This window comes from Myxocyprinus asiaticus, chromosome 10 (genome assembly GCF_019703515.2).
Source record: "Myxocyprinus asiaticus isolate MX2 ecotype Aquarium Trade chromosome 10, UBuf_Myxa_2, whole genome shotgun sequence".
In the NCBI taxonomy this organism is placed as follows: Eukaryota; Metazoa; Chordata; class Actinopteri; order Cypriniformes; family Catostomidae; genus Myxocyprinus; species Myxocyprinus asiaticus.
The window spans coordinates 34310996-34455174 of record NC_059353.1 but is presented as its reverse complement, the minus strand read 5'-3'; the positions used below and the strand labels follow the sequence as shown (position 1 = coordinate 34455174).

The following is a 144179-nucleotide window of genomic DNA, read 5'->3' as shown; positions in this document are numbered from 1 at the left end:
TTCATAAGATGCTCTGTGTAAATTCACATGCAAGATTTTTCACATGCGGGTTTTGCACAAATTTTTCACTCAAACTGTTATGCTGATAATATCATTTGTAATGAAAAATAAACAATTAAAATAGAAACATTTTCACAGGTGGACTCAAACTTCGGAAAATCACATGCATGTGCTTGGTTTTTTGGGGCACTCCATGTCAAAAAGGTTGCCGACCTCTGGCTTAAAGGGATCGTTTGCCAAAAATGAAAATTCTCTCACTCTCATGTTGTTCCAAACCTGTATGACTTTATTTTTGCTGTGGAACACAAAAGGAGATGTTAGGCAGAATGAAAGCCTCAGTCAACATTCACTTTCAATGTATGGACAAAAAATGAAATGTGAAAGGTGACTGAGACTAACATATTGTCTAAACTCTCCTTTAGTATTCCACCAAAGAACATCACAAAGGTTTGAAACAATAAGAGGGCAAGCACTTTTTTTGGTGAACTATCCCATTAAATGTAATTTTGGTAGTGTTGCAAGGCAGGAATTTTATTGGTGCACTCCACGTGGAATACCCCGGCTTATATATCACCGGGCTTCCACTGTCTATGATAAGAGCATGATAGTGTATTGCGACGCACAGACGGTATTTAGAGGAAATGATAAAGTTTCAGGTCATCAGAAATCTTGCCTTCTTTCTCCAGCATTTCACAGGGAATCAAGTTTGAAATCAACCCTGTAAATCAATGTGCTGATTCAGGTGTGACGCTGCTTTGATTTTCTAGGTCATGCTTTTGAAAAAGTATTTGCCCCCTTCCTGATCTCTTTAATTTTTGTATATTTTTCATACTAAATTGTTTTAGATTTTCAAATGAGATGTAACATAAAACAAAGGCAACCTGATTAAACACAAAATACAGTTTTCAAATATATATATATATGTGTGTGTGTTTTTTTATTGAAGCAAAAAAGTTATCCGACACCTAGGTCACCCATGTGAAAAACTAACAGCGCCCTTATACTTAATAGCTGGTTGTGCCATCTTTTAGCAGCAATAACTGCAACCAAATGCTTCCAATAACTGGAGATCAGTCTTTCAAAATGCTGTGGTGAAATTTTGGCCCACTCTTTTTTGCAGAACTGCTTTAGTTCAGCTACATTGGAGGGTTTGAGCATGAACTGCCCGTTTAAGGTCCTGCCACAGCATCTCAATCGGGTTCAAGTCAGGACTTTGATTAGGCCACTCCAAAACTTTAATTGAGCTTTTATTTTTAGCCATTCAGAGGTGAACTTACTCCTATGCTTTGGATCATTGTCTTGCTGCATAATCCAATTGCACTTGAGCTTCAACCCATGGACTGATGACCAGACATTCTCCCTTAGGATTTTCTGGAAGAGAGCAGAATTCACGATTCCCTCAATTATTGCAAGTCGCCCTGGCCCTGAAGCACCATCACACAACCACCATGCTTGACTGTAGGTGTGATGTTCTCGAATCAGTCCACAGAAAATTTTCCAAAAAGGTTTAAGGATCATCAAGGTGTGTTTGGGCAAAATTCAGACGAGCCTTAATGTTCTTCTGGGTAAGCAGTTGTTTTCGCCTCACCACTCTTCCATGGATGCCATTTTTGGCCAGTGTCTTTCTGATAGTGGAGTCATGAACAGGGACCTTTATTGATGCGAGAGAAGCCTGCAGTCCCTTGGATGTTGTCCTTGGCTTTTTTTGTGATTTCCTGGATGAGTCGTCACTGTGCTCTTGGAGGAATTTTTGAAGGTCGGCCACTTCTGGAAAGATTCACTACTGTGCCAAGTTTTCTCCATTTGGAGATAATGGCTCTCACTGTGATTCTCTGGAGTCCCAGAGTCTTTGAAATAGCTTTGTAACCCTTCCCAGACTGATGTATTTCAGTCACCTTTTTCCTCATCATTTCTGGAATTTCTTTCAACCTTGGCATAGTGTGCTACTGGGTGAGACTTTTTAGCCAATTTCATGCTGCTGAAAAAGTTCTATTTAAGTGTTGATTTGATTGAACAGGACTGGCAGTAATCAGGCCTGGGTGTGTCTAGTCCAGCTGAACCCCATTATGAATGCAGTTTCATAGATTTGGGGATTTATTAATACTTTTTCACACAGGCCCAGTTGGTATTGGATAACTTTTTTGCTTCGATAAATAACATTATCATTTAAAAACTGTATTTTGTGTTTACTCAGATTGCCTTTGTTTTATGATAGATTTTGTTTGAATTTTTGAATTTAGTATAAGATATAAACAAAAACAGAATAAATCAAATACTTTTTCACAGCACTGTAGATAGGGTTTCAGTGGCAGTTATGAATCATCAAGAAAATTCTTTTTTTGTTGTTTTTTGTTTTTGAAAGGAAGCATGGAATACTAATTTTTGCACTTGTGCTGTACATGACGTCAGGCTTACGCTTCCTATACAGGAAGTGGTAGGAGTGACTAGTTTTGGGGACGGGAGGAGAAGGAGCCGCTGGCACGTTCCATCTGTGTGTAGAGCATAAAGGTAACGAGAACACTATAGTATCCGTGGGTATGTACCGGAAACAATTATGTCACCATGTGGGACGCTGCCTTGACATACCTGCCATAAAATATGTGCAATGGGGTCAGTTTGTCAGATTATGCAAGCATACTTCACCACTCGCACTCTCCATGTCTTGTGCTTATCTATAAAAATCTGGTCTTCATAAGACAGACTTCCCGTAAGAGGCTTGCTTTTGTTTCCAGTTATTTCTACATGCCTCCCTTTGCCTGATGTAATGAAAGTTGAAAAAAGACACTGTAGAAGGAGGTAGAAAGAGAGAGGTGTGTGTGTGACGTACATGCTCAGGTAATGGCAGTGCGTGTACACACACCCAGCATTTTGTGTGTCACCGCGCCCATATATGGGCACTGTTTCCCCACCTGGGCAGAGTGCAGGCAGTGCATTGAATTCCAATAAGCAAAGAGCGTAATACGTACAGCAACACGTCATGGAAAATGAGAATCATTGGAGATCAGAGTGCTTCCAGTGGCTAATCAGTGTGAATTATGAAGCAGGTAGCAGATTGCCCACAACTTGCACTTAGTATTGTAAAGCTTAGCAGATCCTCAAAGCACATGTTAAAAAAGGATCAAGCTGTCTTGATTCTTGATTTAGAGGTTTCATCTTTCTGTCTGATTCTATTCTGAAATGGCTTTATTAGAACAACTCCTGGAAAAGCAAGAGCACTTGCTGCATGTAAAGAAACCCAGAGCTCTTTACGGCCTTGGCGATATATGCTCCAAGGGTGGAGGTGGTGCGCATATCAGTGGCAGGGTCAGTGGACTCTGAAACAGAGTGAGTATTATAGTTATTTTAAGAGCGTTGTGTTGCTCTAATGGAGAAGAATTTATCGGCCCTCATTTAGGTGTAATGCTATATGCTTCAGTGTGCTTCGAGAACTGGACCAAACCCAGGGCACCCAGTAGAAGGATTTTACTCTCCGGGCCAGCGTGTGTGAGTGGGTGTGCTGTGGGCCAGACTCCTTCATTCTCTCTGAATCTTTCGCTCCCCTTCTTGCTTGAGCCGGCACTTCTGCCAAGGCCTTGTAAAGGGACTGTAGGCTCTGTTGTGTGCCAGCTCTTTCCCATCAATACAGCCCTCTGGAAAGAGCCTCTCGCTTCTCCTACAGAGAGCCGAGTGTCCACTGTAGAACTTCCAGTAGCTGGAATGGTCTCTGAAAGGCCGGAAAGTGTGTGCATTCTTTTATGTGTGTGTCTTTGGCACTGTTTACACCTGGTATTAAAATGTGTTTTTGGCAATCAGATCACAAGTAGACAGTAGTCTGTTTAAACCTGGTCGTAATATGCATCTCTTTTGACCACTTGTGTTATGGTTACAAAGGGGAGGGTCTCATACATTAATCACTATGTCAGTGTTTTACTGCATGATAATAAAGCGGAAAAAGTTAATAAAGACAAAGCGCAAAAAAAATTCCCAGTTATACTACACTGCAAAAAGTAATTTTGTTAATAGGTATTTTTGTCTTATTTCCCGGTAAAAATATATTGTTAAAATTACTTGAGAAATAAATGTAAAGTTTAAAAAAATAAATTTAAATAAAGTTTTTTTCTTATTCCATTGGCAAATAGTTTTTTCTTGTTATAAGCATTTAATCTAAGCACAAACTTGACGTTTAGAGCCGAATTATCCGTTATTTTAGTGGAATACCTGTATTAACTGTGCTTCAGATGTGTGTGCTTCTTATCTGTGTCACTGCATGTTGATATCAATCACACTGAAGGAATTCTTGTGCATGTATACAAAATGTACACACTTTTTCAAATTTTCTGATCGGATGGTTATTTCCTTTCAAACTGCATCTTACTGGCAAAGATTAAAAGTTTTGTTTTAACGCAGAAGTTGATTGACAGGTGAGTAGGTGGCACTTTGCTCTTGTTCGAACACTTTCGAACTAATGAGTGTTTACACTGAGCCCAATGTGGTCATATGTGTTTTCAACCACCTCTGAATGTGTTTAAAGTGGACAAATCTCAAAACGTTTTGACCCTGTCTTTAGCGTCGCCCCGTTTAAAATGGATCGGCCAAAATGCATCTTAATACCAGGTGTAATTGGGGCCTTTGGCGCAAGGTTTCACTGTCCTTATCAGAGTGGGAAAGGATTACCTTTCACTTCAAAACTGGCTCATCTGTAGAGCTTCACTTTAATGGGACCTGCATTACAAGAGCCATAAAGCAAATGGACTTCCCAATTCTGCAGACAGTCAGGTCTTGGCAAAGGGGAACTCACGGCACAGTGGCAGCATGGCAGATACCTCTCACCTTCCCTTAACTCTTTGGGGAAATGGAGCCTCTGACTCTGATCCGTTCTCTCACTGGTTATCGACATTTAAGAAGCTGGTCGGAACCAATTTTGCTCACCCTCTCAACGGCAGAGCAAGTGGCCTTATCTGATCTGCCGTCGGGCTAATGGAATTACACGTTGATTCGTAGAAAGTTGGTAGAGAGCAGAGATCTGACTCTTCCCTCCCCCTGTTAGGGGAAAGTGGGTTTAAGGGAATTAAATTAATCTCCCCTACACCTTTCATGGAGCCGGGGCCAAACTCTGTGTAAACCTCCTTATCCGATCGTATCACTGAAACCCTATCGAGGTTGATTATTAACTCTAGGCTACCCAGACGCAAACCTTCATCAAGTCTGGTACAGCATGGTTACTTACTCTAAATCGAATTAAACTTTGAAACCAACCTTCCTGCTTTCACAATGACAGGAGACCACCTCTTTGTGAAAGGGATATCATTTTGTTTTGAATGAAGTAGAGCCCTGCTCACTACTTGTTTTGATGAGATAGTTTCCAATACGGCTGTATTCATGGCAAACAGGTGACCGTTCACAGGCAGTGTTGACAGAAAGCGGTCCAGACTTCTTTAGAAGCTTTGCGCTGTGTATATAGAGGGTCAAAGGCAGTGAGGGCAAAACATTCTGAATCTTCAGTAGAAAATTTATTTTGCCGTAAGCCACAAGCACTGGCTGTTAGGCATAACACCTCAAAGATGGAAAATAGTTCAGTTACTGGACCGAAAAGTAAAGACGAGACAATCTTTAGAGTGACACGGTGTTCTTCACTACCTCAAAAATGTCAGAGAAATTCCAGTTCCCTTTTCAACAAAGTAGCTGTCAGTGGTGTTTGACCAGAACTGAAAAGTTACAACATGTGATTCTAAACTGCAAAAAAATATTTTTCTTAATCAGTATTTTTGATGTTTTAAGCATAAACCTCACAAATTGTTGTTGGATTTTTTTGGGAAACTAGTGTGTAATTTTGCTTGTCAAGTAAATGTATCTTGTTTTCAGGATGTTTAGATATTTTTACTGGAAAACAAGACAAAAGTACAGATTAATATATATTTTTCAGTGAATGATGTATCGATCATTCATCATATTTTAATTCTCACTCTTCTGGCACAAAAAAGTCAGCATGCACTTCACAATGCTTTTCTCTTTTGCTTTCCCTTTTTCTCCTACAAACAAATTAGTGTGTACCAATAGCAACACACGCTCTCTAAAACACTTGCCCTGGGTTCCCCCCCTTCCCCTGCATGGCTGCCTCATCTCCTGTGCTCAGGGCTGGTGTGGGTAATGATTCAGTTCCTGTTTGGTGGCCGACCACGTTGACAGCATTCTGGTCAGGGGCTCGGCTGCTGCTCCTCTCAAAATCTGGATGTGGTCAGGCCAGTCATCTCCCAGGCAGCTAGGAGGAAACCCACATCAACTGAAATGGGGCTCCAGGAATAGCCCAGCTCAGGGAGGTTACCCTGGCAGCTTCCTCTCTTCCCTTTCTCCTCCCCACCAGTCTTCAACACCTCCCAGCTTCCCTCCCAGAAAGACAGTCCTGGCCCACATATTGTAAATATTGAGTAGTACAAGTAGAGGCTCATCATGGTTTTGGAACTGCCCGGTATCTGGATCTGAATCAATATACACAAAGCCCACTGTGATCTGGGCTCTGCTTCCTGTAAAAGTCTTCATTACATATGATTGATCATTATCATTAATGTTGCTGAACATTTTTCATTAAAAAGCAGCACTATATAAATCACATTTGCTATTTGATTGGGTTTTCATTATGGAGCCGAGAGTGGAATTGCTCTCACTTGAAATATTGATCTGGGGTTCCCCTCAAGGCATTGAAAAGTTGTAACTTTGATGTCTGTTCATATAGCCACCTAAAGGCTTTTGCTTTTTAAAAACGCATCATAAATTTACCTGTCACGCTTTTTTGTTTTTCTCTCTTTGATCACTGGTAAAATTAATTCCATGGAAAAAAAAAGCATGGAAAGCGTTGTTGACTCCACGTGAGTTATAAGTGATTGTAACAGGGCTTTTGAGACCATTTTCATTTGAACACAACTCTCAGTTTTGAGTGCAATGACAATTAAAGTGTTAGTGTCTCGTTCTTTCCACACATCTTTTAGTCTTCTGGCACAGTCCCTCATGAAGCTTTTTTGTAGCAGAATTGAAGCAAAGCTTGGGCCCCATTCTTTCAGCAAGAGGGTTATATTGTTCTGGGTCCCTCTCACTTTTTAAGATCCATTTTAGAGCAGAAATTTCTTGCTCAGTGGCATTGATGTCGGAGAGCTCTTGTGGTGTTTAAGACAATACTTTGTTCTATATGTGTTCATTAAAGGGCTAATAAGATATTCGAAGCCTTGTTGGGCTTATTATTAACTATTTTTAATTATTTATTTTTTTCTCATTTTAAATGAATTGCTTCAAATAATTTGTGTTTTTGCTTTTGGATTATCATGGTCTTATATCTAACAAGCCTTAGTCATTTGAAACAAATATTAAAATTTTCCCTTTTTACTGCCTATAGGGTTATTAAGGTGGGCTCAATCTATTCAGCTCATATGGTGCTCCATGTCTTCTGTTTACTTCAGGTGAGTACATGCTATATGTTTTTATATAATTTAAAGTGCACATATCTTAAGCAAATGTTATGCCTTTTATAGCACTAGCAGTGAGCAGTGGTTCTGCAAGGTTATGAATGGAATGTGCCGGAATTGTCGTAATGTTTACAGGTCATTCATGTAAAATCGTGGGCTGGGGCTTCTCCTTAGGGGCAAACAATAGAGTTGCAGCAGGAAGCGCATACCTCCCTGGAGAGCCTCATGGCACGCTCTCCCACCCTGTTTTAATACCACACACACAAATCAAATAGCCATGGCAAATTAGGTTCAGTAGTTCGTATGTTAATGTAATCTTGTGTTGAAGCAGTAAACGTATTTGGCTTGCTGTCCGTATACTGGAGGCCTCTGAGCTCAAGACTCAACTCGAGTCCTGATTACACCCCCCAGACTTTACTTAGTTAGATAATGGATCTAGAGAATAAGTGGAGGTGGGGTGGAGGTGGGATGTCAGGAGAGTTGTCACAGGAAGCAGATAAGCAGCAGTTTATATACTCCTGCTCATGGGCTGTGATTTGTCAGATTAAAATTAACATGCTCCTCCCGAACCTCTGTTAATTAACTCCATTAGTCTAATGGGGATGGTATAAATTGCATGTAAACAAATGTAGGTTACTTAAAGCATGGCTTTTTTAATTGACATCTTCACAAAGAGTTTGTTCATGCTTTATTGCATTTAAGTTTCAGACCCTGTTTTTAGTGCAATGAGATAAAATATAATGAGATTGTAAATGGAACAGAACCACTCTGGAAATTAAATACTACATTTGTTATCACTTTACAATAAGGTTCAGTCTGTAAACCTTAGTTAACAACATTAGTCAACATGAACTAACAATGAGCAATACTTATTTAGCATTAATGTTAATTTCAGCATATAGTAATACATTTTTTAAATCAAAAGTTGTATTTGTTAACATTAGTTAATTTACTATGAACTAACATGAACTAACAATGAACAGTACTGCTTTTATTAACTAACATTAACAAAGATTAATAAATGATGTAAAAAATATATTGTTAATTGTTTGTTCATAGCTAACACATTAATTAATGTTAACGAATGGAACCTTATTGTAAAGTGTAACAGAATTTTCAAACCTCAAAATCCAAACCATTTTACAGCCACCAAGGCAGACAAATATTTTGATGTGAAAATCATTTTTATGCTTTATGTAATCATAAATCAGTTTTCCATTTAAGCCACATAATCTTAACTCAGAATAAGCTAAGCACATATTTACAGTTTACAAGGCTACACAATTTAGGAATCACAACGCTGAGATACACAATTTAAGATTATGAACAGACAGATTTTCAGCATTAAAGCCAACTCATTCAGTTCTTCCAGCCTCAATCTTTTGAAGACCTTCTCACATGACAATTGTTTGCTCACTAAATAGCCTTAACTATTCCATAAAGCCAAAATGAAATATTTTGGAAAGCTAACATACTATAGTCTAATCTTTAACTGTTTTGAAATGCAATTATTCTGTAAGCAGTTTTTATGACCATATTAATAGAGACCACATGGAATATTCATACTTTTAAAAATTAATTTGTAACACCACTGAACCATTTTAATTGAACTGGTGCAGATGAAAAGGAAATTAAAAACTGAAATGAGAAATGGTGACCAGTCACAGCACCTAAAATATACATTTTTATTTAAATTGAAAATGTTGATGTTGTTTTATTTTATGCATCAGCTACCCATATACTGTACTATGGTACTGTATGATTACCATATTAATTTACCATGGTATTTATATGGTATTTCACAGTACTTCAAAGAATATTGTGATTTTACCATTTCACCATAATCCAAAAAAAGATGGGATCGCCATGGTACTTTTTAGTTGTTTTCTGTGAGCAGGATTCCCTCTGTATTGGTTACATCCAACTGTCCATTACTATGCTAAAAAAAAAGGAAACAGAGGACAAGACACTGTTGGTCAGAGTCCAAGAGTTCTCTGACATTGACCAGCCCTCATGCTGCCACTGTCCCATGCCCTGATCAGACTGCCTGCAGAGGTCCAAACTCTGACAGCGAGCAGGGACAGAGCATTGGAATTCAGAGAAAGGGAGAGGCTGGGGAGGAATGAACAGTGAGCAATTCCCTTAATGGAGAAAAATTGGAGTCAAGTGACCATCAGCTGGTCAAAGTATGTTTGATCAATACAGTCACAAGGTCTCAGGTATGCAGGGCTGGAATCTTTACTGGAGGGTGTGGAAAGAGCCTATACTGTATATGTGTGCACTTTTGTAATTCAGAGAGGGAATAATTATGTTTTATTGTTGACGTTACAATAATCTTGTGCTTTCTTGCTAAATGGCTATACACACTCAGCACCCATCCCTTAAAACAGATTTCTGCAGAACGTATTCAGCTCTTTGTGTGCCACTCTCTTTTGTGTTATTTTGTTTATCTAGCTGACAGTCATTTATTTAGATGATAACCTAATAATAGGGTACCTTCAACAATTCGTGACAAATGTGAATGGTTTCAACAAGTACCTCACTTCTAATTAATCTCACTAATATAATGATGATTGTACAACATGAAAGTGAAGGAGAGTTGAATGTGGAGACTGAAATGTGCTGCAGTACACTGCAAAACTATTTTTTATCAGTACTTTTGTCTTATAAATATTTTATTCCCAGTAAAATAGTCCTTAAAACAAGATACCTTTATTTAAAGGAATTGTTCACCCAAAAATGAAAATTCTCGCATTATTCACTTACCTTGATGCCATCCCAGATGTGAATGATTTTCTGACAAAAATACTGATTGAGGTTTTTTTTGTATTGCTCAATGAGAGAGGTGTATGGACTGGATTTGGGGAGTAGTCTCAAAATATTTTCATGATATCTTACAGTATTTGTATGGTACTTGGGTCATACAAAGTTTTAGGATGTTTGTATCAAGCAATTTAAGTGCTCTTTATTATTAAATAAAAGCACAAAGCAGTTCAGGTTTGGTTAAAAGGGTGTGATGAGCACAGAGGTGCACTGGAGCCGTGGCTTCTGTCTGCCTGCCATCATGCCTCCAGGCTAATGGGGAAAAAATGAGAAATATTTTAGCACTAACGGTACGCTTAAAAATGCCCATCAGGAGATTAGCGAGCAGAAAGGAGGCCTTTCATCATCCTCCTTAGCAGCATTCACTTTGATTTTGAGTTGTCTAACCACTCGCTTCTCTCTCTTTCTCAGGAAGTGACGACGCTGAGAAAGCGAGGATGGCTAAAGTGGACAAGGCTTCCAGTGGTTCGTTAGGGTGCTCATGAGCTGCTCAGTAGTCAGTGTAGATCCTGTGTTGCAATCAGCAGCTACATCTGGCTACTGGGTCTCTGATGGCATTCTCTGCTTCCTGTTGGCACATTCCTGCCAGATTGTGTGGTATGTTATCACAATGTATGCTTCATCCTGTTAGAAAAGAACTCGCTATATGTCATGAGTGTTTAAAAGGGCCCTTGTCATATTGCTGTCTCTTTTACCAGAACGATTCAGCTCTCCCTTTCAATATTTTTGTTTTAGACCATATAAGGGCTTTTTACACTGCGTTTAATCCATTGTCTTTTTTTCAACCCCAGGTTAAAGCCACTGTTAACACTGTTGTAATTTTGAAAGAGGGTTAGCTCCGCTTTTCTGGTGCTAACCCCAAGTTGTGGTGCCAAAGGTATACAGTGTGAAACGATGCAGTGTTAGAATGTTACAGTGAGTTGCTTAACAACAGACAACCAATCATAAAATGCCTCAGTGCTTAACTCATTAAATGTTCATGTGCTTTGTATTGTCACACAAACTGTGTTTAGTTTCAGCTTCTGAGAGGAATTGTTAAAAACTACGCTGGGCGCGTTATCTGGAGTGACGACAAGACAGTATAATTTTTATTGTATGTTTTAGAAGACATTTTTAGAGATGGTTAAGCAATTGTAGGTTGTATGCACGTCGCTTTGTGTGTCCAATATTGACCGTATATATATTCAAATAAGAACGTTAACCCAGGGTTTGCAAATGTACAGTGACTGTTTCCATCCAAGTTGCAAATAAAGCAGCATTTCCTTTCCACATATTCAAGATAAAAAATTTGTCACTTCCGGAGCAGTTGGTGCGAAAAATAGAAATGTAAATGTAAGGTGATGCCACTGCGGCTCTTTTATTAAATATAAAAATTACTTGCGGTTTAGAGCGCATAGACAAAACGCTCGAACTTCATGTCTGCTAGCGTTCAGCGGCAGATGCTTTATGTCTGGGAGTGAAAGCGTGTCGCACTGTTACTGGGAGGTAACAGTGGCCAATAATTTTGATGACAGGCTTTGGCTCTGGCATTTCTGAATAACAAAGCAATATTTGAGATGCTATGGGATGATATTGATGATATTCTCTGAACGAATTATGTATTCACATGGCTTGTTGAGGCTGTGTTCCTATATCAATTCTATAAGAATTAGTGCTGTCAGTCGATTAATACTATATTTGAGTATAGATTTTGAAAATAGTGAAATTTTTACTCTATACCTTTTTTCTTGTCAAAATGCATTTATTTGCTTTTTAGGGAAAACAAACCCCAATATGTAACAACATAATGCTTTATTGACATTTTCCAAACATAGCCTTACACAGTATAAAGATAGAAATGCCCTAAAATAGCACCAATTCAGGTAACATTAAACGTTTCCCAAAGTCTAAGTGGGAGTTTGACTAATTAAAAGAACTAGTACCTCCATAGGTTGCATATTAATTGCAATGGGCATTAAATCTCTTAAACTCTCATCCTCCACAATATTAATCAGCAGGTAGACTGTGGCTATCCTCTTTGCTACAGCAATCATGAAGCCGCATTCATGATTCGTGTCAAAGCGTTAATGCCAACGTCAAGAATATATTCGGTAAATGTGTTACCATCTTATTTTTCGCAAATGTCTTCTTACCGAATAAAAAATCTAACCATCTCAAGTGAGCGTATATGTTATGGCATTTTGGAAACTTTATTCGCATTTTGGTGTTTCCATCCAGCATTTTTCTTGAGATATCCCAAAATTTGCATTAACAAACGTGAATGTAAAACCAGTTTGAAATCTTGAAACCTGAATATCCAGGATTAATTGGTAACTCAGGGTAAAGCATGAACAGTGTGAAACATGGATTTCATTTAGAATGACTCAGGATTAATTTAAAGTGTGAAAAGCCCAATAGACTTTTTTGTACCTTTACCCTAGTTCTTTACACCTCTTTTATTTTCTGTTTCTTTTTAAAATTATTTGATCAAGGTGAGTTGAACTGTCACAACATAGTTAAAGCCCCTAAAAATGATTTCCGAAGTCTGTTCAACATTCTTTGAAAAGATCGGGACATTGTTTATTGTTTGACTCCTGAAGATTCGATTTAAGTGATTAGGTAACAAAGGACAAGGCAAGACGTTGTATTCTCTTTGTGATTTGCCTGTCAGAGAGGCTGTCTTTGTGTGAATGTTTTTGACTTGCTGAAGGCTGACAAATAATGAGAGTTACATTTGCGGACTGCGCAATCGCATGGGTTTTTGTCTGTGATGGATTAATTATTTTGTGCTGTCGTGAACCTGGCATACAATGTAGATTTCTGTGTGGTACAATCTACAGCTACATTGTCTGCTGGGTTTCAGGCCAGCAAAAAAAATCAGCTCTGCTCAGAAATTTAATAGGTAAGTGATGAAAAGTCTATGTATGCTTCAAAAATACTTGTTCTTACTACTGAAATAAAATAAAAGCACTGAAAATATATAAATGGTGTCCAATGTGTCAAATTATTTTCTGGGAAAAGAATATTCTATTAGTGTTTATACACAGCTCTTTAAAATACTTATTCTAATTGGTCAATTGCTTCATTCTGCAATCAAATATTTTTGTGTAAAGACTGTTAAACTATATATTTGACCATAAATACAAATATGCAATCAATCTTTTACACTAAGATAGTCTCTTTCTTTTCACATAATACAATTATTCAAATAACTTAAGTCAATGTTTATTGTCCATATATTTTCTTATTTGATAAGTAGCTGTGTAATATGTGGGATAATGTCCAACCAGTAGCTCATTATTGCAAAATAACCCCTTTAGGATGATACTGGGTTTATTTTACAATAATGACCTGCTGACTGTTCATTATCCCTTCCTTATTCTTATTGTGGGTTCAGCTTGATATTTGCAGGGCTGCACAGATGCCATCCAATGACAGACTGTCAAATTTCACAAGGGATTAAAATGACATCCAAGATATTCCAACAGTACACCCAGAAGAGCTTCTTATTGCTATTGCCCATCTGTGTCTGAATAAACCCAACCCACAACCCCCCACGTACACACACACACACACACACAATTAAAAAAGTTAGGGGGAAAAGTCAGCATGCATATTCACTCAATATAAAATTATATTTCTAAAAATCTACTCCAGTGGGAGTCTGTGATATTGCATACTGTAATGTCTTTAGGGACATCGCATAGAAGAACAAATGAAGAACCAAAGAAAGCCTGAAGTCCTCAGAGAACTTTGTTCATTAAATCTTCACACAGTCTTTCTGCAATATTGACAGAAATGCCTTGCAGGAATGCTGTATTGCATCTCTCACAGTCCTCACTTTGCGTTACATATCTTTTTGTAATGTATTCTTAAAAAGCAGCGATTGCCCGCTGCCAGCACATTCCATAAAAAGCACTAAGAGTAACAGAGTCCAGCGAATTCCAGATTATCCTGACACTGCATCCTAATTCTATGCAATGTTTATAGAACAAAATATCCATTATGCTACAGCAAAAGTTAACAGTTGAAAAGCACTTGTTGTTGGCTATGATTGGGTTCTTATAAGTCAACCACTTTTAAGGTTCCAAGTTGCTGGCCCTAATATACTTGGTTTTCCTGGGCTGTTTGAAATGGCATTAAGCCAGGTGTACACTGTGCAATTTTTATCTGTCCTTTATGACTGTTGCATGTCAGATTGAACATGACCCCAGTGAGAGCTTTGGTAAAACCTAAGGCAGACTGTGCAACATCAACAATCTTTATGTCAGACTATACAATTTACATTTTAGACTTTAGTCACAACTGACAGCGTGTACTGAGTGATCAATTGTGTCATGTACAAACTTAAGCACATATGTTGGCAGTGTTTTGCCTGGAAAAGAAAAACAGAATTTATAGACTGTAAATTTGATAGTATGGTCATAACGTTAAGGGAATGCTAATTGGGGTATTTTATACAAAATTTTATCTGAACATCTTTCTTCCTCTCTCTCTCGCTCTTTCTCACAATCAATTGCTGTGCTCCTATTGGTTTTCATTAAACGGCCGTCAAAGGAGCAGTCACAATGCAGGGCTGCAACCCAACATTTCTGACACTGCAAGAAAATAGTCAGAGGATCAGATTCATCACAAAGGCAATTCATTGGTCTTTGGTGATCATATCAATACCTACTTATTGATTAAAGACTGCAAATTTTGCCCAATGACAAAATAAATCTTTTACTATTTCCAAAATTTGCCTCAGACAGCAAAATCATGGCCAAAATAGTACATTGTGCACCAGGCTTTAGGCAGTGCTGAAGAACGAACAGATAAAAGGACAGCGGAGAGGTCTGCAGTGGGGCATACTGTGGTGGTGGTTGGGCAACTGTTTGGACAACAGGAATATGGAGGCAGGTGGTCATGATCCTCTTTGTGAGCTCTATATGGCAGGCCACAGCCTAGCCAGCAGACACAAGAATCGCTTCAATAAAACAACAGGAACAGGAAGTGCACACTCAAGCTGCTCCAGGAACAGTCACTTCCCATCTGTCTGCTTACCCGAACAGCAGACACAACCATCATGTGATGGTGTATGTTTCTTTATGAAGCACTAAATTCTCACCACTCATATAAGGGACAAAACCATTTCACACTGATTCAAATGTCTGACTACACTTTCAATTTAATTTAATTTTAAATTAATTTTAAATTAATTTATCTTTTAATTTAGATGATTTTATTTATTTTTTATAATTTTACAAAATACTAAATTATTCAAAAGTGTGATTCTTCAATTAGGGGAACGCTTTTGTTCCCTAGTGTGATTTTATAGATTTCTTTTTTTTTTTTTCCTTTAACTTTTATTTTTATGATAGATTATAATTTAAATAATTAAAAAAAAAATATTGAGTCCATGAATTAGTTGTTACTCATTTTTAAGTGTTTTGAAAAGTTACATTTGCCAAAATTTCTCTATTTTGGGTTTGACCCTCACCCATATAGAACTTCCTCTCTCAAAGAAACAAAATGAAATGAAACAAAAATAAATAAATAAAATAAATTAATAATAAAATAAAATAAAATAAATTCAAATTCTAAATTGCACTTTTTCCTAAACTAAAAATCATATTATCAATTTATTAGGTATTTATTTGCATCAATGTTTTCTCCAGAAAATGAAAAATGTGACTATCACATGTCATTACTATCACACTATTTCATTTTTCAAGATGTCAAGTGTCCCATAATGAGAGAGCAGCTGTTTTTGCACTATAATCTTGTCTGTCCAAACTAATAGTTGTTCATTCCCAATTTACAGTTTGTCATTACCATAACATCATTGCTATCACAATATTTTAATTTTTTTAAGATTTCATGTGTCCCTAACTACAGAATCCCCCCAAAACAAGAAAGCAGCTGTTTTTTGCTCTATAGTCTCTTCTGTGCAAACAAATTTTTCGTTCACAAATCATAACTGACAGATTCCACTGCTTTCTTTTTTATTCACAAAAACACTGCTGTACTTTATGAGAAACTGCCATTGTAGTTACCCAACCATCTGCAACACGTATTTTAGAACTAACATTTCCGGGGATGAAAGTGTCAAGAGTAAAAGTATTCTAGTAATGTAAACCTCTGAATAGCGTGTAATGGAAGTAAATCGCTCCTTTGATATCTTGCATAGCAAGTGTTTTGTGATGACATCAGCGGGGGTCCTCCGGGGCCATGGTTGGACTAGTGTGGAATGCTAATTGATGCGCTGTCAGGGCTTCCCTTGGGTGACTGCAAGGAGTGATAGGGCAGATTAACAACAGAGAGCTGTCCACGCATTTATCTTTACACGGCGGGGGATTGGGACTGTTTGCTTCTCTTTAATGGGTCAAAGGTGAAGAGTCCAGTATGGTGTGAGGGGCAGAGACCAGTCTGATGGACAGCACTTACGTCATACGTTCAGGATATCTGTGGTATGGTGAGCTGTGTTGGTATAACCCATCAACACTGCACACAGCTTTCCGACTGGAAGCAAACACCTCTCCCCCCCCCCCCCTTTTTCAACTCCACAATTACTTTCTCTTTGCATGGCATCAGTGGCCATAAATCTGACACAAATGATGTCATGGCCACTAGAAGAGTGTGCATACACACAAACACGCTCACTTATATCCTACTGTAGTTGATTTGAATGCAGTGTAATACTCAGATAACCTGTAAAGGTCATAAAAAGACATTAATCACAGCCAGCCCCAACCTTTTAAGACTTCAAACAGTAGATGTGGGAAATACAAGAGTGGATATTTTCAAATTTATTGCATTCACTCTGCTTTCCACAGTCCTTTCCCTTCTCGCGTGTTATAATATTGGATGGTAATCCAATATAATATGGAAACGCTACATGTAAAACACTATGCATAGCAGGGGATCCCAAGCGTGCACTTGACATCTCGTTTATGAGTTTCTGGGCTATCGGTCTTTGCGGCTATGGACAGATACACTTAGAAGTGTCTTAATACGAGACATGAAAAGGCACTGTGGAAATTTTCTTTGGCGCACAAAAGCATTTGCAATAAAACCCAGCACTAAACAAGCACTTGCAGGAGAACTGTATTTTCCCTTAATACCTGAGTGACTCATAGACAATCTCTTAATATCAGCGCAGAGCTTATGTGAACATCAGTGCCAAGGGCAGATTAGAAACCAACAAAAGTTTCTGCATTTCACTTAGCTGCATAGACTCCATTCCATCTGCTCATTTGGATGCCATGGAGACAAGGCCTTTCCTCAACTGTGAAGATTTCTAGATGGAGAGCATTTGATGCGAAAACGGCCTCTCTCCAAATGCTCCAGAAGATGAGCCAATAACAAATATTTAGGCAAATCATTTTTATAAAAAAATAAATTAAAAAAAATGCTTGATGTGCAAAAGGGAAAGATTTCCCTTAAGACACCATTTTAAATAGTTTTTGAAATACAGGGGACGATTTGAAATCATTTAGTAACACTTAACAAGGTGTAATTCGTTAACATTAGTTAATGCATTATCATTTAACAATATCGTGAGGGACTCGACATGGAGGCAAAGGTAGAATCCATATGCAGGAAGTTTATTAAACACAGCAAACAAATCCAAAACACAGGGCAGAGACGTAATCGTTATCAAGTAATCAGTCCAACCAGGCAAACAAAGCAAAACAGTAATCCAAAAATCGGTAATCTAAAAAGGCAGGCACAATGGTCATAACATGAAGACAATGAAAACAGGCAATGGGAAAAACGTTTGGTAAGGCAGTGAAACTGGCAATACTTCGCAAAGTAACAATGAAAGGCATAGCTATTTAAATAGTGTAAAGAGGAAGTCATCATAGAAGAAACAGTTCAATGTTAGTACTTGGGAGAGGGCTCCCTCTGGCAGTCGGCTGAATGAATACCAGCCTCATTCGTTACAGAAAGCCTCCCGGTGTTCTCCTTTGGGGTCGTCCCCTTGGTCGTGGTGCTGGACGATTCGGGTGCCCTTGGTGAAAGTGAAAGCTTCCTGCAGGGTAGCTGCAACTTGAGATCACGTGTAGATAACCAGATCCTCTGACCACGCTGGTAGTCGGGTGGGGATGCCTCCGTCGATTAGCTTGGATTCATTGGGCCCAGATGGCCTGCTGCAGTCTGACGTGCACACAGTCCCACACCTGCTCGCTCCACCTGATCCATTCATCCACTGCTGGCACGTAGAGGGTTCACCTGACCAAGGGAACATAGGAGGTTGATAACCCAGCACACATTGGAAGGGAGGGAGTCCAGTAGAGGAGTGAGTGAGGGAGTTCTGAGCATATTACGCCCATGGGAGGAAGTCACTCCACTTCTGTTGTTTTTGACTGCAGTGCGACCTGAGATATCTCCTGGTTCAGCCTCTCCACCAGTCTGCTTGAGGATGATAACCAGACGTGAGGCTGACGTTGATGTCTAGCTGCTTGCAGAAGGCCTGCCAGACTCTGGAGGCAAACGGTCTTCAGGCAAACCATAGATCCTGAAAACTTGGTGGAAGAGAACATTAGCGGTCTCCATGGCAGTGGGTAGACCTTTCAAGGGGATTAGTCTGCATGACTTAGAGAAACGATCTATGATAACAGATGGTAGTATACCCATTGGAGTTAAATTGCGAAGCTTTTGAGTTTTCTTTGAACGGCGTGTCTGTGGAGGCCTGGCGTATTTCGATGTTTATATTTGCTGTGATATAAGATTGATGAGTTACATACCAGCCTAATCATCCTCTGGATGCCAGGGTGTCCAGTGCTGAGGGAGGTATGGATCCATTGGACCGTTCTCTGGTGTAGTGCGCGTGTTACATACTTTTTTGCTGGGGGGCATTCTGGTGGTGCAGGGTCTTCTGTTAGGCTCTTTGGATTTCTTCCATGATGTCCCAGCTTACAGCTGCGATGAATGAAGGTGGTAAGACGGATACATTTTGAGGTATGTTGTGAGAAGGATCACGGTGACGGGAAAGAGCATCAGCCTTGCAGTTCTTACTGCCAGGGCGGTAGGTAACTGTGAATTGAAATCTTGTGAAGCGTGACCATCGGGCTTGTCTTGGATTGAGTCGTTTTGCTCCCTTGATGTATTCGAGGTTTTTATGGTCAGTGATTACTTGGAATGGATGGACAGATCCTTCAAGCCAGTGGCGCCACTCTAACGCAGCCTTCATGGAGAGTAGCTCTTTGTTTCCAACATCATAGTTCCTTTCAGCTGAGTTTAGTTTACGTGAAAAGAAAGCACATGGATAAAGTTTTCCAGGGTTACCGTGGCATTGAGAGAGAACCGCCCCGATTCCGCAGTCTGATGCATCCACTTCCATAATGAACGGTTGGTTAGGATCGGGGTGCTTGAGAATGGGGGTGGTCGTGAAACTTGTCTTGAGGGTTTCGAAGGCCTTTTGAACAGAGTCACTCCATGGTAGTTTGGATGGTTTCCCTTAGAGCAATGACGTTAAAGGGGCAGAGATGAGACTGTAGTTGCGGATAAACCTCCTGTAGAAGTTCGCAAAGCCCAGAAAATGTTGTAGCTCCTTAACAGTATTGGGTCTTGGCTATTCAGTGACTGCCTGGATCTTGGAGTTATCCATCTCAACACCCTTATGACTGATTATATACCCCAAGAATGTTGTATGGGTAGTGCGGAACTCACATTTTTCTGCTTTCATGCAGAGTTGGTGTTTCTGTAGGTGCAAGAGGACCATCTTGACATCTTTGATGTGTTGTGCTTTATCTTGAGAGTAGATGAGTATGTCGTTGATGTAGGCGATGACACACTTGTGGAGGTCTCTGAAAATCTCATTGATGAATGACTGGAACACAGCTGGTGCATTGGCCAGGCCATAAGGCATCACCTGGTTCTCATAGTGCACTCATAATGGTGGGTATGCAAAGTACTGTTGGGATATGGAGTTCTTGTACAAGATCTTAATGAATCAAATTGACAGCAGATCCTGAGTCGACAAGTGCAGAAACACATTTACATTTATCAAAGGAGAGTTCGATGGGAAGATAAAAACTGTGGTGTATGGGAGAGGAAATATTCTTGGTACTCACTTTTGTTCTTGAGTTTTGATATTTCTTGCCTTTGTGAGGGCATGCAGAGTTTTGATGTCTCCTTTTCACCACAGTAGTAACAGTCACTCCTTATGACGACGATCGCGTTCTTCAACAGAAACTCTTGTATAGGCGATCTGCATAGGTTCAGGAGCTTCGGGGCATGCCTGGACTTGACTATGGATTGACAGTTGTAACTTGGGGCTAATCTCAGAACGTGGTGAGTTACGCAATAAATTATCAATCTTTACAGCCAACGAAATGAATTCAGTGAGCGTTGACTCCTCACCCTTGCATGCAAGTTCGGCCTGCAGATTGTGATTCAGTCCCTGTCTGAACACAGTCTTGAGTGCAATATCATTCCATCCACTTTGGGCTGCTAGTGTCCTGAAGTGTATGGCAAAGTCAGCTGCTGAACGTGAACCCTGGCATAAATGAAGCAGCTGAACAGAGACATCTTTACCTCCCTCTGGGTATTCAAACACTTCATGGATCTGGGAAGCGAAGTAATCAAATGAAATCTGGGGTTGCCTATCAGTCTCCCCAACAGCAGAAGCCCAGTCTAACACTTTACCGGTAAGTAATGTCATTATAAATGCAAATTTCTTCGAATCCTGGCTGAATGATTCTTGTTGGTTGGAGAAATATATTCCACACTAACATAGAAACCCCTTACATTTCTCTGGTGAACCATCAAAATTATCAGGAAGAGCAAATCTTACCGGTGTAGCTTATGGGGATGGAAGAGAGCAGATGTAGTGGGTGAGGCTCTCATTTGCAGCTCTTAGGTTGTTCAGTTGCTCTTGGTAACTTGCGAGAAGTTCGCTCTGGTAAGCGAATGCACCCTGGAGCTGAGCAACTTCTGCTGGATTCATTGGTGGCGAAGTATTCTGTGAGGGACTCGACATGGAGGCGAAGGTAGAATCCATATGCAGGAAGTTTATTAAACACAGCAAACAAATCCAAAACACATGGCAGAGATGTAATCCAAAAAGGCAGGCACAGTGGTCATAACATGAAGATAATGAAAACAGGCAATGGGAAAACCGCTTGGTAAGGCAGTGAAACTGGCAATACTTCACAAAGTAACAATGAAAGGCATGGCTATTTATATGATGTAAACAGGAAGTCACCATAGAAGAAACGGTTCAATGTTAGTACTCAGGAGAGGGCTCCCTCTGGTGGTCGGCTGAATGAATACCAGCCTCATTCGTTTCAAATATATTTGTTACAGCTTTCATTAATTTTTCTTAATGTTAGTTAATAAAAATACAATTGTTCATTGTTAGTTCATGTTAGTTCATAGTGTATTAACTAATGTTAACTAATAAAAAATAAAAAATATATAAAAAATGTATTACTATATGTTGAAATTAACATGAACTAAGATTAATATATGCTGTTAAAGTATTGTTCATTGTTAGTTTATATTAACTAATGTTGCTAACTAATGTCAACAAATGGAACATTATTGTAAAGTGTTACCAATCATTCTAAATAAGTTTTAAAGGGTTTAATCACAACATATTTCATAAACTTAATCAAGCTTTTGTTGTAAGAAGAAAAAAATAATGGTGATTCTTCAATTAAAGGAACATTTATGTCCCCTATAATGTTTTTAAATTATACAAAATTTGTTTTTCTTAAACAATCATTCTTGATCTAAAGAAAAGAAGAAAACAGTTTTAAACAAATTTTTAGTGTCTCATTAATTATTTTTCCTAATTTTAAGTGTTGAAATGTTACATTTGCCAGAATATCTTTATTTTGAGCTTGCTCCCCACCCAGACTTTTTAACTTCTCCTCTATCATAAATTTATAAAAAAGCATCAAAATCGGGAAAAATCTAATTTGCACTTTTTCCTCAGAACTTACATTCTAATATATATATATATATATATATATATATATATATATATATATATATATATATATATATATATATAAATTAAATTCATAAAATAAAATAAAATATAAAAAATGTAATTCATTTCATTTTGTATCTGCGTATACAATTTGTACCATTCTAATTGTGTACAATTTGTATTTTATTTATTTTTTCATAACAAAGAACTGCTGTCCCAAAAACTGCTGTCATTACCATCACTGCAATCATTTTTGAGAATGAAGCTCCCCCCAAAATGTTCATATTTTGTAATCATGGAAATATCAGGGGAGTACATCTTACAATTTTTACATCATGTTCTGAGAACAGATTTATTAGATGTCATTACCAAGCTACTGTATTAAATATATATAGTAAATAGATATAATGACACCTAATAAATCCACTCTTAGAACATGATGTAAAAATTTTAAGATGTACTCTCTCTCTCTCTCTGTGTATATACATATATATATATACACACACACATACAGTATACAGTATATACGTATGATATTTTAACATATATAAAATATTGTTTAGAGAAATTACATTTTTCAAGGTTTCAAGTTGTCAAAAGTGCCCTAATTGAAAAATCACCCATACATGAGATATGAAAAATTTGTCATACTGTAGATCAGTGGTTCTCAACCAAGGGTCCAGGACCCACTAGGGGGCCTCAGCACACTTCCAAGGGGGCCTCAATATGACTTAAAATTAATTTAAATAATAAATATTAAATTAATTAAAATAATCCAACTTAATTAAAATGCTCAAAATACTTTAAGATATATGCCCACAAATTATAAACAGACATGAAAATTATTCATGATTAATTATTTTAATCAGATATGTCTAGTTTCAGGCGAGGGGGCCTTCAAATATTGTCTTGGACAATGGGGGGCCTTGGAGTAAAAAAGGTAGTGAACCACTGCTGTAAATCATTTGCTGTAAATGATAAAAGAAAAGTTTCGTGTGAGCTGCCTATGAAATTTATCCAGCACCAAATCTCCATAAAGAATGATGTCTCTTTTATATCCAGTTTATATCCAAACCCTCATATGACTCATGCCTGCGCATAACGGCTGAGCGACAAGTATGGGTTTGGTATAACCGTTTGGCACCTTTGGCGGCTCCCTGTGTGGGTGGGAACACATTCTGTCAGCATTACTCAGTACTTAGTACCTGTGAGGCTTTAACAACATGATACACTCCATCAACATGCTGCAAGTCTTGTCCTGCTGTAGGGGTTTACACTTTTATCCTGTAGGTAACACTGGCTACCTTATGCAGATTAAAATACACACATGTGCTAGTCTCATGACCATGGCAGACTGGGTGGGAAGAGGGTGTAGGGTGGGAATGTGTTAAGTGTATACGTACAGACCACACAGAGAGCATATGAAGGAGCTAAGGGTCAAAATATCGCCTTTGGGTCCAGTAATGTCATAACGTGGGCCAGTAGCCACCTCAACTGCCATTTATAATCTCAAAAACAAGGCACATTTGGTTTGATCTCGATCTTCAGTTCTGAGAAGTCTCTTTTCAATCATGATGATTCAGTTCTGTTCGATACCTCATTGTTGTGGATTGGTATATCGTGGTTGCGTTAAAGGTGCACTCAGGCCACATCAACACTAATACATTTTCTTTTGAAAATGAATTGATTTAGCTAAAAGCGTCCTGTTATATCGGCCCATATAAAAAATTACTACATACATTACTCAGAAAAATTCTGAGTTCACCTTTAAACATGAATGGATTTGATCATTGGCAATATATGGATGATCAGCAAATACGTCCTACCTGAGTGATGGGACAACAGGTATCCTGGTCCTTCCTCTCTGTCCACATATAGACCAGCATCCAAGGAAGAGGATTAGCCCAGATGCACATGGCGGATTTGCTACACTTCCTCTTTCCCTTCCTCCCTTCCTTCCTTCCTTACATCTCTCTGTCATGATCCAAGGTGTGTACATTCCACACTGCATCCTGCCTGTGGAACAAGTGGAGATTAAACAGACAAAATGGATAAAAAGAGAAAAGATCACATCATCGATGTGTGTATTAAAAGGCTGTATCATTCTACTCCATAGTTCCCAATGACGTGAATCAGTATACTGTGAACATGATTCAGACAGTCACAATGGCTTTGATTCACCTAACATGGAGGACTGAGGACTCAATTACCTGCAGCATTACGAGGTATTTATCAACAATATTCCTGTATAACAGTATGGTGCCATTATAAAATGTTTGCTTGTCCTGTTTTTATTAAGCAAAAAAATAATAATAATACATTGTCATAATGGCATTCAGACATTAAACAAATATATTAAAACAAGGCACAAAATTCTTACAATATGAATAATACACCAGTTGCATAATGCATAATACTTAACATTTTGCAGGACTGTATCTCTTTCATGCATATTTGATAATTAAAAAAAATCAAGACAAAAACTCTTTCGAAAAAAAAATGCTTTGTCTTATTAGTTTACAGTTGCACTCATCATATAATAATTTGAATTACCATGTTGTCAAGAAAACATGATAATATTTCGGGTAAGTGAATATATTGAGCTAGGGAGCGAACATATCAGAACACTGGAATTTTTTTTTTTAACCTTGTGCGACCCCACGTACACATGCGTGGACACTGTATTTTGGCTTCACTATACGCAACGCATAATTTAAATTCATTTAAACTAACTTATCTCAGTTCAGAAAACTCTGTTGTCAGTAAAGCGTTAAGAATCATGTGACAAAATAACATGGTGCTGATCCCAGCAGAGTTTGGCTTTGGGAGTAACGCCAACAAAACTACATCTGGTAAGAAACCTAATTATGTTTTTCCATTGAAACCTGTTTGAGTCAAAAAATTAGAGACTCTAGTTTCATCCGATATGCCATTTTTTTTTTATTTGAATGATTTATCGTGAAAACACCACGCTGCTAAACACAATATACACTAATTTGTACAATTGCACATTCATTTGAAATCCCATATTTACTGTGCATTTTCACATTGAGAAAAAAAAAATTGCTTTCAGAGGCTTTATATGGAGTTAGGATGTAAATATGGTGCATTTCAAACTGTTCTGAGACCAGACAGACAGCACAGTGGAGGTTAAGTCATTCACTAAATAGGGAGCAAGGGAGCATCCTATAGCAGTAAGTGCATTCACTCCTAAAATTCAACCAAAAGTTCAGTTTCAGGCTGCAGATGATGTTTGGACCAATCAACATGTTTGGCAGACATGGGACAATGGTAATCAGTACATAGATTCAGAATATATCATGTATAATTTTATTTTAACATGATTGGCAGTGATTGGATGATGCTGGCCATTACTAAGAATCAGAATTATTTATGCTAATTTCTAATGTAATGTCTGTAACGTCTCAAAAACATGAATAACCAACACTCCTAGAAACGAAAAAACAATTTGTTAATAAATATATATATATATATTTAAAATTTCACAACTTAGTCCCACTGTCCACATATGTTGACATATATTTTTAGGAAAACTATTTGGTCTTTTTTTGCATGTTTATTAGATGCTGCTAGTTACAAATCAAAAAGGGAAATGGAAAATGCACACAAAAGACACACTTGGGTCTCAGGAGGATAGAAATGGCCGACTCCCTATCCAGTGCACTTAATACTGAACTAGGGAGCGAATTTAGACACACCTAAATGCATTGACTGCAGACAGATTTGGGCATGATAATCCATTTGACATATGTAACTCCAATATGTTCATACATTCATTTTACATCCCATAGTGGAAGAGGTTTACTAAACATACAAATGTTTTCACAAGCTGTCATCAGTGCCCTTATAGGCTATGGGTGACTAGAGGTCAATATGATTATAGATCACGTTTACATTACATGGCTAGCCCCCATAGACGTTTGAGATTAGGTCAACAATCAAGGGTTAACTGTACTTAAATAAGCAATATGTCCTCATGTCTCTTTCCACTTGTCATCGTTGTCTTGCTATGTTGAGAACAACCACAGTGTATCATTTGATTGTAGATACATTTTAATGAAAGACTACAGTTTGAATGTTAATTCAAAAAGTCCACCCACTGAAATGTCAGATCAACCTTTGCGATCAGCCTGGTTAATTTACGGTCATAAAATGTGTGCAAAACGGAGGTGTTTTTCAGATAAAACTGTTATTTAGCCAATGGTTTATTCTGGAAGGTCAGAACAGGGACAATATCCTGTGGTTTGACATGCTATACTCCATTTGAACCTATTTTAAGCAGCATTTTGCTAATTCCTTTATAATTATTATGCATGCAGTTTTATGAACTCTTTTTATTTGAGAGACTAAATGGAATATTTGTACTTTAAAAACTGCACAACGCAAGACCATTTAAATTAATTCTACAATTATTAATATAAAATTAAAGTGATTAAAAATGGTGATTAGTTTCATGACCTAAAATGTACAATTTCTCTTTTTCATGTAAATTTGAAACTACTGTAAAACCTTCATGTTGATAAAAAACAAACAAACTCATGGACACATTATGCATCAACTACCCATGACAGGGTACCACATACTGTACCTCGCTTACACCTCTTCTTGCAACATAAGTCAATAAACTGATCTCAAGCATGTACTTAAGAGTCAATGTTACCTATGACCCTTGTGTACAAACTGTCACCGTTTCATTCTCTCAGTTTCATTTCCCTTAAAGGAATTGTTCACCAAATAATACAAATTCTGTCATTTGCTCTCTTGTTGTTACAAACATTTTTTTTCAGTGAAAATAGACAAGGAGACATTTTGAAGAAAGTACACCCAGTACCAGTGTTGGGTAAGTTACTCTAAAAAAGTAATGAATTACTAACTACTAATTAATCTTCTACAGTGTAATTAGATTACTGTACTAATTACCCGGTCTGAAAAGTAATTGCATTACTTATTACTAATTACTTTCAAAACCCTTATCAACCTCGACCAGATGAAAAATACAAGGATAGACTTGAAACTGTTCTTTTAATTCTTTCAAATAAATCATATGAAAACAAATATATTATTCATGAAATGGCCAAAGAATTTAAGGGGTCAGTGTTAAATTAAAAAACATATATTTTATCATTAGGCATTAAGTTTAGATTTTAATTCACTATTGTTTTAAATAGTATTGTTCTATAGTCTATACAGTATTTAACGCAATTACATCAGAAGTAACTGTAATTACTGAAAAATTAAGAGTAATCCCTTTATTTTTTTCCAATGAAAAGTAATTACAGTAATTAATTACTTAGTAATGCATTACACCAACACTGCCCAGTACACTCAGCCATACAATAGCTTTGTGTGAGGAACAAACAGAAGTTTATGTCCTTATTCACTAAACATCTTCCCCAGTACTACAGTTCCCAAATGTAACTCTCCATTCTGCATATTCCAACTCAAGCAAGATCCAATGGAGTCAGTGACGTCAAACCTGGTATTTCATGTGTCTACAGGCACCACAATACAACTGATCGCAAGCGCGAATTAGATTTTTGAGCTCCGTTGGAAGGGAAGATTATCAGTTAATAAATTTAGTCTATCGTATCACTGCAGATTTTGAATATAGTGCACAAGTCATATGGACTACTTTTATGGTGGAGCTTGACAGCCATAGCCACAAACTTTTGTTGAATGGCAAAAAGAAATGTGTACATTTTTCGAAATTTCTGCTGTTTTCTTTTTTTTTTTTTTTTCCTGTTTTAAAAAATAACAGCATGTGCAAAGACATGAATAATGACAGAATCTTTCATTTTGAATGAATTCATTATTCTTTTAAAGTTCTGGCATATTGGTGGCACAGTTCCAGACTGTGAGTAAGACCATGTGAAACAATATAAAGCCTGGCTGCCAACTGTACACTGCCCTTCCTCACTGCTGTAACTGACCACATGCCTGGACACCAGCTTACAATGCTTGGCTGGTCATAAGAAGAGCTGGCATGGTGGCGTAGCTCAGCAGTTAGGGAGCATCTGACCCTAGCCAGTGACATGTGACATAGGTTAGATTTTCATTCATACTTTGAGCCCTGCAGAAAGGAAGCTGTGCAATATGAGGAGGAGGGGAGAGAAGCCATCACTGATAGACAAAAAGAGGAAGAGAGCATGACAGAAATGAACACCACATGACAGGAGGCCATCATACAGGGATTACAAGTTCTCTCTCTCTCTCTCTGTCTCTCTCTCTCTCGTTAAGTCTTTCATGGCAAGATATTCAGTGCATAATTTCAGTCTGTTCCTCACACAAAAGCTATCATATGGCTTTAAAAGACTTCATGATGCTTTTTTTTTTTTTTTTTTTTTTTTTGGAGCTTGACAGCCCTTGGTTACCATCAACTTTCATTGTATGGAAGAGAGCAGATCAGACATTCTGTTTAAATTCTCCTTTAATGTTCCATGGAAGAAAGTCAGGTTTGGAACAATATGAGGGTGAGTATAAAAGATGACTGAAGCTTAATTTTTGGGAAAACTATAATGGTTGTTCCAGTGGCAGCTCTATAGAAGATCTGTCTGAATATATGAGTTTCTCACATTCACTGTCCTCTATTTTTCATTACTGAAGATCCTCCACAACTCAGCACACAACAAGATTTTGAGTGTGTCCTTTTGTTTCGAGTGGCTGTAGACTAAGACTGTTGCCTAGCGACTACCCTACATTACAACACAGACTCTTTCATTCTGAAAGTGAAAGTGGAGATTTATTGTAAAAAAGGATTGAAATATTGATCTGTTTTTCAACCAAAGTTATTGCATGGCTCCAGAAGACATATATTAAACCACTGGAGTCATATAGAATACTTTTATAATGCCTTTATGTGATTTTTGGAGCTTGAAAGGTCTGGTCACCATTCACTTGCATTGTATGGACCAACGAGCTGAAACATTTTTCTAAAAATCTACATTTGTGTTCAGCAGAAGAAAGAAAGTCATACAGGTCATCGGATGACATGAGGTGAGTAAATGATGAGAACATTTTCATTTTTGGGTGAACTATCCTTTTAAAAGCATTTTGCTCATTCTTTCATAATTATTATGTATGCCATTTTATGACCATATTAATTAAGAGGCTACAAAGAATATTTGTGCTTTTAAAAATTAATTTGTCACAATGCAGGACTATTTTAAATGGAATAAAAAAATATGTAGAAAGGTGATTAAAAATGGTGGAGAACTTGAAATAATGACCAGCCACAGCACCAAAAATATATGCTTTCCCTTTTTCATTCATATAAATTTTAACCTAAAATCTTTGATTAAAATGATTAAAAAGCTTCATGAAGATGATATGCATTAATCTTGGTACATAAACTTTGGAATTTAACCACTGAACTCAATACATTCATTGTTTCAACAAAATTCTACCTAGTTTTTTTTTTTTCTCCCAGAGGATAAAAATCATTAACAAGCCATCGCCATTATCTAATATTGTTAACAGAGCCAAACCATTGCATTCTTTTCACATATTATTTTTGCGCTTCCATTTGTTCCAATAGTTAACATATAAATCCACTATAACTTTTTTATGACTTTCCATATGAGCAAAAAAATAAGAGATCAGTGTATTGCGGCAGTTAGAAGAAATATGCCAAATATACTGTCATTCTCTCAGTAGCTGTGTTAGAAACCAAACTGCAGCAGTGGTAACTATATTTATTTATTTTTTATTATTTATGCCAGGGTAATGTAACAAAGTACAACGTAATAATTTTACACAAAATAATTTTGTTTCTTTTGAAAATTAAAAATATAAAACGTTTGCTAGATTTACACTTCTAAATAACACTGAAAACATCATATTGTAAGTCTGTGAAAAAGGTCCATAAAAATGTCAGAATAACATCTTGGTCCATACTAAAAAGATTTTCATGAAACATTTCTCTTTTGCTTCACAAAATATAAACGTGAACATTTAAAACCCAAATGATCACAGCATAGCACTGCAAAGATTTAAAGTTGTGACATCCCATTTACTTCCTGTCACCAAGTTCTTGTTTAGGCACAATGCTAACTGGACATTGGGCCCTACAGGGTTAACAGCAATGCAAAAGCTTTGAAACCTGAGAGCTGATGAGGAAGAGGATAGAGAGAGAGAGAGGGGATGAGGGGAATTTCAGGGAACCAGGGTGAATAGTCTCTTTTCTTTCTCCGATTTTCTCTTTCTCATAGAAAGAATTGTAACTTTCAGATGCTCATCTCCAGACCAAGTGACAGCTCTGTTCCTCAGTGGCCATTAACAGCATTGCTGGACTGACACTGCAACGGCTGCTATACGCCACCCGGCACAATGTGACCACAAAGGGATCGGTGTCACTTTCTTGGCACTCAAACTACTTTGAAGAAACCATTTCCTTGGCAAAGCAGAATCAGCCTTGAAAAATGCAACACGGCTGAGTCATACTTCCTCCTGGATATGACAGCACTTCCTCCACAAACTGATCTGTCCTCCCTCCCCTCCCCACATTTAAAAAGTTAAAGGGACGGAACATGGAAGAAGTGAGAAGGCAATGAGTCCACTTTTGTCTCAAATGTAAGACGAATGATGACAAACCTAGTAGGGCAAGTCACTTATCATCACTTAAAATAACTGACTCAGACCGCATGTGTTGTATATGGGCTTGGTACGCTTATACAGCTTATATACAGTGGTGGACAAAAATATTGGCACCCTTGGTAAATATGAGCAAAGAAGGCTGTGAAAAATATGTTTTTATTGTTTATCCTTTTGATCTTTCATTCAAAATATTCACAAAAATATAACCTTTAATTGAAGTAAATAATTGATAGGGGGGTAAAATCTCAGAATTAAATAAATATTTTTCTCCAAAACACGTTTGCCACAATCATTGGCACCACTAGAAATTCTTATGAGTAAAATATATCTGAAGTATATTCCCATTCATATTTTAAAAAAAAATTGTACACCTGGGTGACAAGGAATATCCTGTTTCACATGGATATAAATATGAGGTAACACACAGGCCAAATTCTCTTAGTCATCCATCACAATGGGTAAGACCAAAGAATAAAGTTATGATGTGCAGCAAAAGGATATTGAGCTTTACAAAATGGGAAGTGGCTATAAGAAAATAACTAAAGAATTGAAAATACCCATTTCCACCATCAGGGCATTAATTAAGAAGTGCCAATCAACTCGAGATGTTAAGAATCGGCCTGAAAGAGGATGTGTGTCTATATTGTCTCCACACACGGTGAGGAGGATGGTTCGAGTGGCCAAAAATTCTCCAAGAATCACAGCTGGAGAATTACAGGAATTAGTTGCATCTTGGGGTCAGAAAGTCTCCAAAACTACAATCAGAGATCACCTACATCACCACAAGTTGTTTGGGAGGTTTTCAAGAAAAAAGCCTCTGCTCTCATCCAACAACACACTCAAGCATCTTCAGTTTTCCAGACACTACTGGAACTTCAAATGGGACCGGGTTCCATGGTCAGATGAAACAAAAATAGAGCTTTTTGGCAGCAAACACCAGAGATGGATTTGGTGCACACAGAGAGGTAGCCATATGGAAAAGCACCTCATGCCCACGGTTAAATATGGTGGTGGATCTTTAATGTTGTGGGGCTATTTTTATGCCAGATGTCCTGGACATCTTGTTTGGATACATGGCATCATGGACTCTATCAAATACCTAAAAATCTAAACTTGATTGCCTCTGCCAGAAAGCTTAAAATGGGCTGCGGTTGGATATTCCAGCAGATCAATGATCCAAAACACATCAAAATTACCAAAATAGTTAACTGACCACAAAATCAAGGTTCTGCCATGGCAATCCCAGTCCCCTGACCTGAACCCCATAGAAAACCTGTGGGGTGAACTGAAGAGGAGAGTCCACCAGCGTGGACCTCTGAATTTGAAGGATCTGGAGAGATTCTGTATGGAGGAATGGTCTCAGATCACTTGCCATGTGTTCTTCAACCTCATTATGCATTATAAGAGAAGAATCAGAGCTTTTATTTTGGCAAAGGGAGGTTGCACAAAGTATTGAATACAAGGGTGCCAATAATTGTGTCACACATACACTGTCAGTCAAAAGTTTGTAATAATGTACAGATTTAGCTGTTTTGGAAGAAAATTGGTACTTTAATTCACCAAAGTGGCATTCAACCGATCACAAAGTATAGTCAGGACATTACTGATGTAAAAAACAGCACCATCACTATTTGAAAAAAGTCATTTTTTATCAAATCTAGACAGGCCCCATTTCCAGCAGCCATTATTCCAACACCTTATCCTTGAGTAATCATGCTAAATTGCTAATTTGGTATTAGAAAATCACTTGCCATTATATCAAACACAGTTGAAAGCTATTTGGTTCGTTAAATGAAGCTTAACATTGTCTTTGTGTTTGTTTTTGAGTTGCCACAGTATGCAATAGACTGGCATGTCTTAAGGTCAGTATTAGGTCAAAAATGGCAAAAAAAGAAACAGCTTTCTCTAGAAACTCGTCAGTCAATCATTGTTTTGAGGAATGAAGGCTATACAATTCTTGAAATTTAACAAAAAACTGAAGATTTCATTCAAAGGTGTACACTACAGTCTTCAAAGACAAAAGACAACTGGCTCTAACAAAGACGGAATGAGATGTGGAAGGCCAGATATCTTGCTGCTTAACACCAGTTTCATGTACAACAGTAAAGAGAAGACTCAGGGGTGCATGCCTTATGGGAAGAATTGCAAAGAAAAAGCCACTTTTGAAACAGAAAAACAAAAAGAAAAGGTTAGAGTGAAAGAAACACAGGCATTGGACAACAGATAATTGGAAAAGAGTGTTATGGATCTTAACCCCATTGAGCATTTGTGGGATCAGCTAGATTGTAAGGTGCATGAGAAGTGCCCAACAAGACAGCCACATCTATAGCAAGTGCTACAGGAAGCGTGGGGTGAAATGTCATCTGACCATCTGGACAAACTGACAGCTAGAATGGCAAGGATCTGCAAAGCTGTCATTGCTGCACGTGGAGGATTTGTTTATGAGAAATCTTTGAAGCAGTTTAAGAAGTACTGAAATGTTTTTTCAAATTGTAATAGTAATTTTTCACATTATTAATGTCCTGACTATGTGATCAGTTTGGCACTTTGGTGAATAAAAGTACATAAGAGCAATATCTGTACATTATTCCAAACTTTTGGCCACCAGTGTATATTTGACAAAAATATTTGTTTTTTGATAAAACTCGTGTTGTGTTTGGAATTGTTTGATATCTATTTGAGGATAGAATTTTGTGAATATTTTGAATGAAAGAACAAAAGGATAAACAATAAGGATATCTTTTTCACAGCTTTCTTTTCTCATATTTACCAAGGCTGCCAATATTTTTGGCCAGAACTGTATGCATGTTTCCATGTGCAATAGTCAATGCGAATAGATTAATGGAGAATCTGTTGCACTTCTGCAAATACAGCATTAAGCATGGATGCTTAACATTGACAGTGTAACATAATACAGAGTGGAAAGTTGATCTAACAGAATATATGTTGCATGAGTAAACAAACACAGTCCGAACACATCTGACAAACACACACCCACGTCAAATGAGATGTCATTTCTGCAGGTGTCACTTGTAAGAAGCAGGATCTTTACTCTCTCCTTTGTTGACACAACAGCAAAGTCATAAAAGACAACGATACTCGTCAAATGAGTGACGCTAACATGGGGGTTCAGCCACTAGGGGATCGTCCCTTTGATGTCATCCAGTCACTCCTGTACCAGCTTGACGCTACAAACACAAAATGATTACCTAACAAATGTTCTTTAAATCTACAGAGAGAACACATTTGGTTTTCCACTGACCCAGAGACACATACGCAGTGCTGGGCGGATTACATGTGAATTGTAATCAGGTACTGATTACAAATTTCATGACAAAAAATGCAATCAGAAATGTAATCTCATAGATTATATGTTTGGGGTAATCTAATCCGATTACTTTTGGATTACTTTCTATCTTTTTCTGTTTTATTCTATGTCAAATGCATTTGAGTAGGATAATCATTTTAACATAAAAGTAGAAAGAGGAAGAAAATGTATTCCATTCTTTATTATTAACAAATAGAGCCTCACAAAAAGAGTTCCTTATGACATTTATAAAAAAGTGCATTAAACATTACATCAAACATTAATAAACATTAAATCTAACAGCAATGACAGTGCCAATGTTTATAATTCAAAATACTGCCACAATTTCATTTTAAGTGCATAAAACAATAGCAGCAATACGAACATTAATGACCATAAAATCAACATAAATCGATCATAAAATGAAAATCAAACAGCAACAACATTGCCTAGGTCAAAGCTTTCATCTGAAAACACTTAAACACTTTTAACCCTTACTGCTTACTGATAGTCCATCGGTTATTCCAAAGTTGAGGTGCAAGATATTATCTTTTGAACATCAAGAATATTGTAAAAGTCACACAAGGAACAACTGTGTCAAGTTTCATGTCAAGTTTCATGCAGTGGACTCCACTGCATCAGCAGCAACAGTAGAGCGATGGGTTTTGTTCCATATTGCTGCACATTTTGTAATTGGTCTATTGTGTACCCTGCGGGCAGGACCCTTATGTCATCCACTAGATCCTTTGAAGCAATTAAGTTCATATATTATATATACATACATACATACATACATACAGTACTATGCAAAAGTTTTAGGCACTTGGGAAAAATTTTGCATAGTTAGGATGTCTTCAAAAATAATGCCATAAATAGATTTTCATTTATCAATTAACGTCATACAAAGTCCAGTAAACATAAAAAAAAAAAAAAAGCTAAATCAATATTTGGTGTGACCACCTGTGCCTTCAAAACAGCACTAGTTCTCCTAGGTACATCTGGACACAGTTTTTCTTGGTTGTTGGCAGATAGGATGTTCCAAGCTTCTTGGAGAATTTGCCACAGTTCTTCTATCTGTTTCGGCTGTCTCAGTTGCTTCTGTCTCTTCTTGTAATCCCAGACTGACTCTATATTCAGTGGGGGGCTTTGTGGGGGTCATAACATGTGTTGCAGGGTTCCTTGTTCTTCTGTTCTGTTCTATTTGCAAAAGAAATCTTTGGGAGTCTAAAATGTATATTTCCTATTGACACACTAAAGCTGAAAATATAAATAACCATCTCAAGACAAATGCTTTTGTGAAACATCTTATGTGCCTAAGACTTTTGCACAGTACTATATATATATATACACTATATTGCCAAAAGTATTCGCTCACCCATCCAAATAATTGAATTCAGGTGTTCCAATCACTTCCATGGCCACAGGTGTATAAAATGAAGCACCTAGGCATGCAGACTGCTTGTACAAACATTTGTGAAAGAACGGGCCGCTCTCAGGAGCTCAGTGAATTCCAGCGTGGTACTGTGATAGGATAACACCTGTGCAACAAGTCCAGTCGTGAAATTTCCTCGCTACTAAATATTCCACAGTCAACTGTCAGTGGTATTATAACAAAGTGGAAGTGATTGGGAATGACAGCAACTCAGCCACGAAGTGGTAGGCCACGTAAAATGACAGAGCGGGGTCAGCAGATGCTGAGGCGCATAGTGCGCAGAGGTCGGCAACTTTCTGCAGAGTCAATCGCTACAGACCTCCAAAGTTCATGTGGCCTTCAGATTAGCTCAAGAACAGTGCGTAGAGAGCTTCATGGAATGGGTTTCCATGGCCGAGCAGCTGCATCCAAGCCATACATCACCAAGTGCAATGCAAAGCGTCTGATGCAGTGGTGTAAAGCAAGCCGCCACTGGACTCTAGAGCAATGGAGACGCGTTCTCTGGAGTGACGAATCACGCTTCTCCATCTGGAAATCTGATGGACGAGTCTGGGTTTGGCGGTTGCCAGGAGAACGCTACTTGTCTGACTGCATTGTGCCAACTGTGAAGTGTGGTGGAGCGGGGATTATGGTGTGGGGTTGTTTTTCAGGAGCTGGGCTTGGCCCCTTAGTTCCAGTGAAAGGAACACTGAATGCTTCAGCATACCAAGAGATTTTGGACAATTCCATGCTCCCAACTTTGTGGGAACAGTTTGGGATGGCCCCTTCCTGTTCCGACATGACTGCGCACCAGTGCACAAAGCAAGGTCCATAAAGACATGGATGAGCGAGTTTGGTGTGGAAGAACTTGACTGGCCTGCACAGAGTCCTGACCTCAACCCGATAGAGCACCTTTGGATGAATTAGAGTGAAGACTGTGAGCCAGGCCTTCTCGTCCAACATCAGTGTCTGACCTCACAAATGCGCTTCTGGAAGAATGGTCAAAAATTCCCATAAACACACTCCTAAACCTTGTGGAAAGCCTTCCCAGAAGAGTTGAAGCTGTTATAGCTGCAAAGGGTGGGCCGACGTCATATTAAACCCTATGGATTAAGAATGGGATGTCACTTAAGTTCATATGCGTCTAAAGGCAGGTGAGTGAATACTTTTGGCAATATAGTGTATATATATATATTAGTCAAGTCATTTTTATTTGTATAGCACCTTTCACAACACACATAGTTTCAAAGCAGCTTTACAGAAAATCTTGCATTAAAAGAAAATGAAACTGTAATATTTATAATGTCTTAGAGTCATCATTGTGTAGTTTGATCAAATACGATTGTGAATTGTGTTTAAAAATAAGTAATTAAATAATAATTGTATTTATAACCCCAGTGAGCAAGCCGAAGGCGACTGTGGCAAGGAACACAAAACTCCATAAGATGTTGGTTAATGGAGAAAAATAGCCTTGGGAGAAACCAGGCTCACTGTAGGGGCCAGTTTCCCTCTGGCTAACATCATGAATATAATGCCAATATTACTTATGTATAGTGCAAGTCATGGTTTAAAATTATTAAACTAATAAGTGTTAAGGGTCAGTGTTTAAAGAAAGATTTTGTATGAACTGTAAGATTAATGACTAATGTCTTTGAAGTCCATTCTGGATTAACTGCAGAAGTTCACATAGATGCAATTGTCATTGTTAGTTGGCTGATGAAGGCTTTTGTTGGCAATTAATTGATAGTCTATGTATTCCATTTTAAGAGTGTAGTCCATCATTAGACCAAGGTGATGTAGGCAGAGATCAGTGAGGTGCATCGCAGTTCAACCTGGCCGGTAATTTCGGTGAGGTCTATCCTAAATCCAAGGTTCAGGCAATGACATATGAAGTATCCCATGTCTTATGGTTGGAGTTGGCATCAGTTCATCCTCTGAAGTCCATCGTAATAGACTGAAGTGATGTTTGGTTGGCACATACATACATAAATATATATATTTATATAAACATATCTAGTTCATTTTAAGTGCATAAAACAATAGAAACATTACATGAACAAACAGTACTGAACCTGAAATCAACAGCAATGACATTGCTAGGTCAGAGCTAACAGCTCTAAACTCTGACACATTTTCACCCTTAATAATCAGTAATAGTCCATCACCTGTTCCTTAGCTGAGGTGCATATCTTACTGTTGCAACGTAAAAGGAGCACATGCTCAAAATGTTCATCTGTGAGACTATCGAACTTCTGGGTAAGAATATGATGATATTTATGTGGAAATGATCAATAAATTAACAATTTATGTACTGCCATTATCTTGTTAATACGTAACCATGTAATCTATAAAAAAGTAACTGTAGTCCGATTACAAGTATTTTAAAATGTAATTTAATCCAATTACAAGTATTTGATTTTTGTAATCTGATTATGAAATCCAGATTACATGGAATCTGTTACTACCCAGCACTGTACATATGGCAGATACACAGGGTCACTGCAGGTACCTGGACCTTCATGAACTCCACCCACTAAAGTGTGAAATTCAAAAAAGAATGGAGTTCAAATTCAATCTTCTCAGTATAAACATGTAAGCTTTCGATTTCCTTGAACCCTACTCAGGGGGCATTCTAGATAGAGTGAGAAAAAGTTGACTCATAGGCTGAACCAAAAGTAGTAGGATGAGAGATGAGAAATATGGGCTTTTTTTCACTAGACAACACCACTGAAGACAGATCCACCGGGCTGGACCGGATCGAGAGAGTGTGGGACCACAGTGGAGCCCACAGGGACCCTGAAGGTGCTCTGTCTGCATGCCAACATTACCATGCTGATTCATTCACCATGCACCGCAACCCAAACCCTCCAACCAACCCCTGCATTAAACTCGTGGAGGCAGCAGTCACCATACAGATTATACTCCTCACAGTTGACGCATCAACCCATACAGACATAACGGTTTTCAGATTTGTTCCAAAACATCAACTTATTCATTTATGTATTTGAATTGAAGTTGGTTCATACTGGACACAAAAGTCAATGCAGTCTTTATGTACCATGTGCACCTATTGCTAAAGTAATTATTTTTGTCCCTATAATCTTAGTTTAAACATTATCTTCTAATGTACCAAAGGATTAAACACCGTAATGTAAAAGAATGGCATAAACAAATCTGAGTTTACCAGCACAAATTATAAATTCGCTTACACTTGACCTTTCACCTACCTTACTCCGTGGTGGTTATAGTCATAGGAAGGGCGCGTCGTGCAAAATAAATAAACTAAAATATTAATCTATCTATCTCTCTATCTATCTATAATAATAATATATATTTTTTTATGTATCACTTTGCAGCACTGTTACATTTCTCCAAAAAATAAATTGCGATATTATTGTGATCCAAAGATAATACCTGGCGATTTTTATTTTTGTTTTTAGCTGTCTGAGTTGTAAACACCGCCATCGCGTGGTTTTTACGTTGACAAACCACAATGTTCTCTTTACAGAAAGACGAGAATTGTATTGATATCCCTCTTCTTTTATTATTGTCTGTCTTCCCCACGGATTTTTGCGTTTGATATAGGGCTAATTCAATCCAAACCGCTTAATGTATGCTCACACAGCCTACAGTTATGACAGCAAGCAGATATTTATTTCTCAATTCGTTTGGGTTTATGATAACTTGTGCACTTTGACATAACAAGAGAAATTTAATCTGATGATGCCACCCATGAGTAAACTCATCAGTATGAACACTAACTCAACTGGTATTTGGGGGGATTTTGTGCTTGAGGGCCATAATAACGGCCAAGTATAACAGACCATTTCCAAAGTCAAGTGAGTAAGATCATTCCGCTTTAGAAATCCATGTTTAAATTATGCCTGTACACTGAAATTTACCATGGTAGTAGTAGTTATAGTAGATGGCCAACTATTTATAAATACAACAACAACAATAATAATAATTTATTTATTCATGATAGTGATGCCAATAAATGACCACATTTGTATTACAGTAACAAAAGCGGCTACGGTATTGTGGAGGAATTATGGGTACGGTTTTGCAAGGGTAACCCAAGATTACAATATAGGTAGGCTATAATAGATAGACCTAATAATTATCCATATAAGTATAGATCATCTTTAGCCTGATCAAACTTTAAAGATGATTAGCCTATACCTTGCTTTTGGCACGCTCTTATGCAACATGTGGTCTTCGTTTTTCTAACGAAAGCTTAGTGCAACCGTTTCATTTAGTCAGATTAGTGTTAGTCACTTACCTAATAAACTCCGTTTCCTCTTGTTCCGGGACTCGACTGAAACAGTGATGATTAATACGCGGTGAGTCAAAGGCGCAGTGGACTATTTACGTCCCTTATATAGAGAGTCAAGAGCTGTTCACTCTCAGTGCATTGATGATCACTAGTTTACTTTACTATAGGCACAGAACGTTGGTTTATTAATTGATTTATATTTGAAAATATGACTTATTTAGGGTTATTTAATAAAACATTCTGGGTGGTGTAGAGGTTGTAGGTTCGAGGGTCCATCCATCTCCATGGTGCCATGTAATTACTGAACTGTATACCATTTCGTATAAAAGCGTCAGTTAAAGGGCTAAGACTACAAAAACAGAGTAAGAAGCAATATCCGAACACGAAAAAACCAAACATTTTAGTTGAAAAGCGTAAACAAAAGGTATCCGATATTTTCGCGTCAAAATTTAGGTCAATAAACATTTGACAACCAAACGAATTTGATATGTTTTCTGAGACAAGGTTAAACGGTATCACCACCATTCACATTTAAGATCTTAAAAAGATTGATTCATCGTTGACACGTCGGCTTGAATACGAGACTGTGTTAAAATTTACTCCACTTCCAACAATAATTTAAGGAAGTTTTCTCTGTGGTTAGATGACTAAACCAATGAAAACTTCCAGAATTTACTCCCACATATTGATATTTTCCTTCTATCTTAAATAATCGCTTGTAGTTTCATAAGGTCTCCATACAGTTGTGAATCAGCGCGAGCTTAAAAACATGCACTATGAATCATGCGCGTGACTAACGCGACAGGAATAAACTATATCGGCCTTTAATCGTTAAGGTGGGGGTTTAAAATGCGACCCAACTCACCAGCTGAAGTCAGTCTTCGATGTCTCATGGCTGACATCTATTGACCGATTTGTGGCAAACCTTGTGAGTGCATATTCAAAGGCAGCAACAGCTACACTATGGGGTGGTCCACCCAAAAAGAAACTTCTGTCATCATTAACTCACTTTTATGTTGTTCCAAACATGTTGTGCGACTTTTTTCTCCCATGAAACACAAAAGTTGTTGGGCAGAGGGTTAAATACTAGCCTTTTTCACACATACAGCGTTTTCCAGAAAATGTAGAGGTCATGTGTGAACACGACCCTTTTGAAAATACTGGTAAGTTTTGCTCAGGCAATTTCCCTTAATGTGAAATTGTATCATTAGTACCTATAAATGTCCATTGTTACGGTATGTGTGAACAGCACATGTAAAGGTAACCCAACGATTTTTCTGTAATTTACCTGGTTGCATGTGTGAAAAGGGCTACTGACAGCCTCAGTCACCTTTAAAGATGCAGTGAAAGTGAATGGTGACTGAAGCTAATGTTCAAATCCATAGAAAGTCATACGGGTTTGGAATGACATGAGAAATGATGAGGGTGAGAAATGATTACAGAATTTTCATTTTAGGTTAACGTTTCCTCATTTCGTTGCAGGTTTAATTCATCAATTTGGCCTAACATCCACTTATTATCCCAATATTGTGGAAAATATTTTGCATTTTGGTTGTAGAAGTATGAGTTGTATGGTAGAATGCTATTGTGAACATAGTTCAACACCAGGTTTTACTTCAGTGCTCAGATGTTAACAACAACGAAAACAGCTATATATACACCGATCAGCCACAACATTAAAACCACCTGCCTAATACTGTGTACGTTCCCCTCATGCTGCCAAAATAGATTCTGAGATGCTATTTAGCTCACCACAATTGTACAGAGCGGTTATCTGAGTTACCATAGACTTTGTCAGCTTGAACCAGTCTGGCCATTCTCTGTTGACCTCTCTCATCAACAAGGCATTTCTGTCAGCAGAACAGTCCCTCACTGGATGTTTTTTGTACCATTCTGAGTAATTTCTAGAGACTGTTGTGTGTGAAAATCCCAGGAGATCAGCAGTTACAGAAATACTCAAACCAGCCCATCTAGCACCAACAATCATCTATGCGATTATCTAATCAGCCAATCGTGTGGAAGCAGTGCAGTGCATAAAATCATGCAGATACGGGTCAGGAGCTTCAGTTCATGTTCACATCAACCATCAGAATGGGGAAAAAATGCGATCTCAGTGATTTGGACCATGGCATGAGTGCGGCATATGCAGCAAGCTGCGATGCACTGTGTGTTCTGATACCTTTCTATCATGGCCAGCATTAAGTTTTTCAGCAATTTGTGCTACAGCAGTTCTTTTGTGGGATCGGACCAGACGGGCTAGCCTTCACTCCCCACACGCATCACTGAGCCTTGGGCACCCATGACCCTGTCGCTGGTTCAATGGTTGTCCTTCCTTGAACCACTTTTGCTAGGTACTAACCACTGCATACCGGAAACACCCCACAAGACCTGCCATTTTGAAGATGCTCTGACCCAGTTGTCTAGCCATCACAATTTGGCTTGTCAAAGTCGCTCAGATCCTTACGCTTGCCCATTTTTCCTGCATCCAACACATGAAATTCAAGAACTGACTGTTCACTTGCTGCCCAACATATCCCACCCACTGACAGGTACCATTGTAACGAGATAAATGTTATTCACTTCACCTGTCAGTGGTTTTAATGTTGTGGCTGATCAGTGTATATGTGAACCCTTTGGAATTAGCTGGTTTTCTGCATTAATTGGTCATAAAATGTGATCTCATCTTCATTAAAGTTAGAAGGACAGACAAAAGCATATTGTGCTCAAGTTAACAAAACAATTATAATATTTCATGACTTTATTGAACACATCCCATTAAACATTCACAGTGCTGTGGAAAAAGTAAGTGAACCCTTGGATTTAATAACTGGTTGATCTTCCTTTGGCAGCAACAACCTCAATCAAGCATTTCCGTTAGCTGCGGATTAGACCTGCACAACGTTCAGAAGGCATTTTGGACCATTTTTCCTTACAGAACTGCTTCAGCTGAGCCATATTCTTAGGATGTCTGGTGTGAACAAATCTCTTGAGGTCATTCCACAGCATCTATATTGGGTTAAAGTCTGGGCTCTGACTGGGCCACTCCAAAAGGTGAATTTTCTTTAGTTTGAAGCTATTCTATAGTGGATTTACTTCGATGTTTCGGATTTACCCACTAAGCATTCTGCGGTGTGCCCTTTGAGTCATCTTGGCTGGATAGACACTTCTAGGGAGTGTAGCCACAGCATGGTCCACGTCAGCAGATGCTTCTTGTGAATAACAAACTCAATTGTTTAGTGCTTTTGTAAGTCAAAGTAGCTCTAACCCACAACTCCAGTCTTATTTCATTAATTGGATTCCAGGTTTGACAACTCATGACTCTAATTAGCTTTTGTTGAGGTCTTTAGCCTAGGGGTTCACTTGTTCAATAAAGACATGAAAGATTATAATTGTTTGTGTTTTGTTAGCTTAAGCACAGTGTGCTTTGTCTATACTTGTGACTTGATGAAAATTAGATCACATTTTAGACCAGTTAATGCAGAAAACCAGCTAATTCCAAAGAGTTCACATACGTTTTCTTGCCGTGAAATGATCTGCATTGCAAAATAACTTTATTCAGTTGGGTCTTTCATGCTAGTTGATAATTGGTAATCAGTTGTTTTCTTTGGATAATAAATATGATATGTTGAATCTCTGTATGCCAGTGCCTCTAAGACACATGTATACACAGAAAGCACCAATTAAATCAAATCAACTAGCTGCATAAAATATTCCTGTATAAATTACTACTCCATAATACCTAAATGAAGTGAAATAGGATGTCCACCCTTTGCATGCATAGCTTTGAAATTAGGCTGTATGCAGCAGGAGGAAGTATCACCATGACGGCAAGAGTTATTTGTCCTCCATGTGTTTCCTGTCTAAGGTTGTAGGGATAAAACACACATTGGCTCAGTAAAGCAAACACTCAAGAGTTGGCACTACATCATTTAATGTGTTTATGAGAAGTTTGGAGTTAATATCCCTGACTGAGGTTTATTAACCATACTGGGCTGCCACTATGGTGCTGTGATCCTGGGGTTTAGGGGACAGTAATGGCAAGGATACTCTTGGTGGCCTGGACAATGTACCTAATACTGGAACTTAGTACTTTAAATGCCTCACCTGCACCCCAAGAGAAATCCCATGACTTCAGAAGAAAGCTCTTGGGTTTGGATAAATGCAACGCCTGCATTGGAACATCCATTTGCAAGAAGTTTTTCAAGGATGAAATAAGGTAAATTATTTTCTATTTAGGCAGAGATACTAATCTCATTGTCCTCAAAGAAAACTTTGTGTTGACATATTTTAGTCTTGAATTATTCATACTACAGTTGCAGTCACAGGCCACATCCCAGACAGGGAAATCTCTAGATTTGTCTTTGTGATACAGGGGATAAAGTTAGTTAGTCCTATTTAAGAAAGAAGAATGTTTGATCAATTTTCATTACTACCAACTGCAGAAATGACCATAATAGGTTGTGTCAGTAATGGTAGGTATTGAAGTAAAGGTGCTCAGCTATGGAGCTCGCTCATCTGGTTTTGTAAAAAAAAAAAAAAAAAAAAAAAAATATATATATACTCTTTAATATCTGATTTTTCTTATCTAACATGCTTTTTTTCACTGATCTTTTCAGTGGTATATTCAGTTACATGTACGAAAGGGTGAAAGCTTTTTATTTTAACTCCTTGTGCTTGTATGTGTATATAAAAATATGGAAACGCAACACAAAGCCATTGCATGTATGAAAAAACAGGCATACATAGCAGAGAATGAGCTTTGGTACACTTTCATAAAACAAATAAGTCCACAAAATGTGCAGCTTACAAAATCTAATCGTTGATCGGATTGAGTGTGAGGAAAAAGACAAAGCTAATATAGACACTGATTATTTCACTGCAGGTTTGAAAGATGGCTGTCTGCTCAGCCTGATCTCTCCTCAGAAGACTTGCAGTCATATGAGGGAAACTACAGTGACAACACAGCAGGCTTGAGACCCGTGGTGCTGTCCCACTTGATGTCTCCTCTCATGCACGAGATATCAGACAATAGCATTTGCACCTCAGCAGACAAAGGGAAATCCTGTAGCATTGAAGCCATCCTCAGGGCCACACCACGCTTCCAAAGTTGGGTCCGTTCCAATCTACTGCTTCCCAGCATGGTGAAGGTCTGCATTTGGTCTCTATTCTAATGCAAGGAAAAGTATTGTTGACTAATTGAGAGGCCAGCAGTGGCTCTGGTTTTAACATCTAAATAGTTAAATTCTTTCACAGCTACATGCTAACAATAGCACCACTGCTGGTAACCAGCATCTGTCATGCTTTAAATGCTGGTGTTCTCCCACCAGGCTTTATACATTTGATTATCCAGTGGTCAACTTGTATCACTGCTGATTGACAAGTTTTTCTGGTGAAAGCATAGCTATGCTGGCCACAAACCAGTACTAACCAGGATGCTGGTCTTTTCAGCAAGGTTATTAGTTTGAAAATAGGAGATGGAGATTTACCGTTTGCAACGTGGCCCATCTCACAACAGTGTAAAAGTAGCAGTATAAATTTACAAATAGTTTCCATTTCAACCGAGGCAACAGGTGCAGTTGTTATGCACTTCTTCAGTAAACAAAATTTAAACAGACCAAATTGGTTATATACATACAATGCCACATAAGAAAGCTAGGTATAACTAGGTATAATTGTTTTGAAATCCTTGCTCAAGGGTCTGGCCACCCCAATGCTGCGCTGCCCATCTCAGAGGCTGCTGGACCGCATTGTGCGACGCTACTTTGAAGTGATTGATGTGGGCAGTATGCAGATGAAGCACTTCACTTTAAAGGACAAACTCAGACTTCTTTATACCCTGGCTGTCAATCAACAGCCCCTCATACTGCAGGTACAATGATAAGTGAACTGGCATGATTATTACTGACAGAATTGCGTTGTTCAGGGACCATCAATAAGGATTTTCCTGCCTGCCCAATCAGACCAGTAGTTCAGATTTTATTAATAAAACTTGTTCACTGTCCTGCCACAAAAAAAATATGCTGAATACATATACTATACTTTCTGTATGTATGCATTTATACACTGAGCCAAAACACTATGACCACCTACCTAATATGCTGTTGGTCCTCCATGTGCCACCAAAACAGTACTCACCTGCCGAGGCACGGACTCTACAAGACCTCTGAAGGTGTCCTGTGGTATCTGGCACCAAGAGATTAGCAGCAGATCCTTCATGTCCTGAAAGTTGCGAGGTGGAGCCACCATGGATCGGACTTAGCCTACCAGCACATCCCACAGATGCTCAATCGGATTGAGATCTGGGGAATTTGGAGGCCAGGGCAACACCTTGAACTCTGCATCATGTTCCTCAAACCATTCCTGAACAATGTGTGCAGTGTGGCAGGATGCATTATCCTGCTAAAAGAGGCCACTGCCATCAGGTAATACAATTTCCATGAAGGGGTGTACCTGGTCTGCAATGATGTTTAGGTAGATGGCATGTGTCAAATTGATATCCACATGAATCGCCGGACCCAGCAGAACATTGCCTAGAGCAACACACTCCCTCCACCGGCATGTTGTCTTCTCACAACTGATCCTGGTGTCATCACTTCCCCAGGTAAAAGGCGCACCGTACGTGGCCGTCCACGTGATGTAAAAGAAAAAGGGACTCATCAGACCAGGCAACCTTCTTCCACTGCTCCAAGGTCCACTTCTGACATACCCATTGTAGGCGCTTTCAATGGTGGACAGGGATCATCATGGGCACTCTGACCGGTCTACGCAGCAGGGTGAAATGCACTGTGTGTTGTGCACTCCCGTAACCATCATTAAAATTTTATGTGACTTGTGCTACAGTAGACTTTCTGTTGGTTCAGATCAGACAGGACAGCCTTCTTTGCCCTCGCGCATTGATGAGCCTTGGGCGCCCAACACCCTGTCACCGGTTTGTGGTTGGTCCCTCCTCGGACCACTGTCGGTAGGTACTCACCACAGCTGACCGGGAGCACCCCACAAGCCTTGCCGTTTCTCCTGCATTCAGCACGTTGACTATGAAAACTGATTGTTCGCTTACCATCTAATCTACCCAGACTTTGACATGTGGAAATGATCAATGGTATTTACTTCACCTGTGAGTGGTTATAATGTTTTGGCTCATCGGTGTATACTGTATATATACAGTACTGTGCAAGTCATAAAAACATTTGTCCTAATATGGTTATTTATATCTTCAGCTTAAGTGTGATTAGGAAATATACGTTTTAGACTCCCAAACATTCCTTTTGCAAATAGAATAGCAAAGAACAGGGCCCTGCAACAAATTGCATGACCCCCTCAGAGTCAGTCTGGCATTACATGAAGAACAAAGCAATTGAGACAGCCTAAATAGATTGAAGAACAGTGGCGAATTCTCCAAGAAGCTTGTAACATCCTGTCTGCCAACAACCAAGAAAAACTTTGTCCAGGTGTACCTAGGAGAATTGGTGCTGTTTTGAAGGCAAAGGTGATCACACCAAATATTGATTTATCTTTATGTTTACTGGACTTTGTATGACGTTAATTGATAAACTATATATGATGACTAAAACTTTTGGACACTATTGTATACAGTATATATATCCTTTTAAATATACAACTATGAATTCATAAAACGATACAGTGCAAAACCTTACAGATTTGTTTATAACCAACACATTCCAACTGATGCATTCAAGGCTATCAAATCATTCTCGCAATTTCAACAAAACCATGTCTATGTTAGCAAGCTAGATAATGTTACCTTGGTGACTGATATAAATCATCAGAGGTGAATATTTGCAAGGCATAAAAACATAAAAGATCTCCAAATGCAAGATGTAGTGATGATCCAGCACTTGCCAAACTGGCCTGAAACATTTTCATACTGGCCATGGGCTATCCTTATTGTTGAGCCCTCTTGTTATTTCATAGAATTTAACAAGGGGAAGTGAAAGGGACAGTGTTGTCTGAGAAACTTTAACATAACTGTTCCTGCATATTAGCAGAGGGACCATCTACCTCTCTATATATAAAATAAAAATAAACACTGGGATTGCATGCTTGAGCTCCCTTGCTTCCTGTTTTCCCCCTTACTTTTACCTCTTTGCCTACAGATGTTTCCAGGCACGGAGGGCTGGCCCTTCCTGCGCTACCATGGCTCCTGTGGAAGGATGATGGTTTGGGCAGGGAGCAGACCTCTAAGGAGTCTGTTTTCCTCTCCATTAGAGCGCCGTGCTGACATAGCCTACCAGCTCCTTCACATCACCCAAAGCCTGCGCTCCAACAGCCTCCAGTTCAACCTCTACTACACCAGTGTCTCAGAGGACATGTTTGGCACCTTGGATGACAGCAGGGTCTTCATCATTGATACCAGTACCATAGGGATTATAGACCTACAGGAAGGTTAGTTTTGGACTTAAAGGAATATTATAGGTTCAATACAAGTTAATCTCAATCGACAGCATTTGTGGCATAATGTTGATTACCACAAAAAATAATTTCGACTCGTCCCTTCTTTTAGTAAAAAATAAATAAATAATAATAACAATAAAAAAGCACAAATCTAGGTTACAGCGAGGCACTTACAATGGAAGTGAATTGTGCCAATTTTTGGAGAGTTTAAAAGGGCAGACATGTGAAGCTTATAATTTTATATAAGAACTTGCATATATTTTTCTGTTAAAACTCATGTATTGAGCTGTAAAGTTGTTTAAATTTTAGGGTTTGTTGACATTGTAAAATTGTCCACGTTTACACTAAAAAGGTAAGCTGTTTTATCAAGCTAAAATCATGTTAACATGCATATTGTTTACATCTTGTGGCTATACTTTTGAAACTGTGAGTATTTTAATGCTTACAGATTGACCCCCATTCACTTCCATTGTAAGTGACTCACTGGAATGCAGATTTTTCAAGTCAAAATGAATTTTTATGGTAATCAATTATATATTATGCAACAATATGCTTCAATCAGACTTTGCAACAGCACAACTAGAACTAATCAAAATCATCCTAATACAATGGGTTACAAAACATTGTAGGGCATATCAAAAAAATGAAGGTGTGAAAAAGCTGATAAACTACATCTGGTGTAATACATGCACTAAACAGTGGATGGTTATTATAAATGTAACATACAATTGCTCACCTCCATCCTGCAGGACCTCCACCTGATGAAGACTTGCAGTCAGAACACATTGATGTCTTCTCCTGTCTCAGTGGATCTTGTGCGAGACCTCCGCCATGCAAGACTGTCCGAGCTGTACAGAGTTTTATCCTACTTTGCAAACATGTCCTCTACAACCTAATTGGCCCCAATGATGCACCATCTGCTCAGCTTCCCAAAGCAGCTGTTAGGGAACTTGCAATCTGTGCAGACCAATCTCAACCTGACCAGAGAATTATTAGTGCTGTCCAAGCCCTGAAAGACACTCTACAATCCCTAAGGCCATGCAGCGCTCTGTATGGATACAGGTATCCTGAATGCCGCTATAGTGACCAATTCTAGACCATTACAACTAATGACTTGACTGCATGGTGATGGCTAGAGATTCATGACCTGGAAGTATCTTGGGATTAAAAAATTAAATAAAAATCAAGTTTGCTGCTGGACAACAAATGTGTCATGTACCTCCATTAGCACATATACCATGAACTTAACTATGCATCTTGTCCAAGTAAAGACAGTAACAAAGCTTGGGACATATAAATATAATTCACACCTGAGACAAGAAATTTCATCACAAAGAGAGAATATTTTAATTACAAAAGACAATTTTGATTAGTAACCCATTAACCATTTAAAACCTCATGTTTCTGTACAATAGTTGCTAAGCGGCTTTATTCATGTATAGAAAATGTAGAAAAGAGAAATGTTCAAAATTACATTGCTCCATAAAATTTAATGGCAGGAACTCTGGAAAAAAAAAAATAACAGCATTCCATATATTCCAAATATTTTCAAGCAATAAATATTTATAAATAGTGTACATTTACAAGATTAGAAACATAACACAAAAAACACAAATTAAAGTTTGCTCAATCTATGTGCAACCCATTTTTCTTTGTGACTTGGCTATCAACCCCCCCCCCCACCCCAAAACTTTTTCCTTAAGAAGAAAAAAAAAAAATTCACATTACAATTTTGTTTATCACTTTTTTTGTTGCCTAAAGAAATTTCGAACAAAAAAGTCCAGCTATGGTACTACTTGTGGAAATAAGATTCAAAGAAAATAATCATGTATCAGCCCATACATGAAGTACAAGAAAAGAAAAAACACACACACAAAAAAAAGAACAGAAACAGAAATCAAAAAGTCAGTAGTTTGAGTGATTTTGCCATTTGTGTTATATACACAAAACCATATTCCTCTGCAGTTAGTCCGTTTTTTGTAGTTTGTGTTTCAAAGAGAAGTGGTGCTGAACAAGCTGAAACGGTCCTGAAGATGGAGATGATCCCACTTCACTCTAGTGGGCCGACACTCCATACTTGGCAAGGTTGCATAGACAAACAGCTTAGAACCAGCAGCCTTGTGGGGTTTGCTACAGAAACCAGTTATGTGGAACTGGGTCAGGTCTCCTGAATATCAGAAAGGTATATGTTGCGTTCCAGGGTGTTATCCGAAGAACCATTAATGTTAATGTCAAGATGAGGAGGAGGGAAGGTTTGGGGCCTGTGGAGTGACCAAGAGGATGTTAACCAAGTTAAATTGTTCATTTCCAGGAGCAAGACACACCTGGGAACATTAAAGCAATAGTTCACCCAGATATAAAAATTCTGTCATTTACTCACCCTCATGTCTTTCAAAACTGTACGACTGACTGTCTCCTGTGGAACACAAAAGGAGTTATTTCACTTTTTTATTTTTCAAACTGTTTCTTACAATGCATGTATAAGTCTCTGTAAATTGTGCTTAAAACGGTCACACACAAAAACACAAAAGGAGTTATGGTAGAATGTCTAAGTTACTTGTTCCATACAATGTGAGTGGTGAGCAAGGCTATCGAGCAAGGCAAGTTTTTTTTTTTTTTTTTTTTTGATTTAGTGCACAAATCGGACTACTATTATTGTGCTTTTATGTCCTTTTTGGTGCTTGACAGTCCCTGGCCATCATCTACTTTCATTGTATGGAAAAGAGCTGCTCAGACATTATGCTAAATTTCTTTGATGTTCCACAGAAGAAAGTTATACGGCTTTGAAAAAATAGGTTTGGTTTCAGCGACATGAGGGTCAGTAAATTTCTGAATTTTAATTTTGGGTCTATCTGTTTAATCATACGTTGGATGTCGCAATGGGACATTTTTGGAGAAATGTGAAATTAGGTCAAAAACTCTATTTCTGATAAAGTCTCAGCTTTCAAATGATATTAATATTATCAAGAAATTCAAACTTAATGTTTATGCTCTTTAATGCGGTAAGCGCTCTACCTGCACTGTAGCTGCCATAAATTTAAACTGCATCGCTGATCCCCTGATCAGAACTCCACTTTAATACAAATTATAGCAAGAAAAACAAAACACATGAATAAACACGACTGGGATTAAAAAAAGATACAGTGCAAATGGCTGAAATGATCAGTTCAGGTAATCGGCAAATCAGTGTTCCAAATGTGGAAAGACGTCAATGATAAACAACTTTCACCTTAAAAGGACCAGTAATCTCAGGAAAGTTAACCAATATCCATAGTTTGTCAGCAAGAAAGAATTTACTCTGGAAGAGCACATTGCTACAATTTCACTGTCAGAGATGCGACAACAGATGTGGAGTGGATACAACTCAATATAGAAGCTGAGACTTTATATTAAGTGCATGAAACTCAAAATGTGTTTCTGGCTTGATGTGACTCAAAATGATGGAGCAGATCATATATGATAATAACATGAATATAATATTTAAAGCTGATATATAAGCTTATTTAATATGAGGTCAACGTAAAGGATCTGAGACTTACTAATGTGAACTGGTCATACACTTTCATGAGGTCCTCTATTTTGTACTGCTCTAAAACCACAAAGTTTTCAAGGTTAGGGCTGCATCTCCGAGCGCAGTCCTGGCAGTGCACCACATATGTTTTTCGTGAGTTGCTCTCACTGGTGACAAACAGCAGGTCAAAGACCTCCACCTGGGGAAACGAACGGGATAAAATAAATAAATAAATAAAAAACAACAAAAAAAAATGGAACAAGTGCATGAACAGAAGACCCAATAGATGAAAATGAGACATTGGGGAACGAATTAAAGAATTCCACTGTTCTACATTAGTATATTAAAGGGGTAGTTCACACAAAAATTTAAATTCAGTCATCATTAACACACTCTAATGTTATTTCAAACCTGGATTACTTTTTTGTTTCTTTTCTCGGAGGTACAAAAGGTACGGAGCCCCTTAGAAGACAGGGTGGGAATGTTTTTCTGAAATTGTTTTGCGTGCCCTCGTAATAAGTTCTGCGGCCCTATCAATTGTTTGCATGCCCTCGCAAGAAATTTACCATGGCTTTATTACAGTAACCATATTTTTACCATAATATTTGTTGTGAAACCATAGTGATAATACAGGAAAATGAAAACTATGGTAATAATATACAATTTTGTGGTTATTATGGTTTTACTTTACAAATACCATAGTTCAACAGGTTTTACAATAGTAATATTGTAGACTGTAGTTACCATAGTTTTTTGGCAGAAATCATGGCTTTTCTATAGCAAGAGTGTAGTAACCATGACTGTTGTAGGCTAACCATCTTTTTTGGCAGAAACCATGGTTTTAATACAGTAATCTGTAACCATATAGTAGCCATGGTTTTACTATAGATTAACAATGGTTATTCTTGCGGTTACTGTGGTTTTACTACACATACCATTGTATGTGTAGTAAAACCATAACCACAAAATTAGGATTTTTATTACCATAGTTTTCATTTTCCTGTATTATTACTAGTTTTACTACAAATATCAAAGGCTAAAATGTGGTTACTATAGTAAAACCATGCGAGGGAACGCAAAACACATTGCGAGGGCACGCAAACTATAGCGAGGGGACGCAAACTATTGCGAGGAAAAATAATGTGAGGAAAATATATTGCGAGGGCACGAAAAACATATTGCTAGGAAACACAAACTATTGCGAGGGAACAAAATTATTGCGAGGGCACGCAAAACTTTTTGCGAGGAAACGCAAACTATAGCAAGGGAACGCACAACTTATTAGGAGGGCACGCAAAACATATCGTGAGGAAATCAAACTATTGCGAGGGAATGCAAACTATTGCGAGGGAACGCAAACTATTGCAAGGGAACGCAAAACATATTGCAAGGGAACGCAAAACATATTGCAAGGGAACGCAAAACATATTGCGAGGAAATCAAACTACTGCAAGGGAATGCAAAACTTATTGGTAGGGAGTGCAAAACTTATTGGTAGGGAATGCAAAACTTACTGCAAGGGAATGCAAAACCTATTGCGAGAGTGCGCAAACTATTGCGAGGGCATGCAAAACTTATCGTGAGGGAACGCAAACTATAGCGAGGGAATGAAAAACCTATTGCAAGAATGTGCAAACTACTGCGAGGGCATGCAAAACTTTCAAAAAAAGATTCCCACATTGTCATCTAAGGGGCTCCATAAAAAGGAGATGTCAGGCAGAATGTTAGTCACCATTCACTTTCATTGCAGATTTTTTTCCATACAATGAAAGTTAATGGTGACTGTGCCTAACATCTCCTTTTGTGTGCCACGGAAGAAAATCATACAGGTTTGAAACAACATGAGGTTGAGTAAATGACAGACGTAATTTTTTGAGAACTATCCCTTTAAAGCTACACCAAGTACAGGTGCATCTCAATAAATTAGAATGTCGTGGAAAAGTTCATTTATTTCAGTATTCAACTCAAATTGTGAAACTTGTGTATTAAATAAATTCAATGCACACAGACTGAAGTAGTTTATGTCTTTGGTTCTTTTAATTGTGATGATTTTGGCTCATATTTAACAAAAACCCACCAATTCACTATCTCAAAAAATTAGAATACATCATAAGACCAATAAAAAAAACATTTTTAGTGAATTGTTGGCCTTCTGGAAAGTATGTTCATTTACTGTATATGTACTCAATACTTGGTAGGGGCTCCTTTTGCTTTAATTACTGCCTCAATTCGGCGTGGCATGGAGGTGATCAGTTTGTGGCACTGCTGAGGTGGTATGGAAGCCCAGGTTTCTTTGACAGTGGCCTTCAGCTCATCTGCATTTTTTGGTCTCTTGTTTCTCATTTTCCTCTTGACAATACCCCATAGATTCTCTATGGGGTTCAGGTCTGGTGAGTTTGCTGGCCAGTCAAGCACACCAACACCATGGTCATTTAACCAACTTTTGGTGCTTTTGGCAGTGTGGGCAGGTGCCAAATCCTGCTGGAAAATGAAATCAGCATCTTTAAAAAGCTGGTCAGCAGAAGGAAGCATGAAGTGCTCCAAAATTTATTGGTAAATGGGTGCAGTGACTTTGGTTTTCAAAAAACACAATGGACCAACACCAGCAGATGACACTGCACCCCAAATCATCACAGACTGTGGAAACTTAACACTGGACTTCAAGCAACTTGGGCTATGAGCTTCTCCACCCTTCCTCCAGACTCTAGGACCTTGGTTTCCAAATGAAATACAAAACTTGCTCTCATCTGAAAAGAGGACTTTGGAACACTGGGCAATAGTCCAGTTCTTCTTCTCCTCAGCCCAGGTAAGACGCCTCTGACGTTGTCTGTGGTTCAGGAGTGGCATAACAAGAGGAATACGACAACTGTAGCCAAATTCCTTGACATGTCTGTGTGTGGTGGCTCTTGATGCCTTGACCCCAGCCTCAGTCCATTCCTTGTGAAGTTCACCCAAATTCTTGAATCGATTTTGCTTGACAATCCTCATAAGGCTGCGGTTCTCTCGGTTGGTTGTGCATCTTTTTCTTCAACACTTTTTCCTTCCACTCAACTTTCTGTTAACAGCACTCTGTGAACAGCCAGCTTCTTTGGCAATGAATGTTTGTGGCTTACCCTCCTTGTGAAGGGTGTCAATGATTGTCTTCTGGACAACTGTCAGATCAGCAGTCTTCCCCATGATTGTGTAGCCTAGTGAACCAAACTGAGAGACCATTTTGAAGGCTCAGGAAACCTTTGTAGGTGTTTTGAGTTGATTAGCTGATTGGCATGTCACCATATTCTAATTTTTTGAGATAATGAATTGGTGGGTTTTTGTTAAATGTGAGCCAAAATCATCACAATTAAAAGAACCAAAGACTTAAACTACTTCAGTCTGTGTGCATTGAATTTATTTAATACACGAGTTTCACAATTTGAGTTGAATTACTGAAATAAATGAACTTTTTCACGACATTCTAATTTATTGAGATGCACCTGTAATGGTTTTATTGGCACCTATTCGCAGAAGCAAGAAGTTGTCACTTAAGAAATACCCTAATTGCAGGTGTATGCATCACCCATTATTAATTTAGTGAATAGTTTTCAGCAGGTCATTGACTACTTCTAATCCACCTTTAAATGTTATTTAAAACTTATGCTTTTCAAAACCTGAAAAGTTTTAATGAAGAATACAGCACACCTCACATATGCTACAGTAGTGAGCAGGCTCATCCTTGGTCCTTCCATGCCAAACTAGCTCTTTACCAGCAGCTAGAAGAGCTTCCCTCAGCATCTGACACTGCTTTAGTGTCCTCAACAAACAGTACCTGAGATACAAAAGAGAGAGGTCATATTCATCATCTCCATTTATCTGCTTGAGATTTCAGTCACAATAAACTGCATTATCGTGATCTTGAAAGGAGCCACAGTCGTAATTGTGGTGCAACAGTCACTTGATCATCTCGAAGAGCTTGTAGTCTGACACTTTGATGTTCCTGGCCATGTTCCAAGAGAGGTGAATCATGGGAACAATGGATTTGACACTCTGGAGTTTGTTCCACTCGTAGCGCTCCACAGATAACTTGTACTGATGTACTGAGAAAAGACACATAATGATTAGACAACGCTGCTTGTTAACAAACATATAGGGTCTGTTCCAAAACCTAGTGAGCTTCCTCCAGAGGCAGCATTTTAAGACATCATAGGTGCACTCCTGACACGAAGTCTGTTCCACTGCCTCATAAGATACCTCATTTTGGACAAATTTTAAGGTAGCATCATATGTATCCTTACCCGGGTAGGCGAGCCCAGAATGCACTGTGATGAGCTTGATGGAAAAATAAATCTAAGATGGTGGACGAAGCGAGAGAAATTTGGATTATAAATATACTGCTAATACATTCAATCCTGAAAAGTATCGATAAAAAATTGTTTAATGTCATACAAGACTATTTGACCCAAAATGTGTGTACTATGCATATTTATGCTCAGAATATCACTTTGTTCCTCTCACACCACCTCTATTGAAATCAGTTACGAGTTGAGTCTTGCATGCGCTGCCTGTGTGCAACGAGCGCTATTTGAATGACGAGCGGAGCTGCCGCCTATGTAGAGCATTCCAAATCGCTCTCTTATAAGGAATCACTTCAGTAAGGATGCTGCTATAGAAGACAGCTGCCTATGTAGGCAGGAGACAGCAAGGCAGCTCACTAAGTTTTGGAACACAGCCATAGAACTGCAATTTGCCAAATCATTAGTGCACACAAAAATGCCATACTCTAGGCTTTGGGTGAGACCAGACAAAAATTTATAATCATTATTTAATGAGAATCATGACATACGCCCTAGCTCTTCATACAGGTTAGAAGTGAAATTATGATGAGTAAATAATGTGAATTCTTATTTTTAGGTGAAATATTTCTTAAATGTCAAACTTTCTTAAATATGAGACTATTAACAGAGTTACTGCCAATTTAGAGCATTGAGTGCAGAAAGGCAGCTCACTAGATTTTTTAACAGAACTGATAATTCAACAGCAATAAGCAACTTGACATATTTACCAGTGAGTGGTCCTACGTTCCAGGCAATGTTGTTGCACCAGCCAATGGCTTGAACCCAATGCACAGTGCCTGTATTGAGCCAGACCAGATCACCTGGTCGCTGGATAAAGCGATACAATGGAATATTGGCCTCATACAAGTCCTCCAGATTTGGCCACCATGAGCCCATTAGGTAATTGATATTATTCCTTCACAGCAAAGATATTGAGAAACATGTCAGTCAGCACATATGCAAGTCTAATATTCATACTCTTACATACTCTTCAAAGCATGCTAATCTTCATATTGTAACAAAGTGATATTTCACTCAAAAATAAAAAATACTGTCATTGTTTACCTTCATGCTATTCCAAACTGACATGACTTTCTTGTGTGGAACACAAAAGGAAACATTAGGCAGCCTTAGTCACCATTCAGTTTCATTGTATGGAGAAAAGATGCAATGAAAGTGAATGGTGATTGAGACTAACATTCTGCCTAACATCTCCTTTTGTGTTCTGCAAAAGAAAGCAAGTCATACAGGTTTGGAACATGTGAGTGTGAAAAAATGATAGAATTTTCATTTTTGGTTGAACTGTGCTGACTTAACTGACTTTAAACCCAAAAAAGAGAAGGTGCTATTTTAGCTGTATGATTCAAGACGAGAACATTGAGAAATGAATTTGAGAAATGTTTTTTTTCCTACTCTTACTTTTCACAGAAATCATTCATGACACCCCAGTATGGCTCAGGAACAGCAAACCATTCACAATCTCCTGGGCCAATGTTAATATTCACAGAGCAGAAGTTGTTATTTTCTTGATGACCTGAATGGGACAACAACAGTGTTTAGAGTCATTTATTCTACTACCCCCTTAGTCATTTTCAACTTTGTTCTGTATTCAAGATTGCTACCAGTGGGAGATGTATGCGCTTGCATGCCAATAAACTGACCTGGTGTCCTGCTGCCTGGGACCTTCATATAGAGCTGGACTGTGTTCATGCCAAGAATGGTGTGGCCCAGATGACTGAGCAGATTCCCTGCAGACACCACCCGCGCAAAGGCAGGCAGCTTACTCAACTCAGCCAGCTGCAGCTTCCACCTGCAAGGCCACAGGGTGGAGGGGTCAAAAGCAGTGACATAACATGTCATCTGTTCCATCACATCTCTGCTTCATCTATGCTCGGAATCTGTTTCAAGTCTTAAGAGGTCAATTTCATTCTCTAACACAATTCTCCTTCAGACTTTTCATTTTCAAGGGGTCCATATGAAGCTCAATTTACTGCATCTTAATACAGCACTAAGCCATGACAATCCATGTGTTACAGTGACTATAATACTAAAGGTGTTGTTAGGCATGATGTGTATCAAAGTGCCTATGATGCCTTTTACCATTGTAAAAATCCCTGCAACCCATCACCTCAAGTGGGTTATTGTTTTTATAAAACAGCAGCAACATCAATATAATAATAAACATCAATTCTCAAATAAGTAAATTAAAGAGGTGGGTAGACTAAATATTTTTCAAAATTTACTCCCATTCATAATCATGTGAATGTGAGTATGTAAAAATATGCAAAGAAATGTAATCTTGTAGTTCAAGTTTTGTCATCTCTGACCTGTAAATTCATTTAGTAAAAAGACATTTGACTAATTGAGAATCTAAACATTACAGACTGACCTCTTGGGTTGAATCTTAAGCATAAAAGGAAACTTTTTTTTTCTTTTTTTTTGTTGCATGATCTTGTTCAATATAATATGTAAAACATTATTTATTTGATGATGAATATTGTATTGTACATTTGTATTTGGACATTTGACATGTCTTGTTGGTCCTACTTTATTTGGTCCTACTGAAGTAATTTTGTATGCTTAAAATCTATTGAGACCACCATTTAACCATACAACAATCACAATAAACAAATCATCCACCAATACAGTTAACTATTAGCATTATTATAGGATTCAACTGATGCACGGTCATTGGTAAGAATACACTATCAACTATTTAACAACCAAATTTGTCTCCTAACTTCATATTCCATGTTTAATAAAGAGTTTTGGACAATTTAATGCATATAGACAGGTCAAGTTTCCAGCTTTGTATTTTATGAATGTTTGATGGTGATGGTTTGAATAAAGAAATGCTTAGACCAAGAATAAAACCAGTGAGCATTACTTTTTCTCATCTGACAAGTCGATGTTGGTCCCAAATTTGATGTGCTTAATGGGACCTCTCCTTCGGCGCACCACACTGAAATACAAATGCAGGCTCCAGTTAAAGACTACAGTACTTTCAAAAGGGTTTAAAACATTTAGGCTTTTATTGCACTAGTACGTACTTCTCTGACAGAGTATATTCTGTGTCTGAGTGGTCCTTCTGCCCTTTCTTTTCATTTTCCTCCTGTCAGATAGTAATGTGAAATGGAGGCATTAAATCCCAATATCAAAATTTCATCATCTAACATGACTGGGATATTTCTTTTCCCCAAACACGAGGGAATGATGACTACTGACCCGCAGAGATTCCTGGAAAGAGGATGCTTGGTACTGAGCATATCTGGCAATGGTTGTGTGCGACCGGCTGCTCTCACAGCGCCACATCTTCCTGCTGCCCGTCACGTCCCAGTTCTCATCGGTGGGCTGAGACAACTGAGTCCTCACCTCCACCAGGTGCTCTGGGTTGGCCTCCACCAGAGTCTTGGTGGAGAACAGCCCTAGGTCTGAGATAGAGGGGAGGAGAGAAAGAAAAGACAAAATGTCAAATGATGAGTTACAAGAGGTAAAAATGTATATATAAAAACAAAAACATATGTATTAGAATTATGAAAAGTGATCTCACTTTTGCTTTTCAGGACTCTATGTTTAGGAGCACTCGAGCCCTTAAGTGAAACATTTAGGGGCACAGAGTTCAGTTCTGTTTATGCGTATCACAAGAGAGCGGGAGGAATTAAGAATGACTACAGAATTCATAAACAAAAGATCCTTGATACATGGCAAAGGACACCTTCTCTGATAAACGTTAAAAAAAAAATATATATATATATATTTTTAAATTAACCTTACAGACAGCACCGAACAACATCAGTCCTGACTGATCTCCTTTATAATCCACTAATAATATGTTGAGGACATGTTATACTTCCATTTGCCATTAACAAACATAGGTAATTCTTAACAGATTAGTTGATCAACATTTATTAAATCAAACTTTCACAACATTCATAACTATATAAATGTATTTTCAGATTTAACTATCTGTTAAGCGTTGTGCAATAATTCTATTAGGGCTGCAACAACTAATCGATAAAATTGATCATTATCGATAAATAAATCATCGACAACTAATTTCATTATCGATTTGTTGGATATTTGCTGCGAGCACGGTAAAGTGTGTTGCGTGATGAAGTTTAAAAATGGAGACAAATTGAAGTGGAAAAAAACATGACCCAAGATGTCCATAGCACGAAAGCACATTATAAACACTACAAAGAAGATCATAAGAAGCATACTGTTTAATATGGAAGGGTTGCTGCCTCGGGTACGTTGACAGAGGGCGTGCGCTCTTTGATGAGCTTAAGGGTTGTTTCTCTCCAGTGCATAACTTACATTTTATGTATTTCACAAAACTGTTTGTCTTTATCACAAGCGGGTCTCCAGCAAACTTATCTAAATACTTTAGAAACAAGTAATCAGTGACAATAATATTGGAAGTTTTGTGAGAGCACAGAATTGTGGATTCAGTACAGTAAACCAAACCAAATCCTTTCAAGAATTTCATCATTTCTTTTTAAAAAAAAAATATATAAAAATTTTTTAAAATAAAATTATCCGATTAATCGAAGATATAATCGAAGATTAACCGATTATCAAAATAATTGTTAGTTGCAGCCCTAAATGCTATGTTAAGGTTATTTATGAAAGTTATACAATTTTAATATTTTCTATGACACGCACAAACTACCTCACAAAGATGCATTTCTGCGTCTGTAGGACTAAATGCTGTTTATAAATAGTTTTCTATGAAAACATGCACTTGACCAGTGGTTCCCAAGCTTTTTAGCTTAAAGTCTATACAAATATCACAGCCATGGATGCATGGATGTGTGTGCTTGCGAGAGAGCGCTATCATCCATGGCTGTGAGAATGCAAAAAAAAAAAAAAAAAAAAAAAAAAATATATATATATATATATATATATATATATATATAAATCTCGCAAAAGTATAATGACGTATAAAAATAATGATAAAACAATGAATTTTTGGAACGAGCACGGCCTGTCTTGCAGTGGGATTTTGCATAACCACAATAGACATGATACTTGATACATTTCTAGCGGTTGACATTACTACTGGGGCCGGTTGCACCAGCGTAAATGGGGACTAATTCACAATATACAGACTACTAAATATTGGAACGTTGCACCATTAAACTTAGGCAGAATGTAACTAAGTATAAACTAAAACTCAGCAAAAAAAGAAATGTCCCTTTTTCAGGACACTGTATTTTAAAGATAATTTTGTAAAAATCCAAATAACTTTACAGATCTTTATTGGAAAGGGTTTAAACAATGTTTTCCATGCTTGTTCAATGAACCATAAACAATTAATGAACATGCACCTGTGGAACGGTCAAGACACTAACAGCTTACAGACGGTAGGCAATTAAGGTCACAGTTATAAAAGCTTAGGACACTAAAGAGACCTTTCTACGGACTCTGACAAACACCAAAAGAAAGATGCCCAGGGTCCCTGCTCATCTGCATGAACGTGCCTTAGGCATGCTGCATGGAGGCATGAGGACTGCAGATGTGGCCAGGGCAATAAATTGCAATGTCTGTACTGTGAGACGCCCAAGACAATGCTACAGGGAGACAGGAAGGACAGCTGATCGTCCTTGCTGTGGCAGACCACATGTAACAACACCTGCACAGGATCGGTACATCTGAAAAATCACACCTGCAGGACAGGTACTGGATGGCAATAACTGCCAGAGTTACACCAGGAATGCACAATCCCTCCATCAGTGCTCAGACTGTCCACAATAGGCTGTGAGAGGCTGGACTGAGGGCTTGTAGGCCTGTTGTAAGGCAGGTCCTTACCAGACATCAGCAGCAACAACATCGCCTATGGGCACAAACCCACCTTCGCTGGACCAGACTGGACTGGCAAAAAGTGCTCTTCACTGATGAGTCGCAGTTTTGTCTCATCAGGGGTGATGGTTGGACTCGCGTTTATCATCGAAGGAATGAGCGTTACACCGAGGCCTGTACTCTGGAGCGGGATCGATTTGGAGGTGGAGGGTTCGTCTTGGGCGGTGTGTCACAGCATCATCGGACTGAGCTTGTTGTCACTGCAGGCAATCTCAATGCTGTGCGTTACAAGGAAGACATCCTCCCTCATGTGGTACCCTTCCTGCAGGCTCATCCTGACATGTCCCTCCAGCATGGCAATGCCACCAGCCATACTGCTCGTTCTGTGCATGATTTCCTGCAAGGCAGGAATGTCAGTGTTCTGCCATAGCCAGCGAAGAGCCCTAATCTCAATCCCATGGAGCATGTCTGGGACCTGTTGGATCGGAGGGTGAGGGCTAGGGCCATTCCCCCCAGAAATGTCCGGGAACTTGCAAGTGCCTTGGTGGAAGAGTGGGGTAACATCTCACAGCAAGAACTGGCAAATCTGGTGCAGTCCATGAGGAGGAGATGCACTGCAGTACTTAATGCAGCTGGTGGCCACACCAGATACTGACTGTTACTTTTGATTTTGACCCCCCTTTTTTCAGGGCCACATTATTAAATTTCTGTCACATGTCTGTGAAACTGTCTAGTTGTTCAATCTTTTTATGTTCATACAAATATTTACACATGTTAAGTTTGCTGAAAATAAAAGCAGTTGAAAGTGAGAGAACATTTCTTTTTTTGCTGAGTTTATTTATGAAAGCATCCGACCAGGAGTAATTGTTGGAACAAAAAAGCAGACTGATATCTTATGACATCAATGAGCTCATGTTTTGTGTGACAGGCATAAATTATTTCGACATACAGTATGATGTTGACATTTACATTTATGAGAGGAAACTTACTTCTAAGTGGCTTTTTAGCATGAAACAGTTCTAACGGTGCAGTTTTCAGGGTGCATCACCCGGTGTCAAGTTTCAACATTCAAAATATATATAGGATATTAAAATGAATAAATGTGTATTTTTCCAGCCTGTTGTATTAGTATTTATCACCCCTTATTTATTTTAGATACAGTTCCTATATATTGTTATTTACACATAAATATACTATCAAATCTACTTTTATTACGTATCATATTTTAATGGGGATATAAATTATTACAGCTGAGTTACGTGAGCAAACAAGGTTTGAACATCAACTGTAACAAGATCAAACTGAATTTCACAGCTTTTTAACACTTCTGTGTACACATTTGAAAGCTGTTTATTGGATCAATACAGGTAAATGTCATATTATGCGACTACGCATTACAGAGAGCTTATGACCTACTAGCTAAGTCTTGCCTTAAGAACAGGTGGTGCAACCAAATTAAGCACTGATTAGTTACAAATTAGTTACTAAGCCTTTAGTGTGAACTTTACGTCCCAACTTACGTAAGACCTTACGCACAGCTGGTGCAACCCTACCCTGGTCTATATTCTTTGTAATTAACATTTTTATTGATTCATGTGCATATGACAGTGAAAAAAAACTCAACACATATATACTGAATCTACATTTTACATTTAAACCCTACTAATACAATCCCACCCTGACCCCTACCGAACACCCCTGTGGTCCCACATAACACACACACAATCCAAAAAAATAAACATATATATATATATATATATACACACACACATACACACATATATATACACACACACATACATATACATACACAGATACACATACATAAACTTACATAAAATAAAATATATATATATATATTTTATTTTATGTAAGTTTATGTATGTGTGTGTGTGTATATATGTGTATATGTGTGTGTATATATATATATATATATATATATATATATACACTATATTGCCAAAAGTATTCGCTCACCCACCCAAATAATTGAATTCAGGTGTTCCAATCACTTCCATGGCCACAGGTGTATAAAATGAAGCACCTAGGCATGCAGACTGCTTCTACAAACATTTGTGAAAGAATGGGCCGCTCTCAGGAGCTCAGTGAATTCCAGCGTGGTACTGTGATAGGATGCCACCTGTGCAACAAGTCCAGTCGTGAAATTTCCTCGCTACTAAATATTCCACAGTCAACTGTCAGTGGTATTATAACAAAGTGGAAGCGATTGGGAATGACAGCAACTCAGCCACGAAGTGGTAGGCCACGTAAAATGACAGAGCGGGGTCAGCGGATGCTGAGGCACATAGTGCGCAGAGGTCGCCAACTTTCTGCAGAGTCAATCGCTACAGACCTCCAAAGTTCATGTGGCCTTCAGATTAGCTCAAGAACAGTGTGTAGAGAGCTTCATGGAATGGGTTTCCATGGCCGAGCAGCTGCATCCAAGCCATACATCACCAAGTGCAATGCAAAGCGTCGGATGCAGTGGTGTAAAGCACGCCGCCACTGGACTCTAGAGCAGTGGAGACGCGTTCTCTGGAGTGACGAATCACGCTTCTCCATCTGGCAATCTGATGGACGAGTCTGGGTTTGGCGGTTGCCAGGAGAACGGTACTTGTCTGACTGCATTGTGCCAACTGTGAAGTTTGGTGGAGGGGGGATTATGGTGTGGGGTTGTTTTTCAGGAGCTGGACTTGGCCCCTTAGTTCCAGTGAAAGGAACTCTGAATGCTTCAGCATACCAAGAGATTTTGGACAATTCCATGCTCCCAACATTGTGGGAACAGTTTGGGGATGGCCCCTTCCTGTTCCAACATGACTGCGCACCAGTGCACAAAGCAAGGTCCATAAAGACATGGATGAGCGAGTTTGGTGTGGAAGAACTTGACTGGCCTGCACAGAGTCCTGACCTCAACCCGATAGAGCACCTTTGGGATAAATTAGAGCGAAGACTGCGAGCCAGGCCTTCTCGTCCAACATCAGTGTCTGACCTCACAAATGCGCTTCTGGAAGAATGGTCAAAAATTCCCATAAATACACTCTTAGACCTTGTGGAAAGCCTTCCCAGAAGAGCTGAAGCTGTTATAGCTACAAAGGGTGGGCCGACGTCATATTAAACCCTATGGATTAAGAATGGGATGTCACTTAAATTCATATGCGTCTAAAGGCAGATGAGCGAATACTTTTGGCAATATAGTGTATATATATATATATATATATATATATATATACACACATACACACACGCACACACAAACACACACAAATAAATAAAATAATAAACATACATGATTAAACTACACTCTCCACATCCCCTCCCCGAGATTCCCCCCAAAAAACTAAATATTTGCCCCATTTTTTAGCAAATAAGTCCCTCAACCCCAGCCTTCTACTTACCGCCTCTTCAAATGCAGCTACACTCCCCATTTCCACACACCACTCCGAAAAAGAGGGTGCTCCATTTGACTTCCAACCCCTTAAAATTACTTGCCTGCCGATCATGAGACTGGTCATAACCCAGTTTTTTATATGATTGTCCCCTAAATGCATGACCGCTCCATCACCCAAAATACAGAGTCTGGGACAAAGCAAAACCTGAGTGTTCAAAACGTCGCACAAATACCTCTGAACCCTCAAACAAAACTCCTGGATCTTAACACACCCCCAAAAGACATGGGTAGTGTCTCCAACTTCTGACTGGCATCGCCAGCAAGTGGGTGTGTCTTTAAGACCAAGCCTATATAATCTAGAGGGGGTCCAATAAAATCTATGTAAAATCTTAAATTGCATAAGGCGAACCCTTGCATCTCTAGATACAGACTTCACATTTTTAAGAATCTTAGTCCACACTCCATCCAACACCAAATTCAAATCTTTTTCCCATACTTTCTTGAGAAGTCAAGGCTCCATCCCCCCGACTCTAAATTAGTAGGGAGTAATACACTGATGCTTCATGGCCTTTTCCAAAAGCAGCAATCACCTCTCCCAAAGCACCTGCCGCTTTAGGGGGGTGCATGCCACTACCAAAAATAGTGCAGAGTAGGTGGCGAAGCTGTAAATACTTATAAAACTGAGATCTGGGAATGCCAAAATGTTGAACCAAATTTTCAAAAGATCTCAATACTCCACCCTCATATAGGTCACCAAGTGCATTAACCCCCTCACAATCCAATCTGACCAACAAAAAGGGGACTTATTAATACATAGTTTAGGGTTCTGCCATATGCTCGAGGCAACATTTAAATAAATATCCGAATTAAACACTCTGGACACTTTTGTCCATATCGAGTGCAAATGCAAAATAACGGGATGCGACTTAACCTCTCCGGCTAGTTTAATCGAAAGGCTATGCAGTGGCGAGATAGGGGCAAGAACTTCCTTTTCAATACAAAACCAGGGAGGGGCTCTCTCAGGTGGAAGCGACCAATGAGCCAAATGTCTAAGACCGAACGCATAATAATAAAACAAAATCTTGGGTAGGCCTAGCCCTCCTCTGTCAATTGGCCTAAGTAACTTATTGAAATTTAACCTGGGGCGCTTACCATTCCAAATAAAGGACTTCGCTATGCTATCAAATTGCCTGAAATAAGAGAGGGGGACATCTACAGGGAGAGACTGTAGCAGGTAGTTGAATTTTGGAAAACAATTCATTTTAATAACATTAACTTTCCCAATCATCGATAAATGTAATGAAGCCCACCTGCCCACATCGCTCGAAAACCTTTTTATTAAAGGGTCAAAATTAACTAACTAAATCAGACAAATTTGCTGGGAATAAAATCCCCAAATACTTAATGCCCTGTTTGGGCCACTGGAAGGCGCCCGGCTGGAAAGCCGTTTCTGGGCAGATTAAAATATATCTTTAATCTGTTTGAGAAATTTGAAATATATATATATATATATATATAGATCAATATAATGACTCCCTTGCTCTTACTTGAGCCACCACTAAAGAAAACATATCCACCCCATATCTTCCCAAATTTTTCAGCTTCCTGCGGGCAGAGATGTGTTTCTTGAAGAAACACTATATCATATTTCTTACGTTTAAGAAAAGTAATAACCTTCCTTCTTTTTATGGGGTGCCCCAACCCATTCACATTCCATGTGGAGAGAGACAACTTATTCATATTAACATTTGACATATTGATATAATAAAAAATTGTGTGTGAAAAACAAAATTATGAAGACCACATTCCCCATTAGTGAAACAATCAACCCCCGAACATCCCCCGGAACAAAACAAATAGAAAAAAGAAAAACGTGCGCATTAACCCCGCGCACGACAGCGCCAACCGGCGACAATCCCTCTAAACTCAAAAGGTCCATGAACGCCCACGAGCCCCCACGACAACTTTGCCATCGGATTGCTCAGTTTTGCCTCACAAATTTGTGAGGCAAAATTACATAACAGAAAATACTTTGTGAAATAAGCCCAGTTAATAGGAAGAATGAACACAAAAAATGTGTAGATTCATTCACAGAACTGTCTCAAAGGTGTGATCTTCCACAAAACAAATTCCAGCCGATATAAAACCGTTCAGATTCCTCGGACAAACGAATGTTCCTTGAGCCGGCTGTTATGAGTTCAACGGATGACGTATTCATTCCAATGTCCCGTAAAAAAAACTCAAAACAAACTACAGCCAGCAGGAGGAATAAGCACGAAGAACGAACAGATTAATCCACAGCTGTTCCAAAGGAGTGTTATTCAACAGAACAAGCTCCAGTCGCTAGGCGGAACCAATACAAAAAGAAACAAAACCGGCATCCCGTTTCCCCGGATGGTCGAGTCAATTCACTCGGAGGCTGCATAAAAGTATATACCATGACTTACATAATCCGTCAGCTTTATAAAAGACATCCTTTGTGTGAGCATGTAAATATTTTGCGGTCATCTGTAGTGTCCACTCTCAAACTGGCCGGGAACTTCAATGCAAATGTAATCTTCCATCAATGCAAAAGTTTCTTAAGGAAAAGTGTTATTCACAAAACAAGCTCCAGCCGCACGGCGGAGCCAACACAAAAAACCCAAAATTTCACCCAGCTTCCTCAAGAGTTAGGTACAGCGAGTCAGGCCCACTAACATAAGAAACATCCAATGGTTTACTCAGTCATTGATTCTATAAAAGACATTGCCAGATTTGGACATGTGAATACTTTGCGACCGTTTTTCGTTTCTAATCTCAGTTTGGCAGGAAACATCAGAGCAAACGAGATCTTTTTCTGATGTAAGAGTTTCTTACATTCCTTGAACCGATCGCGTTTCTCTCGTCAAACTCGCAAAGTCTGGGAACAAGAAAAACTTATGGTTCTTCCAAGAAAGCTTCCCTTTGCTCCTCGCCTGGCGCAACACAAGATCTTTATCGGATGATCTCAGAAATCTGGCAAGAATCGATCGGGGCCTGTCTACCTCAACAGATCTGTGAGCTCGCTCGATTTCCAGCTTGTGGCCTGTTATGTCGAGCAGACTCGGGAAGAGCTCGTCCAGGAATTTCACCATATCTCTGCCCTCCTCATGCTCAGGAATTCCAACAATTCGAACGTTATTCCTGCGGTTTCTATTTTCAAGATCTTCAAGCTTTTCAAGGAGATGTTCCAAATCAACTTTGGTCGCGGGCGGATTAGCGGATAATTCCCTCTCCGAAGATTCCAGAAAATCGATTCGTTTTTCAACATCAGACACTCTTGTACCTAACTCAGAGAATTGTATTTCCATCGCCGTGATCGATCGACGTATTACAGCGAGATCCTCCAAGTCAGCAAGAATCTTCGTCAACATCATCGACATGTTGGACAACTGACGCTGGATCTCCTCTCCCGACGCGCCATCCAAATCGAGTCCCCGGTCTGTAGGCCTGTCGGGGCTTTCATCCTGAACACGTAAGTGTCTTTTAATATCTCCAGAGCCCGAGGATTTTGACTTCTTTGCCATGTTTTGCAACAAAGGGCAAATGTGTAACTGGGTGTATCAAATTTCACCAGATTATAACATGAGAATAATCGAAAATTCAGCAAAGTGCGCAGAGCTCGTCGCTCACACATCTGCTCCTTGCATGGCGTCCATTTTCTCTCTACCCCCTGGTCTATATTCGATTGGACGCAGGTTGACTATATACCATCAAACAAAATATTTTCACACATTCTCAAAACTGCAGGTCAAAAAAAATTACCTTAAAAGGGTGGTAGCTTCATTATTTTTTACACAAAGCGTAAATATTTGTCATTTTGACCCCCCTCTTCAAAATACTGGATTATTCTGTAAATATTGATCCAAGGCATTTAATATTTGAGTGGATCCATTTATTTTTCTTCAGAAAAAGTATTAACAAAATCAAACATTTCAGCCACGGAAGTTTCTGAAATTTGACTTTGGGGAACGAACACTGCCTGACAGGCCTTGCCTCTGCAGCCCTCTATATTGTGAGTAAATAACTTGCATATGAGAAAAGATTTTGTTCTATGCAGCTAAAAAAGATTTGTTATTAGCCACTGGCTAGTAAATATTCAGATTTCACTTGCAAGTGATAGTTGTGTAGGGACTAAGAAGAACTTTAGCACTGAGGTACTTTTACTGCAAACACATTCCTATAAATAGTAAATCCAGAGAAACTGATAATTTTGCAGTGGTCTCTTCATTTTTGCCAGAGCTGTATATGTTTTGCACACAAGGGAAGAGAATGTTAACATTCGTTATTTTTAATTTCAACAGGAAAAGGTTCATTTTTCGGGTTTGAAATGAACATTGAGTCAGTGTCACAGGTCGTGACGTACAGGGTTTAGCTTTCCACTGAATTTCAAAATAAAATATACACTCTCACATACTATGCCCCCTTCTCGGTTTGCTTTATATCTTTTTCAGTTGCATTACGCTTAAATGTCGTCAAAAGTCTGACGAGTAAAAACTAACATTTACTAGCCAATGCCGATTCTTTCTCCAACGTAGAGGGTTGCTGATTCACATGTAAATATCTTGTGAGCGAGTAATGGTTTTAAATCAACATACACAGGCTGTATAAGGAAAATATGAACAAACAACACTTTTCTTGTCATTGGAAATGGCCTGTTATTGCATAGCTGTTACAGCAGAGTACAAATTTTGTCCAAATGGCAGAATGTTCCTGACAGCAGCTTGACAGCCAATTACGATCCATTTATAGCATCTCTGCCACGACAACACAATGACAGGTACACAAAGTTTTTTAAATCTCAACTATATAGTTTTCAGGTGTCAAAAACTACAAATGTACTGTCAATTATTCCAAATTCCAAACTTGAGTCTATTCCAAAGTAAAACTATATATTCCACCATGTAATTTATGAGGTTTCAAAAGGAACATTTAAAAGAGCAGGTACATAAAATTCAGTTTAAGAAGAATCCCCTGACTGCGGCGCTTTTTTCCCCTTTTGCAAAGGTGCTCCAATGTTCTGATAATTTCAGCATGCAGATGGTGCTGTTGTCATTTCTACCCATGTCAACCTGAAATGTGTGACAAAACCTAGTCTGGCAGCTGCAGTTAAATGCGAGAAGTAATATCCCCTGATATTTACAAAACCACAACATTTCAACCATTCAGACAAAACATGTGTTGGGGTTAATACACAACAAATCCATAAACAGGCAAATTAAGACAACACACATCAAAGATCAATGTTCACATTAGCAAGCACTCAAATGAGCTGACAATCACCCTCTTACCTAGCTTGAGTGCTCCAGCCAGGCCACGGATCACAGTAACAGGGTTGGCTGGGTTTGTGCAGAACTGGTGTAATGGTGGAAAGAAGGCGTCCCTCTTGTTCTCCAACTGCAAAGGAATTAAAAAGCTAGTTTTAAATGTCTGAGAGAAAAGAGCAGCTCAGAATGAAAACTAAGTTATAGAGCAGGCATAAATAAATATTCCAGGTTCAATACAAGTTAAGCTCAAATCAAAAGCATGAGGCATAATGTTTATTTCCACCAAAAAAAAAAGAAAAGTAAAGATCGAGGTTACAGAGGGGGACTTACTATGGAAGTGGAAGGGGCCAATTCTTGGAGGGTTTAAAGGCAGAAATGTGAAGATTATAATTTAAAGCACTTACAGTAATTCTTCTGTTAAAACGTGTTTATTATTTGAGCTGTAAAGTTGTTAAAATTGTTGTTTTTACGGTTGTTTTAGGGTTTACAGCATTACATTGTCATGGCAATGAAGTTGTAAAATTGCATATAACTTAACACAGAAAAGGCTAGTAAGCTATTTTATCAAACTAAAATCATGTTAACACACATGGTTTACATCTTGTGGCTATACTTTTGAAACAGTGAGTATTTTAATGCTTATGGATTGGCCTATTCACTTCCATTGTATTTGCCTCACTGGAACCCAGATTTTAGATTTTTTTTTTTTTTTTTTAAAGGAGCGACAAGTCGAAATTAATTTTTGTAGTAATCAGCATTATGTCACAAATGCTGCTGATTGAGCTCAACTTGTATTGAACCTGGAATATTCCTTTAAAGGCAACGTTACTCTTAAAACTCAACCTCTTTTTACCATGGCAAGAAAGTGCTTTCAATCAGCACAAAATGCACTTTTTGCCTGGTACTGTAAATAACATTGAGGTAATTCTCAAGAGTTCCAAGAGCTGAACGACATCCAGGATACACCATGTCACATGTTGGTGATGTTTTACTTACGTAGATACTAGGGGTGGGGGGATTGAGCTTGCCCTTTGGCAGAGGAGGAAAGGGTGGAGAAGGTAACCGTGGAGGGGGACACTTGTCAAGCAAGATGCTGTTGTTGGACACACCATTCTTCCCAAGGTTTCTGCAAAACAATAATAAAAAAAAAAATATATATATATATATATATATATATATATATATATATATATATATATATATATATATACACACACACATATACACACACACACACACACACACATATACATACATACTCGTTAGCAAATTTTTTCAGATGGCTGTCAACATTACTGGCTGTATTTTAACTTTTAAATGCACTGAGTAATACAAGGGATAACGTAGCCAATTTCACAAAATTAAACACAATTGGGTTGATTAGGACCTTGATAAGAACCAAATAAATACATAACTAGACACAAGACATAGATTTGAGGTGAAATAATTGTATTATGCCAGAAGAAACCACAGAGTGATACACGAGACAGCACCAGTGCAGGAGATTGGTTGCCAGGGACAATGGTCAATTATCATATAGTTTAGAGGCCATTACATATTTGAACACAGAAACCTGTGATTGACCAATCAGAATCAAGTATTCTACAGCTGTGTAATAATTTCAAATATTACAAGCATTTATTTAAAAAAAAAAAAAATCATGTACAGATATTATTTTGATGAGCAAAGGACTGCATGTATGATGAAATTGTATTCTTCAGATCACTATCTCAGCATGACAGGCACACTGAGGGTCACCACATGTGCTGTTTCTTTCTAGACGTAGATGGAGCCACAACCCAGAACACTAGAGACTGAGGCACACACTGGCAAAGCCCATTTCCAGCATAAAAATCAAACAGCAAGTCCAATCAAAACAATCAGCGCAATAAGACTGAGCAAACTGCTCAGAAACCCCACAACACTTCAGGGTCAAATGATAAGTAACTAAAATTTCACTAATCACCAGCTGAAATTTGTGAGCATGGAGCTCAGTAATGCTAAACACTGTTTTTTGTTTGGAAGAGGACTCTTGGAACACGAGAAGACACTTTCTGGCACTTGGCTGCTGTGTTGTTCGGCAATGTGACACTTCACTGTAATTTTTGATGATAGAATAGCTGATTTTAACAAACTAGATGATGAATTCAGTTAATTTTATGTTGTTCGGTTTCATTAATGGTTCTTGAATGTCTGCAATTTCATGCTGGCTTGCTGGCAAGGTTGCAGTTTCTTTCCACTGTTGTGCTGCAAAATCAGGATTAGAATAAACTGAGCAAGTGACCAATCATGAGTTGCCACGTCACTAAAGGCATTCCACCAGAACGGCCCCATGTCCTGAGTACAATTAACTAACCCGCGGAGAAATACGGGCTGGGAACAGTTTGTAATACTGAACCGTGCTCAAGTGGAAATGCTACTGGTACCGTAGCTCACCGGACGTGCTCAGAACCGTTTGGGCCAATGGTAGAGAGGCAAGTGACTCTAATAAACCGGTTCTTAATGAATCAGGCCAAACAGACTTATGAATTAGTCTCAAACTCATCAGTTATCAATAAATGAAATAGTGAAATTCCTTATGATTTCTATCCCAAGCATTGAGAGCTAGTTATATGAATGAATTTGACTTCAAGTAAGCAATGGCATTAGTATTATATCCACAAGACAGCAAATTAAGGTGCAAGAACTCAAGTAATGTTTCCCATGGATATATCTGGGACATCAACAGGTTAAGAAGTTATGTTACACCAAACGCTGATATGGTCCGGTCATGTGAATGCAAATATGAAAACACTGGTAATCTAGCCAAGGCTGAAAACAAAGAACAAAACCTGTGCACTGTGAAAAAATATCTGGAACTAGTCTTTTTTTCTCTTTTTTTTTTTATCATGTTTCTATTTTCATCTCAATGTTTGATACTTCTTCCTAGTTTTTTTAATACCCCAAATTAGGTATGCGATTCAACTTCAGTGATAACACATTTTTGGATTTGAAAGGTAAAAAACTAAAACATACATCTATTATAATTATGCTACATTGCTTGATGCAAGTCAGCTTTATCAACAAGGGGATGAACAAAAGGACCAAATGAGCAACCTACCTGCATGCTTTAAATACCTCACTGGAACTGGGGTAGATGGAGACAGAGGACCACGGGACAAGCGAGGGAGGCGTTGGTTTACAGCAAACCAGGGGAGATGCCACCTTCAAGGGGCTCGGAGAGTCCTCCAGACCTTTACCGTTAAGTGTGGGGCTGTTAAGGCTGTTAACACTGTTCTGAGCACTGTGATGGTCTGCGGATTTTGGGGAGGGTGTGGACGTGGACATGGCAGAACACGGAGAGGAGGCCACAGAGTTCTCCTGTGCCTTAAGTTCTGTGTGCAGACTCGAGTGAACGTTGTTAACCTTTGTGCCAGCAGCCCCCAATCCAAAGTCATTACTACTATTACTTTCATTGGCTTTTCCAATCAACAAGGCAGAGAGCTGAGGATTGTCTGAACTAAGTACACCTGGTGAGCAGGGTTTCGCCCCAGCACCGTCTGCCTGGCCCTGATGGATGTGATTAGGCAGTACTTCTGCAGTGGCAGTGCTGTTAGGCGTCCCCGTGGAATGCCCGTTTCCTGAAGGCTTGCTCTCTTTGGTGTGCACCATGCCTTGCTGTCCACCTGAGGTAGAAGAGTGAGGGGGGCTGGCGGAGGGGAGATGATTGTGACTGGCCTCCTGTGCTAACGTGTCGCTGGCTGTGGCTGAACATCCAACCTGATTTGGAATGCCAGTGCCGGCTGTTTGGGAAGGCTGGGAAATCCCAGCGGAAGAGAAAGGCTGCTCGCCGTTAGGACCTGCTGAATATGAACCTGGACTTTTCTGAAGCACCTGTGATAAATATAAGGGAAGAGCTGAATTAAGTTTTTCAATTGTAATTTCTGAATCATTAACTCAAATTTTCACCATGTTCGAAATAACCTGCAAACTTGCATACTATTTTTGTTGCATTTGCATTGTCAAAAATTTGATCTTTGATATACTACAAAATGTGTCGAAACTGCTATATCTGCCATTTTTTAAAGACTGAAACAAGTCGTAACTGTGGCCTAGAGGTTTAGTGAATGCACTCGCACACGTTGAGCCCATGGTGAAATGCAGGATTGATTCTCGATTCCCCTGCTTTCTTCCCAATAATTCCCTGTCCTATGTCTATTGTCTACATCAATTAAAGTGACAATTAAAAGGAGGCCATTTCTTGAATATTCTGTTGACTTAACATTACCAGGCATCACCAGCAAACTGAAAATGTGATTAATCTGAGTTAACTTACTTCAAGTACAAATAACTTTTTCCTCATACTAAACTTTAAACACTCGTATAAATGGCACCGGCCGCTGGCTGACGAATCTCACCTGAGTGGAGTTAATGTGTTGGCTTTTCCACGGTTCATTATCCATGCTGCTGCTGGTTGGGGTTGTGCAGTTATGAGGTAGTGCGTTTTGCCGCAAGTAAGGCACGTTTCCGTTGCTCCCCGATCCTGGGAGGTGATTATTGCCCACAGAGAAAGCATCTGTGTTACCCAGGGTTCCAGCGGTGCTGCAAGGGGTGGGGCTTGCAGGGACAGGTCCATTGGATATTGGCTGAGCAGCGCATCGGGAGTGGGCGGAGGGTGTGTGGGAAAAAGCGTTGTGTGGATGGTGAGGGGAGGATGTGGAATTAGAGTTCATAGGCAGTGAGGGGTCAGCTACAGAACCGTTAGACACATTGGGCCGTACTTTACTCATAGCATTGAGCCTCATCTGTTGAGAAAGGGTGTAAGCAAATCACCTTCAATAATCTAAATTCATGACAGCTAAGAGAGAACAAGCATTACAAGGGCTTATAGGAACTTTATTGAATACATGAGTTCATGGAAAAAGTTGCTTTCCGTTATCAATGTTGCATTGATACTTTATATCCTTGTATTGATATTTTTTATTTACCATCTAAACAAAGTGGAGACTCTGAACCTGGAATTTCTTAATACAGTCACTAAGTGAAGAGAACCATGTGTGAGAAATTGAAAGAGATCCTGCACATGCACTCTCTGTCTAGCCTACACACTAGGTCTCAAACTGGGACTAAGTTTTAATCACAATACGAGTTCCATACCTGCTGATTCTGTTGCATTAGACTGAGCTGCTTTTCCAACTGTTCCAGCATCTGCAGCTGAACTGGCTTCAAATTGGCCCTGTTGGTCCGTAACTGTTCCAGGACCTGTATAAACAAGCACAGAGAGGGACGAGTAACCCAAACAACATAAACAGCTTTGTTTGCACCAGTTCCAATATAGTATCTTTATAGGCAAGTACCAGTTTACAGGTATATAAAAAGGCCAATAAAGAGCAATTAAAACCTGAATCTACCAACCTGAAGCTTCTGGGGGGTTAAACTCAAATTGGGGATTTGATGATGATTTGGATCATTTGCCCAGGAATCTGGCGAACTCTGTATGTGTCCAGAGAGAGGAAAAAAATGTTAATAACAAGCAAGCATTTATGACAGTTGTAAAAGATTCAGCAAACTACAAACTAAAAGGATATCCCTCTGTACCCTGGCAGGACTAGCGGTCCTCTTCCTTTTGGCCAGGTTGAACTGACCATCTATCTGGCCAGAGAGAACATGAGGAAGAGACTGGCCTGGGATTTGTGACTGGGCTTCATTGCTCTGATGAGCTTTGCAGGTTTGCTGTAGGTAACAGATACAAAATTGCAGCTAGGACATTTGTTTTCCCATACAGTTATGAAAGCACAAAAATTCCACCAAGCTAACCCTTAGTGTGCAATGAGTAAAATAGACATTTTCCTTGTACGCATTACTCTGTTCAGTTAACATGATTTGTTCCTCTGTAAAAGTGATTTGCACCACTGATTGACAATGACCATTCCCCAAGACAATAAGACTGTCAAGCAGGAGAACAGAATGTTTGCCACACTTCTCACCCTCATTTAATCAAATATCTGATGCATTTATACAAAAAAAGCATATTTAAATGGTTTCCCGAAATCAGTGACCAATATGTTGAAACAATGGATGATGTGTGCTGATGAGTGCTATGGTCTAATGAACAAGAGGAAATAACTTTAAACCTCAACAGTTTAAGATTATTCTCCAGAATCAATGTCTAGTGCAACATTGTTCTGCATGACTGGAAATTAAGGACCGTTTAGTGGTACTTAACATGATAGTCAAGTCTTACCACACACAGATACATTGATGTTTCATTAAAGTCTCATGAAACCAAGAATGTCCCAGCAACCAATACTAAATAATTGTCTCAAGTCTAAACCATCAGCTCTGCTTTGTGTAGATGGGGCAAGGCAAAGTGCACACTACAAGACTGAAGGTCATCACCCTGCTCACATTTAAAGAATCAAAGTCTTTGATCTTGTAATTGACACACCTTGACATTCACTTCCCCTGTATTTACGATCCTGGTAAACATCAAGCAAACTCATGCACATATTTTATTCTTGGAGATTTTATTCTTGACAAATCAAACAACATGAAAGAGGAGCCTGTGGTCTTTTTATTTTCTATTGCACAGAACAGGAAAAAACAAAAGGTGAAAATATAGATAAGACAGGGTTGGGGATACGCGAGAACCAGTCTGATATTTTTTTTCAGGTCCCGCTTCCCAATGCATCAATCTTTTCTAGTGCTCTCTCAGTCCATTTCATTGACTGTTCATTGCTACTCTCTCGGTCGTTGAGACATTCCAGACACCTGATGACTGGATGGCCAGATTTCGAACAAGTAACTGTATTTCCTATTTAAACAAAATTTTAAAACTCCTGCAGCATCTGCAACTACTCGCAGAGTGTCTTACAAGTGTGTACATTAGAAGGGCGTCATCACATACTGAAAGTTGGCTGAGATCCAGGGCTTTTTTCGCATACTAGTCACCAGCATTAAAAGGCAACAAGCTTCAGTCTTGTGATGAGCATTTGGCATAAGTCGAGTGTCTACCGGCTTGTCTAGCTGAGCTGTTCTCACCTGTTGTGTTGTGTTGAGCGCTCCCTGTCTGGAGGTGAGCTCTGCTGGGATTGGAAGGCTCCACGCCTCCTCAATACTAGGGAGCATTTTACTTTTACTTGGTAAACTACCTTGCTGAAGATTACACAACTGAGCCTAGAAAAAGATTATGTAGAAAACATGTTCAATGTCGGATTCTGCTAAGGTTGAGTCAATGCAATGGTGGTATGCATCAAATCACAAATGAAAATGACAATCATAATTTTCAGTGCCAACGTGCAGTACGTTGAACACAGGGATGTGATTAAACGCAAAGAAAAAGGAAGCACTGGCAACAAAAAAACGAACCATGTAGACAATCTTCCCAAAAGAAAAAGTAACACAATGACAACACAGACTTCCTCTCCTGATAATGTCACATGTTGAAGTACCTGAAGGCATTTAATGCGAGCTGTTAGAGCTGAGATGTTGCTACAGGACTTGCTGCATGTGGCATTGATGTAGCATTTGATGGCATCCTGCGGCTGGTTGCAGGACTCGTAGAGCGTGCCTAGGTCCATCCAGGCAGCTGCATGGTTGTGGTCCAGCTGCACTGCACAGATATATGCCTGCAGTGCATCCATCGGTTGGTTCTGCTGCTGATACAACACACTGGGGACACAAGCGCAGCAAAGAGGAGTCAAAAAGTGATTGACTTAGATCAACAAGGGGACAAGGGTCTGTTTCAGCTTCCCTATCAGTAGTACCCAAGTTCCCTAAACAAAATAAAACACAAAGCCAAAAATCCCAAATCCTTCATATTAATCTGAGTTTTTGTTGTAACCAAGACAAAATAATTAATTGACACTTAAAACTTGATGTGTTGCAGCTAGTACATGCACACAAATATTATTATTTTCTTTCCATCAGACGTATCAAACAGACAAAAAAAACAAAAAGGTGGTGGGTGGAGCATAAACTCCACATGACCTAACTTACTCACAGCTACCAAAAAAACATGCAAATAATAAGAATACTAGTGTCTAATTTTTATGTGCAAGAGATGCAAACTGTGATGCAAATATACAAGTGCGTTTGACAGTAGGATTCACTATGAGCATGACCTTGACAAACAACAATCATTAAGTAAAAGCAATCCTGTGCTTACCCAATTGAGCACCATGTATCTGCACTGGCTTCAGACTTATCAATAGACTGTCGGTAAGATATGAAGGCATCTTGGACCTTCCCAATACTTGAGTAGCACCTGCATTGAAGGCAAATAGCATCATTATTAAAACACATCAAATCTAGCTTCATCACATGGCTCAACACAGCTAAAAACAACAAAGCAACCGTTTTTGCCCTATATACACTCCCCGTGACAAGTAGGAGTACATAATTTGCTGCAACTACAATACTATGAGATTGCGCAAAATGACTGACAGACAGAACACATTCGCAGACACATTTGTTTGCTGTTTACAGAGTCTAGAGCTATCACAGAGACCAGTGAGATATCTCAGGACACTTATTTCAGTTATATCTTTCAGGGAGTAGGACATTTTTTTGCATACCTTTCCATGAAAGAAAAAAATAAAAAATAGCTTACAGCACCTTTAATACTTATACTGTAACACTAACCACGTTACTGAAATTTACAATTTCTACTTACCTGCCCAGAAAGTACCAAGACTGTCCCGAATTGGGGTCTGCTTCTAGGGACTTCTGTAGACAGTGAATAGCATAGCTGTTCTTGTTGGCTTTATCTCCCAACTGTTCAACCGTATGATGCATCCAGCCTACAGGAAAGTTGAGGATCAAATCAGATATTGCATTCTCAATGAAACAGTCATCGATAACTGAATGGGCTCCTCCAACACTAAGCCACACTGTGTGCTGTGGAGGCTGTTAAACAGGCTCTCATAAAGGGAGCAAATGGTTTGCAGTTGCCGTCTTCAGGGTAGGGAAATGGGAGTTGGGGGGGAGGGGGGTGGGTGTTCTACCATGAGCAGCTTCAAAAGGTCCCAGCAGAGATGGCTCTGTCCAAACAGCCCATCTCCTCTTCATTCCCACCCACCCAGAGGTTGTTAAGGACAACGAGACAAGGTGTAGACAAAGAACTTCCCCCATGTGGCCTGGCTTCTCCCAGGCACTGATCCCAGTCAAGCACTTAACACCTGTGGCAAGCGCCTGCACCCGGGACCCATTACTACAGCAACCAGACCATTGCATACAACGTGGCAATGGTTTTATGGCAGCTGTTTTTGTTTTCTCTCTGGCCTGGTAAAAGAAAATGCTCATCATGGCGAGGAAGAGGTGGTGTTTAAGGATAAGCTAGAGTAGAATTCACACTCATCGGTGCATCGAGCTTACTCAAAAAATAAAATTATTTAATATTTAGTTGATGTTTTTTTTTTTTATCCAAAGTAACTTACAGATTCAACCTGGAGCTGGGTGCTTTACTCAGTGGTGGGAATAATCAACTTTGCAGTTTATGGATCAGGGATTCAAACCAAGCCTAGATTTTTAACCACTACACTGCACCTCAAGGCAACCAACACAGATATCAGTTCTTGCATCAGACAAATTTTCACACCCTGGAGATATGGGACACATTTTTGAAAACCAGGATTATACATTTGGGGATGGTGTTATTAGGTACACCACAAGAACATTTAGGCGGGACTGCATGACACAACACATTAGTGTGAATTGTCTGTACACTAATGAGCCAGAATACTAATCAGGGTATCTGTAGGTATCAGCTCATTCAATTTAATACTTTTTAATACCCTTTTCAAGACCTTTTCAAAAATATTTAAGACTTGCTCGTTACTTCAATAACTATCGGGGTTAATGCATATATTTACCCACCACTAGATGCAACATGAAGTCACATATTAAAATGACACGTTGCTAATGCGAGAGTAAAGGGCTGGTTTGATACAGTATGCCTACTGTGTGTATTTTTAATATTTATAGTAGTTAAGTTCATAACGTATGCTTATGTTCATTACTATACACAAGGTACCTTGACGGGATGTCACTCCAAAAATCTTACATAAACATCCAATTTTTTTTCAGTGCACTTATTGAGGCTCTCGTAAAACATGAGCACAAATGGCCCTACATTACTGACATTACCAAAAAGCTTCTCCTTGAACTAGACCAAATCGAATTATATATGCTGTCATGCCACACGTGAAACTTTTTACTTTATCTGAGCTATATTTTTGCTATATGAAAAAGCTGGCAAATATCTTTGTTCAACCTGAATGTATGGCACTTTACCACTATTCTAAGACACCACATAACGTCATGGTTACTTGTGTAACCTCCGTTCCCTGATGGAGGGAACGAGACGTTGTCCCTCCTGCCACAACGCTGAGCTACCCGCTGAAATGGCTGGACCTTGTCTCGGCTCCTCAGCATAAAACCTTAATGAGTGGTTGCATACCAGCTCCTTTTATACCCGTATGTCCGGGGGAGTGGAATGCAAATACCACTCGCCAATTTTCATTGGCCTTTTATCAAAGACCAGAGGTGTCTTGGGCTCCCAAGAGTGACCCCTAGTGTCACTACATCGACACAACGTCTCGTTTCCTCCAACAGGGAATGGAGGTTACACAAGTAACCATGATGTTATGTGGTGTCTTAGAACAGTGGTAAAGTGCCATACATTCAGGTTGAACGAAGATATTTGCCAGCTTTTTCATATAGCAAAAATATAGCTCAGATAATGTAAAAAGTTTCACATGTGGCATATATAATTTGATTTGGTCTAGTTCTTGGGTCACTCTTGGGAGCCCAAGACACCTTGGGCTCTCCACTGAGACAGGCTAACACAGTCATGGCCTCTTTTCCCCTTCTTTTTCTCCACTCCCTAAAAAAGAAGGGGGATTATCCGACTGGGCCGCCAGGTCTAGTTGGGGGGTGTCCCTCCCAAGGGGAAGACACCGCGGAGACCACACCTCGCCCAAAGAGAGGGGGGGATATTTAAGTGGAAAAATACGTCACATGGTCTTTCCGACCATGTGGAGCGTCTTCAAGGTAGATCTTACCCAATGGGGGAGGAGTTACTACAAACATGGAGACTGGGGCAGAGGGGCTCTGCCCAAGGAAGATGCAGTTTTCCAACAGGGAAACGAATTAGCGGAAGATATACAACGCATGGGGTTAGTCTTACAGGGAACCGCCACATGCAGAGCACCTACCCCAGAACAGGACTCTTAGTTAGCACGTGTACTGGGCCAGCAGCGAGTCCCTCCAAAAACTCAACTGCCACAGGGCTCGGAGGAAGTCAACCAGGGAACAAAGTTTGTGAACCCTACTGGGAATTAATGGTGCACGTCTTCAGCTCAAATAGAGGTGGAAGGCGCTATGTGCAAGCGATACACCTGGCCGGCTATCCTGAGCTTATCCGCTTGTATTGCGTACCACTACCTGGGAGGAAACCGGTTCCACCCGGAGGTTGTAGAACCTTGCCACGGTGTTGGGTGTTGCCCAGCCTGCTACTCTGCAAATGTCTGTTAGAGAGGCACCCCTGGCCAGGGCCCAGGAGGCCGCTATACCCCTGGTAGAATGGGCTCGTAGCCCTACCGGGAGTGGCATGTCCTGGGCGTGATATGCCATAGTTATGGCGTCAATGAGCCAGTGGGCGATTCTCTGCTTGGAGACAGCGCTTCCTTTCCACTGTGCACTAAAACAGACAAAGAGCTGCTCAGAGATCCTAAAGCTCTGCGTGCGATCCAAATAGATCCATAAAGTGCGCACCGGACACAGCAACAACAGGGCTGGGTCTGCCTCCTCCTGGGGCAGCGCTTGCAGGTTCACTACCTGGTCCCTAAAAGGGGTCGTGGGAACCTTGGGCACATAGCCCGGTCGGGGTCTCAGGATCAGGTGAGTAGCCCGGACCGAACTCCAGGCACGTTTCGCTGACAGAGAATGCTTGCAGGTCACCTACCCTCTTGATGGAAGTGAGCGCAGTAAGGAGGGCAGTCTTCAAGGAGAGTGCCTTAAGCTCGGCTGACTGCAAAGGCTCAAAGGGGGCTCTCTGTAGACCCTGAAGAACTACAGAGAGGTCCCATGAGGGAACGAGGCGCGGTCTGGAGGGATTCAGCCTCCTGGCGCCTCTTAGGAATCTGATGATCAGATCGTGCTTCCCTAAGGACTTACCGTCGACTGCATTGTGGTGTGCTGTTATGGCGGCAACGTACACCAAGGTGGAACGGGACAGCCTCCCTTCCAACCTCTCCTGCAGAAAGGAAAGCACTGATACAACTGCGCATCTCTGGGGGGCTGGCGGCTGTGTGCCCGTTGCAAACAGCACCCAAGCCCGTTTTAGAGGTGTCTGTCATGATCATGACGCGCCTGGAGACCAGTTCTAGGGGAACACCTGCCCATAGAAACGAGAGGTCGGTCCAAGGGCTGAAAAGACGGTGACAGACCGCCGTGATGACCACGCAATGTGTCCCGTGGCGCCATGCCCATCTCGGGACTCGAGTCTGAAGCCAGTGCTGAAGCGGTCTCATATGCATCAACCCGAGTGGGGTGGCTACCGCTGAGGATGCCTTATGCCCCAGGAGCCTCTGAAAAAGTTTCAGTGGAACTGCCTTCAAACAGGCCAGCACCAACTGGGCGCGCTTGTTCGTAAAGTGCGCTGTCAAAGAGACTGAGCCCAGCTCCAAAACGAGGAAAGAGATGTTCTGAACCGGGAGGAGCTTGCTCTTTTCCCAGTTGACCCGAAGCCCTAGTCGGCTGAGGTGTGAGCACCAAGTTCCTGTGTGCACACAACATGTCCCGAGAGTGAGCTAGGATTAGCCAGTCATCGAGATAGTTGAGAATGCGAATACCCACCTCCCTTAACGGGGCAAGGGCTGCCTCTGCGACCTACGTGAAGACGCGAGGAGACAGGGACAGGCCGAAAGGGAGGACTTTGTACTGATTCGCCTGACCCTCGAATGCAAACCGCAGGAAGGGTCTGTGTTGAGGAAGAATCGAGACGTGGAAGTAAGTGTCCATCAGGTCTACCGCCTCGAACCAATCTTGATGCCGGACGCTCGCCAGAATGCGTTTGTTTCAGCATCTTGAACAGGAGTCTGTGTAAGGCCTGGTTCAGTACTCGCAGGTCCAAGTTTGGCCGCAACCCACAGCCTTTTTTCAGTACGATGAAGTAGGGGCTGTAAAACCCCTTCTTCATCTCGGCCGGAGGGACAGTTTCTTCCGTAGGAGGGTAGTGATCTCCGCGCGCAAGGTAGCAGCGTTTTCGTCCTTGACCAAGGTGAAGTGGATACCGCTGAACATGGGCGGGTGCCTGGCGAACTGAATCGCGTAGCCGAGTCGGACGGTCCGGATCAGCCATCGCGACGGACTGGAAAGCGCAAGCCACGCATCCAAGTTCCGTGCAAGGGGGACCAAGGGGACAACGTCGTCGGACGTTGGTGGGGCAGGTGGGGCCTCGCGGCGGGGCGGAGCTGAGTCTAGGGACATTGAAGCACTTAACTGGCTCCTTGTGACCACCCCCGGAACAGCCTGGGATGGGGGAGGAAGAGGCCTGTCCTTGTAACCCGTGGAGACTGCAACATCGGGGGCGACTGTGTGCCACAGCTGGGCGCTCAGGGTCGGGAAGACCACAGCTGGAGCACCATTTCTGCAAGGAAAAACCCATGGACGGTAGTCGTGATGACGACCGTGCACACCGGGTATGTGACCCAGGGAGGAAGGAAACCGCTCTTTTGCTGAACTGTTGGGTACCGCAGCCACTTGGGCATGCGGCGAAATCAAACAAAAAGGCAACAAAAGATTTTCCACATGGCCCTCCACCGGGGGTTGGAGTGGTCTTCTTACCAGCTCCAGGTGAGTGGGTTTTGTCATCCCTGGGTCGCCGTCTCAGGAGTGCTTTGACGACCTCCGTGGGTTCTTAGCGGCCGACTGCGAGAAGGGTGGCGTCTGCTTCCTGCGGTGGGCTCCACACCGGGACCGGGCCAAAGGGGCGGGCTGCGGTGGAGCCGGTGCAGTCACCGCAGGGGGACGCCCTTGGCAACAAGCAGACGGGGTGCGGAATCTTGAGCCACGCCGGGGCAGGATGTGCCGGATAGCCTCCGTCTGCTACTTCACCGCCGAGAACTGCTAGGCAAAGTCCTTGACGGTGTCGCCGAATAGGCCAGCCTGGGAAATGGGGGCAGCAAGGAACCATGTCTTGTCAGCCTCGCCCATCTTGACCAGGTTGAGCCAAAGGTGGTGCTCCTGGACCACTAATGTGGCCATCATCCGCCTGAGAGACCGCGCCGTGACCTTCGTCGCTTGGAGAGCGAGGTCGGTCACCGAGCTTAGTTCCTGCATCAAATCTGAGGCAGAACTACCCTCGTGCAGTTCTTTCAACACCTTGGCTTGGTGGACCTGCAGGAGAGCCATGGCGTGCAGGGCAGAGGCAGCTTGTCCAGCGGCGCTGTAGCCCCTGGCCGCCCCGCCATTGAGAGTAGTGAGGGCAGGGGAACTGCGGAATCGGGGCCTGGCAGTAAAAGTTGCCTCCCATGATTTCATCAACTCCTCGTGCACCTCCGGGAAGAAAGACACTGGAGCGGGGCACGCCTGCTTTGAGCGGCGCCGCGAGCCCAGGAACCAATCATCGAGCCACGAGGGTTCAGGGGAGAGCGGAGGCCAGACTCGCCATGAGACGAGCCGGCGGACTCATCCGGAAGCCCGACTAGGGCTGGGGAATGGGAGGTCCGCGGGGGATACCCGGCGGAGGTGATCCCATTGGGATCCCATTTCTTACGAAAGCAAGCCACGACCGCAACGTTGCCATGGTCATGATCTCGCAGTGAGAACATGAACCATCCACGAACGCTGCCTCCGTGTAGGTCGCGCCCAGACACGAAAGACAGCGATCATGACCATCCGTAGTTGAGATAACGACCGCAACCAGGAATAACACACAATCGGAAAGACATCTTTAAAAAGACGCGTCTTTAAAAAGACGTTCCGTGTGTGCCGCTCTTTTAGAGAAATATCCTCTTTTAGAGGAGAAAGCTTTCAGAAAATATACTCTCTTATTTCTGCCGAAGCACCCAGTGGCATTCTCTGCAGTGCACCAGTGCAGAGGAGGGAAAAGCCACTGAAATGCGCCGTCAGATCCAGCAGAGGTGAATGAACAGTAGAAATTCAGCTCAGTGAGCATGACCGTTCGGCTCCAAAGAGAAAATCTGAATGAGTGGTTGCATACCAGCTCCTTCTATACCCGTATGTCCGGGGGAGTGGCATGCAAATACCACTCGTCAATTTTCACTGGCCTTTTATCAAAGACCAGAGGTGTCTCGGGCTCCCAAGGATGACCCCTAGTGTCACTACATCGACACAACATCGAGTGAGTGACAGATAGGGAACTTAAGCCTGCAGTGAATCAGTTGCTGTTTATTTATTTGCACCAATACAGCAATTCAGTTGGCCTAATAAAAAGTAACATTTACCAACATATATTTTTACTAAAATATTTTTGTGAATTAACAGTATGTGCAAAACTTTTTTGGAACCCATTTGAATATTATTTAATTATATTATAATTAATCATTGTGGGTTCCTTTCAAGTTTATTATTATAATATAAAATTTAATTATTATAATTGAGGATTAGATTTGTTTTTATATAATAGTAATATATTTTAGTATTTACTTCACCTTCACTTGGAGCTTTTATTTTGGCAGACTTGGAGCCTTTATTTGGTGGTGTTTAACAGTTTACATTGTTCCTCATTTTAAATCTGGTTATACACCGTCATCTCCTTTTCTGTGATACTGTTTTTAGATTTGTATAATAACTTGGCTTTGACTCTGGCCTTCAGGACAGCCGATGGAACAGCACCCTCTTACTTTAATTCACTCCTCCAGGTCTATGTTCCCTCTTGCTCCCTGTGATCTAAGAATGAGCGACGCCTGATGGTTCCGTTGCAATGTGTCACAAAGTTGCTTTTCAGATCATTCATATTCTCTGTTCCTCAGTGGTGGAAAGCGCTTCCACTAGATATCAGATATATTCTCTAGATATCAAAAACATATGTCTTTTGTTCCAAACTGCATATAGACAGTTTTGTACAGTTGTACAGTTTTACCATTATCCATGTAGCAGATATTAATACTCATCTTCAATTATTTGTATTTTTTTGTAAAAAGCTTTTGAATATAAAGTAATTTCACCATATCGTGTGATATCCTAAAATAATCTGTGTTGTAAAATATTTTACTAACTTTTTACACATATATTCGTATTAATTTCAAAATGAGTTATTTCAATGTGGGACTTTTATCTTGAAAAATTATGTCACCAGCATCTCGTCTCATTATCTACAGACACACACCAACACAGAGTGAAAGCACAGGACAGCGCCGGTTACAGCTACAAATGCACAAAATGTGTCACGCTCCATCATTTGAGTAAAATGTAATTTTTTTGGAGAAACACGATTTTATAGTTTAAGCTTTTTTTTTTTTTTAAATGTCACTGTTATCTCGAAATTCAAACAATAAATGTTGTATTTATACTCTTTAATGGTGCGTGTGACAGATTGCGGTAGCTCGCCATTCAAACAGAGCAGGGAACAATGCTCTTTCTCTCCAACTTATCCACCTTTTTCCTACGTCCCGTGATGCTTATCGAGAAATATGGGCGTTACTTCCGATGTCAAGTAAACACAGCTGTTGTTGCGGCGTACGTCCATTCATTCTTTCGTTGTGGTGTTGGGATTTTGAGGAGAGCATGTATGATTTCATATGGACATACATCAATCACTATATCAGTGTGTTACTGAATGATAATTAACTGCAAAAAAGTCATAAAGACAAAGAAAGCGCAAACAAAACCTGTGTGCTATTTCTCCCAGATGCAGTTGAGATTTAATCTAAGCACAAACGCAACATTGAGCAAAATTATTGGTTGTTTTAGTGGAGTACCTGTGTTAGTTCAGCTTCAGATGTGTGTGCTTGTCATCTTGTCACAATGCATGTTCAAATCAGACAGACACACTGAGGAAGAGCTGTGAAGTTCTCATACTTGGGTATATAATTGCTTTTTCAAGTTTTCCAATTGGACGGTTATTTCCTTTTAAATCCTCACGTAAGTTTAAACATTTGTTCGGTGGGTGATTGACTGGTGAGAGGTGATGTTTTGCTACTGTCCGGGACACATCAGGACGCCGTTTTAAACCTCAAATGCGATGTGGTTTTTGACTACCTCTGTATGTGTTTTTGTGATCCAATCAAAAAACATTTTGCACCCCGTTTACAACTATATTTAGCGCTGACCTTTGCGATCGGATCATCCGATATGCGTCTTATTACCAGCTGTAAACAGGGTCTTAAAATGACTGCAGCCAGAGCTAGGGAATGATGTAGAATGGCTTCTGGCCAAAGTCCCACCCACATTCATTTCCCCAGTAAGATCCCCAGTAAAAAGGTGGAGAGCATGAAAAAAAAACATGAATGAACCTCTGAGGGTATGTTGAAAGATCCGGTACACACTGAAATATGTCTTCTCTCATGTAATTGCCCAGTCTGTTAATGTTGAAATGACAATGGAGAAATTGAATGGGGAATATCTCGAGCCCCGGAGCAGCACTCACGGGACCAGCGCATATGTACATTGAACCAGTGATAATTTAGCAGAGATGGGCCACTTCTATTAAAATGAATGGGAGAAATTGGAATGCTCAACCAAGGAGCTGCGAGCACCCAATGGATGTAGAAAGGAAGTCCCGCATTAGTTAAAAGAGCCAAATACCTTTTAGATACAGACATCACCTGTCAATCAACTCTAAAACATGCATGCACATTAGCTATACAAGCCGGGAAAATTGCATTACGTAATATGAGGTAAAGAATCACGATTTATGATACCAGTATTGTAAGATTTTATTGTTGATTTGAAATATGTTCTTTGATCCTAGTCTTGACCAACCGTTTTTGAGATTTTGGTCTTTCTCCATTCAAGTAGATGGGAGCTGCACTGGCATGACTGGAAATAGCCTCCAGAGAGCAGTCCAAAGATGGCCGACAGTGGACTGAATTGTTAGAAATACTCTGGCACTGAACGTACACGTGAAAACCACGCGCCCGCACTATTCTCTGCTATCTGCAAGGCGTGAAAGGTTTTCATTCAACATTACAACCCAAGGAGGGAAATGTTCAAACAAAAACAAAAAAATTATACTTCGGGTATTGTAATTTAAGACTTCAACACTTTTTAATGGCCTTATTTTTCACCAAATTGATTAAGACTTTTAATACTTTTTAATGACCAGTGGATACCGTGACTATTGATAAATTTATGATCTAAACAGAAAAGTGCGAAATTGGAACAGGTATTCAAAAATCTCAAAAGGTTTTACTATATGTGCATTTCAAAATATGCCTCATAATACAGGCTGCACAGAATTTGTGGTTGCAGAAGCCAACAGACAGAAATCAAATGTTGGCCAATTAGATATTGCTTTCAGTTACCAATGAAACAGTAGTACTCTGAGCTTTAACACATTTTACAATAGTTACATTTATTCCACAGAAGTCCAGATTTTCCAACAAGTATTGCAGAAAATGTGAGAAAAGTGGGCAAATACCATTCTTTGCCTTGGCTGAACTCACATTGCAAGCATAGAAATAATCCAAGTAATGTACTTTAGTATTGAGAGAGAATACAAATTGTTTAACCTAAAGCCAGGATTCTCACACATTGACTGATTAATTTTCATGACTTATTTGTGGTACCTGGATCAAGGCTTATAAAAAATATTTTTATAAAAACTGCAAATCATAATTTCAAACTGATTTCTAGTACTGTATATTTTCCATGACTGTAGGAATCCTGCACAGCAGAAACAGGAGAAAACTAAAAGAAACACTCACCTAATTGTTGGAGCGTAGTTGCTTTCACCTGTGCAGGAAGATTCTCTGTTTGTAACAGACTCTCATAAGCTTCCTTTGCGATGCGGTATTTCTTCTGCAGACAGACAGAGAGATCAGAGATGTTTTAGCAGACAAAAGGGTCAGCGCTTTTATGGCCCCTCCGGGTGAACACAAAGGGCCCTGTCAGACTGACCACAATGAACAGTCTCAAAGTGCAGACCAGGAAGAGAGGAAAGACTTAACTGACCAGGCCTAACACACAAGAAGAGAGACAAATACACAGACAGATGCAGGGGGAGGGTCAGTCTAGGACAGGACAAGGCAGGCCAGACTACACATAAGTGAGACAAACACAGACATGCTCCGTATCAGTGTAACTTGAGAAGCCCTCTCAGAATTAGTGTTTGTTTTACTTAGTAACCTTGACACAGATTTTTAGTGGAGTTGATGGCTGACCACCAGAGCCTCGTAAAAAGACCAGAGCAACACAACTCCAAACACACACAGGTCTAACAACATAAAAGCAATCTTATCTGTGTGTGGTGGTGGACAAACTCAACCTATTGTAAAACTGAGGCATTGGTTGGCTGGTTGGTGTAGCCGTTATTGCTTACAGCCTTGTAAATCATGAAGAAAACAGGCATGCAGTTTGAGAAACTGCAATTAAAGATGTAGTGTTATTTTTTTAATGTTAGAATACTTCCTTTTATCCCAGCTTAATATGCAGACACAACTATACTATAAGGCAGAGCCATGGTCCTGTTCGTTTTCTGATCAATGGAAGAGGGGGGATTGTTCAGAAAATCTGCTTGAAAACAGTTTTTACATTTGCAATTACTTTTGCATATTTAACACAAGGTTGGATAAAAACTATCCCGGTTTAATAGTGCGCTGACTGGGTGACGACAGCCTGAGGCTCATCACAGAGACTACAGGAAAGATCATGCAAAATGGAAGGATGGAGGTGATTGGTTGACTGCACGCGCGCACACACACACACACACACACACACACACACACACACACACACACACACACACACACACACACACACACGGCGTCAAGGTGGCGTCCTAGAAGCAAATCCATCACTCATGTCGATATGTTTGGGCAGGAGCACTAAACTGTGTGCAAAAGAAACCCCCCAGACAGATAAAACTGCCCAGTCACATGACCTGTTTCATTTACAAGCGGTCATTTACAACATTAATAGACCTCAACAGATGAGTTCCAGAAGTAAAAATTCTCCATAGAGAAACTGATTTCTTGACAAATTAATAAAACTTTGAAGACAGAACTACGAGCTTTTTACAACCCATGTTTTCCGGTGTTTCTTTTTTTTTTGGATACTACATTTTTTGGAAATATTTGTGTTTCATAGGGGTACCAAGTAACAGTACAACACACTGAACAGACAGTGCATCTGTCCCTCACAGCCTGATTTTCATTCACTTTAGTGTTTACTTTAAGGAGAAAATGAATGGGAAATATACTTCCGGAACCAAGGTCACTGTAGTGCTTTATCATACAGGACCAATAAAACACATCCCAAAAACATTAGTACCTGCGCTACATTAATTACACACACACACTTCAAAAAACGTTAGAAAAGGGGAACACTCACCTGAATTTCATATACATGAGCGATGTGGAACTGAACTGTGGGAACAAAAAGAGGAACTGAAATGTCGTAAATCTTTTTCTGATGGATCATTCAAATCTGATATCAGGTCATTTAAACAGCATTCTTTGTCTTCTGGTTTTTCGCTTTAGCTTTGAATAGCTTCTGAATGAACAAGCACAGGGAGGGAAGAATATTAGCTTGCCCTTAGTGCACTTCAAGCATGTCATTACTGCCAGTGTGCAGGGCAACACATGCCTGAATCCAGTCATGCAGTTTCCTTGGCAACTAGTCTCAGACAGGGTGGAAATAGCAACAAGGGGGAAAATCATACTGAGGAAATACTCGGTGAAGACAGGCTTTGCCTTTTCCCTTTGAAATCCTCTCCCTCTCTCTGGGAAAGAACAGTCTAAATTTATTGTACAGAACCCACTCACCACTTCAAAATGTGACTGTAAATAATGATTTTATAAAAATGCAACTGACTTAGGAGATATTATCAGGAATTGTGGAATAAGTTTCCACTGTTATGCCGACGATACCCAACTTTATATTTCTTCGAAACCCAAAGAAATTTCACAATTCTCCAAATTAGCAGCGTGTATCAATGAAATTAAAGACTGGATGGCCAGAAATTTCCTTCTACTCAATTCCGACAAAACAGAGGTACTAATTATTGGACCAAAAACCTCAACAAAAAAAAATAAGCCGCTAAAATATAATTTGACTCTCGATGGATGTACTGTTACAACGTCTTCTACAGTGGAGAACTTGTTATATTTGATACCAATCGGTCCTTTGAAAATCACATTTCCAATGTTTGTAGAACAGCATTCTTCCACCTCAGAAATATTGCTAAGTTACGACACATGCTCACTGTTGCTGATGCTGAAAAACTAATTCATGCATTCAATGACCTCAAGACTAGATTATTGTAATGCATAATTGGGAGGATCCCCTGCAAGTTCAATAAATAAACTTCAATTGGTTCAAAATGCAACAGCCACAGTGCTGACTAGAACCAAGAAATAGGATAATATTAGCCCCATTTTATCGTCATTACACTGGCTACCTGTTAAATTTCGTATTAATTTTAAAATTCTGTTAACTATGTACAAAGCTTTGAATGGTCTAGCTCCGCTGTACTTAAGTGACCTCCTACCACGCTATATTCCGTCACGTTCATTACGATCGCAAAATTCTGGCCTGTTAATAGTTCCTAGAATATCAAAATCCACAAAAGGAGGTAGATCCTTTTCATATTTGGCTCCTAAACTATGGAATAGTCTACCTAACAATGTTCGGCATGCAGACACACTCACTCAGTTTAAGTCTAGACTAAAGACTCATATATTTAGCCAGGCATACACCTAATTTATCCATCAATTCACAATTTGGCTGCTTTAGTTAGGTCTGCCGGAACCAGAAACATTTATCATAATCTATAACTCTGCAATAAATTGAATGGCATCAATGCTAATATTTTTCTATTTGTTTCCCTGTCTCAACCTCAGGATTCATATCACCAGAGCTGGCCAGATCCAGCTCCGTTCCTGCTTGGTGTCGGACTCCACCGCTACGTGTCTCTGAGTGATGATGACTAAATGCAGCCGATACCAGCCAGACATCACTTCAGTCTATTATGATGGACTTCAAGGGATGAACTGATGGCAACTCCAACCATAAGACATGGGATACTTCATATGCCATTGCCTGAACCTTGGACTTAGGATAGACCTCACCGAAATGACCTGTCGGTTGAACTGCGATGCATGTCACTGATCTCTAACTGCATCACCTTGGTCTAATGATGGACTACATTCTTAAAATGGAAACCATAGACTTTTAATTATTTGCCAACAAAAGTATTCATCAGCCAACTAACAAAGGACACTGTATCTATGTGAACTTCTGCAGTTAATCCAGGATGACCTTCAAAAGACATTAGTCATTAACCTTACAGTTCATTCAAAATCTTTGTTTAAACAATGGCCCTTAACACTTTGTTTACTAATGTTAAACCATGACTTGCACTGCCCACAAAAAACTAGGGCTACCCCCTAATTGTTGACCAAACGTTTGTCGATGAGAAGAGTCTTGGTCAACCAAGTTTTGATTGGTCGGTTGGTCGCAGAAAGAGAAAAAAAAACTCCACAGGAAGTGGTGAATTCACACAGTCAGTGACGGACAGACATGATTGTTTACATAGCTGGTCCATGCGGTAATTATGTTGGGCAGGAAATCCAAAGTGTGGGATCATTTCGAGATGGTAAAGGATGACCCCAAGAAGGTGACATGCAAACTCTGCAGGTAAACATTCACCTATCATTCATCAACCTCAAACATGGCCTATCATTTGAAACATGTAGGTAGCCTATCGTTAACCACTTAGCATGGACACCCGCTCTAACGTTAGATAACCTAGATAAATATGCGCTATTAGGCTACATCCAAGTGTTCATGGGGAGTGGGGAAGCTAAATCAGTACCTCGCTTACTGCATGTTTAACTTAATTTATAGAGAGAAATGCACATTAACAAAATGTTCAGACAGTCTCCTTGCTTGTTAATGCATGATTTTCTGTAAAGCTGCTTTGAAATAATGTGTGTTGTGAAAAGCGCTATACAAATATACTGAAAATGATGACTTAAAATAAACAGTTAGTTGAAGCTACTTACTTTCAGCTTTGGACAAAGTGCAGGGTGTGGAGTCAATCAAAGCCAGCTGAAAATGCTGCAAGGAGACAAATGTAAGTTTGATTAGACCGGATTTAGTTAATGGCACTGTGGATTCAGTGCACCAAGTATCTTGATGCTGTTAATCATGCCCAAGTGATTTTTCACATTTAATAACCTACATAATGAACAATACAAAGAAATTACCATTGGCTATAGTGAAGGTGCCGTTTCTGTTCCAACCAACACAGTCATACTTAATAAATAAAAAAATAAAAAATAAATGTCTCTAATAATACGAAATGAGCAATACTAAAAGTATAACACAAACCTGCATTTTAATTGCGTCAAGCACCATAATGCCATCAAAAACAGATCTGACTAACAGTTACAGAAATACTCAAACAAGCCCATCTGGCACCAACAATCATGCCATAGTCAAATTCACTGAGATAATTTTTTCCCCCCATTCTGATGGTTGATGTGAACATTTACTGAAGCTCCTGACCCATATCTGCATGATTTTATGCACTGCTTCCACACAATTTGCTGATTAGATAATCGCATGGATGATTGTTGGTGCCAGATGGGCTGGTTTGAGTATTTCTGTAACTGCTGATCTCCTGGGATTTTCACACACAACAGTCTCTAGAATTTACTCAGAATGGTGCCAAAAACAAAAAACATCCAGTGAGGGGGAGTTCTGTGGATGAAAACGCCTTGTTGATGAGAGAGGTCAACAGAGAATGGCCAGACTGGTTCGAACTCACAAAGTCTACAGTAATTCAGATAACCTGAGTTGAATGCTATTCTAAGATGCGGGTTGGCGCTGTTTTGACAGCACGAGGGGGACCTACACAATATTAGGCAGGTGGTTTTAATGTTGTGGCTTATCGGTGTGTGTGTGTGTGTGTGTGTGTGTGTGTGTGTGTATATATATGGTAGTATTTCATGTTAAATAATTTCAAAAACTCTGGATGTATGAAGGTAATGAGAATTTGGAGGAAAATGTTCTTAAATGTCACACAAGGGAACAGCAAAGTCAAGAGTATGTGATCTTGCAGTCATCACTGAGACAGCTAATTTCATACATTACAGAGTTCTATGGTGAATTAATGCACAGGCATGCGCACAGGTCATGGAAACAGCCATGACAAATCATCACAACATTAGTTAAGACCTAAAGTGACAACTCCAGACTTAAACAACAACAAAAAAACAAAAACACCAGCTATCCAGGTTACCAAGGAACAGAGCCAAAAACCTCCAATCTGGAGTAAAGCCTCTGCCCTTTAATTAAGCACTGAAACCTGTCTTTGCCTAAAGGTAACTGGAGAAAACCCATCCACCTGCATAGCAACAACTGAGGAATGTGTCCATGCATTACAATGTACACATGGACCTCAAAGACACATTACAAATGGACTGAGGGACTATAAGAAGGTTGACATTAAAATGTCCACAATCATTCACGGCTTGCCCAGTATACAACAACCAATGAACAGACAATAACCAACACAGATACCATATTCATAACTCAGCACAATGAAAAGATAAGTAACCAAGTGCAAGTGTGTTGCCATGAACTAGCAGTAAATGTCAAACATTTAACAATCAGAGCACTTCCACGCCAACAATTCACCCTTAAAGCCACAGCCATCATTCAAAAAACATGCACGCGCACAACTATCTGCTACACACAGACACCTTCTTACAAACAAAATCAAGAATTACTGACCATAGCAAGCCATTTACGCAGAGCAGGTCTCCCTTGGCCAATTGTGCTTTCTACATGCTCTCTCTTTCTCTATGGCTCTCGACTGGCTAGTAGATAATGCAGCAGGATTACCAGTGTCTCTCGCTCTCTCTAACACCAATTACTTTTTCAAGAGAGAGCACCGGCAGCAGCTGAAAGATGACATGCTGCTCTTTATTCCTCTCTCTCCCTCACACTCACTCGATACCTCCAGACATTTTAACATGCACACACCATGTGCCTGCAGTTAGCTCTTGCTCTCTGCAGGAAACCAGGACAGAGAGACAGGAAGACATGGAGTGAATGGGAAAGAAATAGATGATGAATGCAGAGGTAGTGGTCTATTCATTGCTTCATACCAGCAGACAATAAGGGTGCTTTTAGACTAGAGTGTTTGGCGCAGACCAGAGTCCATTTGATGTCAGAGTTCGGTCTGTTTGATCGACGTGAAAGCAATTTTCATGAGTTGATTCAGGTGTGGCTAAAAGAGTTTTAATAATGGAACAAACATGCTTTCATTCTCAAACTATAACTAACTGAGCTTCACTCTCTCTGCTAGTAACCCCATTTTCTGCCATGACGGTGGGATGAGGTAAGCATTCAAGTAGGTAGGCAGGTAATTTTGGCTGATAACTATTTGTTATCATTAATATTATAAATCTATATTGTTTAACCTGTTTTAAAACAAAAAACATACCATCCACACAAAGTGAAATTACATGCTTCAAGAGAACGTACAACCGTTTCATCATAACTGTTTGCAATGGAAGATAAAAAACAAAAAGCTTGATTTCATCTGCTTCCAATTTTAGCTTAAATGCAGCAACCAATTAGGTCATCAATATATCATGCATCTCTACATGCAGCTATGATGATAAACTATGGATATGCATTAACATAAATCTTTCAATTTTAACTACACACAAAATCCAGAACAGCAATTAAAACTGGTGTATATGCATCAATCTAATTTCAGTGCAATCAATGCCGTCCCTTTTGACACTGTCGTTAACAAAGCATGGCAATAAAAAAATAAAAAATAAAAAAAATAAGTGTAATACAGAGATAGCAAGATAATCTTGTGGTGTCTCTTATAATAAACACTTACCAAAGGGTTAAAGAGGTGGGTCTGTTTGAGTAGTGCTAGGCTGTGTGGGAGAGAGTGCAGACAGTTTAAAAGAGAGAACTGCTGCCTTTTTCATGGCTTATTATCGATATGCAGATGGTTTTATTTTGGTCAATAACTGGCCAATAAATATCAGCAGCCGATACATCTGTGCATCCCTAGTTTTAAAGGGGCATTCAGTAGTTCTCTAGCTAGCGTTAGCATTGCTCTTCTTTGTGTACTTTAAGTACCGATACAACAGTGATGTTAGATGCTGTCCTGCCATCTATCAACGTGGATCAGCATGATGGTCTCAACTGCCCCCTCCAGTTCTGGAATATCATTTGCATCTGGAAAATGTCAGAGTTTGAGGTAATTTCTAAAGTTATTACTAATATAATATAATTGCTTTGCCTAAACACAAACATCAGAATTCAAGCAAACAGACTTCTACAGTTAAAGGTACACTCAGCGATTCCTGAGACACACTGCTGATATTCAAACTCAACTGCCAAAACAAACACACCCCTCCCTTTAGTGCTCCTTTGGAAGCTCCGCCCCCCCCAAATTCATGCACGCAAGACGATTTTACGCACACCAGCTCCACACACACAACTCTCCTGCAACTAAAACTAAAATCACAACAACAGCATATATGGGTTGTGAAACAGCAAAATTTATGTTACCTACCTACTGAGAAGAAAGAGAGCAACTTCTACATCAGTCTTCAAGCCTTTTACCTCTCGGAGGTCTCTCCACTGCTGAAAAGCATCGCCGATGTTGACGCGGCTCCTGGACCTCGATTTATCATAATCCTTTTTTAGTTTATATTTGTCTGACCTTTCGCTCTTGGTCTGTTTCTCAGCCATTCGTCCTCCTTGGAGTTTAGAAAGTTTGCATCAGTCAGATTTGCTCTCTCTCTTCTAATGAATTTCCCCCTCGCTCTGCCCCCACCCCCCATCCTGTGCACGCGCAAGAACCACCCCCTGTTGCTGATTGGCTGGAGTAGTGTTGTGTGGATCAGTCTGCTTCACTTTGTTTTTGTCCCATTTACAGAGCCAGGGCTGTGTACAAATATTAGATTTCTTTTCAGCCCAACCACAGAACAAATAGCTAGCAGACTGTGAGGAGATATTTGCAGAATTTGGCAAAAAGTGTATTGGATTAGAATTACTGAGTGCACCTTTAAGGGCAGATTATTATTGTCCCTCATATCAAGACTATTTGGAGACGATCTACATTTCATGTTATTTATAAAGAGTTATTACCTTTATTAGAGAACTGCTTAGCATAAAATAAATGTAAATTATCTAGCGATATAGAATGTCATGGTAAAGGAAAGATTAGAATTGTTTTTATGATAACATTTAGCATGTCAATGAATACTGTATTTGGCAAACTTGTTTTGTTTCCAAGCAACCAAAGTCATGGTTTACACAATCCACAACAATTGCTGTGCCAAGCTACTTTGCACTAAACGAATGAAGATGTATGCCCTTTCATAGAGGTGGTGGTAGATGGGCCCCCATTACTACAGCTGTGATAATAAAGAAAATAAAATTACACATTGCTTTCCAGTTGAGTTTGATAACACCACTGAAAACTGCCCATTACTAACATACGTTGACTAAACACGTAATTTTAAAAAGTTCGAGGGAAACTTGTTTGAGTTTTCTGTAAATTCCACTGACACCATTTTAGAGAGTGGTCAAAACAATTAATAATTTCTTACCTGTCCAACAAAAAAGAAGCAACTTTGGCATCACTACTCAGGTTTTTCTCTGTCATCAAATCTTTCCACCTTTTGTATGCCGTACCAATGCTTACTCAATTGTTTTGCCTTCGCTGGTCTTTGTCTTCTTGTTTCAGACTTTTTTTGCTTCTTCAGCAGTACAGCTACTGAATTTCATGTGGTCTCGGCTGCTAAAGCACGATAATAAGTATGTTCCATTGTGTTCTTTACGCTCTTCGCATCACCAAACAACCCTGCGCTAAGGATAGCCAAGCATATCTACAGACACATTTCATTCAGCCGAATACCACTGCTATCTGTAAATATTGCTACTCTACATACAACTGTACTGAATAAAAACATTGTGGAAAATTTGAATCAGTATTATATATATATATATATTTATTTAATTTAAAAAAAGTACAATACATTCTCATGGTTCAGTCAGTACTGTTTATTTTTGTAATAAAGTTCAGCACTATTTTACTTTGTGTTATTTTTTCATTCTGTATCAATTATAAAAACTATCAGTTGATTAATCAGTTATCGGTAAAATCCACTATCGGTCGACCTCTAATTCAGATCACTCTTAACAAAAACACAATTCATTCGTTAATATGTAAAACTTTTTAAATTAGCCCCAAATTACTCAATGCACCTTTAAGGGCTGTAAAACAAACTATCCTCACTCCAAAAATGTGCTTGACATATTACATAATGTTTATTACAGCTGTGTTATCTCATTGGTTTTAAAATTAATTCCATATTTATTATGGAAACGTGCAGAAAGGGTTTTAAAGAAATATTTTGTTACAGCAGATATCTAAAATTAGGGATGCACCGATACCATTTTTTCTCTTCCGATCCAATTCCAATATCGGAAATCTCAGTATCGGCCGATTGGTTTTTTGCATAATCAGTTTAGAATATCTTTACATTTTTGTGTGGAACTAATTGGAAGTATTCTTTAATATGTAAAGAAACACAAACCTCTAACTACACATTATTTCAATATAAATGTATAGCTTATTAAGAAACACTTTATTATTAACTAGTATACTGGATATGTAGCAGAAAAATTAACAGTAATTCCAATCTTCAAGTCTTCAGTAGAAAAGAAACCAGTGTTTTATTTTTGCCTTTTTCTTTTCAAAAATGTTTCAACTTGCATCTGGACTTTAAAGGATTCAGATCTCTTTTTTGTTCAATTTAGTTGTAAGACATCAGTCCACTTCATTCACACAGTTATTTTTTGGAACCCATTCAACTTAAATATTGTTATAAATTGTAAACAAATACTAATGATGGCAATACTAATAATAATACATTGTTTTTAATATTATTATTGACTTAATTTAAATACAACAGTAATATATTTAAATCGTGCACTTTTTAAACCCTCACGCTTTTATTTTGATATTCTAAACTGTTCTGTGTCTGTTTGTAGGCAAGTTCACAGTAGTTTAATTTGTTTCTTATTCAAATTCTGGTAAAATGCACCTCCGGTGCCGTTCTAAATGCATATAAGTGAACCAAACTATTGAGCATCTACATCTGAGATGCTGTTCTTGAATAGTAGCTCAAATATTGCCTAAATAAGGCTAAAAATAGCCACGAGTGCATCACCAGTCTGTGCGTGAGTTTGTGTCAACAGAGCAGCACCATTCACTAATGCGCTGGCGCTGCGCATGCTATATATTTACTTATTAAACACAGCCTTTTGTGATTCACAGAGCTATAGCACGTCTTCAAGTGGCTTTGAATAAAATGCACGAGTCATATGAACACGAGTCTACATTACACATACAAAATCTAAACATGAACACATTCTGACTCGTATCATAATATTCTTGTTTACGTAAATGTGCTCATTTATTTATTAGTCAGTGTCCGAATTTCGTATTTGCATCACTTAAAAGTAAAATGAAGTCAGTGCGCATTGGTACACAGGAGCGTAAGCACACGCACAATGTACACATAAGTACAGCCAGTTTCTGCCTTTATAAATCCCCATTTGTTCTTTAGTTTTGACATAGGATCAAATCTGATCATACGTACATTTTATAAATGAGGCCCCATGACTTTAAGGCCTTGAAATAACAATTTTAAAATTCCCTGTCATTTCCAAGTTTTTCATAACCGTGTGAGCCATGTCACATGGAGTGACAGTAGTCTTAGCGACTTTGCAGTTTATTCTGGCTAAAAATCGTCCACGCAGACGTGAGACTATCTGACCGACAAGAAAAACAATCTGAAATCAGACAGTTGAGAACAAAACATATGTGATTGTGCTCAAGGATTGCATGTTCAGGCCTACTTGCTACTACTCAAACAAAACTCCTAATATCCTTCAATACAATCAACCTCATGAACTTGGCAAATCCAGTAACTAGATCTTTCTCAGAAGTGCTCATTGTAGTAGCCTGTAAGCTTGACTTTGTTTCCCAGCAGTCTGATAAAAACCTGTGCATCACAACTCCTGAAAACTGCATAAAAGCCAGCTAATTCGATGGCTTCTTCAACAGATCTGCTGATCTCAGCCAACTATTGTCAGTTTTTTCCAATGTACATCAGATAGTCAGTAAAAACTCAGTGAGCATTAGGCCTGTCACGATAATTATGTTATCGACTTATCGTATGATATATGGACATGACCTCGATAATTTTTGCTGACCTCAATATTGCCCATTGTGTTTACATGCGTGTTTGTTTACATAAGAATGAATGTCACCAACATTTTAGCCAGTCACGCTGCATCTGTGCTCTCATCCGCTTTGTGTTGGAGGTGGGGCTCAGGCAGCTCCACACACACACACACACACAAACACACACACAAACACACACACACACAGTGGACAGCACCAGGTGAAGATTGTGTTACTCGAGGCTAAGTGTTTTAATAGCTGTTTTTCCTGATGACTGCATAATTCCAGCCAGAAAGTTTGGAAGAATAAGTCTTGGTTTCAAAGCCGCAATCCAGAGCTCCGGTGTGGGAACATTTAGTCTTTATAGCGTATGCCTGTCACTTATTTAAAATATATATATATATCCTGCTGTTTGCATTAATTCCAGAATCTGCACGAATACAGGATATCCGCTTTTATGCGTCCTTCTCCCTCTCCCGTGCAGCAGCGCTTGTTGAATTTGGTGTGAGCGCACGAAGATGCAAGTGAATGGAAAATGTGCTTGTCCGAAGGACAATCTATAAGCTCATCTAAAACATGACCAGTCCATCCAGTTTTCTGAGCTGGGAACAAAAAAAAAAAAAACGCAGTTGGAGATGAAGAGGGGCCTTCCCGACTTTAATTTTTTTGGACATTCCGATTCCAATGTCTGAATATTCTTAAGAATTAAAAGTTCATTGCTCTTTAAAAGGGTGTACTTGCATTATTATGCTATTATATTATCATTATATCAGTGGTATAAAATGGTCTTAAAATGACAATAATATCGTTTATCGCAATTATTTCTGGGACAATATATCATCCAACAAAAGTAGTTATCATGACAAGCCTAGTGAGCATGCACAATCAACATTTCCATGCGAGACAAAACTACTGTCTGGAATTGCAAACAATAATTTAGAGTTTTTGGTCATGTCCTGAAGACCTCTGAGGGTATAGGATAGATCTGGTGTGGCTGAGGAGGAGGGACATTTTAGGAAGGAGTAGGAAGTCAACAGGCTTCATCCAATCCTCTGCATGAAGGTTCTTGTCCTCCCTTATTAGGCAGTTAAGCCCAGATGGCTTTACAGCATGCATATGCTCTAAAAGAGCATGCAGAGCAGCAAAAATGACTCCCTCCCCTGCCCTTGATTGCCTGTACAAGACGAGAGAGATGTTCATAAAGGACAAAACACAAGAGACTCAGATGTTGCCTGAATGCCTGAAACAACAACCCCCCCCCCCCCCCCCCCCAAAAAAAAAATATATATATATACACACATACATACATACATACATACATACACACATACATACACATACACACACACACACATATATTTTTTTATAAACAAAAAATAAAAAAAGAACAATTCTAAACAATAGACTATGCTGTATATACAGTATATTTACAGACTGTGGAGCTGTTGAATAGAGAGACATGACGAAGGTCAAAACTCACTGATGACCTACAAAATTGTTAAAGTCTGCCAAAAACAACACCCTGCACCACTGTGATCTCAACTGTCCAGCATAGAAGCCAAGAGAAGGACAGCTAGTTGTAAGCTTGTTAATCAACCTAGTAAAAAAGGATTCGCAGTTCAGAGTTCACAAAGCTTGAACATTTGCACGCAGCATCGTACAAAAGTTCTTTGCATTAGCTTGCGTTTCCACTCTCCTGTGATCCAATGCATTTGAATGGTAGAGCATGGACAGCGAAGTGTAGCTTGACCGCCCCTTAACAGCAAGCAAAAGAGAAGGTTACACTAATGCACGTACAATGAAAGTCTATGGGAGAAGGCCGGGAAAAACGTTCAAATGCATTCGTTAGCCAGCTAAGCTGCATATTTAAAACTAGTGACATGTGAAAGCAAATTAATATCTTCATGCAGCCGAGAGAAACGTATAAACAAATCGGAAATGCATAAACAAATCAGAAACGCATCTGATTTCAATAAAAAAAAAAATTATCCTCACTGTAATGACTTCAGATCGATCACATTCTTGCGCTAAAAAAGGCTAGACACAGCGCAACAAATACAGTTTAATACAGGTGTCTCAATATGCTTTTAAAGTTCTTTTTAATTAGACACATCATCTAAAAAACAGCGCTCCTGTACGAGATGCTGAATAAACAAAAACAAAGCGAAACAAAGACGTTCGTCTAGTGCGCGTTTACATAGAAAAACAAATGGATGGTTGCAAAAGCGTTCAGTGTGAACAGCCCCTTACAGTTGGTGGAGGTCTTTGGCCATTGCATTTTGCCCTCTTATAAGCGTTTCTCAGATTAAGCAAGGAGTTGTTTAAATGCTTTGTCAGGAAAGATGTTCAACTTGGAAATGTGTTTAGAGATTCACACTTTCGGTTCCAGTCTGTTGTGCTCCGTCTGACTGAATAGCCCCTGGCCTGGGCTCATAGTCTGAGCCGCTTCACCACCGAGTTCAGCCGAATACCACTGCTATCTGTGAATACTGCTACTCTACATACAACTGTACTGAATAAAAAACAATATGGTATTTCGCCATTATTATGAAGCTTGAGTATGGAGTAGTAGGAATCAGTGCAAGTGAAACACCATGTGAACTACTGAAGCGCCCCCCCCCCCAACTTCAGCACTTTTTTTAATTTGAGTGTTATTTTTTAATTCTGTATCAATTTTAAAAACTATCAGTTGATTAATCGGTTATCGGCAGGTCCTCGCCAACTTAGTTATCGGTATCGGTAAAATCCACCATCAGTCGACCTCTAGTTATTAGTCATACCTTCAGGCTTGACTCATAGTCTGTGTTGACTTTAAACATCAGGCCGAGTCGCAGATGGATCTCCTTGGCTCTTAAGAAGCTGGGGTCAACGTATAGCACCTCCTGGAATGCCTTTATCGCCCTGTGGAAGACAGAACAGCAAAAGAAACCTTAGGGAAAAGACATTCCCCATATTAACGGTGAAAACATGTAAACTAGGACACTTAATCTATCATGTGTGTATTCTTCCGTTACAGCATCGTTAATCCCAAATTTATATGGGATGACACTGATGTAGCCATTTTGATCATAGTTTAAATATAATGTTGACAACAAATTATAAATTCTCCATTTAACCCAAATTAACCCAAATGCATGTGATCATATTATAAATGACTGATTACATCATAAATTATAATCAAATTCAAAATATAATAACCATCTATGGAATTAAAATGTCAAATGAAAATTATGATTTAAAGAAAAAGGCAACAAATGGCATTGCATTGCATGGAGCTTCAAAAAGAAAAACTGCTTGTAGCAAAGCATCATTGCCATGGAAACAGTCATGATGTAAAATAGAGACTGTAGTAACATGTCTGTATTAATGTGTGGGTGAGGAAAATGATATACAAATTTGAAGAGAAAAGAAGAGTGCCCCACAAACACACACATTGGACTATTAAAGATGATCTCCGCCTCTGACAGAGCGATTGCAACACGAGGTTTGCTCACAGTAGTGGGTTTTGTTTATACAGTCTCTGCTCAGGCAAACAGAGTGTGTTTTTCCTGAGCCACAGCCCACTGAACTCAATGGCCCCAAAACCCTCCCTCCTCTCCAAACACTCTTTTCTGCTCTCTCTGCCGAGCACTGCAGTGTGTGAGAGCTCCCCAATGGACCATGCATGCCAGAATGCAAAGCTTTATCATTTATTTTTCCCTGTAACCAAATTACTCTCACACTGGTTGCAGCAATTAGACTAAAGGCCATCTAAACAATTACTAAATATGCAAGTGTTCATTAGACAAATTACAATGGTGGCTGACAACAGAAAAAAAAAAAAAAAAAAATCAATCTAATTTGTTAGAAGGGCCCTTTGAGCTAATTGTTTACGAAAACAAAACATTCTGTCTGATATAAAATCGAAACAAAAACCACACACATTTTACCTCCCAATTCTCATTACAGCAATATGGAAAAGATGGTCATTATTGCAAAGTGAATTTTTTTATTTTATTTAAACTGTAAAGTATGTATTCATCATAGCAGCTTTCCTTTGGTATTGCCTCTCATTTTAATAATAATAATAATAATAATAAAAAATAAAAAAACAGCATATTTTCTGTTACGGTAATGAGAATCGTCATTGAAAACAATTAGAATAGTCCAGACATGTTACGGTAATGAGAATAGGTGGTAAAATGTGCTTTAGTGTCCTGAAAATAATGTTACAACACAAAAAAATCTTAATGGTTCAATATGACCAGGACATTCCTTGAAAGGTTTGGTGAGAATCATCCATTTACACCAAAACTTTGCAAACCCAGGATGACTGATTTTCCAGAAGGATTGGTCGCAAAAATCTGTGTCCCAAACGATGCATCACAAGTCATATATTTGTCTGTGGTGCTCTACCCATATGCTAATCTGTGATTAAGAGTGTGCTAAAGGGCATTTCAACTAGCCCTGTATAAATAGCCAGTTTTAGGGTCATATTTACCTTACACCAATCAGAAACATTTCTTATAGATATACTGTATGGATGTACATCTTTCCAATAGTAACTGTACAGATATAAAAAAAAAAAAAAAAAAAAAAGTCTAGGCTATAACTATACCTTCCACCGCACAAAACAGTCATATTCCTGACAAAAATGAATTATGCATAATGACTGAAAACAAATTGCAGTTATTATCTAGAAATGTACTGTTGAAGTAGTGCTTTACAAAAGCAGTGCTTTGAAGCCTGTAACTGTGGCGCTACAGTGGATGAATTTAAAATCTCAACTTCTAAAAGAGGTTTTCTGGATGCTACTAAATCAAACAGTTTTACCAGCATGCTGATAAAATCTAACAATTTTACAAGCACATTAAAACCACCTCTGAAAATTTAGATTTCTAAATGCATCTTTAAAAATGCACATCTCTCTGAACACTCGTCTATCTCTTTCTCAACCTCTCTGGCTAGCTAAACTATCAGAACTACTGCAGATTAGTTTATTCAATGGGCCTCTAAAGGGAGGAAAAATTCAGAAATCAAGCCGCACCTGGTGAAAATTGTATTGAGAAAAAAAAACAAAAAAAAAAAAACAGATAAGTCGCATCTGTCATAAGTCACACTGAGGTTGCCGTTAGCCCCTGCTGGTAGATGCAATAGTTCTACACACTCCGGTGTTCAAGAGCATGTTTCCCCACTGACGGCCTTTCAAAAACAACCATGTATTCTGACTAAAACATTTTACCAAAAACATTTTGATCACAAAGATTTAATTACATTGCTCTACATCTTTTTCCGGGCTCCTAAAAGCATGAAATTGACTAGTTTTTCCCGGCCAAGCGGCAGCAGGGGGCTTGAGTACTTGTTCGTGTGAGGTTTGAAACAAACTTAACTCACACACATCTTTGACGTATCAAGAGATGACGATAAGGTATCTGTTTACTACATTTCATGTGCATATCTTATACATTTCACAGCCTGAGTAACCTAATAAACAAACAGGAACTCTTGATTTTGCAGTCTTGTGTCATATTAAAACAATATTGATTATAGCAATGTTTTAAACATATAGTGAATTAATTTGTAATGCATAATTCATGATAAATCAATCTGGAGTGATGCCATTTTTAAGACACCTTTTAATTGTGCTAATCGCCACTCTTCAGGGTCTGGTGTAAAAGTCAGTTGTTAATTCATTTACAGCTATTTAATTCATTTTTTGCCTAAATTTGATTGCCCAGGCCACTCTGACATTACTGTAGCCTGCCACTACCGCATGCATGTTTTTGAAAAAATAAAAAAGTATTTTAACCATAGAAATATGGCAATTCAAAGATGAATGAATAAACAAAGCAAGGCACATACAAAGATACATACATAAAAATAAAACATAAGAAAAAAGGTATTAAAACTGTAATGGGGGGGGGGGGTTGGCACAGAGCTTTTACTCATCCTCCAACAAATTAAGTTCTTGTATAATTTGTAAAAATTTGCAGGCTTGTTTACTCGTTATACATCTTAAGGATGGAAGATAGTTACAAATAAAATCTCTTTTGAAGATAAGTTGAAAAATAAGTTTGTCTTCATACACTTGCATTTATGAATAAAAAAAATAAATAAAAATGTACATTTATAAATGTACATTAATAAACAAAATTCTACCTTCTTGTCCTCCAACAAAACCCAAAATACAATGTTATTTCTAGAAAATGTAGGTAGCGATTGGACCTTTGTTTCAAGCCAACTGAACATTTTCCCGGAACATACTGCAGTGCATACAGAAAAAGAAAAGATGATCGGTTGTCTCTACATCAACTTAACAAAAAATACAAATGCTGTGGTCTATATTCAATCGAATTCTTAAATTCACTTGACGGATTTACATTAAGTATTTTAAAGTGAGTTTCCTTTGCTTTAGAAAGCACTGGAAAACAAATAATGGGTTTGCAATTTTTGTATAGTTGTCTTGTCATAAATTTGTAGAATACCATTGCGGTCCTGCGTGCACACTGTGTTATGACCGTTGTGAGGACGTAATTTTTTGTGGCTACAGAGCAAGCCACGACAACTGGTGCCAAGATCGCATATACTTCCGGAGGAGTTGTGGGTAGATGTCTTTACGGGTCCACCCTAACCCGAGGACCCGACCCGGGACCCGTACGGATTTGGATCCATGTTTTAAACGGTCAGCTGGGTCCGGGTCGGGTCCCATTCTATTGCTGTGGGTCCCGGGTGTGTTTAACATTGTGTAATACCCGAGTCGATCCGAGAAGACCCGGCAGTGATCAGACAGCACTGGTGATGATGGTGCTGTGTGTGTGTGTTGTAACTTGCAACACTGCAAAATTAGGATGAGAAAGTGCGGGCAGGGAAATAAGGTGAAAAATGGAGCAGAGCCACAACAAGCTGAGTGACATCAGAGGCAGAGTGGAGTTAAGGCACACAATAGCTAATTAGCAATGCTAACGTTAGCAGCCGTGGCAATGAACGAGCAATTGTAATTACAATTCAAAAGGGCAAACAGTCGAAGTTATTTTATGCGATATACAAAAAAAGCTGCAAAGCTGATTCTAAAGTCGCATTTGTCATCCGTCACCATGACAGCAAGTGGACTTCTGAAGCTGAAATAATGAGTGGATTAGCTATGCTGTTTCAATCAGCAAGAGAGGAATCACAGAAAACATGGATATATTTTACCAACTTTCTTGGCAAGGAGGATGGATTATATGCATCACGGCCAGGCACAGGGGAGAAGGCTACTAACGTTACATTAGGTAAGACACAAAGTTTTGTTTTCACAACTTGTAAATTAACTTGTTAATAGCAATCAGCTGTGAAATCAGTGTCGATCGGGTCTGTGTCTCCCGGCCGGGTCCGGGTCCTAGCTTTCAAATAATAGATGGGTCCGGTTCGGGTCCAGGTCCAGCATTTCTCTGTTCTGCATGGGTACGGGTCCAAGCTTTCAAATACTAGATGGGTCCATTGGGATAGTACATTTCTGGGTCTCTTTGGGTTCGGGCACGAGTTTTTGGACCCGTGAAGACCTCTAGGTGGGGGGAACCCTGCGCCAGCTCAGCACCACAATAGAGAAGGATGGGAATGCTTACTGAAAGATCTCTCCAGGTATTTTAGAGCTCCTTGGCACTGACAAAGGTTGCATGGACAGGCACTAGGACCCATGGGTAGCCTGACTTCCCTTCAGCCACTCAACAGCATGTCAAGTCGCTCCATGAAGATTACCTCAGGATCTACATATCATATAACGGTATATTGGGGCTTGTTTAAATTGGTAGCATCTGCTTTAAGTAATCGTGTTACAGTTTTTCATATACTGTTTGAGTATATGAGGAGCTGCATTTGACAGCAGCCCAGAGTTTGCTAGCACAATGTTATGTTAGGCAGAATATTTAAACTGGCTGCATTATAGACATTGTAAAGGCAAAATAGTCTGAACTGGCTACTTTAAAATGCTACTAACGTCTCGATGACTGATGTGTTTGGGCATTCGTGTCTCGGCGTGCAGCGAGTTTGACCGGCTGACATCAATTATGTATAATTTTGTTGCTATACTACTGTACTACTATAAGTCACAGGACCTTTCAGATGTTGTAAGAAAAAACATAACTTATACTCTGGAAAATACGGTAAGCCATTCGCAGGTTAATTTTCTTGAAAACTGTAAAAACTGTATAGGGAATTCACTTAAGGTGCGGTCACACATACCATCGCACGGCGAAATTCCGCATGCTAAATACAGTTCTCAATGGGAATCCATGTGATCGTGATTTTTGCGCAATGGACTTCTGGTGGTGAAGAATTTCCCCCTGAGGATTTTGCGTGAAGTTGAACTTTGACAGGCAAATTCGCCACGTTCACCACTAGGAAGTTGCTTGGTTTGGCAGTGACCTCTGTGTGGGCAGTGCTTCATACACAGCTACACTGAATATTCACAATGGATATCATTTTAGCGATTAGTTTCTTTTAAGTCTCACAGAGTATAAAAATTAAAAAGAGGCTGCTTGACAATTATATTTTTGCTGGTTTCACACGTGCTCAATGTCCGCCCATGGCATCTTCGCTGCAGAATTTCGCCGTGCGAAGGTATACGTGACCGCACCTTAAAGGTGCTGTTAGTGATTTTTTATGGAATGGTGTGCAGAAAATGTTCCTTCTCCCTGAGAGATATCACTGAAATAAGTGTCCTGAGATCTCTCACCGGTCTCTCTGACAGCAATAGATTGTGTAAACAGCAAACAAAAACGTGACAGTGGCATTCTTTGATCAGTCAATCAGAAGACTTTGATGTGCTTTCTACAGTCAATCATTTTGCACATTCTCACAGTGTAGTAATTGAAGTGGATCATTCGGGTTTAATGTTATATCCAAATTGCCAGCTGAGGGCGCTATTTTGCTACTGTTGTGTTTGACAACAGTGAGAAGGTGACTGTCTACACATTTTTGGATGACTTTTTTTTTAAAAAGAGGGGGCGTGTCTAATTTAACGGCTCAGTCTCATGGAAGTTCACTTAAAATTGCTTACAGCACCTTTAAGAATGAACTGTGCCCATTAAAAGCGTTGGTTATTTGCATGCACTGTCTGCGCTGGTTTAGTGCCCTATTCACTAAAGGAAATATTCTGATCAGGCAACGATGCAAGCGTGTCCACAAAATCTGTGTTGAAAGCAATTTGCATGTGCAATTCATACCTTGCCGCCAATTCTGAGTGCTTTATAGTGGAGGATGCAGCAGAACACCGTGTTCTGACACTTTGGTGGGATTGAACAGCATCACTCACTACTGTGATCCAGACGCCTGAATCATCACTTCACACAAATACCTAAATGCTAATCCACCTAGAAAAGTAGTCTAAACTCTAAAGGATAATTTAGAAAACATTAATGATCAAATAATAAACATTTTAAAGGAATAATTAATGTACTAGCTTCAAAATACAGAACACTTCAAAGAATAGCTCACCCAAAAACAAAAATTCTCTCATCATTTATTAACCCTCATGCCATCCCAGATGTGAATAACTTTCTTCTGCAGAACATAATTAACATGCGTTAAACCACTGGAGTCTTATGGATTACTTTTATGCTGCCTTTGTGCCTTTTGGAGCTTCAAAGTTTTGGTCACAATTCATTTGCATTGTATGGACCAACAGAGAGAGATATTCTTCTAAAAATCTTCCTTTGTGTTTTGCATAAGAAAGAAAAATTAATTTAAATTATATAATTACATATTTCAAAGTTAAAAAAAAAAAAAAAAAGACTGTGGTAACTGACAGCAAGCCACAGAAGCTATCGGTAGAACTCATATTGCATTTAACACAGAATGTTCCTTTGAACTAGATGGGAACTGAGCACAATGAATTCACCAATTGTGCTATCCATACCAACAACAATTTACACATCAAAATTGTTTTACAGTTTCAATATCCTTCTACTTATGCCAAGTTAATGCAAAGATTCTTGCTGCTTGAGTGAGGTCAGTATATTCTACAGAGCATGTCTGAGGCATACCCTTTCAAAAGCAACATGGTATGCCTACCTTCTCTGTCCAGAATGGGCATCTGAGGGGGTGCGCTGCACTGCCCTAAGACAAGGAAAGAGGGGACCTCCAGTAGTAAATATCAAAACATACCATCCGTATTAATGTATATCAAGTCAATACCATTTTCCAATAAAAGCTCTTACGTTACACACATACATATATACACATACACAGAGTATATACAGCTCTAGAAAAAATTAAGTGACCACTTTGAAATGATCAGTTTCTCTGGATTTACTATTTATAGGTATACCTTTGAATAAAATTAAAAATGTTGTTTTATTCTATAAAGTACTGACAACATTTCTCCCAAATTCCAAATAAAAATATTGTCATTTAGAGCATTCATTTGCAGAAAATGACAAGATGCAGTGTTTTCAGACCTCGAATAATGCAAAGAAAACAAGTTCACAATTATTTTTTAAACACAATACTAATGTTTTTACTTAGGAAGAGTTCAGAAATCAATATATGGTGGAATAATGCTTATTTTCAAATCACAGCTTTCATGCGTCTTGGCATGCTCTCTACCAGTCTTTCACATTGCTGTTGGGAGCCACTCCTGGCACAAAAATTCAAGCAGCTCGGCTTTGTTTGATGGCTTGTGGCCATTCATCTTCCTCTAGATCACATTCCAGAGGTTTTCAATGGGGTCAGGTCTGGAGATTGGGCTGGCCATGACAGGGTCTTGATCCGGTGGTCCTCCATCCACACCTTGATTGACCAAGCTGTGTGGCATGGAGCATTGTCCTGCTGGAAAAACCAATCCTCAGAGTTGGGGAACATTGTCTGAGCATAAGGAAGCAAGTTTTCTTCCAGGATAACCTTGTATGTGGCTTGATTCATGCCTTCCTTCACAAAGATGAATCTGCCCGATTCCAGCCTTGCAGAAGCACCCCCAGATTATCACAGATCCTCCACCTGGTCATCCAATGGTTAAACAGAGACATGGGGAGGCCTTCAAACCACAGTGTCTCGCACCCACTGTGAAATATGGTGGAGGATCAGTGATGATCTGGGGGTGCTTCAGCAAGGCTGGAATCGGGCAGATTCGTCTTTGTTAAGGAAGGCATGAATCAAGCCACATACAAGGTTATCCTGGAAGAAAACTTGCTTCCTTCTGCTCTGACAATGTTCCCCAAATCTGAGGACTGGTTTTTCCAGCCGGACAACGCTTCATGCCACACAGCCAGGTCAATTAATGTGTGGATGGAGGACCACCGGATCAAGACCCTGTCATGGCCAGCCCAACCTCCAGTCAGTACTTTATAGAGCAAAACTAAAATGTTCATTTTACTCAAACACATACCTATAAATAGTCAATCCAGAGAAACTGGTAATTTTGCAGTGATCTCTTAATGTTTTCCAGAGCTGTATTATATTAATGTCCTTAAAATGCTAGTTGTGGAAAAAAAAAAAAAAAAGAAATAATAATAGGAAAACTTTGTGGTCTCTTCATGATTCATGAACAGGAGGGAAATGTTATGCTTTTCCAATGATCTTTAAGACCAGACTTAAAAAAGGCCAGTGATGGTAAAAATATACAAGTTTAACATAGTGATATTATGCACGACTTTGGCAAATGTAAAATGAAATTATAAAAGCTACAATTCACCGATTCTGCTGTCAAAAATCTACTGAGCTCTTGTAAATTCTCAATATCTAATAGGCTTAATAAACTAGTTTACTATAAAGTATAAACAACTTCACTTAACAAAAACAGAGTAATTAAAAACATAATTCAAGACCTGCATCCAATAAAACACTATTATAACAATATTATATCCATTAAACATGGTCTGAATGCTAAAATATAAATCATACTGAGTCCATGTGTAAAACAATAGGGTTCCAAAGTCCACAATGAAAATATGATAAAAAATAAAATAATTTAAACATGGAAATAAACAGATTTAAGAATGTTATGATGTAAAATGAGTAAGAAATACGATTCCACACCATTTCTTGGTCACTAATCAAATTTGTAACATTACAATATCATGTTTACTCCTTTGTTTGACAGGTCAGATTTCCCACCAAAACATACTCAAATACAAGAACCTCCATCTAACCACAGTTTACAACTGCAATTAATAAATTATACCAGGCCTCTATAAAAAAAAAAAAAAAAAAAAAAACATACTGTGATTATTGACAGAAGTTGCTATGTGAACAGCAATATGCTCTCTCATCTCATATTTCAGCTGTTTAAAGCTAAAAAAGGCACACTGAAACAACGTTTGCCCATATTCCAGAGAGAGTTACTCTTCATAATTATGAAAGATAACAAAACTGATCTCTTTAATTTGACTGAAAAAAGAACCCAGTTCTCTTTGCATTCACACTGAACCTGGACTTGAAAGTGGACTCTCTTCTTTGTCCACTTTAGCGACAGGGTCTCAGTCCAGTTTTCATTCAAACTAATTTTTCTTGAACCCACTTGATTATTATAGCATTGTAATATAATATTGATTTATTATTAGTAGCATTAAAAACTTTAAAGCAACAGCACTGTCATTATTTATTTTTTTAATGTTTAAAATCCAGAGAAATTCGGTCAACTCATCTGTCCACAAAACTCAATTTTCTTTGCCCCATCTAGATTTGCACAGAAACTTGTAATAGGCAAAAATATTAAAAATTACCCAAATGTGAATCTGGAGTGGATTTTATGCATTTACATTGCATGTTGTAAGTGAACACAAAGCGAGACTGCTGAAACAAACAAAGCGTAAAACACCACCCACAAACTTGGAGTATAATGTTGTTCGCCAAGACAGAACTGAGTGCTGCCATTTCACTTTGAAGCACACTGCACGTGCAGACTATATTAAAAGAAATCACAACTTTTGTGGTTTAATAATCGCACAAGTCCATTTCATGATTTCAGTGTTTCATCAATTCAATTAATTTTACAGCCCTACTTTGCACAGGCTCAAAGAGATAGAGACTAAAATCAAGAACAACTTTTGTGCAGCTACAGCAAATGGGCAGAAAACAACACCAAATACTGCTAGCACTGTCTTTTAACAACACAAAAGGATTGAAGGTTTAACGAAAAGCAGTACCCAGAGAATTTAATGTAGTAGAATTTGCTGTATGGAAAAAGGACAACATAAAATATTTCTAATAAGCTAAAAAAGTATTAACTAAAATTCATGAAAAAAGTTCATTGCAAACAATGTTAGGAATGATATTTCAACAATCTGTTATATTACAGATGAAACATTAAATAAACTAGATGGTATGCATGAGAAAAATTCAATCACAGAACACATACACCGTAATTTTGTACTTACCACTGAAAAGCATTGTAATGGAAGTAAACCAAACCAAGGCCATATAAAAAGGCAGCATTCTGAAATAAACCAAGATAGAAGGAGAGTTAGAAACAAGTATTGAATAATTGAATCTTTAGTTGAATTAAGAAAATTTTTTCAGGCAACAGCAACAGTGCTGGTGTGCATGTAAAATTCCAAGCTCCTACTTTCTAAACACACCTGTGTATCAATAGAAACCTGATGGCAGACCTGACACATCTGCACTCAGCAGGGAACTGTACCACCTGTGGCTAATGAGCACATGTTTAAACCAAGAGGTGGCAAAGTCTTTTCCTCCCACAAAAGTCATATAACGTGCAAGAGAATACAGATCAATGAAACAATTATCACGACTTACCCTCTTATCTCTGTGCACAGAGAAAAAATGACTCAAACTGAAAGCCACTGCGGCTTGTCTTCCCAGCAAATGAACTTTCATTAGATGATATGGCTAGTAAACTAAACAAATTAAAAAAAAAAAAAGCACTAGTTGTAAACTACTGGAATAGAAATCCAGGTTACTATTGGGAACAACTCATCATACGGTCCAGTTCAAAATGTTCAGAACATCTGTACACCAGTTTTAAATACAAATTCTGATTCAATGACCAGACTGAACAATATGTAAAAAAGACCAAGTTGCAGATAACATTTAAGTTGAAATAAAACGGCTTCCAACAATAAACAAGTAAAAACAGACCCGAGTGGGGTAACCACAGCAAAAAAGCTATAAGTTTAAATCAGCTTAAACTTAAATATGACAATATCAATCAAACAACTGATTTGCCATTCAATACAACAATTAAAAGGGACTATACAATTATTGGAGATTTGTGCCTAACAAGTCTTTGGTAACAGCCATGAAAAATCACAGCTTTTCAGCACCATACTGAAAATACCAGGGGCCTCAAGTACATAAAACTATGTAGATTTCATCCTAAAAGTGTGCATACACACAAAAGTCCGCTTTTGCGTACGCATAAAGTTTCAGATTTATAAAACCGTACGTACGCCAGAACCTGCACTAAATTCACTTTATAAATCTCAACTAGCAGAAGATTGTTCGTACGTGCACGTGATTTATTCACCACCCCGTCTCCTTCCCGAAATAACCATATATGGAGTGTACAACCCCTGTTTTACTACCCATAACCTCTAGGGATGCACCGACCCGATACCTGGATCGGTATCGGCTATGATACTGAAGCTTTTAGACGGATCGGGTATCGGTACGACGAGCCCGATCCAATTCCGATACGGTGTGTTAGTCATGTTCGTTACTGTCAAGCTCCAAAAATGACATACAAGCATAAAAACACCATTAAAGCAGTTCATATGACTCGTGCATTTTATTCAAAGCCACTTGAAGATGTGCTATAGCTCTGTTAATCATAAAAGGCAGTGTTTAATAAGTAAATATACAGTATGCGTAGCGCCAGCGTATTAGTGAATGGTGCTGCTCTGTTTACACACATACTCGCGGCTATTTTTAGCCTTAACAGCGGAGCACAATATTTGAGCGCTACTCAAGAACAGCATCTCAGATGTAGATGCTCAATAGTTTGGTTCACTTATAACATGCATTTAGAACGGCACCGGAGGTGCATTTTACCAGAACTTGAATAAGAAGCGAATTAAACTACTGTGAACTTGCCTACAAACAGACACATACAGGAATTCCTGGAGAGTTTAGAATGTCAAAATAAAAGCATGAGGGTTTAAAAAGTGCACGATTTAAATATATTACTGTTGTATTTAAGTCAATAATAATAATAATATTAATAACAATGTATTATTGTCATCATTATTTGTTTACAATTTATAACAATATTTAAGTTGAATGGGTTCCAAAAAATAACTGTGTGAATGAAGTGGACTGATGTCTTACAACTAAATTGAACAAAAAAGAGATCTGAATCCTTTAAAGTCCAGATGCAAGTTGAAACATTTTTGAAAAGAAAAAGGCAAAAATAAAACACTGGTTTCTTTTCTACTGAAGATTCGAATTACTGTTAATTTTGCTGCTACATTATCCAGTATACTAGTTAATAATAAAGTGTTAACATTTATATTGAAATAATGTGTAGTTAAGAGGTTTGTGTTTCTTTACATATTAAAGAGTACTCCCAATTAGTTCCACACAATAAAGATATTTCTAAAATGATTATGAAAAAAACAAAAAAAATAACAACGCTGGTATCAGATTGGGATCAGTATCGGCCGATACTGAGATTTCCGATACCGGAATCGGAAGAGAAAAAGTGGTATCGGTGCATCCCTAATAACCTCATTTACATACAATTACAATATGCATATTGCCATCCAGACACATGCCTACCGAGTTTAACAGTGAAACTAAGAACACGGAAGTTAATACAGACTGTTAATTCCTCAAGTGCCCATAAATTAGATGCTGGTGCTAAAAATCATTTCTTAATCTTCATCTTGTTTTAGAGTAAAATATCTATACATCTTTTAAAGAAGATCTGTTAACCCGAGAAACATTATTTTTTAAGATTTTAACTTGTTTCAGAGAATATATCTTATCCCTGGACAATTTTTTTTATTGTTGCAAGCATAAATCTATGCAATTTTGCACCTAAGACAATGTTTTAAATGGTTTAATGGTGTTTCTTAGAGAAGTGAAATATTTAATACTGGAAACAAAACAAAGATTTTAAAATGATGTATGCAGTGTTGTCTGACATAATTGGATTACTAAAAGAGCTTCTTTTGTGTAAGCTTACATTTTGTTTTGAATTTGACTGGCTGCGAATCCACTACCAATATTTCCTTATTACAGCTTATATTTGAATGCCTTTTCAATTAGTTACATAAAATTAATATAGCCGAATATTAGCTGGATAACGATTCATTTTGATTCAAGTGCTTAACTACATACTTTATTCTAAATGCTGTGTATTTAATGAAAAGCAGAGTTTATAATCAGTCTGTTCAGTTCATTACTTGTCCAGCTGGAGTCAGCAATTCACACACAGCAGTAAAACAGTGCGTACGCAAGGGGTACAGCTTGCGTGGTAGTGCGCACATTTTCACATCGTTTACTTTTTATAAAATCTCATTGTCAGCTTGAGAAGTGGCGTACGCAACATTTATACACGAGGCCCCAAATCTATCCATTTTCATATCAGAAGCGTAAAACCACACACTAGGGTTGCTCCAATAGCAAAATGTTGGCTTCGGTACGATACCAGCCAATAAACAAATAAAAAGCCTCCGATTTTTGATGAAATTACACTGAAAATTACATGATTAAAAGAACTGCATAAAGTCTTACAGATACAAATTATGCGTTTTCTGTTTTAATTTTTCTGGATTCCATGTTAAATGTTTTAATTCAATGTAATGATCAAATGGTGTTTAATCAAATTGATACATACAGTTTTAATCAAATGAAAAAAATCTTTTTTTTTTTTACAAATTGCAATTTTAGTTTTGGTAAAATAAAATGCTGCACAACAGAGCTTCACAGTATTAATGAAAAAATCAAAATCGGATTACCTCTGGCACAAGGCTGCTTGCGTTTGTGATGTTGCTGACATGATAATAATAATAATAATAAATCCATTTAATATTACATAATTGTTATTGAGTATTTTTGAATATTACATTTTTATACAGTAGTTATATTTTCTGTCTTCAATTTCACACGTCCATTTGAAAAGAGCTTTCATGTTAGCGGGACTTATTTTATTTTGATTTTTCTTTTAGTTTTTCCTGTTTTTGACGGGTCAGTTATATCAAGCTTCCCATTAATGCTGGGATACTCCCGTCGAGACTCTCGAGATGAAATGTGTTAAAAGTCATTTATACTATAAACACATTGCATGAAAATTAAGCACCAGTAGTGTATTGTGTGTGGGAATCTTATGACAGAGCGGCACCTCGTTCATTCAGTAGCGTGCAGTGCATGTGACTGTATATTATTTAATTAAATTACATCCTTCTTCTGTTTAATTATCACATTTGGCCATATCCAAAGTTTTTTTTTTTTGTTTGTTTTTTCAAATTGTCATTGATTTCATCTCAAATTTGTCACATCTCATATCATTTTGCTAATGACAGCATACTGTAATATGATACCAAAATCAGCAACAAGATGATATTGTACCGTTTTAATAGTTTTGGTGTACTTCGTTAGAACCGGTAAACCACACAACCCTACCACACAAACACTCCACTATCATAACTCCCTGATTGAACTCTCAGTAAGGGCTGAGTAATATGTAAAATTGTTCTGCAAAGCAAAATAAATGTCAAATGTTTAATCCTCTGCTGTGAGTAATGTTCCCATATTTATGAGGTGCTTGAGAAATTAAAGTGTTTTTGCTGATTCTGTTTGACACTGCTTAAACAGTTCCAGTAAAAAATGGCTAACCTGTTTTATGTCATGAACTAGACATGTACCCGCAATATTATCTTGCAGTTCTGCGCTTTTGAATGTGCAGCGAGGATCACCTTTAGACTCCCAAGCTCTTACACTGAAGCACGTCATTTTGCATTCAGGATGCACATAAGCAGTTTTGTGCCGCTCTGTATTGGAGCCTCTTATTTCTTTCTTCTCTTACTTTGATAGTGTTGTGCAATAAGATGTTAGTTATTTAGCTATATTTTTGTTGAATATCTGTTAGCTGTCTTGAAGTGCTCTGTGCTGGGCTTAGCATCCATATTTGGGCTACTCAAGATGGCGCCGAATTTGGCTGCTGCGTTGAGAGCTCCGACACAACATGATTTGATTTATTTCCCTCTGAAACACATCTGATCAAGGTCACATGAAGAAAATGGAGCCTAATTATGCATTATTATCTTTAATACCGACTAGTCAATAAGTCGTTCAAACAATCGATGTGATAGTTTTGCACATCCTTAGTCGCTACAGCCATACATATTCAGAGGAAACTTTTTTGGCCAGTGTGTTGCATACCTCATTCTTTGTTTTAAGCATCCCATCACGAGCTTTGTGTTTTAAGTTAAAAATAATAATTATAACAATAATAATTCATTACATTTATATAGCGCTTTTCTAGACACTCAAAGCGCTTTACATAGTATAAAGGGAATCTCCTCAACCACCACCAGTGTGCAGCTATTAGAGTACAGTGATGTAGCCAATTCATATATATATATATATATATATATATATATATATATATATATATATATATATATATATATATATATATATAGGGGATTTTTAGGAAGCCGTGATGGATAGAGGCCAATGGCAAATTTGGGATTTTTAATGACCACAGAGAGTCAGGACCTCGGTTTAATATCTCATCCGAAAGACGGTGCTCCCTGTAACTCTACTGGGGCATTAGGACCCACACAGGCCCAGCTGGCCTCACTAACACCTCTCACTAAACTGTATTTTTCCCCAGTTGGTCTTCCAGCCAGGCTCAACCCTGCTTAGCTTCTGTGGGTACCCAGGTGAAAGCTGCTGGCAATAGACCCCTGCATTCTGTCCCATTCTTTTGCAATCTGTCTAGCTGTTTTTAATGATAGAATGCACTTTGCATAAATAAGAAATGCATCCGATAAGGGACCGGTAATCCCCAACCAGCCTAATTATACAAGGTTTCCTTAACAATGATTAGTCAACTACTCATGCACTTTAGAAAACAGTTTATTCCAGGGTTTTTGCAGAAAGCTCCATTCTGAAACATCATGTAAACTAGGGGTGTACAAAAATATTGTATCGTATTGTATGATACGATGCTCTCAATTCGATTTCTCTCAACAAACGGCTTGCTGGTGTCCATGTTAATGAGCTCAATGAGTGGTTTTGCAAGCACTGTCTTGCACAGATTATGCTTAATAATCTGACAATGTATAGGGTCGGAAAAGCCTAATCATTTCAAATCTCATGTAAATGTGGTTCTCTCACGTGTTTGGATTTTTTGAACGAGCTGATTATCAATACTTGCCTATATCAGGGGTGTCCAAAGTAGCCACCTGCAGCCCTCAGCGAGATTTTAGAAATGGAACAGAATTTGGCCTGCTATGGAGAAATCCTCCTGGACACTGGATGTTGCAATCACATACAGCCACTATTCACAGCGCATTGTCTCCACTAGCGGGAGACGCACAAACCGAGCACACTCTCCCAGAAAATCCTCTGTAGCACTGGGAAGTATGATGCAATTAATTGTTTCGTTATGATGTTTCGTTGCAACAAGAAAAATGATTCACAAACTTTGCAGCACCATTTGAGTGAGGACATAATGTAGGAGATAGCACTTAACACTATTGCACGCACTCAGCTTGCACATACGCGTCTACAAAATAAAACGAAGTGCAAGGTAGCAGCTCTATATGTGCTTAGCAGTGACATAGAATGGACGTCAATAAGTGAGTATAAGACACATTACTGTTCCATTATAAGTTTTTTTGGTCAGTGAAATAGCCTATCCTTTGTTTACATGTAGGGCCTACACATGCATACCATAGAGCACAAATTATGATTAAAACCTGCATAAAGTTTACAATATAAAAATTACGCATAGTGGTAATCTAGTAACATCTATTGCACACTGACTTGTGAAAATGCAGACCAAGTTTTGCATTGTAGACGAATGCAAACTAGCTAAATTTTTGCTCGACTTCCAATCAGGAAGGCAACAAAGATCTGGGGCTTCAACGACAGGCCTGACAGCGCCTGCTACTTATTTGCTACCTCGAAATAACAACTGTCTCGAAAGACCTTGGACAGCAGTGTGAAGTCAGGACAGGCGCAGAAAGAAAACTCTGGAGGAGCATTGACTATTTGCAGCAGCGCAAGCAAGCACATGGTGCATCACTGACAGGCTGACAGTACTGCACACGGCTCACTTCTCACACCTGCACAAATCATACACAGCTGTCTAACTGTTGAGACAGAACCTTTAACCCCTTCAGAGCAGGCACAAATTTAAAATGTGCCTTCCTTTTGAGAACAATAAATAAGTATCGACTCCTAAACTGAGGTTAAAAAAAAAAAAAAAAAAAACAGCTTTGCAGAAAGTAGAAAATCTTTGAATTCTACAGCTGCAGTCTGTAATGTTTCCACTGGCAGACTTTTCATTTGGTTGTCCAAACTAAACAGTGCAAAAATGTGATTTATAGTACAAATGGTTAAGAACAGCCAAATAACTCAAAGGATCTAAAACACTAGTTCAACTGTGCTGAAAGTAGGGCTGATTTCTGATTAATATGAATTTGCATTTTGACACGATTTTTTTGTTCTTTCTTAAAATCGAGAAATCAAGATTTTGCAAAAAAAAATGGCAAACACTAGTTAGGTTGTAAATCAAAAGGCTGAATAACAGAAATAGAATTCATAGCACTTGTCTTAATGCCGCTCCCGATCTGATCAGCTGCACGTGTGGCGCATTCCAAATGAACGTAAAAGGTTAACAACAAGGAGACTGATAAAAAAGACAGCGGTAATATTCCCAGTACGATTGTACACAGTGTGATTGTAGCTCAGCTTCGTCCATCATGCACATATACACCGGCTTAAGACCATACCTGGCCTCGGCGTGCGCATGTTGATGAACGGTCTCATTTCTTATCTTTTTACCCATAAAAAAAAGCGTTAGTTAAGTGACCGTTATGGGCGCTTCATTTCAAACCATGGAGAGGCTATATATAGGAGAATCAAACATCTGCCGCTCCTTTTGCCATGATGATTCAGATAGATTGCTAATTATTTCTTTGTTCTGTGACGTGTTTCAAGTGTACAACATTTGGCAAGCGATCATTTTGACAAACTTTGCAAGTTGAATTGTAATACATTATTTCACATTGCTGCGCTGCTCAGTGTAAACAGCTAGAGGGTGCATCCCTATCTGCAGGAGTTTATGAATATACACACAAATTGTTTGGTATACAATGAGTACTTTCTAGATAACCTTGATAATTTATAGATATTGATTTCTAGATCACTTTCTAGATAGACTTGGTTTAGATAAAATGAATACCTACACTGGCTAAGAATTATTTTGCAGTTTTCTTATTCTATTATTTCTGAACATCTGGGTTTATTAGATTTTAATTTATTTTAAATTTACACTCTGTTGAAAACTTCCTCCTGTGGTACATTTTTCTTGCACACCTTTGTTTCCTATAATGAAAAGAACTTGGATTTCTCTAACCAGGTTGCCTTGCATTCTAATAAAGAACATGCAATTTGAATCATGTTGGAGTACATTTAAAAGTTGAAAAAACCGAATCGTGAATTATCCATAATTTTGATAAAAATCAAGATTTTTTGCCATATCACCCAGCCCTACTGGAAAGCAACTTCTATTAGCCGTATGCTGATGTTTAGCACCAGATATGTGCGAGATGACGCTGCTACACTTGACAGCCAAAAGTCAAAAAGGACTCTAGCACTGCTAAAGTTTGGTTTGCTATGGAGATTTATCAGCCAAGAATGTCACTCTTACTAAAGCAGAAAACAGTGCAAGGACCCTAGAACTGTCAGAGTCCAACACTTCTCCAGCGTCTTTGCTCCACAGCCAAATTCCTTCTTAATACTGACCGCTATACCTAGCCAGACATATCAAACTGCATTGCTTTCACATATAATGGAATCAGTGGCCCAGCTTACACCTGGTATAAACATCTGTTTTGGATGATCTGATCTAAAGTGGCTAGCCAAAACATGTCACTTTACAGCTGGTGTTAACATGCACCCCAAATGCACCTTAATGCTTTTGATTTCAGGGATATTCACTCAAAATTGTAATTTAATCACCCTATTGATTGCCCAAACCTTTATAACTTTCTTCTGTGGAATACAAAAGGAGATGTCAGGCAGAATGTTAGGGACTGACAGCCTCAGTAACCATTAACTTTCACTGCATCTTTTTTCCATACAATGAAAGTGAACCATCCCTAGCATTCTGATAAACTACTTTTGTGTTCCATGGAAGAAAAAAAAAAAAGTCATAAGGGGTAGGAAAAACATTGGTATGAGTAAATGATGACAGAATTTTCATTTGTGAACCATAATTTTAAGGTCATTGTGTGACTACATACATTTTAGTTTAATGTGACACTAAATGTTGATAACAGGCATATTAATAATGCTCTGTTTAGTCTTGTGCACATACTGTATATGTTAAGACTCTTCCAACTTTTTCTGTCAACTTGTTGGTTTAATTTAAAGCATTTAACATGAATAGGTAGTACTTCAATGTTATCCGGGATGCTGTTGAATTTACACTTTGCGATGTGGGACACATGCATCCATACCCAGCATGGAAATGGTTTGAGTGATCAGATCACAATGAATTTAAGACACACTGGCCCCTGTTCACAACTGCATTTAGTGCCGTCTACATGTGATCTTATCAACTGAGACCAGGTGTAAAAGGGGCCAGCGAGCTTAAGTGAATGAAGAATCCCTCACCTTCCAATAGTCTGACTGTAAACCGTAGTATCTCTGGTATGCAGATAATGCTAAGGAGAAAACAATAAAGAAACTGATTTAGACTGATGACCAGATTAAGACAATAAAATTAGAGACAATAAATTATTTCTGAGAGCTAAGAACTCACCTTTAGGGTAATCTTCCAGTAAAAGGTTGAAGTGACCTAACTGGCAAAACACCTCTGGCTCCACTTTTCCTTCAGCTTTTAAAATGTAGATGTCATAGTAACTAACAGCCTGTAAAGAGAAGAATGAATATGAAACATTCAATGTCAGGATGTGCACCTGGAAAACAGGATAAAGCAATTGTTATTTAAACCTTTTAAACCCTTTTTTTCATGGTCCACATAATTTGAGATTATTGGCAAATTATCCATACAGACACATTAGAGTAACAGGAAACAGCACTGTCTAATGAGTAAGACAATAATAACAAATTCAGTGTGAGCTGTTTTGAGTGACCAGAAGTAACAATGCTTGTAGTAAAATAAGGCTGATATATAATGTATCTTAACAAGAGATCCAAAGTATATGTAACCCATGTAAAACAGGTAAATTGCATAAGTAGGGATTTGTGCCATTTATTCAGTTTTTTTGTCTATGCACATGTGCGTCAGACGGACATCGTTGGTCGTTGCAAAGCATTTATTTTCATTAAATTATTATATTATTATTAAAGGACCTGTTACAAATGGTACAAATAATGGTCAACTCAAAGCCTAAGGCATCATGTTGTCATTGTAAAGACTTGCTAGCCAACTTTTTTGGGGGGGAAAAAAAACTCTTAGAAAGTGTTGTCTCTCTGCTAATCCTGCAAATTAAGTGTGCACAACTATTTTCATCGCAACTTGCTTAAGCATGTATTAGCATAGTATTTTTAATACATTGTTTCAAATAGTTATTTGAAAAATGTGTCTGAAAACACTTTTAAAAACGTGTCAAGACCCTGCATACTGTTCCATTCAGCTGCGCTCCATACAGTCCATATGCTTGTTTCTGTAGCTAAACATGGTGCTGGCAATGCAAAGATCATGGGTTCGATTCCCAGAGAACATGCAAATTAAATGTATACCTTGGATAAAGCATCTGCCAAATGCATTTATAGCAGTTTGAAAGGAAGAATGCATTGTGCATGCTTCTTCAGAGAGAATCAATCCAAGATGAATCCAAGGTGAATTCAAGAATATTGCTATAGCAATCACAATATTAAAATTGGTGCCACTTTATGACATGTTCATGTATAGGTGTTAAGTTACATCATGCATGATCATGATCAATGATTACTGTCACTTTTGAGTACTCAAAAACTAGCTTGATCTAGTGCAGTTCAAACATATATCTCAGATTATTTATCAACAAAATAATGTTTGCCACATCTGCAATAACTGAACCTAGTTTTAAGGAATATTTTGTAGTTTAAGACAGGTCAGTGACATTTAACCTGTTTCCCAATTTAACAGCAGCCGTACAGGTTTGGAATATACGAGTTTACGATTTTCTAAATCTTTACAGCTGATGTAATTTCTGCGATACTTGCGCCAACGAATGGAATTGCAAAAATTACAATATTTTCAAAACAGCTTTCAGAATATGCCCCTTATCTGCCCTTGATCAAACAAAGAGATAATCCCGCCCCTAACTGTTGAGATACGGTGGTTGCTGAAAGCGCCACAGAGCAGTTTACGCAGTGTTTACCGTTTGAGAAATTAACCTGTGAATGGCTTACTTATAGTTGTCTCTGCATATTAAGCTGGGATAGAAGGAAATATAATTACACTAAAAAAAAAATTTACACACTTGAGCTTTAATATTTACTTATAAACTTGCTATTTAAAAACACCATATGTAACAAGTTTAAAGTCACACTGAAGTGCCTTAACGAGTGCTGCTCGATACGCTGTTGTGATGTATTACCAACTGAAACAGGAAGTGGGGCGGGACATGTCGAACGACTTGTCCTATTTTTAAAAATAGCCAATAGGCTTTACTTCACAGCCACTGTGATGGAGCAGAACTGCATACTGTTCCTTTAAGGATCCACCACCACTAACTAAAATGGCTGCTCATTAGATTACCAGGTGTCAACAATAAAGGTAACAATAAAGGTAACAGTGAAGAAAAGGGGAGAGGTCGTTCACCGAAAGAAGAGAGATTTGAAACTGGGGTGTAGTGAAATTGAGGTGTGCCAAGCTGTGTAAGGAGAAAGAAAGTTTGATTTTGTGTACTGTGATGTGGATTAGGAACGCGATCGGAGGAGAGAGGAAGAAACAACAAAAGGACAAATTTGACAGTGCATATCACCAGAGAGTGAGGCCTGGATTTTTCATAGCCACTGATTGCACTTCTTGTGTGAAAGTGGAGTGGCATTATATGTATTTTCTAAAATACATATAACGCACGTAATTGGTGGCTTTTAGAGCTGTCTGTGTTAAAGGTATTCATTTTGACGGGCCCAAACCTGCCTGGCACCCGAATTTTATTTAAAATTATTAATTTAAATTTAGTACAGGGGCCGCCACCGTTACACCACACACACACACTCGCACACCTATACACCGTGCTGCTCATGTCAGAGTTGCTTACCGGGAAAACTTGAGAAGTGATCCCAATACCGGCCAGCTTTTCTAAAGTTTTGAGAAGCGAATGATCAAACTGTCATCATTACAACATAACCAGCCCACTAGTGTTGTCAAAAGTACCGGTACTTCGGTGCCAAGTCGGTACTAAAATAAAAATAAAAAAGTAACGATACCAGTGATTCTACAGTACCGGTAATACCGAGCACAGACTTAATTCGGTACCTGCACACTGTTTTACTGATACACGACATGCTCTGTTACTCCTTTTACACTGAAATGCACAACTAATCAAATTAAAATCATGACATGTCCTAGTGTGATTATTAAACTGCGGAATGCTGCAATCTTAGTCTGCATGAGCTTTAAATGAATGTGTGAAGCAGACCACTCATACACTGGAAACTCCACAGACTATGATAATCATTCGCATTGTATGAGAGATGACAAAGCACTAATCCACTCGGAAGCGTTATTTTTATATAAATTACATCACAGCATTTGCGCTTTAATGATCACACTGGGCCATGTAGCGAACAGTTTATCCGAAGATGTTAAACTTCCGTCAAAAACACGTCAAAATAAAAGCACGATTCATAATAAAAAGCTAAATGCCTGAAATTGAAGAAATGGCAACAGAAATATATTATAACTGTATAGTAAAATGTAATACTGTAAAAATAAAACAATTATTATTTTAATAATAATAAAAATTAATGATTAATGAATAATGATTGTATTAATAATAAAATTGAGCAATATATCACAAGCAAGAGTACTTTTGTACTGAATAAAAGTGTTAAAAATGCAATGGTATGTAATTGTTCTATTATTTGCTTGTTAAAAGTTTTTAAAAATGTAAGGAAAATGTTTGATTAGACACCATTTTGATAATGAAATTAAAAACTTTCAAACATGGAATTCTGGAAAAATAATTAAAGAAAAGAAAAAAAGGATTTGGGGGAAAAATAAAACCGATTTCAGTAGGGCACTGCTTAAAAACAAACAAGTGTTAGAAACATTTGAAGGAAACATGCATATCTTTTAATTTATTATTTACATTGAAATATAACTTTAGGCTAAAGGAGTGTGTTCAATAGCACATTCATATTAGCAAATTTTTTCTGTGGTATCGAAATTGGTATCGAGAACATTGAAATTTCACTGGTATCGGTACCGACTACTGAAATTTTGGTACCGTGACAACACAAACGCACACAGCACATCGCAGTCATTGTTTACAATGTTGCGGAAGCCGTTGTGCCAATACAGATGAATGAAAAACGAGTAAAAAAAAAACAACATTTAAAAAATTCACAATACACCAAACATAATGAATAAAGAACACTCACTTGTACTACATTCAAGAAATCTCCAGCTGTACAAAATAAATAAAACTCCAACCACTTGTCCTCGCAACACAAATGAAAATTCTGTTATTCCTCCCCCTTTGAAGTGTAAAAATACAAGCCAGCGGGCACGCAACCAGGGTTGTGTGGGGATAGGGAAGAGGGTTTGGGGAGGGGAGCAACATAAAATATACCTTTTTGCCAAGTTGTTTGCTAATTGCTGCAACTGTTTCATGAATGACAGGGAGGGGTTGAAACTCATCTGGCTGTTGGTCAACCTTATTGCTCAGCCCTCGCGGCAGGACTTACGTCAGCAGATAAGAGAAGATGTTGCAGGGGGGGGGGCAAGTTGTTGTTTCTGATAGGGCTGAAACGATTTTATAAAAAAATTGTCGACAAAATTTTTTGTTGTCGAATAGTCGTTTGATCTTAACGTAACATAAGATTATATGAAACGTTAATGACACAAGAGCAGCACTGCAGCTCGCGCCTGACTGTGGAGAGGAAGAAAACACATCTCACAGTCCAGACGCACTCGAAACTTTCCAAACAGCTTCAGGTGTTGTAGATTGCAAAGTATGAGGGAATTATAATGCAAAAATACAAAATAAGTAAATACAGAAGCACTCTTGTTGTGGAATAAGCAGAGCCGGAGCTGACGCTCAGCTTAAGCAAAACTTGCATGTCAAGCATCTTTAAAGGAAACACCCCGGCATTACATCTTTAATGCAGTTCTATTTAATGCGTTATAGCTTTATTAAAGTTAAAATAATAAGGAAACTGGCATTTCTCTGTGCGGTCAGCGCCTCTTCTATGAGTTGCGCAAAGTGTCCCGATCTATGGGGGAAGAGACTGAAACTGCACCCGGCTGAGGTACACTGTTGCGGGGACGCTTGTCCCTCAAGTGCGCACGCTTAATGCAGCTAGATTATAACGCGATGGCAACTTATTGAATCATAATATATGTCACTGTGCATTTCTTTTCGTGAAGAAAATTGGCAAAACGCAGCTTTATTAATAAGAGAGAGTTTGTTTTTTTGTGAGTTAAAAATGGATTGAAGTGAACAAAAAGGTGAGAGAGGTAATCTTCGCCCCATTATACACTGCAAAAAAAAATTTGTTTGTTTTTGTTTTGGCTTGTTTTCCAATATAAATATCTAAAACTCCTTTAAAACAACGTACATTTACTTTAGCAGCTATACTGAAGAAGAATTATTTATTTTTTATCTGAGAATGTTGAATATAATATTAAAAATACAAATATTTTAAAATATCTAAAAATCCTTTAAAAAAAAAAAAAAAAAAGATGCATTCACCTGAGAAGCAGCATATAAGATGTTTAGACTTAACAGATCTTGAATATAAGTGTATTTTGTCTTTATTGCACTCGCAGAAGTATAACCAAGTGAAAAAATACACATATACAAAATACACTTATATTTAAGATACATTCTCTTAAAGCAAGTCTAAATATCTATATATTACTTCGAGTAAATGTATCTTGTTTTAAGGATTTTTAGACAATTTTAAATGGGGAAAAAAGACAAATACACTTGATAATAATAGGATTTTTTTGTAGTGACATTTTTACTGAATTAAACATAATAAAAAGTATTTTTTCTCTTTAATTCAGTGAATGTCATTTAGAGGTATTTTTAAAAGATGATTTTGTCCCTTATTGTAAGTAAGCACGTTTAATACAACCTTTTAAGTCGGGGCACAAGCTGAATAGTCGGTTTAGAGCTAATGATTAATCACTGCAATAATCACCCGAACAGTCGAATAATCGTTCTAATAATTGTTAGATTAGTCGATTATCAAAATAATCGTTAGTTGCAGCCCTAGTTTCTGATTAAAGATTAAGAGGGCAAACCATTTAAAAAATAAATGACGTGCACAAATAAATCGTTTATAATAAAAACAGCAACATCCAATATGAAAATAAGGATTGCCAATTTTGAATTCATGGTGACTTTAACATAAAAATGAATGAGGCAAATGACTTAATAGTACATTATTAATGATTCTTTTTAATTGGCTTGGTAGAATGGTAGAGGTACAAACCAACATGGAACTACAGAAAGAGCCATCCTTCTAAATGTATTAATTTAGCAAAAAAACAAAATCAGCCAGTGGTCTTATTGCTTGTGCACACTTTGCTGTTAGAGAAACTCTGAAACACCTACAAAGTCACATGAGTTGAACTGAAGGTCACAGAATAAGGTTAAATACACTGGTTCTTTCATTGTATAAGTCCACAGTCCAGAACACTAAACTCTAATGAAGCAAAACATATAGACAAGAACACTGAGCAAAACTTCAAAGCCTTTAAATTAGTATGTCTCTCTCCTGGTGTGCTAAAATGCTAAAACAGTCATTAGGCTGCAGATTATGATATACTGGTTGATTGGTGCTTGTTTAAAAAGCTCAGTCTATGTGAGAATTTAGTTTTTTTGGAACAAGAAACACACTGTAAGACAGAAGTTAGTTTCATACATTTTTGCTCATCTTGAGCCAACATTTACTTTTTAGATGGACAACATCTAGTAGATACAATTATTTTGTCACAGTAATTACTAAACCTGTATTCAACACTTTAATACATGTTCTGGTGAAACTAAGAGGAAGCATTCATTTAACTGCTGTGCTCACAAGGTCTTTGAAGTGATGCTGGCTGTATCTGGATCACTGTGTTTTGACAGACATGGCTAGTTTGTGGGAAGAGTTGCAGTGGAAGGCAGACAGCACAACAGAGCCGAGCAGTGTGAGAGAGGGATGCACACATCTATCACTAATTGAAGAGCTCATTTCCGTCAGCCCTGTCAGATCCACCATAGCCTCAAAATATCTGGCCCACAGCTGAGATGGTAATTAAGCATTTCTCCTGTCCATCTTATGGGGAAAAACTGCAAAGATGTGAAGCAACCAGTGTTGTCCATTCTGAAGATTTTCTATCATCAGAAACAATCATTTCTGGCATTTATTGTGGCTCTAGCCTAGTGCACACTATACGACTCAAGCTCATCTACTCTGATGTTTTGAGTCACGACGAGAGGTCTCAGATACCACGACCAACGGTATGTGTAGTTTACATACTCCTGTGACAGGCCCCGACTAGTTGCAGACACTTTGACATATTTCAAACCAGCTTGATATCTAGACGTCTTGTCATCAGGTGTGCGCACAAGTCCTGACGAGCAAGAGACCGACAATGAGCAAAAGCCAATTAAATATTGAGAGAGCGCAAGAGGAGAGCAAGGTAGTGGTAAGCAGGAGACAAAAAATAATTAGAAAATAAAACATCACCGACATCTCCCTACCCGCTGTCTTTTTTATTTTCAGCTGTTTTTCTTCTTCTTTGGGTGCAAATTAGTGCAAAAAACAGGTGCAAGCCATTCTTTCATGTTTGTTGACATGTTATCCCTAACTAACTGTGTGCAAGTTTTGTGAATAAATGTCCTTATCGTAATGTTTTAAGATGCCTTTTGGGCAATCTGTTTGAAATGGGACGACGCTAAAGACAGCTGTAACGTGTCAAAACTGTTTTGAGGTTTGGCCACTTCAAATACATTCAGATATTAGGCTTGTAGATTTTAAACTTTGCCAGTTACGTGCGGATTTAATGTGAAATACACGTATGAATAGAAATTTTAAAAAGAGAATGCATGTACAAGACCTACACGAAATTCTTCAGTGTCTGATATCAACATACAGGGAGAGAGCTATGAGAAGCACGCACATTAGAAGCTCAGTTACAGTTATTGCACTAAAATAACTAGAATTTACTCTAAACAACATGTCTGCGTGTAATTTAGAAAAATGGTGCACTGGGTTTTAGCGCATTCTTTTTCTTTTAATTTTTTGCACTTATTATCATTCAGTAATACACAGATGTAATGATGAATGTATTTCCTCATGAAATCAAACACTCTCCGTGAAGTGAGAAAGCAAATTAATATCAAATACGACTGCTATCTGTGAATATTGCTACTCTACATACAAATGTGGTATCTCTAGCCTGCGCTACAGAGCATGGAGCACTAGAACAGCCAGGCACAGGAACAGTTTTTTTCCCTCAGGCCATTCACCTCATGAAGTTAAAACTGCCCCCAAAAACTTTCCTTTGGTCAATACAACCATGTGCAATTTTCAATCCATCCATTCCTACTTATATCCATATTTAATTTATGTTCTTTAACATATCCTACCTCTTCTTCAATACATTACATCACCTGCACATAACAGTATATCTGTTTATAAAATATTCTAACATTACTGCGCTATTGTTTATTTCTCTTTTTTTATTTGTTATATCGTATTTTTTGTCACTATATGTATGCATGTTTAAATGTATATGTTTGTATGCATGTATATACATTGCATTATCTTGCACTGGAAGCTTGTCACCATGACAAATTCCTTGTGTGTATAAGCATACTTGGCAATAAAGCTCATTCTGATTCTGAAACTTAAGATCTTCTCAAAGCAATGCTACAAAGAAAATTTAAAAAATCCAATGAAAGTAAACAATCCTTGAAGAAAATAAATAAAATAAATATCACTTCTTACAAAATAAATAAATAAATGACCAAATTAATGCAGAGTTCATCTTTTGGCTTTCACAATATTCTTTTGCGTGCTTTATTTTTGAGGTGGTGAAACAGATTGCTTGTATTACAAGTGATTAACAATCGCGTGAACCACAGAGGTCGCACCGGTTTAAATTACAAGCCCTTCATTTTCTTGTCCTATTTGGGAGTTGTCTCGTTCTGTGGAGATTTCTCCATTTGGGGTTTTCCTGGGTCAGAAATGATTGAGTAGTGCGAGTGATCTTGCTCTGAGCTCTCCTGTCTCTGGAGCACAAATATCAGAAAGCCTGCTGGATTCATGCGCACTTTGGAGCTCCAAGACAGTGCGTGCCACAGTCATGTGAAACATTTGTATGTCAGATGAGAAAAATATTTAGCACGTTTAAAGTGCCAAACGCACGATGAAGGTCATTAAATCGGCTTGGGCGGCCGCAGAAAAGTTTTCAATGCCGGAAAAACCCTGTCCATGTTTTTTTTAATTTATTTTTTATTCCATTTTTCAGTCTTACGTGAAGTAGGGCTGGGCGATATGGCAAAAAAAAATACAATCTCGATTTTTTATCAAATTCTTATAAAAGATTAAAGAGTTCTGGTGGTCAGTTTGTTATTAAATTCAACACATTTCTACCACCGCACTAAGACGAGCCACTATTTTAGGGCAATAATGGCATTAACTGCCATTTGGTCAGGTTTATCAATACACAATTGTGTTCATCCATCCAGACTCTACACAAATGTAGCCAAACAATCAATACCTTAAGCAATGGATGCATCAACCATTAAAACAAATCAAGTAACCAGAAATGATGTCCGCAAATGCAGGAAACCCATGCAACCCCTATGAGTTATATAATTCTGAAGAACTCAAATCCACACAATAACCTAAATTAATTTGTTAAACAAAATACAAGTGTTCTAAACCCAAAGGTGAACGATGATAACTTTAATGGAAGCCTGACTGTTGAGATAAGACTGAAAACAGCCCAGTATATTTCATATAACTCATCTCCAGCGTTTACACTTGATTAGCACCATGCTAACATGTAGCCAGAGCCGGTTAAATCTCTGGGATCAGAGCTTTAACATTCCTGATTCATCTTTAACACTAAAGGAGCCGAATGACTGGTCTAACATTGGCAAATAAGTTCGATAATTCACAACTTTGGCCTGGTCTGGCATGAACAGCTCGGATAGCTGAAAGAACACACGTAGAAGGTTTATCATGAACCAAACGAAAGATGAACCTTCTGGCATAATATAAAGCTGAATAAAAAAACACTTTGGCTGTTTTAACGGATATTTACTGCAAATGGGATATTCCAATGAGTTAGAAATAAAAACACCTCAAATCCCATGACAAATTAATCCCCAACCCATCATTAAAGAGTCACAATGACAATGGGGGAAAAGGTCCAGAAAAAGCTGCAAGTGATCAAGTTTCAACGTAAAAAAACCTCTCTTGCAACAATCTGGATTAATAACACGTCATGTGAAACATTAAGTGTCTAGTCCTCTGACGATGTGAGGAAAACAAAAACAACAGAAAGTCCGACTCGCACGAACCCTAGCACGCAAACTAGACTGATCAACACTTCACAAATATCTAATATTTAAAAAGAATTGCAGCACGAAGCAACTACACATACCATATCACTGGCGAGCATAGTATAGACTACATCCTTGTATACCATGTGCAATATCCACTGTATGTGCATTATTAATCTCTGTGCAATACTGTATACTGTGTCTGGCAGCTTTTGCACTACAGTTTATATCCATTTATCCATCTTTAGTCCACAGAGCAATTTTTGTCTGTGTGGTGTATTCTGAAGATAGTGATTGACTACTGTTGCATTGCAATTTCGCCTATAGGATTAAATAAAGTATCAATGTATCTGCCTGTAGACCCACATTAGTGTCAAGCATAACTGTATCTGTTTTAAATAATTTTGTTTCCATGTAAAGTCTGGCCGACGTTACATTAAAATTTCCCTTGATTGATAAAGTATCCGTCTATCTGTCTCTAGACCCCTATCAGTGACATGCACTCTTACCTTTAACAGCAAGGCCTTCGTTCTGGCGCCATCTTCATGAAGCCTCTGAAATCCAAACAGAGTGCTGCAAACAGAAGACAACACAGGCGGCTCCGTGTTACTTTACCTGCACCGCAATCATTTAAAACGCTTAAACGCGAGGAGAAAGGTCATACAAATAAACGAAGGGTCGCCAGTGCAATAAAGGTGCTTTGTCTGACCTGTCTATGCCGGCTAAGCGTTCCCTTTCTTGCGGCGTAAGCTTCGGAAAGTCCTCCTCGGTTTCACTCGCTTTTCCCGCCGCCATTTTCTTTTCCTCATCACCACTACTATTACTACTACTACCACCAGCAGCAGCGCAAGCTACAGCGGCAACCGACACTCCTAACGATTTCATAGACGAAAAACTCCAGCGAAATTATTTACACACCGCAAGCCGAGCACCTTTTGCGTGAATCCAAACGCAAAAACAATAGATTGGAAAGCTCCCAAGGAAAATAATTTCCTCTAAACACCCGCTTTTTCACATTGTCCTCGACATAAATGAGTCGCAGTTAGCCGGAACACCAAAATGCATACAAAACGCACACTGCAAGGTTTGACGGCAAACTGATATTTAGTAATATCTCAAACTTGCCCCTAGTCGCCAGCTCAAACTTGTTATAATTGTGTCACTCAAGCAAACCCACGCCGCCGTTGGAACGCCTTCTCTGTAGTTTTGACCAATCATTGCTTTCGATGGTGACCACGTGATTGGCCTTGTCTTGGGATCCATTTTTTCATATGAACTTTTAAGGGGGAGGGTAAATAACAAACACCCTCAACTTTAAGCCGGATCTTCGCCTGCTGCCGATTGGCTCACCTGGATGTATTATGATTACGTAACACCAACATCAGAAAACCACTGGTTAAAACCACTGGCTTAGATTTGAGGGAGACGGGGGAATCACGTCCCACCCAATGCTGTGAAGGGGGTGATTTGTTCCCCCCCGCCCCCAAATCATGTATCTGTCCTTGTTTATATATTTCTATCAATTAATTTCGTTTGAGATACCTTGCAATTGCGTGGCTGTGAGTCTGTCATATTGAGACAAAAAATTGAAGCCCCCCCCCTCCGTTGTACGAGTTGGTATCGCCCAACACGCAGCAGTTGCACGTGTTACCTGTTACTTTTCTCAGCGCTGGCCAGGATGCATGAACTCAGTCGTTTGTTATTACTGGATTTAAAAATATATATATATATTTTATAGATAATGCTGAGGTGGATTTTTATTCACAGGTATGAATTCTTGCAATTATCAGTTTTTATTAAAAATAAGTATCCAGTGTAAAATGTCTCCAAATGGATATAAAGCGTTCTTAGATTTAAATACGGATGAATGGAGGATTCGTTGTTCAGAGCATCAACCGCCCCCTGCAGGAATAAAACTCACAAGACATTCAGTGGCTGACAACGTGCAATTTCGGTCTGTAGGTCTGTTACCCACACAAAACTTTCGTATGAATTTAGACCACAAGAAATACATAACACGAGTCATATGTGGAGTCAGTGAAGCTGTTCAAGGTGTCCATAGAAATGATCAGTTATTTTTCATGGTGAGGAAAGCAGACAGGCATTTCAGATGAGCAGGTAAGGGTAAATTATTTATGAAACATTAACCCTAATGCTTTTTCTGAATGTTTGATATGATACAGTGTATAAATATTTAAGAGTGTGCATTGACGCGATTATACGGTTAATTTAACTGTAAGAATTTAGAATCCACGGTTAAAAAACATGAAATTATTTATTTACACATGGCAACAATATTATAATGTATAAATATATAATATAAAAGAGCTTTTCCTAAGATTTTGTAAGCCTAAATGGGAAAACTCTTGCGCATATGTGTGTACTGGGGCTGTTGATATGGTTACGGACAGTGGCCACGTGGTGCTTTAATGGCCAGGTGTCACGAACTGAACGTGAACTTTCAATTCAACAAATGGGACAGGATGCTCCACTAGTCGTCCAACAACAAACTAGGAAGTTTAATATTTTTAGCTGTGGTGATTTTAAAGTGATGAATTAAAGATGCCACTTTTTATAACGTTTAAGCATGCATTTGTGTGTAGTTCCTATCAGCGAGTAAACTTTGAAAAGTTGCGTCTTAAATCGTCCTCATTATTTAACGTATTGCTTCTGTGCAAATTCATCGCATTCAACAATAAATGTCCATTTTAGTCATGATCGGACGTTTAATTGCCTGCTGTAAGTAAGGAGATGGAATTGTTGCATATTAACATACAAATGGAAAGAGATTTACAAATAGAAAGTAGGTTCACAAATAATTTGAATGAGATCCACAAATAAATGTAAGGAGTTTCACAAAAATTAAATTAATTCACAAATAAATAAAATGAGATTTGCAAATAAAAAAAATTATTTACAAATATATTTTTTAACCCAGCATACATTTGTGAATCACACACATTTATTTGTGGATCGCTTCCTGTGCATTTACAGATCACTACATGCATTTGTCGATTTTGAAACAAATCTAGTGTCAAGATGTGCACATAAATCCAAGTGGGCCTCTCAATCGTAGCATGTTCTATCTTCAACAAATCACTTCGTTTTACTATCAGGGCGGGGCCGGAGTCACAGCTCTCATGAGCATGGAATCAAGCACATACAGATAAGCTCCAAGGCCACAAACTTTTAAAGAAACAGACGCCATCAGAGGAATACTGTGATTTAAGGTTCGTATCATTTTCTCCCAGTTATAAACGTGTAGTGTCTTGTTAAATGTTGACAGCTGAAAATTGCCCATTTGTAGAGTGTCCTGATCATTAGCTTTATAGCTAACATGGCTGACTGTATGAGTCTGTTTTAATTTTAACCAAGTTTCTTGACTGGAATGTGTCATCAAAACCTTTACTCTTAATGTTACATGACAGATCCAAACAGACACACTACTATACACTACAAAAGATCAGTAGTACAGATAGTGTCTTTATAAAACATGAATCATATTAGATGATCTTAGGAGCACAAACCATAAATTAATATCCTATATTACACAGTGTACAAAATCTGCTATGGCATTAATTTTAATGTATTTAATAAAAGCAGTTGTAAGGTAATATTTATTAGAATTTTGCATTTTAGCTCTTTTGTGTGAATGTTTTAGGAGGTACTATTACTAGGTCTACTCCTAAAATACAGCATCATGTTCTGACAGTGATAATTGACCTATTACATATTGCCATCTTTTTCAGATGTTTCCCCTGTGTGCTGCCCATCAACTTTGAGCACTTGACTCACCTGCTCCAAAACTCAGTGGTTCCAGCTCCAATACAGAAAGCATTATTGGTTAAAACCACTGGCGTAGAATTGGGGGAGACGGGGGACGTACGTCCCACCCAATGCTCTGAAGGGGGTGATTCGACCCCCCCCCCCCCCCATCATGCATCTGTCCTTGTTTATAAATTTTTATCAACGCTGAAAGTAATTTCGTTTGAGATACCTTGCAATTGTGTGGCTGTGAGTCTGTCTTATTGAGACAAAAAACTGAAGTCCCCCCTCCGTTGTACGAGTTGGTATCACCCAACTAAAAATCAAATCAAATCAAATCAAATCACTTTATTGTCACACAGCCATATACACAAGTGCAATGGTGTGTGAAATTCTTGGGTGCAGTTCCAATCAACATAGCAGTCGTGACAGTGATGAGACATATACCAATTTACAATAACATCAAATTAACACAACACAATTTAAACATCTGATATACACATAATTACACTCAACAATATACAAATAATAACATACACTGTACAGTATACAATACGCTGTTTTTTCTTTTTTTATTTATTTTTTTTACTATATAGATACACATTATTCAATAAAAATTAAAAAATAAAATATATATATATATAAAAAATAATAAAAAAATGTCACCTGTACCTGTTACTTTTCGCAGCGCTGGCTGATAAAGATCAGTATTACAGATAGTGTCTTTATAAAACATGAATCATATTAGATGATCTTAGGAGCACAACCCATAAATAAATAATAATGTAATGTAGCGTAATAAGAGATTCTTTATTTTTCTGATATGTCAGATTTCTTTTAAGTTAATGTGATTAGGAGGAGGGTGTGGCCGGGCCGTGATGGTGCACGGCCAGTGCTGAATCAGCTGATCAGCAGGAGAGCGAGATAAAAGGGGAGCCGGAGGCACCAGTTCGAGAGAGAGATGCACGCAGCTGCGCTGCATGTGTGTCTGTGTTTGTTTATGTTTTAAAGTTCATTTATATCATTAAAGTTTATGTTGACTGTTCAGCCAGTTCCCGCCTCCTCCTTGACCACCTTTACCTGTGACAGTGGTGCCGAAACCCGGGAGGGAGGAGGTATGCAATAAAGAATCCTTGCCCACCTTAACCTGTTACAGTTACAATGTTATGTCTTGAAATTAAAGTGCAATACAAAATTAATAAACCATAACATTATCTTTGTGTTGACTTAAAAATGAAAATTCTGTCATTTACTCACCATCATGATTTTTTTTTTTTTTTTTTTAAACTGCTATTTAGTTTCTTCTGTGGAATATGAGAATACATTGTAAAATGTAGATGCTGCTAATGAGGCTTAAATGAAAGCAAGGCTGTCAGTCCCTATCATAATTCCTGACATCTCCTTTGAGTTCCACCCACAGAAGAAAGTCAGTCATTTGGGTTTGGAACAACATGAATATGAGTATAAATGATGACTCATCTCATTTCACAAATATTTTTTGTCATTTAGACAAATCTTTTTAGTTCTATCAAGGCATTTTGAGGTAAACAGGTTTTAAAGAGTGTCTTTTTTTTAACACTTTAAAGCAAGTCTGTTGGCATTTTTGGTTACAAATTACAGGTTGTCATGCATGTAACTTCAAAAGACAATACATTTGAGTATGCATTTACACACACAAATACTGGAATTGAACATTACAACTGGAGTGCTGGCATTTTGCTGGATTTTGTTGTACATGAACATCTTTATTGCCACGTCATGGTGTTGTATCAGTTGTCTGGGACGGATACTCCAAGTCAGGGTAAGAGCATTCTGCACAAATGATTGGAAAAATAACAGTTACATGTTTAAAACAAGTCTGTTACTGTATAGAAAAGAACATGTTACACATACAAGATTGGGCCATGGAGCTTTGTGATGTCTTACCACGAATAGCACAAAAGTCCCACAACCGTTTCCATCTTTTTGTGATATGGAGCAGAGAGCACCAGTTCTCCAGTATCCTCACAACTCTTTTATTATCATTATTATTATTATTATTGTCCTCCTGTATCTCACAGCCCATATACTTCCTGAGTAAATAAGTGAAACATGCATTGTTTTATAGGGGTAACATGATTATTTCTTGTGACTAACATTGGACTAATCTACCATAACACTAAGTGCTAAAAATAGAAATCCTTAGAAAAATTACTTCAAAAAAAAGTTTTTATTTTATTTTTTATTTTTATACATTAACATAATGTGAAACCAAACGATTGGCATAGCAGATTTGGTACACTGTGTAATATAGGATATTAATTTATAGTTTGTGCTCCTAAGATCATCTAATATGATTCATGTTTTATAAAGACACTATCTGTACTACTGATCTTTTGTAGTGTATAGTAGTGTGTCTGTTTGGATCCGTCATGTAACATTAAGAGTAAAGGGTTTGATGACGCATTTCAGTCAAGAAACTTGGTTAAAATTAAAATAGACTCATACAGTCAGCCATGTTAGCTATTAAGCTAATGATCAGGACACTCTACAAATGGGCAATTTTCAGCTGTCGACATTTAACAAGACACTACACATGTTTATAACTGGGAGAAAATGATACAAACCTTAAATCACAGTATTCCTCTGATGACGCCAATCGAGTAATGTTGCTGTTATCTGATTGGCTTGAGTAGACGATGGGTGGAGTCCACCTATTTGTAGATTTGCATGCACATCTTGACACTTGATTTGTTTCAAAATCGACAAATGCATGTAGTGATCCGCAAATGCTCAGGAAGCGATCCACAAATAAATGCGCGTGATTCACAAATGAATGAGTTGTGTTTGTGACTTAAAAAATATATTTGTAAATATTTGTTTTATTTGCAAATCACATTTCATTTATTTGTGAGTTCAGTTTATTTTTGTGAAACTCCTAACATATATTTATAAATCTCATTCTTTTTATCTGTGAATTAATTTCATTTTTGTGAAACTCCTTACATTTATTTGTGGATCTCATTCAATTTATTTGTGAACCTACTTTCTATTTGTAAATCTCTTTCCATTTGTATGTTAATATGCAACAATTCCAGCTCCATATCATGTAAGCAAAGTTCCCGTTATTATTCTTAGTCCAAATGTTTATTTGTAAGGTGTTGTGGACAGTATTAAAACATCTGTCTATCTGAAAACACAGGGTTTGAGGATGAGGAAAATGTTTACCCCGTGGAAAGACCTCTGATATTGTAAGGAAACAATAGATTTATTCTAAAAGTTACACTTCAAACATTACCACAAAAAAATAAATAAATGAAATTGTGAATACCACATAGAAGCAGTATGAATCGGTGACCAGTCATTGCACGTATTTTGCGTAGGATTTTACGTAGAGCTGCAGCGGTTGCGAACATTGTTAACGTAGCCTCGTAAAATGGCGGAACACGGTGAAGGTAAATAAATTGGCCATCCAAACGGTTGAATGAATGATCTTGATTGACAACGTGTTCATTTAATTCCGTAGGATTCTAAGTGTTTAAAAGTTAGTAGATCTGTATATTGTTAGATTATTACGTCACCAGGATATCTAACTGTACAGATATCATGTAGCTAAATCTGTGGGAAAATTAACCCGTACTGTAATTAATTCGTGTTTTTCTACATGCATGTGGGTCGATGCCTTTAGAACATCCCTGCGGTGTCTCAATATGAGGATGACCCAGTTATTATTGTTTAAATATTTAATGAATTATGAATGCTGTATATCACAACTTTTTTGTTTTGCTTTCTATCACTAAATCGTACAAAACGAATTCTGCAATACCAATGGATATTAAACAGAATGTAGATCTACAGTTGCTTCTTTTAAGGAAAATATATGAATAATCTAATAGGCAATTTTTTTTACCATGATAAAATATCCTAATGTGTTGTATAAAAATATGTTTTAATTTTTATCCATATTTTCAGATTTTTGGGCCCTGTGAATAAAAATAAAAAAGAATAAAAAAAAAAAACACTGTTACAAACTTATAATGACAGTTATTTTTGTTTTCAGATATAGATGCAGAGAGTGAAGATGAATTGTATGAGGTCATTAACATCACAGATTATGCCAGGAGACATCAATGGTGGAGTCGTGTTTTTGGAAACAGTACAGGACCCATTGCAGAAAAGTACTCGGTGGCTTCGCAGATCATGATGGGTGGGGTGACTGGATGGTTAGTATTGATATAAATGAAGGAAAATATGCTGTTTCATATGTCATATGTTAATCTTTGTTAATATGGTCAGCTCCATTATTCTGTACTGTACTACATGCACACAAAATAACTAAATAAATGCATAAATTAATATATCCACTCAAAATGCCTGTTTTCTAGGTGTGCTGGTTATCTCTTTCAGAGGGTTGGGAAAATTATGGCGACTGCTGTTGGAGGGGGATTTCTTTTGTTACAAGTATGGATTATTAAACTGCCTGCGTCATGTAGCCTAGCCATTGTTAATGGGATAGTTCACCCAAAAAGGAAAATTCTCTCATCATTTACTCACCCTCATGCAATCCTAGATATGTATGACTTTCTTCTGCAGAACTCAAACAAAGAATTATAGAAGAATCTCAGCTGTGTAGTTCCATACAATGCAAGTGTATGGTGACCAGACCTTTCAAACTCCAAAAATCACATAAAGGCAGCATAAAAGTAATTAATATGACTTATATTGGTTAAATCCATGTCTTCAGCAGCAATATCAAAGGTGTGGGTGAGAAACAGATCACTTGCACTTGCAGTTCCTTATTCTGAAAGTGAAAATTAAAGTGGAGATTTATTGAAAAAAAGAAAAGAATTGAAATATTTATCTGTTTCTCATCAAAAGTGATTGCATCACTTCAGAAGACATATATTAAACAACTGGAGTCATATGGATTACTTTTATGCTGCCTTTATGTGATTTTTGGAGCTTCTAAGGTCCAGTCACCATTCACTTGCATTGTGTAAAGAACTGAGATATTATTCTAAAAATCTTTGTTTGTGTTCAGCAGAAGAAAGAAAGTCCTACACATCTGGTATGGCATGAGGTTGAGTTAATGAGATAAGGACTCATTACGGTTTCAACCATGATTAGTTTTGTTTTTTTCTTTCAGATTGCCAACCACAGTGGCTATGTGCAGGTGGACTGGAGGAAAGTGGAAAAGGATGTCAATAAAGCTAAAAAGCATTTGAAGAAAAAGGCAAACAAAGCAGCCCCTGAGCTCAATTCCTTTATAGAAGAGGTGGGTATTGCTTTATGGTAGCATCAAGGCTGTATTGACTTTCCTTTGCTTTGTCAGCTTTTTTTCAGGTGTTCCTTCCTATACCAGTCTAGAGTCATGATTATAACACTAGTACAAGGCAATAATTATGACCTTGCAAATTGTGGCATTAAATATTATCCACTCCAATTGCGTTCGGGTAATTTTTTACCCGAGAGATGTAGATAATAACATTTTAATACCACATCGTTTTTAGTACAGGAACCAAACTTTGTGACTTTGTCAAGACTATCAAAATACACATATTTATGTATTTTATATTTTTAATAAAATTGTTTAAGAGATACAACCATTTAAAAAATTGTTACACCTTTTGTGTTTGCGGGTCAGTTTTGACCCGGGCATCATTTGTGGCTTTACACATGATATTATGTAGATTTTTTTGTACATCTATGAATTAGATTTTTTCTTATAAACACTTCACTTACATTTAGCCTCTTTCCTATACTCTCTCACACACTTTTTTGTCTCACTGAGACTGCATCTTGTTTACAAACATGCACACACACATACAGTCATACACAGACACGTACACATTCCTGTACAAAACAGACATGACAGATGTAAGAAACATAACAGATAAACTAAGTCAAAGATACTATGGCCTAAAGGGGGTGTGGCAAGACTTTGTTCACGCACACATTAGTCTAAATAGGGCTTGAAAGAGGAAATTGTCCACATTTTACCGAACCAGTTTGCAGCATCCTCACTCATCAACATTCAGCAGTTCATGCAAGTAAATAGAACAGGTTTTGCTTAAAAACATAGTAAAGAAGTATGAATATTGTATACTTGAGTTGTACAGTTGTTTTGATGATGTTTAGTTGAAAAAGAATACGTTGGTTTCATAACTTTTGACCACCAAGCCGTATTGAGCAGTTATGAGTAATAGGAAATTCATTCAAATTACTAGTCATTTTCTAATTAGATTAATATAAATAGTATATTTTGTTAGAAATGTTGATACATTTTTTTTTCTCACATGTATCAGACTGGTTTTGCTGTAGTTAATGTATATTTTGAAATGTCAAAGAATTTCTACATTTTATCATTTCTTAAAAAAATGGCATATTAATTAATAAATTGAATATTTGTCAGTTATCATGCCAAAAATATAAATCTTTTTACATGTATGAACAGTTAAGAACTTATTAATGACTTAAAATATAGTTTTAGATGAAAATCATTGGGTTATGAATGACTTATAAGCTTGAATTTCACCTGGTCAAAATTGACCCATGAATGCAAAAGGTGTATGCAGATTCTGAGTGCAATAGGAGGGTTAATGTTTGAAATTTTTTAAAGAACTGTTATTACTAGGTTTATTCTAATATTTATTATTCTGTGTATATATTTCAGTTACACAAACAGTTTAAAGTTGGCCCCAACAGGG

At 38.6% G+C, this 144179-nt stretch overlaps 3 protein-coding genes and 2 long non-coding RNA genes across 11 annotated transcripts in view; 4 read left to right on the top strand and 1 right to left on the bottom strand.

Moving 5' to 3' along the window:
- The first annotated feature begins 28556 nt into the window (after positions 1 to 28556).
- Positions 28557 to 30843, top strand: LOC127446740 (uncharacterized). Its single transcript, XR_007898242.1, has 3 exons — positions 28557 to 28649; positions 29133 to 29172; positions 30406 to 30843. It is a non-coding gene; the product is annotated as an uncharacterized LOC127446740 (long non-coding RNA).
- A 12752-nt stretch (positions 30844 to 43595) lies between these two features.
- dipk2b (divergent protein kinase domain 2B) lies at positions 43596 to 49385 on the top strand. 2 transcript variants are annotated; one of them, XM_051707884.1, is made up of 5 exons: positions 43597 to 43981; positions 44648 to 44912; positions 45461 to 45634; positions 47880 to 48168; positions 48927 to 49384. In XM_051707884.1, the coding sequence occupies exons 1-5, from the start codon at positions 43800 to 43802 to the stop codon at positions 49271 to 49273; spliced, it is 1257 nt and encodes a 418-aa protein (XP_051563844.1). In that variant the 5' UTR covers positions 43597 to 43799; the 3' UTR covers positions 49274 to 49384. The 2 variants fall into 2 exon arrangements, with proteins under 2 accessions (XP_051563845.1, XP_051563844.1); XM_051707885.1 differs by lacking the exon at positions 45461 to 45634 and having other exon boundaries at positions 43596 to 43981; positions 48927 to 49385.
- Positions 49386 to 49578: 193 nt separating this feature from the next.
- On the bottom strand, positions 49579 to 134942 carry LOC127446728 (lysine-specific demethylase 6A-like). 6 transcript variants are annotated; one of them, XM_051707860.1, is made up of 32 exons: positions 134438 to 134940; positions 134238 to 134301; positions 123798 to 123906; positions 123650 to 123699; positions 114211 to 114269; positions 110909 to 110953; positions 103660 to 103780; positions 93645 to 93699; positions 90970 to 91004; positions 89346 to 89439; positions 79127 to 79253; positions 78620 to 78718; positions 77904 to 78123; positions 77494 to 77628; positions 76051 to 76185; positions 75868 to 75945; positions 75610 to 75714; positions 74871 to 75257; positions 73574 to 74346; positions 71470 to 71599; positions 70498 to 70603; positions 59224 to 59429; positions 59049 to 59110; positions 58886 to 58960; positions 57660 to 57808; positions 57418 to 57532; positions 56727 to 56914; positions 55620 to 55761; positions 55367 to 55493; positions 51717 to 51887; positions 50558 to 50593; positions 49579 to 50438 (listed from the first exon to the last, which is right to left on the bottom strand). In XM_051707860.1, exons 1-32 carry the CDS (start codon positions 134611 to 134613, stop codon positions 50409 to 50411), a joined length of 4404 nt encoding a protein of 1467 aa, XP_051563820.1. In that variant the 5' UTR covers positions 134614 to 134940; the 3' UTR covers positions 49579 to 50408. The 6 variants fall into 6 exon arrangements, with proteins under 6 accessions (XP_051563820.1, XP_051563821.1, XP_051563822.1 ...); XM_051707861.1 differs by lacking the exon at positions 50558 to 50593 and having other exon boundaries at positions 134438 to 134942; XM_051707862.1 differs by lacking the exon at positions 110909 to 110953.
- Positions 134943 to 135387: 445 nt separating this feature from the next.
- Positions 135388 to 138023, top strand: LOC127447408 (uncharacterized). The gene is made up of 3 exons (XR_007898381.1): positions 135388 to 135846; positions 136845 to 136958; positions 137478 to 138023. It is a non-coding gene; the product is annotated as an uncharacterized LOC127447408 (long non-coding RNA).
- A 2859-nt stretch (positions 138024 to 140882) lies between these two features.
- Positions 140883 to 144179, top strand: part of LOC127447460 (FUN14 domain-containing protein 1-like) — a 6647-nt gene continuing 3350 nt past the window's right edge. Inside the window, exons 1-4 of the mRNA XM_051709349.1 lie at positions 140883 to 140927; positions 141533 to 141695; positions 141858 to 141933; positions 142619 to 142747. Of these exons, the coding sequence (XP_051565309.1) occupies positions 140909 to 140927; positions 141533 to 141695; positions 141858 to 141933; positions 142619 to 142747 (387 nt within the window). The 5' untranslated portion in view covers positions 140883 to 140908. The remainder of the gene's footprint in view (positions 140928 to 141532; positions 141696 to 141857; positions 141934 to 142618; positions 142748 to 144179) is intronic.

What these genes read in the sequence shown, in the direction of transcription:
- dipk2b (XM_051707884.1), top strand. Translation starts at nt 43,800, where the DNA reads ATGGCAAGGATACTCTTGGTGGCCTGGACAATGTACCTAATACTGGAA. An exon ending in AACAGCCCCTCATACTGCAG is followed by an intron (nt 45,635 to 47,879) that starts GTACAATGATAA and finishes CTTTGCCTACAG; the next exon opens with ATGTTTCCAGGCACGGAGGG. An exon ending in GATTATAGACCTACAGGAAG is followed by an intron (nt 48,169 to 48,926) that starts GTTAGTTTTGGA and finishes TCCATCCTGCAG; the next exon opens with GACCTCCACCTGATGAAGAC.
- LOC127446728 (XM_051707860.1), bottom strand. Translation starts at nt 134,613, where the DNA reads ATGAAATCGTTAGGAGTGTCGGTTGCCGCTGTAGCTTGCGCTGCTGCT. An exon ending in CGAAGGCCTTGCTGTTAAAG is followed by an intron (nt 123,907 to 134,237) that starts GTAAGAGTGCAT and finishes TTCTCTTTACAG; the next exon opens with GCTGTTAGTTACTATGACAT. An exon ending in CTTTCCAGGAATCTCTGCGG is followed by an intron (nt 59,111 to 59,223) that starts GTCAGTAGTCAT and finishes ACTATCTGACAG; the next exon opens with GAGGAAAATGAAAAGAAAGG.